Source organism: Euleptes europaea, chromosome 7, assembly GCF_029931775.1.
Source record: "Euleptes europaea isolate rEulEur1 chromosome 7, rEulEur1.hap1, whole genome shotgun sequence".
NCBI classification, from domain to species: Eukaryota; Metazoa; Chordata; class Lepidosauria; order Squamata; family Sphaerodactylidae; genus Euleptes; species Euleptes europaea.
Window position 1 is genome coordinate 43684038 of NC_079318.1, and position 144179 is coordinate 43828216.

Sequence of the window (144179 nt, forward strand, 5' to 3'; positions counted from 1 at the left end):
GCCAAAGAAGAAGAAAAAAACCTGATTGGATTTCTGTGTTCACTCATGTTTCATTTCTGCTTCCACATAATATTATACTAGCAATGACACAGTGTCTGATAACCCTCAGGTTGAAGTTCCACAACCACATCAGAAGATAGGATTCTGACTAACTCTGCAGCCCATCATGGCAATTCTCTACCAGTATATAAGATCCCTTTAGGGATCTACATCAGGGTTCATAGTTTGGGAAATACTATATCATTCTGTCATCAAGGTTATAAAATACACAAATGGAAACTTGGTGGTGGGTATAACAACAAAAGACACACAATAAAATGGGAGGCATACAGCTAACACTTGTCTTTATGGGTGCCCTCCTTAGGGTTTAGGCACAATCCTCCATGAACAGAATCCCAGCTCCACCACTGAAAGAGGAGCTGAAAGGCAAAAAGAGCCTCATACAAATCAGTCAAGGAGGGGACTCCATACTGCAGAGGGCTTGTCCAAATACTCTCTGTCGTTCACGCCGAGCATGCCAAATGCACAGAGCTCTCAAAAACCCATACCCAGCTACAGAGTGCCTCCTCCACTTCCCCAGTGCAAAAGGAGAAAACTGTGCTGCTGCCAAAAAACTCAAATGGCACGTTTTGCCTTGTGGGGTCATTTCATTATCTCCTGCTAGGCTATCCTGGCCAAAACTGCATGGCTGTTTTGTCTGGTGAATCTCCTGGGCATGTCGTGAATCTCCCAGTCAACACGCATGGCTGTCTCCGGCCTGTGTTTGACCCACCCAATTCTAGAACTTCCCCATGTTTTTAAGTTCTTAGTTTATCGCGACTTTAAATCAAGCCTCGCAGCTAACGCGAGAACTTGCTGGAGCGTTAAGCATCCAGGTTGACTCCCCTCCAGAAGAAACCACTGGCTGGTCCAATGGTGGCAGCAGTGGCACCTTTCCGCCCCCCGGACCCCGTGCCCTAACTCCTGCCTGCCCCATTCCGCCTCCAACCAGCGCCGGCTTCCCCTCACCCAGGGGATGGCAAGCGACGGCAGCTCCTACCGCCTGCTTCCCTTTGCCTCCACCTGGGGGGACGGTGTGGTGGAGGAGCACAGAGCGGCGGCGGCTCCTTGCCATGTGTTTAATTTTCAGAATGCGGGATCTTCAAACGTGTGACAACATGGACAAAAAAAGTAGGACTGAACCCTGCGTTAACAGCCCCTATATAGCCTGTTTCCTATTGCAGTATTCTTCTTCATTGACCTACCTACTGTTTGTTGTGGTTTCTTCTGTTGCGGTTTCAGCTTTTCCTGACCTTGTGCTCCTGTCTAGCCTGCGCCCTTCATTGGGCACTGATGCAATGAAGTTGCATAGAAAACTGCTTGTCTTGGGCTAGAGCATTGTTCCTATATATGTGTGTGTGTGTGTTAAGTGCTGTCAAGTCGCTTCTGACTCATGGTAACCCTGTGAATCAATATCCTCCAAAATGTCCTATCCTTAACATCCTTTCTCAGATCTTGCAAACTGAGGGCCATGGCTTCCTTTATAGAATCAATCCATCTATTGTTGGGTCTTCTTGTTTTCCTGCTGCCTTCAACTTTTCCTAGCATGATAGTCTTTTCTAGTGACTCTTGTCTTCTTATAATGTGGCCAAAGTACGACAGCCTCAGTTTAGTCATTTTAGCTTCAGGCTTGATTTGATATATAACCCATCTTAAACCCCTTTTCTTGGGTCATTTGCATAGACTATAATCACTCTCCAAACTTCACAACTGTTTAAAAATAATAAATCTGTATTTTCTTTTCTATATACTTTACCTTCCGTCTTTCTGCTCTGCATTCTTTTTAACCTTTGTGGGATGAAGCCGGCACCCTTATTATTAATGTAACAAAGCCTTAAGAATTGCACATAAATTTCCAGTCTTTCACATCCTTCCTTTTGCCGAATACTGAACATTCTTTTCCTGCCCTAGCTGTTGTCTTTGGCCATAAATACCAGTCTTTCCATTTCAAAAAAAGTCATGGAGTTTTTAATGATGCATATATAGTTTCTGAATAAACATTTGCTTTCTATCAAAACAGCTGTTGTTAAGTCACTTTAGCATTATACAGAGAGAGCTCTATGGTTAAGGCACGTTCGTTTCCCCTTGCTTTTTAAAATTGTTTTTCCAGATTAGCTGTAGCCTGTTACATCTATCCTTCCAACAGGCCTCTTGTGTCATTATTTTTTGGCACGTAAGGAAATTCTTATTAAACTGATACCTACCTTCAGAGGATGAAGGAAAAACTGGCTGCATGGTGCCTAAGTTGCAGCTGAAGCCACAACATCGGCATGTACTTCTCACAGCGCTGAAGTGGCAGTTTTAAGTTACAATTTCCACAGTGGTTGCAGCTTGAATGAATTTGTAAATGCCTTAATTCATCCCTTAATCAAAAGGGCTTTTAAAAAAAAGAATAACCTGATAATATCCATAATAATTTGTGAGTATATACGTGTAGGTGTGTAACTAGGGTTGCCAACTGACAGGTAGTAGCAGGAGATCTCCTGCTAATTCAACTGATCTCCAGCCAATAGAGATCAGATCACCTGGAGAAAAATGGCCGCTTTGGCAATTGGACTCTACGGCATTGAAGTCCCTCCCCAAACCCCACCCCTCCCCAAAATCCCCCCCTGGCAACCCTATGTGTAACACTCTTCTTTCTGCATATGCAACTAAAGGTCATATTGCCCTTCTTTCCTTGACGGAAGTATTGTATTATATACTGGACAATGTTAACATTACATTCTGCTCAGGGCTGGCTCTGCACTAGGCAGGGTCAAGCAGCTCACCTCAGATGGCAGATCTGACAGAATCATTAAATCAGGGGAATCAAACATAAGGCCCGCGGGATGGCCCCAGCTCCTTGGGAACTCTTATCCCACCCGCAAGGCAGCCACCTCCCCCTGTCCCGATCTGGGCTGGATAGGCATGGCCCTGCCTGACCAAGTGACATTTCTGTCATATCCGTCCCTCGTAACAAATGAGTTCGACACCCCTGCATTAAATGTTAGCAAATGGTTGATTATTTGTATTGGAAATTGCAAAAGAAAGCTGCTGCTATTTACTGCCTCAGGCACCCAAGTGCCTCAGGTCACCCATATATCTGGCACTAGCTCAGAAGTGGTTGCATTCAACATAGTGGGTAAAAATCCCGATACGCAATATAGACTGACTTAAACCACACAAAAATAAGTCATTTCGAAAGTCGAAGTGACTCTGTATCAAAACGGACACTGACATGGAGAGTGAAGCCAGCCAATAGCAACCATGGTACCCCCAGACCAAATATGATGACACCATTGCAAAGCTTGATGAATAGGGGTGAGTAGTTGACAAGAGTCTCCGGCTATGTGGGGGCCTTCAGTATCAGGAAGGGATAATGCAGGATGGCTGAGCAGATATTTTTTCACAGGAATTTAGAGGTTACTGTCATACTGAACCATGTGAACATGATCTGCCCCATACACCTTTTTCTGGCGGATCTCACTGATATATGGAAGTTCCCCCATCGTGAATTAAATAAGAAACAGATGTTCTGTAAACAAAATTTACCATAGACTTTGTATTAAAAGCAGGAAAAATGAGTTGGGCTTGCTGCCAGGCTTTTCTTGAAAATATCCAGTGGAGAACTGTTACAGCTTCCTCTAGACAAACATGAATAACATTTCTCTTTTCTTTCCCTACCTGAGCTTATCGTGCCAACCTCCAGGGGGGACCTGGAGATCTCCTGGAATTGCAACTGATGTCCAGACTAGAGAGATTAGTTCCCCTGGAGAAAATGGCATATTCGAAGGGCAAACTCTATCGTGTTATACCCCACTGAGGTGCCTCCCCAAACCCCACCCTTCCTAGGCTACACTCCCCAAATCTCCAGGAATTTCCTAACCCAGAATTGGCAACACTACCTGAGCTGTATCATGTTTCCCCCATTACCTGAGATAAATATCGCGTTTTAAAATTCAAGTTTCAAAATTCATAATTTCAGCATTAATCTTGATTTCTAAATTTTAAGTAATGTGTAGAGATGCTCGGAATCTGAAACTCCTAAACCACAATTTCATTCGTATTTCAGGGCCATCCACCTGTCACAACATTTAACCAATCTACTTCGGTATATTTTACTGTTCGTACAAACACTAAAACAAATCATGATGGGTAGCCATGTTAGTTTGTCAATAGCAGTAGAAAAGAGTAAGGCCATTTATGCACCGGAGGTTTTGCCTTGGATTCACTGCTCTCTAGATGCACATTTTCCCCATCTGAATTCTCAAAACTCTGCATGGGGGCTTATTTTTGAGTTTTGAGAATTTGGCTGGGGAAAATGTGCATCTAGAGAGCGGCAAATCCAAGGCAAAACCTCCCAGGCATAAATGGCTTATGAGTCCAAGAGCACCTTAAAGAATAACAAAAATTCTGGCAGGGTATGAGCTTTCGTGAGCCACAATTCACTTCTTCAGATATAACAACTGTTCAATTTGCAATGTGCTATAGCTAGGAATATCTTCCAAAAGTGGCTTGCCCCAGAATATCATGAAGTGAAGATGTAGATATCAGTAGCAGGATGTGACTCTACCTAGGAACCCATGGACGCTTGAGCTCCCTGCAGAAATTGAGATATAATGTGATATATAAAAAATAAAATAAATGAATATGTGCTACAACATTCATAAGACCAATTCAACACAGCAAAATCACTGAAGAAGTGAACTGGTAATGGGGAAGATTTCCATATAGCTCGTCATATTCTACTTCAGCATTTTATCTTAAAGTGGGAACTTGGAAATACCACCAACGCCTGGCCAAAAGTAGCAGTAATGTGGCATACAGCGCAATTCTAAGCATGCACACTCAAAAGTAAGTCCCATTGAGTCCCTAGAACCACTACACATGCTTCGAAGGAGAGAAGGAATAAACCACACCCTTCATGTGCGAAGTGAAGTGATTAATTTTTTTTAATTAACTGTTTCATAACCCAAAGGTACATGATTGGCAGGCTGTATCCAAAACTGTAAAGGAAGGTGAATTTGAGGGCAAGGTTCACAGCGTTATTATTTCAAAATAGGCGGTTTCTATCCTTACTCCCTCGGTTTAAACTAGAGTCATCATTGTCATGCCATTAAAGAGGAAGTATCAATACAGAGACAGTATATGATTGCTCGTAGATAGAGTCTACTGAAAACCTAGCAGCAAAAGGCACATTTGTTCTGTAGCATATTCTGTGAATAACCTAGGTGCTAATGAAAAGAACAGATGCGAGCAGCTATTTGAGTCAAGTTGCAGCGCTCCTGCTTTCAGTATCGCAGTGGCCAATATGCATGGGAAAGGGTAGGACAATGAAACAAAGGGCCATTTAAAAACAGATGTTAAGGGAATATGGTCTCAACTCAGGAACACTGGTTTGATTTGGTTGCTTGAAGAACTACAGGCAAATCCCAGCAAAGGAAACAAAATACTGGATTAGTGTTCTTTTATAGTAAAAAGGCAGCATGTGGCAGTCCCTTCCACTGTTATTAATCTAGCTCTTCTCTGGTTACAAATGCAAAAACATTCCATTTCACCTTGAATCACAACATGCAGAACTGGAAAAAAAGGCCTAGCAAAGCATCCATCGTTACACTTAGGCAAGGTAGCATTGCTCTATGCCCCATTGCCCCCTGCCCCTCCCATTAAAAGTAAATGCAATTTAAAAATCTTGTTCATAGCAGCAAGCAATCCAAGTTGTTCACTCAAAATAAACAGGCAGTTTACAGCTCCATCATAATATTTGGTGTGCAAGGAAGAAGAAGAGTTGGTTTTTATATACCGAATTTCTTACAATCACCTTCCCTTCCCCTCCCCACAACAGACACCCTGTGAGGCAGGTGGGGCTGAGAGAGTGGGACTAGCCCAAGGTCACCCAGCTAGCTTCATGTGGAGGAGTGGGGAATCAAACCCGGTTCTCCAGATCAGAGTCCATCTCTCCAAACCATCGCTCTTAACCACTACACCATGGTGGCTTTCAGTGAGGGTAACAAATAAGTTTGCCAACTAACTGACTAAGAAAAATTAGTCCTGATCCATTAATAGGGGTTTAATATGCAGAAATGGGCAGTTTCAGCTTTCCAGGGCATAAATAACATAATCAGATACTTGTTGCAGATCAAATGGCTATTAAATGGACAGCTAGAGAGACCAGTTTATCAGTTGGCAACACTATGGCAGAATCAGATTCAAAGACCATAGAAACACTACAGTGCTGGAAGTAGGGTTGTCAACCCTGGTTGGGAAATTCCTGGTTATTTGGGGGTAAAGCCTAGAGAAAGTGAGGTTTGGAGAGGGGACGGACCTCAGTGGGGTACAGTGCCAACGAGCCAACCCTCCAAAGCAGCCATTTTCTCCAAGGGAACTGACCTGTAGTATGAAGATCAATTGTAATTCTGGGAGATCTCCCAGTTCTACCTGGAGGTTGGCAACTCTAGGTGCAAGGCATGCATGGTGCTGTATAGCTGCAGCGAGAGAGATGAGGTACTGCACTTGTTTCACATCTCAGGACAGTGCACACAAACTGGTAAACTGTGTAGACATGCATAGCATAAAGCCTTGGACCACGAGTGCCAGCATGGTGTAGTGGTTAAGAGTGGCGGACTGTAATCTGGAGAACTGGGTTTGATTCTTCACTTCTCCACATGGGCAGCAGACACTAATCTGGTGAACCGGTTTGTTTCCCCACACCTACACACGAAGCCTGCTGGGTGACGTTGGGCTAGTCACAGTTCTCTCCAAACTTGCTCAGCCCCACCTACCTCACAAGGTGTCTGTTGTGGGGAGGGGAAGGGAAAGCGATTGCAATCTGCTTTGAGACTCCTTAAAGGTAGAGAAAAAGTGGGGTATAAAACCAACTTCTTCATATAGAGCAATCCCAAACAAGACTATCTGCAAGCAAGTCCCATTTTATTCAATGCGGCTTATTCCCAGGAGAATGTTTTTAGGATTGCCTCCTAAAGCCTATGTGTAGAAGGACACTGTAAGAACATGAAGAGCATCTGATAAAACTAGGTTTGCCCACTATCCCTCGCAAAAGTGAAATACTATGACCACAATTAAATTATGGTAAAATGTAAGCATGACATGCTAAAGACCTTCGCCATAACTGAATGCACACCACCAGCTGGGAATAAGAAGTCTTGGTGCTATCAAATGTAATAGCCATGTGCAAATTCATAACATACATAGTATTTTTCTGGATCCTTTCCCCATGGAATATGTAATTATTTATTTTCTCTAGTGATTATCTGTGAGCTACAGTGGGAGCCAATTTGGGCTGAAAACTGGGAGGTAGATAACAAATCAGTTAAGATTAAGAAGTTGCCATGTAAGGGTTCATTAGAAGATTTGGATGACCTTTTTGATGGTTTGTTATTAATGAATGAATTTTAGGGTGCACCGCAGTGTTGCATCTATGCTGTCCTGGTTTCCCAGGGGGACCAGAAACTTTCTTGCAAATCAGATCCTCTCTCTCCATTTTTATGCAGAGATGCTCCTCCATGTTCAGAGGCAGTGTAACTCTGAATACTGGTTGCTGGGGCAACAACTAGGAGATGCTTCCGACACCCTGCCACTCTGTTGAATACAAGACAACAAACTTAGTTCAGAGGATACGGGTCAGAAATCAGCAACCTTGGATAGCTGTGTGGCCGACAGCTCTAGCAGCACATAGCAGTGCAGAGTTTAAACAAATAAACAAACAAACAAAAAATAGCAAAGATATGGGGGGAATGTAAGCGTGGCAGTAATCTGAGTAATTTTATTGTGCAAGTGGGCACTGGAAGATGGGCAAGATGTCCGGTTTTGACCCTGGTCCCAGGGGTTGTTACGATGGCAACGCGGGGAGAGTTCATATATACTTCTCAATCTTTAGCTCACGGATCCACGGTCCTATCTTCTCCCCACTTGGAGATCTGGTCAGTACTAGAACAAGAAAGTGTTGTGGTGGATGACAAGACAAGGGGCAGGGGAAGAGGTAGCAGCCGGTTTTCCTGCTCAAGCGGGACATGTCAAGGTACAGGGATAATTTTCAGGTGGCCAAGAATGTGTGTTGTCCTTTTATAGGGGTCTGCGAGCCAGAAGAACGCATTTTGGGTCTGGGCTTAGCAGGGGTGGCTCGAGGCTTCCTGCCACCCACACCAAATGCAAGATGGGCTGCAGGAGAAGCACTTCTGCAAGGAGCTCAGCAGGGCGGTGGCATCAGCACCAGGGTAGCGGGGGTGGGCTGGGGGTCGCCTGTGCCTTCTCTCACACCGCCCTGTCAGTTTATTTTTTTGCCCCGGCCTCTTCCGTGATGCACAGGCTTGAGAGAAAGGCCATTTATGCAGGGGAGGTTTTGCCTTGGACCTGCCGCTCTCTAGATGCACATTTCCCCCATCCGAATTCTTAAAACTCTTCGGCCATTTAAGGCTGGAGGTTTTGCCTTGGATTTGCTGCTCTGTAGATGCACATTTTCCCCATCCAAATTCTCATAACTTTGCAGGGGAGGGGGTCTTATTTTTGAGTTTTGAGAACTCATGTAGGAACAACGTGCATCTACAGAGCAGCAAATCCAAGGCAAAACCTCCTGTGCACAAATGGCCAAAAATAAGCCCCCATGCAGAGTTTTGATAATTCGGATGGGGAAAACGTACATCTAGGGAGCAGCAAAGAAGGAGATTGAGACTGGGAAGAGCAGCCATGAAGGAGCTAGAAAATATTTTGAAGTGTAAGGATGTGTCACTGGCCACCAAGACTAGATTAATTCATGCCATCCTATTCCCTATTACTATGTATGGGTGTGAAAGCTGGACAGTGAAGAAAGCTGATAGGAAGAAAATAGATTCCTTTGAAATGTGGTGTTGGAAGAGGGTGTTACGGATACCGTGGACGGTCAAGAAAACCAAATCAGTGGGTTCTAGATCAAATCAAGCCTGAACTGACCCTAGAAGCTAAAATGACTAAACTGAGGCTGTCGTATTTTGGCCACATTATGAGAAGACTGGAAAAGACAGTCATGCTAGGAAAAGTGGAGGGCAGCAGGAAAAGAGGAAGACCCAACAAGAGAGGGATGGACTCCATAAAGGAAGCCGCAGTCTTCAGTTTGCAAGATCTGAGCAAGGCTGTCAAAGACAGGACATTCTGGAGGACTTTCATTCATAGGGTCGCCATGAGTCGGAGGCGACTTGACGGCACTTAACACACACACACACACAGAGCAGCAAGTCCAAGGCAAAATGTCCCATGCATAAGTGGGGGGGGGGGGAAATGGGTTCCTGTCCCTTTAAGAAAGGCCTGTTGTCTGCGAAGGAGGCGTTCCTCTTTCCCAGGAAGCGGTTCAGGGCAGGAGGCGAGCTTCTTGGCAACTGTTGCGCGGGCAACAGCGGACCGGAAGTGTCACAGGGCAGAAAGGTGGAAGGTTAAAGGGGACGTCGGGGTGAAGATGGCGGCGGCGGCGAGGCGGCTGTTCGTGTGTCGGAGTTGCTCGGCGACTCTGGCGGTGGCTTTCAGCGGCTCGACTCGTGGTTGAGGCGTCGTTCGCTGCCGACGTTTCTTGGCGGCGTGAGGGGGGCGGGGAGCGCTGGGGGCCTCCTGCCGCTTTAAAGGCCGCGCTTCAGGTGAGAGGAAGAGTGGCTGGCTTGGGGGAGGCGTGGGTAAGGATCTCTGCTGGGGTGGCTTGCTTAAGTGAGCGGATGATCAGCGGGGGTTTCCCCCCCCTTTGCATGCCAAAGGAGGATGTGCTAAAAAGAATGACAGACTAACCCGTTAGAAACAATGGGAGGAGGCTGCACAGCCCGTTTAAGATAACAGGAACCTGGAGTGTCCGTACACTTGCATGGGCTCCAGATCTGCAAAGAAAACGTGGACTGGATTTTCCAGCAAAATCTCTAAGCCCAGGTACAGGACTCTGGGACTGGAATGACACCCACCCCCAAGTGGATTGACAGCCCCTGGGACAAGCACAAGTGTTCTGTGGCTGGAATGACAGCCGAGCCCCCCAAGTGGATTGACAGCCCCTGGGACAAGCACAAGTATTCTAGGGCTGGATTGACAGCCCCCCAAGTGGATTGACAGCCCCTGGGACAAGCACAAGTGTTCCGGGGCTGGAATGACAGCCCCAGAACACTTGTGCTTGTCTTAGGGGCTGTCAGTCCACTTGGGGGGCTGTCATTCCAGCCCTGGAACACTTGGGATAGTGCCAGGGGCTGTCAATCCCCTTGGAGGGCTTCCATTCCAGTTCCAGAGTTGTGTACCTGGGCTTAGAGACTTTGCTAGAAAATCCATTCCATATTTCCTTTGCAACTCTGCTGGAATGTATTTCAGTGGGCCCATGCAAGTCTATGAACACTCCAGGCTCCTATTATCTTAAATTGGCTGTGCAGCCTCTCCCATTGTTTGTAGCTGGTTAGCCTGTCATTAATTTTAGTACATTCCCTCAACTGGATGTACTATAATGAATGAGTGCTTATTGGAAATAATAGAAGGTGTTGGAAGGCCTATTGGATATAATGGGAATCATGAATGTTATTTGGCTTGCATGGGCTGCTTTGAAATATGTTACAACGTGCAGAAATGCAAAGAAAATGTGGAACAGATTTAGAGAAACCTGTGCTGGGCCTGGAATGAAAGCTGCCTGCGTGGAATGATGGTCCCTGGGAGTTGCATAAGTGTTCTGGGGCTGGAGTGACAGCCCCCAGTGTGGAATGATGGTCCCTGGGACTGGAATCATTGCTGTGGAACTGGAATGACAGCCCCCATAGTGGAATGATGGACAGGAATGTCAACTTCTACTCTGTGACTGGACTGATAGCCACTAGAGTGGCTCCCAGTGACCATCATTCCATTCTGGGGGGTTGTCATTCCAGTTTCAGAGCACAGAAACCACTCTCAGGGTCTGTCATTCCACCTTGGGGACTGTAATTCAAGTCTCAGAGCACTGGTACCAGTCCTAGAGACTGTCATTCGACTCAAGAGCTGTTATTCCAGGCCCAGAGAGGTTTCTTTAAACCAGTTCCATTTCTTTGTAATGTTTGGGTGTTGTAATGTATTTCAGTTGGCCCATGCAAGCCAAGTAGCATTCCTGGCACCCATTGTATTCAATGAGCCTTCAGACATCTCCCCTTGTTCCCAGTGGGCATTCTTGTCATTTGTTTTAGTACATCATATGCTAAAAGGTGTGCTCAGGAGTGGCCTGGGAGGCTAAAATGGCCCTAGAAAATAGTCATGCCCATCATTTCATGGAGGGCTGAAGAGAAAGAAGGTGCCAGCAGGGCAGAGGTGGGCACTGTGCTGCTTCTCCTCTCCAATCAGACTGTGTCTCAGCTGGCACAGGATGAAGCCAGGTGCTTCTGTGCCAGGGATTCCCTAGCCACTCTGGGCATGGGATGTGTAAGCACTGAGAATTACGGGTAATGCCATGCTTCTCCTTGTGGGCCACACCACATCTGTGCTAGAAATATGAGGCCAGGTATTTCTGAGCCTATGCCCTTTTTACCAGCTGCACTGTGCCAGCACAGGGGAAAGCCAAATGCTGATGTGCCCAGGTTACCCTGCGTGTGGGAGGCCGGTAAGGAGGAATATGGGCGCTGTTGACATAGGTTGAAACTGGGCACTGCTGCACTTGTTCTCTTTGATGGTTCCTGACTTTGTTGTATGCCAGTGGCACCCATACTTTTCTTCACTGGCCCCACTGTGGAGAGTGGGTGGGGGTTAGGGCCCACCAGAATTTCCCCCTGTAAAATAAGTAGGCAGTCTGCCTCTGGATGTGCTGGCCTTTTAAAAAGGTTGCAATGCAAACCAGCCCTACCATGTTTGGGTTAGTGGGGGGAAATATGGGCATGCTGGGGCATGGTGTCTCCTCTCCTTCCCGAAGTGGAGTGATGAATTTTGACATGGGAAACCAGAGCAGAGGTTTAAACACACCTATGTGAAGTTTACTGGCTGGCCTTGGTCGCAATGGAATATCTCAACCTCTCAGCGTGATGTGAAGCTAAAATGTTGTTTGGATGCCCCCAGGGAAAAAGTTGGATACACATGAAATTTTTTGGATTAATCTGGGAACATTTCTCTATTATATCTTATATAAGAGGACCACAAATCCCTGTTCTCTCCTCTGTTCTAAAGCTATGATGGTGCCTTTTGATTTTTCTTCTGAAAGCTAGAGGTGGATCAAGGCTTGTAGGATGGGGGAGGCAAAAAAGTCCTATTCTGTTGACAGAAATCCCTTCTGTCAGTGGAAATCATCACCTGCTCAGACTCATTGCTTCTATTGCTATCGGAGTCCTTTGTAAACTTCTGCAAAAATAAGGAACGTGCTCTAAACACATAGTTCAGTTGGGGTCAGCAAACTTCTTGGATCACTGGATCATTCTTTGTAAACTGTCAAACTCTTTTTGTTTAATGGAACAAAGAATGCATACATCCTTGGATGCTTTAATTTTCATGTATTAATGTACTGAAAAGCTGGTTGTATAAATAATAAGTCAAGCATGCTTGGAACTGGTGCCTTAAACAGATGTAATTAGCTGGAATAAACATTCCGTTCTGCTTTCCAGGAATAGGCTTAATAATTTTATCTGTTAATGATCTGTATATTGTCCCTTAGGGATGGTTATAGTTCCAAATTTTAGTTCTGTTGTCATTACATTTTACTAAGAAAGTTTTGAAAAACAGCATGAAACTAACTAGGATGTGTTTCCTGTATGTTGGTTAAAAGGTAGTGAATGAGTATTAACAATATTTATGCCTGTATTGGTTTTGTAAGCAAAAGTGTTCTTGATATATTTAAAGTTTCAGTTTAATTGACTAAAAATCATAATTTAATTGACAGCATGAAAAAAAAGTTAGGTCTTCTTCAGTGCAGGCTCTCAAAAAAATGTGTATTTCGTTGGCTTAGATTTTGCTTATTCCAAAGCTGCCTGAGTTTGCATCCATGGTATGGAAGCTACTTCCCTTTGAAACTATAAGGGAATATATAACTACTGCAACCAAGTCCTGAGGCCTGTCCTGCATCTTTCCTTCCTTTTCATCTCCCTAGTTTCTGGCAAGGTGCTAATTTGAGAGGGAAAGACTGGGTTGTATCCTATCCATTTTTTAACTTAATAATGCCTGCTCCTTTCCTCACTGCAGCCCCAGTCTCATGTGGCTCCCATGATCTTTTCAGTGGTCATAAACACCTCCTCCTGCTTCTTTCACCAGCAGAAAAAACGGGCAGAGTGCAGCCAATTGAAATGATTGCTGATGAGGGCAGTCCCTAGCAGTAAGGGGAAGCAACCATCACATCTGTTTATATGAGAGGACATGCACCAGGAAGAGGACAGAGGATAAAACATACATTGTTATAGAGATAGAATCTCAGAATTAAGTATCCAAAGGTCAAGAAAAAATCAACATCCAAGGCCAAAGGTTATACGATGTAAAGGTTATATCAATACAAAATATGAATATATTTATTACAGGCTAAAATCGATAACATATATAAGGCCCTGCAATAGCCTGCCAAACCAACATGTTCATGTAAACATACAACACAAATAGACATAAAAATCACAGAATTAGACTTTGACCAAATGTGTTTTGGCCACATGGCCTTCTTCAGTGATCAAAACAATCACAGTTCCAGACTAAAAGTGTACATAACTTTCTAAAAATCTTTATGACAGTAGGTATGTTGTGTTCTGCAAGACTTTCTCATCTGTTTTAGGCTTCCATACAAATGGGCAACTAATCCCCGTGTGTGTTTCCCTCTTAAATGAGGAGATGTTATATTACATCCATAAATAAGATTGTCCATATATCATAGTAATAAAGATGTCTCAAAGTCTGGAGCAGTTACTGTTTCCCCTTTGAACCAGAGCAAAGGGGTGTTTTCCCCTCTGGCTCATAGGGGAGAAATCCCTGGGAGACACAAGCACCATTTGGAAGCAAAACCCAAACAAACTACTGCAGGTGGAGCAAAAGCTCGATGCAGAAGCCACCTGCACTGGTAGACACATTTTCAATAAATTGGCCAGTTGGAGATCATGCCTAAGGTCTCTGTGGTTCTTAACCATTTAGTTCCAAAGGCTTCTTTAGAATCTAAAGTTGCCCTGCCAAACTCTCTAATTATATAAGTTTTTTCCTTCTTCTAAGAGTATCATCAGCATCTTAAGTGGCTTAGTGTAAGTGACTGACTCATTGTCCACTCCAACTACAAATATTTGGATTACCTGCTTTTCTATGGCTTTGTTTTTCAGCTGCATTTGCTTTGTTTTGGTTTTTGTCCTTCTCAGGAACTCTGAGATTACCTGTACCTCTGTTTTCATTTCCTTCTCTAAAGCCTTTCTATGTCTATCTGGAACTCTCTCCTGATCTTTGCGGCTTGTTCTTTATTTTTATTTTTTAATTCAGTCTTTAACTTGTCTGATTTGCTTACTGTATACGAAAAGACTTTTAAAAGGTTTGTCTTTAAAAAGGCTTTAAAAAAGAAAACCTCATTTTAAAACATTCTGGAAACTCTGGAAAAAGATAACCAACCTGTTGCTGATGTTTCTGTTTCTTAAAACTATCTGGCTTTGGCTGGTTTTAATAAAGGGTGTTACACGGTTTTCGTTTTTAAGCTTTTTGTAGGAAATACATGTGGAGTTTTTTTTTTTAATTTTTTTATTTAACATTATAAGCAAAGAAACTGATAAGTATTGTAAATACCCATTTCCCTCACTCCTCCTCTCACCTCATTACTAGTGATGTGAGCAAGCAACATAAAATAACAAAATGGTTATAACATCAGTATAAACATATTGTCTTATATTTTTTTTTCCAATTTAGTGACTTCCAAGAAAGCAGTTACAGCAACCATTCCTCCATAAAGCGATCCTCTTGTCTCCCTTGCTGAGTCTTGACTTGTGAGAATTTGTTAATAATTGCAATATCCCAAACTTTCTCAATCCAGTCTTGCTCTCATGGGGTTCTGTGTTTTTTTCCACTGCTGTGTGATAAAACAGCATAATCTTTGACCTGAATTATATGTATTATTATATATAAAAATGTCTTATCTTGGAGTTAAATACCAAAGCCGAGAAATTTTAAACAATTCTCTTTTATATTAACAAATGAAAATGTACCAGAAACATTTGAACAAATTGTCTGCCAATCCTCCTCTCCTGTTTCCAAGTTTAGCAATTTTCTCATTTTTTCATGTATGGTGTTGTAGCACAGAGGCAGCAGTGGAGGCTTCTGACAGTTGATGATATAAGGCTAGCCTGGGCCATCCAGGGCAGGGTGTTTGCTCCATAGATGCCTCTAAATGAGTTACTCCCTCATTCAAAAGTTTTACTTGCTCTTTAACAGAAGTAAGTGAAACAGTCATATTAGCTTTCAGTTCAGCTTTAAGACCTCCAAGATGAGTTACAAAAAAACTCTTCTCACTGCTGGTAATGATGATAGAAGCCTCTTTGTTTGCTACTTATGAGCAGACATTTTGGATCTGCTGTCTTCTTTCTCGCCTCAGAACTGCTTCTAAAGGTTCAGAATAGTTTTTAAAATGTTTTACCCCTCTAGTTACTGAAGTTCTAGAGATCATAACTCTTTATTTTGAAATAGCTACTTATAATCTGTGACCTGTTTGCGGGAGGGGGAGAAAAACTGCCTTGCTGGAAAGGAGCTGTGGATTCAGGCAGCCCTCTTCTTTGATGACCTAACTTCTCTCCCCCCCCCCCCGAAACAGACATGCAGTTCCTGATGGTTGTGGGATTCCTCCCTTCTGAAAATATTCCACAGTATTTATTGATGAAATTCTAGCTTCTTGCAAGGTTTGTATCATCTACTTCGAACTCTGGTATCTAGTCCCTAATTTATAGCCTGGGTGTGGCCAGAGGCACGAGCTTTTGGGTGTGAGCCAAAGGTCCAGCGTATAGGCCTGTGGCTCTTAGGGTGTGGATCACAGGCCATGGGCAGATGGATTAACCTGGTGGGCATCAACCTCAGGATGTTCACTTTTAGTCATTTGTTTTTTATACTATTTTATATAAATCTGTTCAAAAGTATATTTTTATTAGCCACCTTTCGCTCTTGCAGTGCCCAAGGCTTACAACATAAATAGAACATATTTACATATGTAAATACAGTCCATCTATAGCTGTCCAGGGCTGTTGTTAGATGGACTGAATGGGGGATATGAAGCATGGACAAACCTCAGTGCTTGTACATGGTCCAAGCTTGTATATTTAATCATTTAATTTTGAATAAGATTTTTTTCTGATTCATATTTTCCTAGAAAACCCTCATCACGGCAACATACCTTCAAACACTTACTTACTGCTTGAGGGCTTAATATAAAGCACACTAAGGAAGGAAATAAGAGCTTTTAGTGCTTAGCTCAGCTTTGCACTTATGTACCTGTACCCCACTGAGATCTCATATTGAAATATAACGTGGATGTAGTGGGCTTGTCAGGCTTTAATGCTTATTGGCAAGGCTGTCAAACGCTGAGTGGTTTTTCAGTCATTGTCATTTTTAGCTACTGATGACATCCTAAAGCAGAATTGTTTGTGCGTTGCCACATTACTTGCCACTTTTATTCTGGGCAATGAAGATGCAAAGATCTTTATTTTTTTTGCCATCAAGTTACAGCTGACTTATGGCGACCCCGTAGGGTTTTCAAGGCAAGAGATGTTAAGAGGTTGTTTGCCATTGCCTGCCTCCACGTCACCACCCTGGTATTCCTTGAAAGTGTCCCATTCAAATACTAGGCAGGGTTGACTCTGCTAAGCATCTGAGATCTGACAAGATCAGCATAGCCTGTCCAGGTCAGGGCAAAGATCTGACGTGTGTGTGTGTAAAGTGTCGTCAAGTCGCAGCCGACTTATGGCGACCCCCTTTTGGGGTTTTCATGGCAAGAGACTAACAGAGGTGGTTTGCCAGTGCCTTCCTCTGCACAGCAACCCTGGTATTCCTTGGTGGTCTCCCATCCAAATACTAACCAGGGTTGACAAAGGAAGCTAAATACAATATCTGTTGGTTCATTATTTGTAAAAAACAACAACAACAAAACCCCAAACAAACTAAAAAAATGAAAAGCAACCACTTGATCTTTGTTTTGGTCCTGATAGAGGAAGTTTAAAAACAAATGTGATTCTGTTGACAGTTGTCTCTTGTAGAGAAAATATTGTACCTGCTGTTTGTAATTTGTCAGATGAAGGCAATGTTTCTATATAAGCACAGTTGTATCTATAATAAGAGATTTTTCACGTAACCATCTGCTTCTAGCTCACATGAATACCAGTATCTCTGGTGCTTAGCAATGGCAACCTGCAGATGTAGAAGGATCTTCTTTGACATTAACTTGTTCCACATACCCTTTTCTGGACCTGCTCACATTGTGGTTCACCGTCCATGTGCTGTGTGGATTTATGAAGCCCCTGTAAGCTGCATTAACTTGGCAGATCACTAGTTTGAGCCGGCCTCATCTGTGTCAAGGATGAAATGGGTAAATGATGGCAGTTGCAAGGCTTGTAGGCTGAAATCTGCAAAAGATTTGCATGTGTTTAATCCAGAAGTGGTTGGCATTCTTAGGCAGGGTTAGTAACATCCAAGGAGCCAAGGAACATGTTTCTGGCACCTAGGAATGTGACTGCTTAGGCGAGAACTATAAAAATGTTTCAAATTCTGTCTGTTACTATTGAATGACACAGTTTATTTTTTTATGCTTTAGCTATTCCAGACTTTGTCAATCTGAAAGGTACAGCATTGCAAAATAGTACTTGGCCTCATAAAAATGTCTGAAGAATTATTTATATGATCCTGGTGATTTAGGAGCTATAAATGCATGTATAAATAGATGTTTTGTTTCATTAGGAATTGAAAGGTGAACTCCTTAAAATTAGTGGTGCCAGTATCTCTATTGAATTAATTTTGGAATTGTTCTCTGCTTTTAAAAATAAATCTGCAAACCTCTTTGCTTAGAAGAGTTAATTTTTGTACAAGTCCTGGTTTTTGTAGCAGGTCATATATTAAGCTGACAGTATTCTGTTAGAAGCACAAGGTTTGGTACTGACATGCACGTCATATGCTGCCTGGCTTCCTACCTGTGCAGGTTCGAGAGCTCATGTTGCATAGTGGCTAGAGGGACTAATTGTGAATTAAAAGCATTTAAACCAGTGTCCAAAGTTTTTTCAGTTCAGTTGAGGTGTTCTTGGGACAATACACAAAGTGGTCACTGGGATCTTCTGGTCACAGTTAATGGGTTTCTAAATGCTGAAGATTTTTCATTCACGTGACATCCCACATGCTAATGAGATAAGCAAGACTACTTCTGACACACCACCTTTCCACCCTGAGACTTCCACCCTTTCTTATTTGGAAGTTTTTCCCGCATTGTGGGAACTTCCAGTGTTGCTGTGAGAATTTGATTCCCTGCACTCCACTGTGTATGTATTGTAGTAGATTTGCATAAACTGGTTTGCACAAGACACATCTTGAATATTATTGGCAAGTACTATTTCAGTTCAGTTTGCAATTACCATTTGAAGGGATGGGATATGGTATTCACTGTTTTTGTTTTTTTTGTTAGATTCAAGTCCAGTAGCACTTGAGAGACCAACACGATTTTCAGGGTATAGCTTTCAAGAGTCAAAGCTCACTTTAAAATCTTGTTGGTCTCTAAGTGCTACTGGACTCAAACCTAACTGTTCTACTGCAGACCAACAGTGGTATCCTCTGAAACGACTTTCGTTGTCCATCTTGTTATCTCCTGGGTGAACATCGGTTTTACATTATATCATCTCAAAAAGACATATGTCTGGTAATGGAAGTTTTTTTTTTTTTTTTTTGGAAAAAAATGATTTTTCTAATGATTGCAAGTGACAGAAAGAATAGCTTTTTCACAAAAACTTGGTTTACAGAGGACAGAGTATGTAGCTGTTCAGAACATAAGGTTTAAATTTATTTCCCTTCAAATCAAAGTTTCAAATAAAACTTGACAACTCTCCACTGTCTCCAGTGTTTATAATTGGCAGGATTTTCATTCCAGAGTGGTCATTTCAGTTTGCCATTTTGTTATCCCACATCAGTGGTTTTATCTTGGGTTCAGTTCCTCCAAGCTTGCTTTGTAAATATATATTTAATTTTAAATAGGTCCTCTTGTTGCTAGAAGAAAAATTTTCCTCACTTATAACTGTATTATTAGTAGGCATGGGGCCTCTTAGAACTCTTTTTCCTGTGGAAACCAAGAATGCTCTGTTGCACACATAAAGCTGCCTTATACTGAATCATACCCTTGGTCCATCAAAGTCAATATTGTCTGCTCAGACCGGCAGCGGCTCTCCAGGGTCTCAGGCAGAGGTCTTTCACATCACCTACTTGCCTAGTCCCTTTAATTGGAGATGTCAGAGACTGAACCTGGGACCTTCTGCATACCAAGCAGATTTTCTACCACCGAGCCACGGCCCCTCCCCAAATCTCACATTGTCAAATACCAATGAGAATGAAGATCAGTCATTCTTTATATCCAGGTCTAAAATTAGCATCAACTGTTTTCAGTGCTGTTTTTTTCATGTAAGGGAAGTATGTTTCACATTGTTTTTAAAATCTTACAGGTAGTCTTGTAATAAAACAATTTCCATGTAAGGCCTTGTATGAATATAACATTTCAACCATATGTGATTTGCATTCTTTTTCTAATTGGATATTTCAGTTCAAGTATTTGTTGCAATTTCAAAACCTTTAATGGCAAACCTTTAAAAGCAAAGAGAAAAGCAGAATAATATAATATAATACAGTACCGATCAAAATCAGTACAAATTCGGTAGTAAAATTCCGCAACAAACACCATGAAGAAAATAGGCAATAAAATGAACTATTAGTTATCAGTACGAAGACCCTTAGTTAAAATATTTGGCAAATATTCGGCAACTGCTTCAGTCAAATTAGGGCGCTTATCAGCTAGTAGATACTGAGTAGTCCTCTTCACTGAGCTGGAAAAATTCACGATACTTGGATCAATAAAACGATGTCTTAAGCTAGAGAAGAGAGGGCAGAACAATAAAATGTGAGTCATGGAATCAGATTCAAGATGGCAATATTTACATAGTCTGTCTCCAAGTGGGATGTTGTGAAATCTCCCGGAAAGAACAGCTGAGGGAAAAATATTTAACCTGGCGAGTATAAAGGCCTGCCGATGAAGGGGGTTAGTGACATTTTGAATATATGATGCTCCTCCGGGCCGAGTGGTTGATAGTCCACTTGCTATTGGCACATTAACATGAAGTACTTCTAAAATTTGCTTACCAAATATGAGTCAAAATAAACATGTCAGATCATGCTCTGTTTAGGGCATTTGAAATTATTCCATGGAGGCGGGAGAGAAATATGCATGGCTTCAATTCAGAAGCAGTTTGCCATGTAACATTGTGGTTGCTGTCCAAAAGCACAAGTGTTCTGTATCATGAAGCATGTTGGCTCAGTCTGCAGGTATGCAGGAGCATAAGGAATGAATCCTTGTGTCCTCTCCATTTGTAGAATGTTATATGATTGGCAGGGCATTCATCCATACAATCTGCCTGTTTACTTGGCCTGAAATCATCGTCAGATCTTTTATGGGCCTCTGTTTTGTGAAATTATTACATTACCTTGACCTCCAGAATTGTAAGAACTGTAAGACTTGGGAAACAAAGGCAGAGAAACAGGCTGTGCAGATTGAGTGTGCCATGCTATTCTAAGAACATAAGAAGAGCTCTGCTAGATCAGAGCAGTGGTCCATCTAGTCCAGCATCCTGTTTCATACAGTGGCTAATCAGTTACCATGCAGGGCAATTGAACAGGGCATAGAGGCCACGGCATTCCCCTTATGTTGTTTCCTGACACTGGTGTCCTGATATTTATTTGCTGAATATGGAGGTTCCCTTTAATCATCATGGTTGGTATCCATTGATGGATCTCTACTGCACGAATCACCCCCTTTTGAAGCCTTCTATGCTCATGGCCATCACTACATACTGTTTAATTACTCATTGAGTAATTAAGAATTTTATTTTGTTTGTCCTGTACCTAGTACTCATCAACTTCGTTGGGTGCCTGCAAGTGCTTGTATTATGGGAGAGGGAGAAAAAGTCCTCTCTGTCCACTTTCTCCACCCCATGCATAAGTTTATAAACCTCTGTTTTGTCCCCTCAGTTGTCTTTTTTCTAAACTGAAAACTCCCAGACTCTTTAGCCTTTTCCTATAGGAAAGATGCTCCAGCCCAGAACTATTCCTTTGCTTCAATTACAGCTCCTTAATTCTTTACCATGTGTGATTTCAGTGATTATTTTGTTTAAAATATCTCTTGTTGTATAGTTCTGAAGTTGACAATCATGGTGTGGCAGGCAGCCTGACTTCACAAGCCCTGACTGGCATCTGACAGCCTCCGGTGGCCAGGTTGGAAGTAAATACAACCGGGCCAGCAGTGATGTGTTGACACCGGCTGGAGGGTAGGGACGAGGCAGATAGGTAACCGCGGGGTTTAAAAAGAGGACGGGGGAAGCAGGGAGGAGGCTCGAGAAGGAAGGGTGTGATGGTGACAAGGGAGATGGAGAAGGAAGGGCAGGGCATGGAGGCAGCTTGGGCAGCAGTAGCCACACAAACAGGCAAAGGACTGACAAAGGAGGCAGCCGGAAGAGTTGCTGAGGGAAGCGCTGGAGGGGCTAGTGACATCACAGGCAAGAGGGGACTCATGGCTGGGGCAAACTGCAGACAAGGCTACGAGACCAGGGAGAAGGTGGCTAGAGTGCCAGTGCTGTGGACTCTACAGAACGTGGGCCGGAGCAACATTGACTGGGGAGAGCCAGACCTGCTCCAAGTGAACCTTACTATCAAGGGAGGGGGACAGTAATAAGAAATGGGACTCACGGCACAGATGTCTCAGGGCTATAGGTTGGGGGCTATTGTAATTCATCGTATATAAAGAAAACCAATGCGAGTTTATGGTCCATGAAGAACGTGGGAGGGAGACCCCTGCTGGTTAATCCAAGGGGAACCCCTGCTCTGAGGCTCAGTAGAATGGGACACATGGGCATTAAAGTGTCTTTTCAGTTTTGACACTTAAATATATCAACTCTTACGTGTGCTTTTTTGTTGCTGTCAAGTCACATCTAACTTACGGCAACCTCTGGTAGAGTTTTCAAGGCAAGAGACATTCAGAGGTGATTTGGCAATACCTGCCTCCACGTCACAACCCTGGTATTCCTTGGAGGTCTCCCATCCAAATACTTGCCAGGGTCAACCCTGCTTAGCTTCGAAGATCTGACAAGATCAGGCTATCCTGGTCTATCCAGGTCAGGGCACATGTGCCTTAGTCTTACATTAAAACTGTAATGGAATAGTAGATCATTTTCTTTCACCACATCTAAAGTTTTAGCCAAGACTCTCTTTCTACAAAAATATCAATGTTATATTATAAAATAACATTTTAAAGCTGGTATATCCCCAAGATGTAAACTACATTATTTCAGAAGTGCCTTAGTGTCTTACACTGGAAGGAAATTAATTCTTGAAAGAATGTCGTACATAATCTATCTGTGGCATTTTTGTTAAAGAAATACCAGCTGTCAAGAAAGCTGTAGCCAGGGTTGAATTATTAAAATAACATTTGAAAGGAAGTTTTCACAAAGGGGACGCTTGAAAGCAGTGCTTCCAGCGTTGTATTGTAGACTCACTGAGACTGTCCTGTCAATTGTTGGTGTAAATTTTGTATTTGACTAAGAAGGCTACTGGAATGTGAAATTCACAACTGAGTTACAGACAAGTCTAGAGTTTCCAGTTTATTTATTACTTATTTATTTTGATGTATACCCCACCCTTTCTCTACAAACAGGGCTCAGGGTATCTTACAACTAATTTTAAACAAAAAATTGCTCCGAGGAAGAGTTTTTCTATTATCTTTTTATTTCCAGCTGTCTGGATATAACTACTTTTATATGGCTTATTTTATTTACATCCCACCTCTTTACAAAATGGTAACCAAGGCAGGGCACTGCATGTTAGGGATACACTTTGGAATGAACTAGACTTTCCATAAAAAGGTACAGCGAGCTTGTGAAGCACATCCAAGAAAATGTAATTATTTTCATCTAAAGTTATTTCTAAATTGCTGACTTGAGGGTTCTACTTGGAATACAGTACTGGATGCTTGAAATAAAAGCTTTTCACAGAATTACAGCAGAAATGTTTGATCTATGCGTCCATTAATCTGCTTGCTGTTGTCAGTTGAATTGCTTTCAATAGGCTGCTTTAAAAATTATGCCCCCTGTGTGTCAAGAAAGTACCAAATGTTGTAATATTTTGAGGCTTGACATAAAAGGAACAGTGTATTAAAAACCATCAAGACATTGTCAGAGTATTGTTGACTGGGTTATTGTAACGCTATTCTTATGGGATTGCCCTTGAAAATGACCTGGAAGCTTCAGCTGGTGTAAACTGCAGCTGCTTGTCTGCTTACTTAACCAGGTAATATTTCAACATATAACACCAATTTTGAAGCAGTTGCGCTAGTTTTTAGATTGTTTCCAAGTTCAAGTCCTTATGCTAGTGATTATGGCTCTTCACGACCTGGAGCCCTCTTATTGGAGGGACTTGCCTCTCCTGGCCAACAGTCTTCCCTGTCCGTCCTTCCTTCTCTGGCAGTATTGCTGGACTGAGAGCCTGGACCCTTTCTATAGCTGTTTTCCAAGTATGAAACAGCCTTTTAAAAGAAGAAGTGACGACATCACCCTCTTGGCTTTCTGAAAAGCTTTTAATACCTGGCTGTTAGAGAGGACCTTCCACTGACAGTTACTGGATGACGAACAGACACTGAGATGCTTATTTTAAAATATAAATTGTTGAGTCTTAGGCAGGGAGTAGTGATTTGTTTTATTATATGTCAGTTTAGTTTTCATTTGTATTTTGTTATACTGCATTGTAATTGCTAGTTTTTTTCAATTTATAACGCTGAGGGTTTTTTCTTGGGGGAGGAGAGGAGATATAAATGTTTTCAGCACACCAATAAATGAGATCATCAGCAATGAAACAGTAAAATATTTATTTATGTATTTATTTGTCAAACTTATATCCTACCCTCCCTCACAAAATATACTTATGTAGTATTAGTAACCTGACATTGCTTCCTAATTTTTAATATTTATCTGCTAAATACTTGTTAAAATGACTACTGAAGCATGCTTGCTTGCATTTTTGTAGCGGTATTTACTATTCTCTTGAAAAGACTGATTTTAGTCAGTTAATACCCTTTTTTTATAACTGTTTATTTTGAGTTTAGTTTATAAGGACAACAACAATAAAAATAAAAATACAACAGCAGCACGTTAAACATCCCTGTACATTCAAGATATGTTTCAGTGTGTGTGTAAAGTGCTGTCAATACTTGGTTCCAAAATATGTTCCAATGTTATACTTTGTTCCAATATTATACATCAGTGCTTTTTACAGCAATCATACCACTTAGCAGAACTTAATAAATGCAAATCATATGATAGTTTCATGGACATCGTTTACTTCGTGATGTCCCCTTCTCTACATATTCTAGAAAAGGCAGCCATCTATTTAAAAAGTTTGAGTTAATACACTTTTAATAGGGAATTCATTGGTTTGTGAATTCATTGGTTTGTGAGGGCACCTGTCTTAGAAGTGCTCTCTCCTATTGCTTAGGCAAACACAATTTTTATGTTACTACTGGATGTGGCAAAGTAATTTTACCACAGCTGTTTTGCAAGACTGTGTTGTATAAAAATATCTGTAAGCGTTTAGCTATAGTATCTGCCATGTCAGAATCAGATGCTAATTTTCAAGTTTTTTGCTCCACTAGGATAATTACCTGTTATATTCGGTCTTGTTTCAAATAGCATATTTACTGCAGAGCTGAGCTGCTCAACGAGCTGATATGGTATCTTCAAGGGGAAGTATTTTAAAGGAATGTGAACAGCAGATCTCTCCAAATGCTCCATATTTGTTGAAGTGTGTTTTTCCTGCCATCTCATTTTAAGCTCCTTCCATTTTTCTATTGAAGTTGTAACCTAGTCACAAATCTTGAGAGAAGCAGGCCCAAACAGGAAGGCCCATGTTCACTTTAGTCTGGAGCATTAAGAATGTTTCCTCAGCTTTGATGCAAAAGATGGCATGTTTATTTCATGTTCTTGCCCCCATTCTTCTAATCAAAGGCCGACTCTCCTTCCGATTGATTTGCATAGCACAGAACATTGAGACAATGCTACTCTCCTAAGCTGCTATGCCTAGCAGATATATGTGTAACTTCCTAGAGGCTGTCTTTTTATGGCATCTGTGGCAGTAACAGCAACTGAGGCAAGCAATGAGAATAATTTTCAGTATTTATATGGTGCTTTCTCTAGTTGTTTGAAGTGTTTGACAGATATTCAGTATCATCTTTGTATGCGGAGCAGTAGCTGAGAGTTTGGCTTCCCTAAGGCCATTCTCTAAATCCTTGGCTTAGTTTGTAGTAGACCAGTGGCTCTTAACTTGTAGTTTCTGTTTGTTTAGTCATAGGCCACACCTAATTACTTACACTTAAGTATTGATAGACTAGCTTTATGTGGGTTCTAGTTTGCCTTTTAAGGAAATGGCACATAATTGCAATTCATTTTTGTATTCAAAAACTGTAAGGTTCAGCTTAATTCTGTGGGCACTCTCCACACTCACCACTTCTGGTGGTGGGACAATTGCAGGACCCACAAAATGGAAGCTGAAAGTCATGACAACAATCATAAAATGATACTTTAGTACTTCTATACAGCTTTGGCTAGATTTGGGACTGGGGGACCAGAATTTAGACAATAACATTTTGAGGGAGATTTTTAGTTAAAGCACATGTGCCCTTTGGGCGAAAGCCCTGAAGGTGGCTCTGATGATGTGTAGTTAAATCAGAGCTGGGAGGCAGTTTTCTTTGTGACAGCTTGTAAACACACACCAAAAAAATTTATCAGGAAAACAGTGTATTATTCTTGAAGCATTTTCGTAGAATTACAGAAATAGCTATTTACATAATCAGTAGAATAAACAAAGCGAGCTACAACACACAATCTCCAATTTTCAGCAAGACAGTAACACAAGTAAATAGGGTATCTTAGGCACTAAAGCTCAGGTGCATATTTTCTAGAAATCAACGATAAAGGGCCTAATGATAAAACACAGTTATGGGAATGTCTTGCCTGCATTTTGAAGTAACATTTTCTTTGTTGATAGCTGGAACATAATTGGTTTCTTGGAAGTTATAGTAATTTCCTCATCTGGCTCTCTTGTCATATTTACCAGATTTGACAAGAAAGAAATATATACCTGCCTCAAACTATTTCCCCAAGTTCTCTACTGTTTGGCAAAATTTGCTTTCTTCCGGAAAAAATGATGGCATAAATGTCACTAAACCATAAAACTTTCCTAATCCTATCATTACTGTAACACTGTGCAGTTCAGAGAGCAATTTGCCCAAGGCTATTCATAGAGCTTCATGGCTGAGCAAAGGATCTGTACTTGGGACTTCCATGTCAAAACACGTAATGTTATCCCTGCAGAAAGGTCTGTGCTATCCCCCCCCCCAGTAGGATTTCTTCAGTTTTGAATTGGCTGTACACAGCTGTCTTCTCCAAGGACCCATGTGGAACTGGGTTGAAGCAGCATAGTACTAAAGGTAGTCCCCTGTGCAAGTACCAGGTCATTACTGATCCATGGGGTCATGTCACAGCCTGACGTTTACTAGGCAGACTTTGTTTACGGGGTGGTTTGCCATTACCTTCCCCAGTCGTCTACACTTTACCCCAAGCAAGCTGGGTACTCATTATACCGGCCTTGGAAGGATGGAAGGCTGAGTCGACCTTGAGCTGGCTACCTGAAACTGACTGGGGAAGGCACTGGCAAACCACCCCATAAATGTCGGGATGTGACATCACCCCATGGGTCAGGAATGAACCAGTGCTTGCACAGGGGACCTTTAACTTTTTATAGTGCCATTCAGGCACAGACCAGGTATCCAGCTGCTTGGCTTCAACGTGAACATGATTCTGCAGCATTACCTATAGGTAGGGTTGCCAGCTCTGGGTTGGGAAAAACGTAGACATTTTGGGGGTGGAGCCTGAGGAGGGTTTGGAGAGGGGAAGGATTTCAGTGGGATATAATGCCATAGAGTCCACCTTCCAAAGCAGCCATTTTCTCTAGGTGAACTAATCTCTGTTGCCTGGAGATCAGTTGTAATAGTGGGAGATCTCCAGCTACCCCCTGGAGATTGGCAATCCTACCTATAGAAGATATTGATTGAATTGAGGCATAGCTAATTGCATACTATTTGGTCTAGACATGCCAAAAAACAGTTACTTAATCCGGTTTCTGTTTTTGAAGCATTGTGTGTTTCTGATTAAAACACCAAGGGAGAGGACCTGTTTCTGCATAAAACCTTTTTTCAACCATAGAATAGTTAACTGCTATGCTAGCCTGAGTTCTGCAACTACCAATTAAACTTCAGTTATGCATTCTTCTGTGAGCAGTTTTTGTGGATTACCAGTTGATCAAAATGTTTTGCCTCATCCAACCTATATTGTGAGTTTGCACTGGAACAGAAATATCTTGAGATCTTATCTAATTACACAGTTCAGAATTGTTTGCTGATATGAGTTTCTGGTTGTTCATGTCTCTTCATGTGTGAGCAGATGCTCTATGTGAAGTCACTTCTGTGATCTTAGCCTCTGAGATAACAGGAATTTATTCAGAGGTCTATAAATGTTAACTTCCTTTACTTGCAAGCCGTTATTTGTGGTTTCACCCGACCACCCTTCCTGAATCCTCTGGCATCTTGAGGGAGAATCAGATTTGTTTTTCACCAGCACTGCTATTTGCATATTCTTTTAAAGATTGTGTTATTTTTGTGTTGGGAAAAATGAGAAACAAAATTTCATATGTGGATATTAAAATGAGTGGATTAACTTGTTAAGTGTTTACTTCATCAACCCACCATGTTTAGTATTGATGCTTTGAGCTGTAACTTTACTTTGCTGGCAGTTTTGCTTTATTCCTATCTGAACCTTCCTTTGTTTTCTTGTTTGGAGTGCTGAACTTTCTTGTAACTAAAACCTGGTCTCTACATGCACAGAATGTGTTAGAATGCAGAGGAGGAATCACGCTTTTGAATGCTCCCCGACACAAAACATTCTAAAATAGTATAGTCGGCTGTGTTAAAGCCTTTCTCCCAGTGCGTGTGTGTGAGAGAGACAGGGAGTTTATGTGGAGAGCATTAAAGAATACAATCATACTGTGAAAGAAAGTAGACAGTTCAGAATCTTACCTCATTCTGTATAATTAACTCTCACATGGGCATTAAACAACATTAAAATCTCATTTTGGGGAAATGTTTTTTAAATACCTTTGTGATCTTCTTCCAGTAAATGCATAAATGGCTATAACTATATGATGACTTCTTTCCATTATGCCAAGTTCATTTAAACATAAATAGAAAGTAACAGACCTCAAAAGTCCCTGGTTAAGATTGAACTCTGTTTCCCAGACTGGGCAAATGCCTTTGAACTGAGCTCATTGTTTTTTCTATGCATTTTACTCTTCAAATTCTCAAAATTAAATAAATGCACTTGCTGCATCTGAATGTGGAATAAGTGATGTCACAAACATAATTTTCATAAAATGAAAGATGTTGGCAACTTGCTGAAACAACACTCCTATTAAGGAAAGTGGCTAATTAGTAAATGTAGATTATGCTAAGAATATGGTTAAATGATAAACTTCTTTTAACCCCTTAGGGACAAAGCCTTAACCAAACCCCACATTAAGAAAGCACACACTGATTATGTCAGTTCAAACTTGTTTGTTAATGTTTGCTTTTATTGTTTCTTTAAAATGATTCCTTTGAAGGCTACTACAAAATACTTTTGCAGTGTTTCAAATATAAGTTAAGTTTTACAGTAAAATGTCACTTCAGCTTCCTTCAGTTCTGGCTCTACTAGTTTCATTGTCACAGTTCTGGCAGAGTAATGTGGGATGATTTGAATTTTAATGCCACATTAACATTGGATCGTTTGGGGGTTTTTTGTTTTTGTTTTTAAATTGAATACAGTGTGAAAAAACCAACACTGTGCACATTAAGTTGCACAGATACTGGGTGTGCCTTGCTGGTTTTAAGGTTTCCTTACTGGCTGCCATATAAAGACCTAAATGGCCTAGACCCGGAGCTCTGAAGGACTGCTGTCTCTTGCATATACCTCACAATCTAGCTTCTTTCATATATCTATCTGCTGGATGGGGCCTTTTCTATCATGGCCTCGCTTCCTTGGGAAAGAATGCCTTTCCCAAGGAAGTAATAACAACAACAACAGAATCGCTATTCTACAGTCAATCTAGAATACAAATAACAGCACGTTGGCCAGTAATCAAACCCGGTATCTAATAACTGTCACTATATTTGCTTCATATATATTGTGTTTTAATATCTACTTAATTACTATAAACCATGTGTACAGTACACTTACGTCTTGTCCTATATCAACTATACAAAGATTGAATAGTTAGAATGTGCTCCTCTATCTCCACACCTATATAAACATCAAACACTGTCCAAATTGCTTAACAAGTTCTTATACATTACGTCAATGGCAAGATTGCCAAATAGTGTTGTTCCCAACGTTGCTATGTCCAATCCTAATCAAGCAAACCAAAAAAGGCAAAGTTCTTTTCACATAACCTAATAGTCAGTGATACTGAACTGTAACTCAGTGATGAAGTATGCTGACTCATCTTCTTCATATCACTGGACCAATATACATCATACATCTGTGCTGAATCCTCTTCTGAGGGCCAGCTTGACACAGGCAACGCGTGGGAGCCACAGCCATTTGATAGTAAGGGAAGCAACATCCAACTAGTGACTGGATATAGGACAAGAGATATAAGTGTACTGTACACATGGTATAGTAATTAAGTAGATTAAAACACAATATATATGAAGTAAATATAGTGACATTACATACCAGGTTTCATTACTGGCCAACTTGCTGCTATTTCCCAAGGAAGTGTCATCTTTGTTAATATATTCTATGCCAGGTTAAAACTATATTGTTTACTAATCTTTGGATAAATTGTAATTTTGGTTAGTTTGGGATGATGACAAATTGATTTCTTGTTGGTCTCTAATGTTTTCATTGATATTGTAAGCCACCATAGATATTTTATATCAGCTAGAAAGGTGGAGTATATATTTTAATACTCGAGAAAGTTACATAGCTGTAGTGCTCCCAACTCTTTCATGAATAGGACAGATTCTTTTTGAAAAATGCAACTGAATGAACAATTGTTAAATCTAAAAATTAGAATAAGGTCATGTTTGAGTAATACATCTAAAATCAGAATCTGCATTATTATTAAATGAAAGTATAGTGACTGAACTTCAGGGAACTACATGCTTTGTGTGGCAAATGTGTTTTCTTTTTTTCTTTTTCTTTTGTTGTCATCGTCACATCTGATTTATGGTGACCCTGGTGGAGGTTTCAAGTCAAGAGTTGTTCAGAGGTAGTTTGCCATTGCCTGCCTCTGCATCACAGCCCTGATATTCCTTGGAGGTCTCCCATCCAAATGCTTGCAAGGGCCAACCCAGCTTAGCTTCTGAGATCTGAAGATATCAACATACCCTGGGCTATCTAGGTCAGGGCTTGCTTTTTATACACCAGTATTAAACTGGAGTTTCCTTGAGTAAGCCTTTACAATTTGGAAGGTATATATGCATCTCAAAATAGTTGTGCGATGTCCCAACTAAGCCAGGATGCCCAGATGCATGTGTATATCTTCTACACTTCATATAGGTTTTTTTGGTGGGAAATACTGTTGTAGTATGTGCATTACAGAAATTATGAAGCTGGCGTGTATAAGTCCCCCATTAAAAAGCCAATTCAGTTTTATTAAAATCAGTGGAAACTTCTTTATTCCTTCAGTAGGTGGTATTCTAGGTGAATTGTTCATGACTGTGTCCATACCACCAGGATTCCAAAATCCCTTTCCTTTTTGTTCATTCCATTTTTTTGCAAAGCAAGTGGTCAGAATTCTATTAAAATGAGGAGTCAAAAGACTGTAGAAGTGTAAAAAAAAGTAATGATTAAGGTGAACAGTTCTTTCTCAGAAAGGTGCAAAGCAGGCAGTTGGAATTGTTCTTCGACATTTGTAATGAACTTAAACAGGAATAGTTTTGATGGGAAAAGGCATCAAGCTGTGGCTGATTAGTTCTTCTTCCCTGGACTGTTCAGGTGCAGATGGTACAACATCATGTGAACAGGAGTACAGCTGAGAATAAAAATCACTCTTTCATGGAGCAGCTGTTGCTGTGACACCTCCTTTCACAGTCATTCTAACTATCATATGAGGTCTTGTCAATATGGATTTATTGGTCTAATAATTTCAAAGGAATCAGTGTTCTTTGAAAGTAAGGTCAAGATGCAAAGAAGGAGAGGTGAGGAGGTGTTGGGCTAATTTAGTATCTCTGTGAAAAGAGATTATTAAAGTAAGGGATGAGTGGTTTCTTAGCAGAACAAACTAAATAACATTGAATACTTTTATTAATTTATAATAGAGGTAATGGTAGGGAAGTTTGAAACATTTACTTAGACCATACTTCCATCCCCAGTAGAGACCCAAAATGGCTACTCTCCTCTATTTGTGCTCAAAATAACACTGTGAGATTGGTCAGGCTGAGAGTTTGTGACCAGTCAGTTTACCTCCCCTCCTTGGGGAAGGGCCGTGGCTCAGTGGTAGAGCATCTGCTTAGCATGTGGAAGATCCCAGGTTCATCCCTGCCATCTCCAGTTAAAGGGACTAGGCAAGTAGGTGATGTGAAAGACCTCCACCTGAGACCCTGGAGAGCTGCTGGTGGTCTGAGTAGACAATACTGACTTTTATGGACCACGGGTCTGATTCAGTGTAAGGCAGATTCATGTGTTCATGTGTTCACCCAGCAAGCTTTCACAGCAGAGTGGTAATTTGAATTTGGGTCTCCCAAATCTTAGTCCCACTCTAACCACTGCACCGCACTAGCTCTCAGCTAAGCACCAAAATTGTCCTACATGAGCTTTCTCTCCTGTTGAATGTACTTACAGTATGCAGTGTTAACTGGGGTAATTTGGCATAGGATTACACTGTTACTTTAGACTTTAATCCCATCCTCATAAGAGGATACATTGTTTTCTTTTTTCTATTTTTTCTACATACCAACCTGTCAGATAGGTTAGGCTGGAAGAGAGGACTTGGTCACACCTTGAACTTCATAGCAGAATAGGATTTGAACCTGGTCTTCCTCAGTTATAGTCCGATACTTCAACCACTGCATCACACTGGCTCTTGATTTTGTGACAATTGAAAGGCCATGCTAAGCTCTCTTGGTTTTCCTGAGATGATTGAAAGAACATTCCTATTAATATTAGTATTGATAATTTTTATTCTTAACCACCTCAGGAATCCTTCATGATAAGCCTAAAGATGCTTGTCTAGCAATAAAGAGCAATTATTACAGTCTGCAACCCAGAAATCAGAAGGAGATTGGGATTTGGAAGGACAGTGGTGAAGGAACGAGAAAAGATCCTTAAGTGTAAGGAAATGTCATGCGAGACCAAGGTCAAGATTATAGGAGCACCAACTGTATTATTTCTATAGTTTTCCCCTTTCTCTATACGGATACAAAAGTTGGACAGTGAAGAAAACTGACAGGAAGACAACTGATTCATTGAAAATATGGTGTCGGAGAGTTTTACAGATACCATGGACCACCAAAAAACAAATAAGTGGGTCTAGATCAAATCTGACAGAAAGAAAGCTGACAGGAAAAAGTAGACTCCTTTGCAATGTGGTGTTGGAGGAGAGTGTTATGGATACCATGGAATGCCAAAAAAACAAATCAGTGGGTTATAGATCATATCCAGCCTGAACTGACCCTAGAAGCTAAAATGACTAAACTGAGGCTATCGTATTTTGGTTACATTATGAGAAGGCAAGAGTCACTAGAAAAGACAGTCATGCTAGGAAAAGTTGAGGGCAGCAGGAAAAGAGGAAGACCCAACGAGAGATGGATTGACTCAATAAAGGAAGCCACAGCCCTCAATTTTCAAGACCTGAGCAAGGCTGTCAAAGATAGGACATTTTGGAGGACATTGATTCATAGGGTCGCCATGAGTCAGAAGTGACTTGACTGCACTTAACAGACACACAGATCAAATCAAGTCTGAATTCTCCCTAGAAGTTAAGATGGACTAAACTGAAGCTATCGTACTTTGGTCACATCATGAAAAGAGAAGTTTCACTGGAAAAGACCGTAATGTTTGTTAGGATATAGCTCATAAGGATGTCTAAAGCACAGCGGTACCTTTAAAGACAACTAACTGTAGTCGCCAAAATACTCCTGGTCCAATACTGGAAACAGTTTCTGCAAAAGCAGACACTTGGTTATGCAAGATATATCACATTAAGCTCATGGACAAAATCTCTGTGGTAAATCAGAAAGAGCCTAAAAACTACAGATATTCAGATTTTCTTCATACAGAGGTAGTTATTGTTGAATATTGGACTATTAAATTTCCTGTGGAAGCTGTAAAAAACGTTTTCTTTGTGCATGTGTAGGTTTGCAGAATTAGGATGTAATTTCTGAGGGGATGATGTTATAAACTGTACAGAAATTGTATCTACTGTGACAGTACTTTAATATTGAATGTTAATATTTTTCGATAAATGACATTTATACTGTATGCTGCAAAAGTATTTGCCAGGAAAAATATACTAAAATTAAGAACATTATATTATGATTGCTGCTGCTGCTGCTGTTGTTGTTGATGTTGTTGTTGATGATGATGATGATAATAATAATAATAATTTAAAGGAAGAACTTTGAAAGCGGGCTACCTACAGGTTAGCAAGATAGTCTGAAGGATATTACTCTACATTAAAAGTGAATTGGGTCATTCTTTCTGTTCTGCTTTTCAGTTTAAAAATATATATAATATATTGTGCAATATTTTGATGTTTAGTGAAATAGTTGGATGGGAAATGTTTTAAGTATTTAACTAAAAAAAGAATAAAACTGAAAGTAGTTCAGAAGGTTTAAGGCAGGGGTCCTCAAACTTTTTAAACAGGGGGCCAGTTCACTGTCCCTCAAACACTGTTGGGGGCCGGACTATAGTTTTTGCAGGAGGGTGGTTGTGGCTAATGGGAGTCTGCGCGGCTTTCCTGTCCTCGCGGCTTGTCTCTCTTCCCTCCCGTGTGTAGGGAGCTGGGAGGAAGTGACCGGTCGTCACATGAACACATGAAGCTGCCTTCTACTGAATCAGACCATCAAAGTCAGTATTGTCTACTCAGACCGGCAGCGGCTCTCCAGGGTCTCAGGCAGGGGTCTTTCACATCACCTACTTGCCTGGTCCCTTTAATAGGAGATGCTGGGGATTGAACCGGGGACCTTCTGCACGCCAAGCAGATGCTCTACCACTGAGCCACAGCCTCTCCCCTCTAATACATGAACACATGAAGCTGCCTCATACTGAATTGGACCTTTAGTCCATCAAAGTCAGTATTGTCTACTCAGACCGGAAGCGGCTTTCCAGGGTCTCAGGCAGAGAGGTCTTTCACATCACCTACTTGGGAACTGCTGCATGCCAAGCAGATGCTCGACCACTGAGCCATGATCTCAGGCTGAGGTCTTTCACATCACCTACTTGCCTGGTCCCTTTAATTGGAGATGCCGGGAATTGAACCTCGGCCCTTCCGCATGCTGAGCAGATGCTCCAGCACTGAGTCATGGCCCCTCCCCTGATCTCTGTCGTCTGGACATCAGCTATCTCAAGGACGCACCTGGAGGGTGGCAACCCTATTTTAACCCCCCATTGCACACAAAGAGCCCCGCCTGATCCCCCCCAGGGATCAGGGATCTCCCCCCTCCCTCCCTCCGCCCCCATCTCACCGGAAGCACCCCTCACAGTGCTGGCACTGGTCGTCCACCCAGCCGGGCTGGCACTGGCCGGTTCCGGGCTGGCAGCGCCCTCTGTTGGCGCAGGGCTTGTCGCACTCCTTCGCCTCCATCGAGGCGGCTGCCGGAGCCAGCAGGAGGGCGAGGGCGGCCAGCAGGAGCAGGAAGGTGGCAGCCATCATCGCCGCTACACTGCCCGCCGGTCGCGGCCGCCTCCGGCAGTGTCGCTCCATTGCCTCAGCTCAGGCAGCGGCGGCTGTGAGAGGCTCGGCGGTCAGTCCGCCATGGCTGGCGCACAGATGGTGGCCAGCGAGGGCTCCCGCTGTGGCGCGGCCTCCCGGGAGCTATGGTGGCCAGGCGAGCTCATCCCCTCCCGCGCTAAGCTTCAATTTTTTTTCCCCCACAAAGGGGGGGAGAAAAGGTCGTCACTCTGCCCCGGCGCGTCCCTCGGGGATCAACACACTTCCTCCCAGCATTACCTTGCAGCTGCAATTTTTTTAAAGGGGCCGGGTTCAGGACCCTGACGGGCCGGATCCGGCCCATGGGCCGTAGTTTGAGGACCCCTGGTTTAAGGAATAATGACTTGTATTGCCTGTTGCTGTTAAAGTGAAGCATTGCAGTGGCCACATTGTAGAAATGCAGTAAACCAGGCTCTGCCAACTGCATAGTTTTACATGTTGGACCAGGCTACTCATGAGAAAAAACTATTTCTGTTTGACAGGCTACATTAATACTTTGGGTTTGAAAGATAGCCAAGCTGAATATGTGGTTCTGATCACTCCATTTGAAAATGCGCCATGAAGTGTGAAGTCAGACAGCTACTGTGCTGCTGTGAAGACATCTTCAATTCCAGAAGCAGTCAAACCTCTTATTTTTAACCAGGTAATGGAATATATTTCATATTATTCCTTATTTGCCATGCGAAGGAATTTTTCATGCATACATTGCAGTTTTCAGTAGAGATCAGCATCTGCTCAGATCTTGTTTTAAACATGTTGAAAAATATGCCAAGTTCCCAGTTTGTTAATTCATCTGGACCATTGGGGATAGGAAGACTGTGGTATAAAACCACAGTGATGCTTTTGGGTGAACGGTATATTAAAATAACCACTGGAATATGTACATGTACCAAATAGTTATCTGGTTTATTTTCCAAGGAAGTATGTTGGTAATTTCTCTGACTGAAACGCTATCATACTTTAATTAGAGAAAGGTTAAGTTATATAAGGAACCCACTTAGTGGGTAAAACTGTAGGAGTCATAAGAAACTCTTCCAATATTTGCTGGCTGCATTCAATGATTAGAGGCCTTACACATCCTGTGCAGTAACATCACATCATTATACCAAGGAATAGTGAAACACTTAATTGTGAGATGCAGAACTATAAAAAGTAGTAGAATAAAAAAAAAAGAGATAAAAATGAAAGTATACTGATGATCATCTAATTTAGTAGAATCACTGAGGTAAAGAAATCAGTCTAAAGAGCTAATGGAACTATTAGTAAAATTAATTGTTAATATTAGAGCTAGAACAAGTGTTAGTAAAATAAATGGTGATAAAACAGGAAACATAAATAGTGATACTACAGGAAACATTTCTTTTTAAATATTATTTCTTTTTCTTATGAAATTAGTAAATACTGTTGGGAATTATAGTGAATAAGACTTAAATATTTAATAGTACACGATAATACTGGAGAAGAGAAACCACTAGTGGAAATAATGAGAAACCACACCTGTTTTGTTTGGGGCGGGGGGTGCTGAAACCATAGAAATATGCAAAATTAAATGTTAACCAGTTAAGAAAGGAGGTGGACTGAATTAACATGGTGATACGGCAAATATGAGATAGTTATACTATATTGAAGTTTAATTAAAAGACTGTCCTAAATGTGGTAGCTGTAGCTAACTATAAAATGGGGATTTAGGGAAGGAAGTATGTATGGGAGAGGAGTTAAAATTCCCCATGTGGCAGTCTAATTAAAAATTTATTACAAGAGCCTTGCAAGATGGTATTAGACTTTTTGGAAGCTTAAAAAATACCCATCTGATATAGGATTGCATTTGCATTATTTTCTGTGAGGCAGGTGCTCGCATTTGAGAAATACAGAAATAACATTGTTGTAAAAATTCCACTAAGCTGTTGCAGAATCATTATGGAACAGGATTGTATTGCTTTACCAATGGATTTTATAAGACTTGTGTTAGAATATTTGAAGGCACAAAGCAAGGGAATGAGCTTGTATTTAGCTTGTAAATAGAGTCTAGAATCTAAACTGGCCTGTATCCAACCATCCATGCATGGAATATGGAGTTTCCCCACTTTCCTCTTTGTTGCTGGAGCTCCTTTTGGACCCCAGAAAGACCCTTCACTCAAAGAGGAATAGACATGCAGGTCTGGAGGCGAGAGTGAGGAGGGACAGGGGAGCGAAACCACTCCCTGTTCTGCAAACATTGTTCCACTGATGTGAGGCGACAGTTTCATTCCCTTGACTGTCCTCACTCCAGACCCCTGATGGATCCAGCTAGTCCTCCATGTAGGCTTCACGAGCTTTTCTGGAGGACGGAGGTTGTAAACGGTTACAGGAGCAAAGCAAAACTCCTGTGCCTTTCATGCGTGGGTGGTTGAATGCAGGCCACTGTATCTTAAGTCATGGGGAAAGAAAAGTGAACCATTTTTTACATTTTAAGGGATAGGAAAGGGAGTATCAGAAATTTGGAATTATTGGTTTCAGATGGTAGCCGTATTAGTCTGCAGTAGAACTGCTAGATTTGAGTCCAGTAGCACATTAGAGACCACCAAGATTTTATGGGTATAAGCTTTTGAGAGTCAAAGCTCCCTTTATCAGGTACCTATTGGGAAGTATTGGGAGTTTTTTTTTCTTACAAAAATAGTGATTTTTACATTAATGTAAAAGTTCTTATGAGAAATAATGATTTTTACATTGGATGGATTTGATTTGTTGTATGTATTTTTGAATTTTATAGTCAAGAAATTCTCGAGTATTATTTGGGAATACCTGTGTGTTGTTTCCTATATGATTTGATTTCATATGAGTTTTGTGTTTTTATGTGACTTTGATTCCCTATGAATTTTGGTTTGGAAATAAATTAGCGTGTAATGTGGTTTTGTGTGTATTTGGGATGAAAAATTCATCTGTTTTGGAAAGTAACTTTCTATTTTTAACAAAGAATGTTTAAAATTAACTGAAAAAAATAAAACAAAATATTTTGGGACTTAATGTCACCCGTTACCTGGAGACAGAAAATGTTTTGGCCTTGCTGTGGCAACCAGAAAATGTGAATGTGCAATAAACCAATAACTTGGAGTTCTTCCACAAAATAGATGAGAAATTACAAGTGCTGCGGTAGAGCAGTATCTCTCAAAATTTTCAGCCTCCAGCGTAAGTTGTAACTTAATTCTTCCCCACGCTGCTCCATGATCTTTTCTTACAAGTGGAAAACTACTTTTATACGTTAATTTAGAAGCTTCGCAAACCTATGCCTACCATAGGAAAAGAGTTGTTAACTGCTAAAAAACGTTTCTATGCATCTGCTAAAAAAAAGTTTATATACATAACTAATACAACTGAGGTGATTGCATATAGGTTGCATCAGGTTTTTGTATTAACACAGTGGTGACAGGAATAGGTTGAATTAATAATTTTACTAAATTTGCAGGTTATGTATTGCAATTCAAGGTGGAAATATACTTCAAATTCCTTGGTGGAAGCTTAATTATTTGGTGAGTAAATAATTGGATTTTTAGTCATGCTTCTTTGAATTGGGTCTCTAGGATATTGAGGACTCTGGGATATCAAGGCTTCTAATTCAGGAAAAAGAGGAGAGAAGATAATATACATTTCTTTGTGACAGCTGTCCAACTCATTGTCTGGTCTGCTTATGGATCATTTTGATCCAGTCATGGTGATGGATATTGACAGGATCCTGGAACTTGTGAAGGCTACCGCTTGTCCTTTGGATCCGTGTCCATCTTGGTTGCTGATCATATGAGGATCACATAAATGAGTCATTGATGCCCATCATAAATCAATCACTGACTTTAGGCCTACTCAGAAATGGTCATCTGTCCACTACTTAAAAATCCGTCCCGATAGAAAAGTAATATGGCCAATTATCACCGAGCCTCTAACCTGCCCTTTCTGGGCAAAGTGACTGAAAGAGCAGAGGTGGATCAACTCCAGGCCTTCTTGGATAACTCGTGCTCCGGACCCTTTTTAGTCTGGCTTTAGGTTGAGATGGCACTGGTGGCTTTAGTTGATGATCTCCACCTGAATATAGACAAAGGCCATGCCTCCTACTGGATTTGTCTGCTGCCTTTGATAAGTAGACCATGCTTTTCTGTTGAAATGTTTAGAGGCAGAAGTAGGTTTCAGGGGATTGGTTTAGATTGGTTTAAAGCATTCCTTATGGACAAGACTCAAAGGGTTGCTGTTGGAGACCAGTTATCATAAGTTTGGGATTCATCCTGTGGGGTTCCACAGGGTGCAGTCTTATCCATGCTAATCAATCTCTTTGTAAAGCCCTTCAGAGAAATCATGTGTAGTTTTGGAATTGGATGCAATCAGTATCTTGATGACACCCAGCTCCATAATTGGTTCACCAAATTATCCAGGGGTACAGTAGAGGTTTTGGATCGACTGCCTGACTGCTGTGGTAAACAGCTGAGTAAACAACTTGAAACTGAACTCTGACAAGATGGTGGTAATGATGGCTGGGAAGCCTGAGGTTTTGAAGGACATTAGGCTTCCTCCTTTTGATAGTGTTCAGCTGATGTTGCTGACTCAGTCAAGAACCAAGGGGTTATGCTATACCTGGCATTACTGCTGGAGAAGCAAATAATGCAGCTCCAAAAACACATTCTTCCACCTTAGTTTAGCTTCAAAGGTGGCCCCCTACCTTGACTCGGCTGATCTGGCCACTTGGATCCACGTCATGGTAAGAAGAAGAGTTGGCTTTTATATTCTGACTTTCTCTACCACTTAAGGAAGAATCAAACCGGCTTACAATCACCTTCCCTTCCCTCCCCCTCTAAGAGAGCTGTGACTAGCCCAAGGTCACCCAGCTGGCTTCATGTGTAGGAGTGGGGAAACGAACCCAGTTCACCAGATTAGCGTCTGCCGCTCATGTGGAGGAGTGGGGAATCAAACCTGGTTCTTCAGATTAGAGTCCACCGCTCTTAACCACTACACCATGCTGAGACTCAGCTATTGTAATGTACTGATATCAGTTTGGAAACGCCAGTTAGTGCAGAATGCACAGCTTGGTTATTAGAAGGACATAGGCAGTTCGTGTGTATTACATCCATACTGCAACGACTCTGTTCACTGCCCATTAGTTATTGGGTTCAATTGAACCCAATTATATATAAAGCCCTTCATGGCCATGGATCCTCATATCTGCAGGACCTCCTCTTGTGCCCTGCCACAACAGCTTTGTTCATCTGAATTGGGCCTTCTACAAGTGCATCTGGGCAAGATCAACAACTTGCCGGTACACATACATTGTCTGAAGTGGCCCCTACCCTATAGAATGACCTGCCTGTAAGGCCCCCTTTCCTTTTGGCTTTCTGCAAACTACGTAAAACAGAATTGTTCATCAGGCGTTTTTATTTAGGGCTCCATTGTAACATAATGGTTCCAGAAGATGTTTCAGTAGAGAGCATGAGACTGTGGGCTGTGCTATTGATATACATTATCTGTTGCTGTATATTTTTATCTTTAATATTAATATTAAATAGCACTTTGAGTTATAACCGTTGTCTATTCTGAGGGGAAAATTGCATTTTCCTAGTGGCATATTCTCATCCTTGTAACAAAACCCTTAAATTACCAAGACAGTTGGATTCCCCGCACAATTCAGCAACTATGCATTTATTGTACGATTCAAATATTGCCCAGAAAGGCCCAGCATAATCATAATTTAGAAATGAGTTACCTCTTCAAGGCCCCAAACTTTGAGCAACATTCTCCACAGTGATGTTTATGAACAGGCGTAATCTAATTTTCTAAAAATGTGGCCTGGCCTTTGGAATGGAAAGCTTGAGAAGAAATTTCTCACTTACCAATGGTGGCTATACATTTCATTAAACCACAAAATGATCCATATTTTCCCTTTCATAAGCTGGTGTCCCAAAAGTAAAAACCATGACTTGTTTAAATATATTAGAAAGCTCATGTTTTAAAAAATGTAATATAAAGACAGCTTGAAAATAGTACAAAATGTGGGTTCCATTTCCCCCTTTCTCTTTCTTTTTTGACTGAAAGCACCAGCTTCTTGTGTGAACTCCTGTATGCAATTTTATAAGCTGCCTGTTAGAGTAGTTGAAAGTGGTAAACAAGAAGAGAAGCTTCCTTCATCTTCCAAACAACCAGTGAAATCTTAAATAATGGAACAGAGGCTATTTCTACATTCTAATTTGGAAAATTTGTTTTTCCAAATGTGTTCAATGATAGCAGGGTGCCTACTAGGATGGAAAAATTCACAGCCAATGATTGAATGTTTTGCAATTGTTCTGTGTTTAGCCTGCAAAACATTTTAATATATGGGGTAGTTTAAAACTAATGATGGTTGAAACAAAACCATCTTGATTTGAAATGGACTGGATATTTCTTCTCTCCTTTGGAGAAATCTGAGAAAAAACAGCTTGTGCTTTTTTCTGAGAATTCTTCCAAAAAGGTTTGGAAACCCCAGCATAAGGTAGCTACTCTACTCAGCCTTTCGGTCTGCTGGTTCCCTCCTTCACCTTCCTGTTTCCCATACATTACCAGTCTTACCAAGATGCTGTAGGGCAGGAGATAATGAGGATTCCAGGTAAGTCATCTGGGTTTCCAGTTTTTCACAATAAGAGCTTCTGAGTATGTCTGGACCCTTCACTGTCACTGTGAACTTTAAGAGCTGTTAGTTTGTTTGTATGTTTAGCTTCCAAGTCAATGAAGTGGGAAGAATTTAAAAAACAAACAAACAGCTACAATTCCCAGAAGTCAAATCAACAGGAAAAACTCTCTCTGCAGTTTAATACATTTGGGAAAGTGTTGAAAATGAGCGGAAGTAGTTAAACTGACCTGAAAATGCTGGTGCAAAGCCATTATGTTATGATGCAATATTTAAGAAGAATTGTGATTGACTTTTAATGTTATGGAGCTTTCAAAATTGTAAATGATCATTTCTGAACCCCTGCCCCACTTCGAAATTTTATTTTTTTTATTTTATTTTATTTTATTTTAATTTTTATTTATTTTTGTATTTCTAGCCCGCCGTCCCCCGGCGAGGCCAGGTTCAGGACTCGTTACAACACCAAAATTTCCAAAATAACAATAACAATAAAATATATAAAACCATAAACCACAGAACAACCCGATTAATTTAAAAGATGGTCGCCATATATAAGTGCATACTGTAGCAGGTAAGGCCAACCATAGTATATAATCGGTTTGGCTATCCACCCTCAAATAGGTCATAAACTGAAGGTGGGGGAGTAGGGAGGCCAGCACAGATCTTACTTAATCTCACTTAATTCTGTTCCACCCCTAATTTTTAATGGATCTGTATAATAGGCTTAGTTGCTAGCAGACTACAAGAATTATTTTGACTCTGGTGTGTGTTGTAAGGGTCTTTTACAAAGATTTGGCCTCTTATGGAATTCATCCCTGAACTTGTTGCTGGAGTGGTTTAGGCATAATTGTTTCAACATCTTAATTGATCTGTGATCTTAATTGCTTGTCAGTCTCTCATGGGAGCAAATAATCCTGTCCCCAGACTGCTAAGGGTACTCTGAAGTTGTCCAGAATTCTTTGTCAGAGTGGCCAGTAAAATTTGTTCCTAGCAGAAGGTGTAAAACCCTTTTAAAGCTAGTGAAGTGATCTGTGCACATGAGATCCTTTCCTTGAATTCCTGGTAGTCTGACAGCAATTTGATTTCTTGAAGTTGCTTGCAAAAAATTATTGTGGTCATGAACACAACAGAATTGGGGGGGATTTACCTAGAGATTACGTTTGGGGGACTCCCCAGGTATGTAGATAATATGGTTTTGTTATTTAAATCATATGTTTTCATTACCCAGAAAAGCATGCAAACAAAAAATGGAGTCAGAGAGAAGAATCATTTCATGTATGCTTGCATGGGTTGGTCTCTGAATCCATCGTGGAGGCTGGACGGCCGCCACAGCAACTCCTCTGCTGCAGCTGTCAGGCCCTTGGCTCAAGATGAGAAGCTGATACGAGTCTCTCTCTAGGTGTAGCTTTGTGGAGCCATCTCTGCAAACAGCTGCTTTAGCCAAGCTCTTTTCAGCTGGGGTGGTGACAGATGTTCTTGTCAGTGCTTAGAGCAGCCCCTTTGCTTTGCCCAGGCACATACCATATTGAGCAGCAAGTATCTTAGTTTTCTAGCTTCATGAGCTTGAGGAGACCTGCTGCAATCCTTCTGCTTTATTTGAGCACTTTTCTGGCTCAAGTAGAAGAGCAGGTAATGTGGTGGCAGTTCCCCCGAGCTGGCTTCATGGAAACATCTAGGCAGAACCCCTGCTGGCCTTCTGTACAAGCTGCATTTCACAAATGGAGCAGAGGGGATGCAGTAATATTTTCTTGCAGTTGGCTCCATGGAGTTAGTAAATATGGTCAGGGAGTGGGGGGAGAGAAAGACTAGATCGCATCCTCCTCCTCTGTCCTGCTCTTGTTCTCTCCATGTCCCCCCCCCCATTGGCCTTGTATATTTGGAAGGCTGTCAATGATGAAGTTAGTATGGAATGAAACTGACAGTACTCAAAGTGAATTCTGAAAACATATTCGCTAATATTACTACTAAGGTTCCATTATTCCATCTAAATGCTTTTCTGTGACATTGAGCAGAAAGCAGCTATATCAAAGTGACAGAACCGTAATATGCATGATGTACTTAGTGGAGAGGACCATTGCACTTATTTAGCAGTGCAAAACAAACTATTTGGAACAAAAATAATAGCATTAGTGGAAAAGAGTGAAGCTTAATAGGGGCTAAGTTTGTATTGAAGTTGCTTGCATAAAACTTTCTCTTTGTTTTCCAGAGCCATGGTGTCATGGAAAGGGATTTACTTTGTACTTTCACTATTCTTGGGAAGTTTTTTTGGAAGCATTTTTATGCTTGGTCCTTTGCTGCCATTGATGTTTGTTTCTCCTGGCTGGTATCGCTGGATTACTGATAGAGTTGTTGCTACCTGGCTTACTCTTCCAGTGGTAAGTTCCTTATATTTATTTTATAAAAGCCCCTATTTCTCACATTACCAAAATATCAGCTTCAGTGTTAGTCTGTGCAAATGCAGTTCTTACTAATGTAATGAAAGTGCCAAAAGAAAAAAAAGTTATTTGTCTCACGATATGATTAAGACTAATGAGTGGACCACTGTATTTAAAAACAGATGTAAAATAAAACTGGTTCACTCTAATACTCTCAAATACAAAACAGAACTTCGGTTGTGCCTGCAGGATCAAACTAATTTCTCTGTGTCTGTCACACAGTTCTGTGAAACAGTATAAGCTAACTGAAAACAGATAGTTGTGGGAGGAAAAAACCCTGCTACTACCATGAAAAGCCACTTGGGGACATTGTTATGGGAGTAAAACATTCTCGTATTATCTTCTATGGAGGAGTAGCTGGTGTGTTCCTCTACTGTTTTTCTTGGCATAGGAACCTTCCACTGTTACAGCTACTGATTGTTATAAGTGTACTTAGTCACTATATAAATCCAGCATGTGTAATGTCACAGTCTTATTAGATAGTTGGTCATGAGCAGTGAATGGCTGTTGCAGTTGCCTTGAAAAAATTGGTATTCATGATATTCTGACATTCCAATACCAATATGTTATTCGGATTTGGGTTTGTGAGGTGGGGGGGGGAGAATCTGAATTTCTGGGTGGGTGGGGTGGGATGTTTTTGAAGGTACAGGCACCAAAATTGTAGTGGAGCTGCTGGTACCTGTTCTGTAAATAACCCCCAAGTTTCAAGTACATTGGAGCAAGGAGTCCAATTCTATGAGCCCCTGAACAGGTGCCCTGAGCCATCCTCCATGGCTCAGAAAAGAAAAGAAGAAAACCTCCAAGCTGTTTCCAGTCAAAAGCCATGCCTGCAATCAGCATCACTGGTCAAACCATGCCTCCCATGGAAGAACCGACACAACAAGCCCAACAGAGCCATTGCAGAGCCCAGTAATCCCAGTAGAACCACAAGCCAATGTGCCAAGCCAAGCAGAACCAAATCAAACCAGATAATCTCTGCAGTAGAAACTCAAGGTTGGAGGGGGCACTTTTGCAAGGCCAGAAGAACCAACGACAATGTACAAATGCCCAGCAGAACCCCAGTGCCACTGTGGCGGTGCAAACACAACACAAGTAATGTCAAGCCAGAGAATCTGGAGTGGAAACTGAAGGGGGTGCAGTTTTGCAAGCCCAGAAGAAGCAATGGCAATGCAGAATGCGCAGCACAACCCAATGCCAGTCTTTCAGTGCAAGTTCAACAGGAGGACTAATGTGCATCCAGGCAGAGAAGAAGAAATGCAAGTACTGAGTGAGCAATGGTGTAGGAAACACAAAGCAGGAAACACAAAGCATTGCTAGGCTTGCAAAGGGGGGGGGGAACCTCCTGAAACTGACAAGAAAACCTGAAACTGACAGAAGCAGCCCTTTAAAGTCCCCTGAGGCGCAGGAAGAAAGGCAAGTCAACCCCCCAAAAAAGAGGAAAAACTGTCCCCAGGAGCCTCAAACTCTGACTCCTGATCTTTCTGAAAGTGCCAAATATTTTCAGGATTTTCCAGGGCAGTTTTTTCCGGTTGTCTGAAAAAGCCTAGAAGTGTTTGGTAGAGCTGGAAATATCCGGAAAATACCAGTAAGGTATTTTTTCAGTATATTTTTGGCTCAGTTTCAGATGAATGTACACCCCTAAACAGAGATTTAAGCCTAAGCTGCAAGTGTAGGGAAAAACTGAGGGGAAGATGTTCTCTTGGCAAGCAAGGGAGAAAAATGGGGATTGGGCTGTGTGGCTAAAGAAGACTGAATGGGGAGACTTGTAGGAATGGAAGAGGGTTGTGTAGTGAGGAGAAGGAAGCAGAAGATTCAGCTGTGGGAAGCTGGGGTGGGGGATGAATGCAAGGAAGCCTAGGGGGAAATGAATAGGGATGAAGTCTAGCAGGGAATTGAATATGTAAAGAGAACGTATTTTCAATACTAGTAGAGAATGGGAGTGATAAATAGGTTGAGCTGTTTTTTATTTTTAAAAAAGGTCAGACCAAGGTCCATTTAATCCAGCATTCCATTTCCTACAGCAGGCATTTGACTGTTTCTGGAGGCTTGGGTGACCTCAAGAAGTGTAGCAGCCTTCCCCTGTTGTTCATTGCTCGTGGATGTCCCATTAGGTGTCAATACTGATTAAAGTTTCCAGGGTTGGAGCTGGAGCAGAGGAGATAAGATGAGGATTGGTTGGTTGGAGCTGAGGGAACACAGAGAGTGATTGTGTGGCCAGTGAGTTATGTGTCAACCTCTCCCTCTCCATTTTTGAAGGCACCGGCTGCCTTTTGTGCATTATTAGTTGCAAGTAGCAGTTTAATGTGCTTGACTCCTCTTGTCCCTGATATTTAGTCAGTGCATCTGAATGATGGCACAACGTTTGCTCTGCTTTTGTAATGCTTCATGCTTAACCTTGATGGATAAATACGCCAGTACTGCAGTTAGCTGAGTCATTCATTAATACTTCATGCTTTTCATATTGTTCCTTTCACAGAGGTAAATGACATCTCAGTTTATTGAATGAGACACAGAGGCTGACTTGAATGCTCCTTCCTCTATTCTAACACAGTCTTGTATTGCTGCATGTCACTATTCTGGGTTGGAAGCTTTCACTTTTTCCATCAGGATTGCTCAGAGATTAAAATACCTTGTGAATTTTTTTCTGTCTTTGTGGTGTGTCTGATTCCCCCCACTTTCATTCTGTTGCAGCTGGTTGCCACTGTCCATCAGTGTTGGTGTTCTCCCTCTCTCCCTCTCTCTCTCTCTCTCTCTCTCTCTCCTTTTCTCTCTCCCTCTCCCCCCTCCTGTTTAATTTTATTAATCATATTTGTATTCTTTCTCTGGGGCATTCAGGATGACAAAGGTGGCCTTTCTCATTTCTTCTTCCTAACAAACTGGTTATGCAGCTAGAATGCAACTTGCCCTAAGCCACCCAGTAAGCTCTTGATCATCAGAGAAAGGCATAAAGAGATTGCACATGAACAGCCTCCCCAGGGAGACTATTCCGGAGAATGAGTACTACTACAGAAAAGGCCTTGCTTCATCGACTTGCTTCACACACATCATCTGTAGCAGAACTTCCTCAAGCCAGTCTCATTGCAAAAGCAGATTCATATGGGAGAAATATTTGAGAGAGAAGCATGAATATGCATTGATGTATATGTTTGTGCTTTGTTTATTACAACATAGTGTCATTTTTCTTGTCCAATCACTGTGCATGGAAGATAATATCTGAATTGGGAGATAACCATGCTGATTTCAGTGAAGCCTGGTTTATAGATTGAGTGAGATCTTGCGTTTAAATCCGTCCACCCCACGTGTGTAAACAGTTTCTGTTTATAGTTGCTGCAAATAAATTATGTTAGATGGGTTAAATGTAGGATACGAAGCGCTGACAAACCCCTCAGTTAAGTAGCCGATGGAGGAACTGAAAAATAAGGTTGGCAGCTCCTTCTTATATACAATGTAGTAGGCTCCTGGGTGTGGCCCAGACTTTTCCAGGCTTGTGCATGGGATGTTTTCTTTTGCTAACATTCAATAACAAGCTGGAGCAAAACTGAAACGAAAACTGCTTACTTTTTGTTTCATTTCCCTTAGACACAGAGATCAGTGCCTCCCTTATTCAGTTGAGCTGGGGAAGGGAGAAGCGTTTATCAAAGATTTGTTAGTTTGCTAATGCTTTTGGTTACTTTGAAGTATAGTTGCTTTGAAGTAGTTCTGAATCAGATTTTCTTAACCTGGAATGGGACTCATAAACAGCACAGCGGGTGACAGTGAAGCTGGAGGTTCCCCTCAGCAAAGGAAAGTTAAATTCTGTCAATGTAATATGGACCGAGGCACAGCTCCTTGGATAGCCAAAAAATAGTGTGTTCAGTTCTTATTTTCAGAGTTTTGGTTTCAAGCAACATAAGGAAGTGTATGCTATTGTCTTACATTTTTAATAGGATTTCAATAAAATAAATTCCCCATAAAGCTTTGAATGTGTTTGTATATAACATTTAAACTACATTTTATTTTTTATTTCTTGCATTTCTAAACACCCCCCCCCCCTTGCCACAGCCAGGCTCAGGACGGGTAACAACCATAAAATCTCAATTTGTATACATATATCCTGGTATTTAATTTCCCTGTAATCATATACAAATACTTTGTGGATATTGAGGAAGCTTTTGATATATTTATACTGATCATAAAATTGGCAGTGGTTACATTTTTTGTTCTGTTTACTAAATATGAGATTTTGTGTGCCTGTTGAGGAAAAATGTCTGTTGGAGAATAAAAATTAGTCAAAAATGTGCAAAACCAGATCATGTTATTTAGAGCATTGGAAAAATTTCCAGTTCAAATGTTCAGAGAAAACCCACATTGCTGTTGGAGAGGTGGCATAAAAATTGCTAAATGAATAAATAAACTTGCTCTTGAACAATACTACAATAATTGAATTGTTTCTCCTAGGCTTTGTTGGAGATCGTGTTTAGAGCAAAGGTGGTTATAACAGGTGATGGATTCATTCCTGGAGAAAGAAGTGTTATTATCATGAACCACCGAACACGAATGGATTGGATGTTTTTGTGGAATTGCCTGCTGAGATACAGCTACCTCAGACTTGAAAAAATTTGCCTCAAATCTAGTCTCAAAGGCATTCCAGGATTTGGTAAGGCATCAACCTGTATTTTCAATATTGTTTGATGCCTGATATGCTGTTATTTCAAGTTTGGTTTTAGCTCTTCTTTCCTTTTTTTTTCTTTTTCTTTTTGCAGTGATGGCTTTTAATTGGTTCTTGTGGGTTATCCGGGCTGTGTAACCGTGGTCTTGGTATTTTCTTTCCTGACGTTTCGCCAGCAGTTGTGGCAGGCATCTTCAGAGGAGTAACACTGAAGACACTGTCCTTCAGTGTTACTCCTCTGAAGATGCCTGCCACAGCTGCTGGCGAAACATCAGGAAAGAAAATACCAAGACCACGGTTACACAGCCCGGATAACCCACAAGAACCAATGAACTCTGACCGTGAAAGCCTTCGACAATGGCTTTTAATGTTTCGTTGTTTTTGTCTGTAGTTTTTATCCAACCAAACAGTGGCACTAAAGACACATTTCCCCCATGTTCCCCTTCCACCAGCAGTTCCCTTTGAGCCCTGGGAAAATGGTTCCTATAAAGATGGTTCCCATAATCATGGACAAAAGTGCCATGTGGGTTGTAAGGTTGCAGTGAAGATTTAGCATTGGGCAAAACTATTTCCTCTTCCATTCATGGAGGTTTATGAGTAGGAGAGAGACAACGGGACAATTTTTCCAAATTCACCCCCTTGTTGCTGTAGCCCCCCATAACTCTTATGGCTTTTGGCCACATGAGTTCCATAAATTCAGTATAATTTTTCCAGGGGACAAAGAGGAAAAGAATATGGGGTTCTGTGGAGCCATTTGAAGGGGGAAATAGTATTGTTTAATCTTTAAACAGTAGGCTGATGTCCCAAAAGGAAATTCCTTTAAGTGGTGAAATGCTCTGCATTTAGCTGAGCAGAGTAGTAGGATCCAACATGCTATTTGCTATTTTATAATTATTTTGTTTGCAGTTGATACAATCAGAGCTGTTTTGGCGTGTTCTTCTGGGATAGTTTTAAAGGAGATTTTCTAAGCTACTGGTTGATTTATATACATACTAAAATCAAATGGAGATCTTCATATCCATCCTATTTTAGTGTGTGTTGTTTCAAGCTTTCCATCTCAGCAGAACTTTAATACTGGAGGCAGCAATATAATAATGTCTCTTCATTACTCTTTGCCAATTAACTTGTGGAATGTATGACAGTTCACTTACTGCCCATTCAACTGGTGTAATGATAATAAACAAAGAAATCTTGGACAGTGTTTGTGTTTTTATTGCTTCCATGTTTTAAATTGTTCATTTTGTTTCTTGTCAATGACAAGTAAGAAAGACGTTAGATTTTATTTTATTGATATTATTGGTGATGCTTTTTCAGAATCCTTCTATCATTAGGGTTCATGAGTAATAGCAATTTTATACAGAAATAAAAATCCTTTCAGTGGTCATACTGGAATTATTCTGGATAGATGTTCTTCATTTCTTCAGCAAAGGTCCTATCTTGAAAAGGCCTAGTTAGTAGTATTACTAAAAGCTAAAAAGACAGAGTAGGGTGGAAGGGAGAAGAATTAAGCATGCAAAGTATACATGCTTAAAATTCAGTTTAAGTCTGAATTTCACACATTAAGTGTGAAATGTATGATTGTCAAACGCCACTTACTCTGTTATTGGTGGCAATACTCTAAGACCTTTGTCCTCATAGCGTGACTTGAGGAGTTTATTTTGGCATAGGATAGGATTCTCTCTCTCTCTCTCTCTCTCTCTCTCTCTCTCTCTCTCTCTCTCTCTCTCTCTCTCTCTCACACACACACACATACACACACACGAAGTCACTGAAAAATGGCCATGAGACTGTCTCATGTAAATTCATGCCTCCGTAAAGGGAAGCTTCATCCTGTGTTTTGAAAGACAGATGATGAGGCCTTATGGCTGGTGAAGAACTTTGGCCATATTCAAATACTAAATGTTGTATAAGTAGCTTTGGGTTTGTAGGTGGTGGGCTCTCGTAAGGGAGGAACAGTGACATGTAAGTTCCTCCTGTATCAGTGACATGTGATGTCTTCCAGCAATTTCATCAAGAGCTGTTGGATTTAATTGCTTTAGAACTATTTATAATATGAGGTAGATTTGGAAGTGCATTCCAAAAAGTGTTCTCTGTAGTGTTATCACTCCTGCAGGATTGTTTACGTCCTAGAGATCCATACCAGATATTTCTAAAGCATGAGCTTCATCCTTGCTATACATTTTTTGCCAAGGAGAAGCAAAATGAGTTTTGGGTAAATAAGCACCTTGGTTAGTTGTAATTGCTTATTTTTGTTGTTGCTTTTTAAAAAACTTTATTTTTAATTCTCACAGGGTTCCCCCCCTGTAGTCTAGCATTTAATGAAAACAGATGGTTAAAATATTGAAGAAACCAAAGGCCATCTAGTCCAAACTTCTGAGTCTCTTCAGCAGAGAAAAAAGTCCATACCAAATGTTAAAGGACAGCATCTATGATTAAAGAGCTTTCACTAACTGATTTTTAAGAAATAATTGTACATGTGTAAGGTAGGCAGTAATTCTTAGCAACCCTGTTGGGTTCTGATTTATTCCTGATTGTGGTTATGAAAACCTTATATGAAAAACTTGTATTATGATGCATGGCAACAGCCAGGAGAGGGAACGAGATTCAAGCACTCAAATTAGGCCTGCCTTTCCTCAAGTTCCACAAGGAGAAGGTTGTGCTTATCTCCAGTCTTCACTTTCTACCAAAGACTGTCTCGTTCCACCTAAATCAAGACATAGTGCTCCTTGTATTCCCCCCACTAAAAGAGGAGAAGAAGTGCCTTGCATTCTCTGAATGTCAAGTGTGCCTTTTCCTTTTATTTACACAGAACGTGTCACTTTAGAAAAGACAAGAATCTCTTTGTGGCCTTTCAGGGACCCAATAAAGGTTGTAAAATTTTCACCCACAATGTTTCACAATGAATTGCATTCCTCAGGCATCTTGTGCCCTCTCCTCATAACAGCTCATTCTACTGGCCCTCAGGCTTCTTTCTCTGCCTTCAGATATGGAGTCCCCCAGATTAACATGATGCATTCAACCAACAAATGTGAAGGACGTGAATGAGGAAAGTCCAGTTTTGCACATAGAGTAACTTTCATGTGGAAGATTTTGTATGAAGTGGATGGTCCTCTGACGTCAAGAATGTGTTGTCCTATGAACTTTTGTCAAACCTCCAAGTGAACTAACTAGCTGTCTTATTGTGTGATATATTTATGAGGCTGTAAAACAGATGGGACTGAGATATTGTATATTCGCAAACTTAAGTGCACACGCTTGCCTTTTATCTGGCATCACTGGAAAGAGCCATTCCCCAGAAGAATATATGAATGACCGCGGATTAGAAATGTATGATGCAGCCTGTTGGCAAAGAATTGTTCACACGTGGTTTTAAAATTACAGTCACCACTGCAATGTCTTCTGTTTTGCCGTCACCTTCAGAGGCCTTTTATGTTCTGGCAACTTAGTCCTTACAGTAGGTTGGAACCTATGAATCCAATCCGCTAATGTTAGAGCCTCCTTTGCATGCAAGGCGAGATCCTCCATTGGAACACTCTTTTCCTACCAGAACTAGACTCCCTGCCCTGGAGAAAGGCTATACTTTTAGTGGAACGGATTCATAGGATCCATCCTTTCCTAATCTTGTTGATGTTATGATTGGGAGCCAGGGAGTACGAATGGGAACAAGCAAGGAAATTATACTGCACTGTTTAAATTATTCTAGGTTGGGCCATGCAGACTGCTGCCTTCATTTTCATTCAGAGGAAATGGGAAGAAGACAGAAATCATTTTGAAAATATGCTGGATTATTTCTGTGACATTCACGAACCTCTGCAGCTTCTCATCTTTCCTGAAGGAACTGATCTCACAGGTACACCAAATCAGTTGTCTCCTGTTATCAAGATGGTAAAAATATTGAGCCAGTTATATAGTTTATTAATATGTACAAGGAAAATACAAGTTTGACTTTTCATGGACAGTAAAAATCTTAGCAGCCATTTCACTATACCATGATATAACTATACAAGGCATTCTAAATGGGACTTCAGGCACGTTCATAAGTAACATTTTATTCATTTATTAATTAAGATTCTGCTTTTATTTGTGGCTCAAGGCCGCTTACAAAGTCATAGTTAAAACATTACAGTTTAAAGCCAATAGTTACTTTGATAAGTAATACTTAGGTCAGTTGTATTTTCTGCATCTGTAAATCAAATGAAAAAGAAATATTCACTACATTGTACATGTAATGTTAAAAATGGCTTTCTTGTGTGTTCTGCATGACATTAACATTTAGGAATGATTATTTCCTGACTTGAAGGCATTCTTAGCTTGATATTTGCCAAACAGAATGGCTTCCACAGGGAGAACGAAATGTTTCAGAGCATCAGTTTTGGTTACAGTCACAGTTTCCTGGATGTGATTGGAGCGAGGCTGGTAGCTGAAATATGTACTTTAAACACACTTCATAAAGTACATTTTAAAGTAATAAATGGTTTGCCCATGGTATGTCAGACATGGTAAAATATTTGTGTTACATGAGTTGAGTTCAAGGCCCTGCTTGTGTGAGTGGAAGTCTCTTGTACATGGTTTCATGGTTTCTGCAAATTCACTCCTCCCGGTTCCCAGGGTCTCCTGATCACTCTGTTCAGGACACTGCAGTGAAAGGGAGATAGGAAAGCCTCTTTCTGAGAATAGTCTTCTCTAGATCCTATTCTGTGGCAATGAGACTTGGTAACATTTATTGTTGGTTTAGCAGGAAATGTTTTAAATTATTATTGTAAGCCACCTTGAACCACGAGGAAAGGTTAGATATAAATGTTTTTAATAAAATACAGTAGGGGAAAAGATGATAGGAGAGTACAGGACAGACAAAAGAAAATACGTCTTTAGTCAACAAGTATTTATGGAATTGACTACCAGAGGATGTAGTGACGCACATGAGCCTAGAGGCTTTTAAAAGGAGTTAGATTCAGGAGGGATAGGTATATCGGTGGCTCTTCTATGATGGTAAGTAGAGAGTGTCCCTACTCAGAGGCGGTAAACCTCTGAAACCCAGTGCAAAGAAGCAATAACAAAGGAGCCCCTTGGTCTTGGCCTCTATGCCGTGTGTTGGCCCTGCAGGGCAACTGGTTGGTCATTGTGTAAAATGGGATCATGGACTAGTTGTCCCACTGGTTTGAAGAAGAAAGTAACAGTAATCAAGGTGAAAGATGAACAGGGCATAGACCAGAATTTAAGCCAAGAAGATGTTGGAGTGCATGTTGAAGGAGAGAAGCAACATTGACTTAGCAACAGATTGATTCTCTCCTCCTCTTAACAGTATCCAGAGCTGAAGTTTGCTTGAATGGGAACATGCTGGTGATGATGTCAATAAAGAGGAGTTGAGGACAAGAAAGCTTGAGAGAAAATATAAAGTGCACATACTGAGTTCTGATGGTGATAATGACAATAGTTTTGACTTGCACTATTTGTCTCCTTTGCCTTCTATCCTAGCAATATCACAACTGGTTATATTAACCAGCAAGGCGTCCTGTTGCCCCAGAATCAATCAAGATGAACAATAGTGCGAGAACTTTGAGGTTGCTAGGTAGTTGGATACGCTTGTTTCCATCATATCTATGAGAGCAACGAAGTTCAGTTATTCTTAGAGCAGGTTGCCAGGCGAAGTAATGCTGTGTGATGGTAGAGTAACTGGTTGATCTTTTCCTTTCTACATGCTCCATCATGAATAGAATAATAATTAACCAAATTCAAATGTTTGCTCTTGAATATAGCAACTAGAATTACGCTGGGAAGTAAATTGAAATGCTGAAATTTGCTCTCATAAGATTGACAGTAGACACCATACAAATACTGATGACAGGGAGCATTATATTCTGCTCAGGTTATTTTGACTATGAAATGTCATTGTCATTTTAGAGATACCACAATTCTATTTCACACTGTCATTCTTATCTCAACATTTTTATATGCAATGAAAAAAATCAGTCAGGATTGTTGACACATTTCTTCTCTGTGGGCCTACCGTATATGTTATACCAGTACACTTCTTGGCCTCTCCAGGAATAGCTTTGGAATGTTCTAGAATTTTAACCAATAAATAAGTGCTGAAATCACCTTTCCTGAGAAGACAGTTTGTATTCTTTGGGAGAGATTGCGGGAATCTGATCGTCCCTAATGAAGGTCTGTTGTTGGAGATGCCTTTTTGACTTCTGCTTTGTGTTCTTATGCTGTTGCTTCTGAATATGAGGCATAATACATTGGTGCTGTTGATCCTCACTTCTAGTGAGGTTGGGCAGATTTTTATCCACTATTTTTTTTACATGGAAAAATATTAATTTCTAAAAATGCATTGTTCCATAAAAATATTGTATTTATTATTTTAAACAGTTATATGCTGCCTTTCCACCCAAATAGGTTTCCCAATGCAATGAACATCAAGGCATTAAAATAAGTAGGTTAGCATTAGAAGTGGATTTTTACACCTGTAAAAATGGGCAGTTGTGAAATTGCAAGTTTCTTTTTTCTAGCTGGCTCTGTCTAAGCATACATATTGATCATACGTGTATGCACATGTACACTCTCACACTTATGCACTGTAAATCACATTAGCTATGCTCTATATAATTTTTTCTTCGTCAAATATTTATTTGTAGTTGTTCTTGGCTCTTCTGAGATAGCTAACTACCATGTAAAAATAACCTGGTTTACTTTTTAAGCTTTGTTTACTAAATTTTAATCAAATAAACACGTGAAATCAGATCCAAGATGAGTTGCATTGGAAAGAATTTCCATTTCATGACTTCCTGGGAATTTCCCATCGCTGCCCGTTGGTTGGCAACCTAAACTGTCATATTGTCAGAATACAGTTCCCAGGCTCAGTTTTTTTCTGGTCCTACGTGTTCTACTAACTCATCGTTACCTCTTTATTGATCACTGCCAACATGATTGGAACTATCTGGGAAGACTTCTGTGAAGTTCATGCAGGCATTCCAGCAAGATGTCCATTCTTCTAGTTAAGGTCTCTTGGCTATCCTTGTTTTGTCGAATTCTCCACTCATGCCTTCATCCCAGAATTCTGCCTGTGTCTACTTGACCTTTCCCCCCCTCTATAGAGATCTGGAATGGTAGCACAATAGAATCTTTGTCTGAAGTTTGTGGGACATTGTTCTTTGAAGGCTGTTAAATTTGAATATTCTGATTTTGCCCTAGACTCAGGTACTGTTGATAGCTCCAGATTTGAATCCCAGAGTTCTGTTCCTGGCCCTAGGTTCTGGGGCTAAATTCTGCCAGTACACTCCTGATAAGAACAAAACATGGAGACTGAAGACTGTTATGTTTATATAAGAAAGTAAAACAATTACTTCATAGTGTTGTTAATGTAACACAAAGCACTTTTATAATTTCCTTGATCCCTTCCTCCACTGATGTCTTTTCTGATACTAAAATGTTATAAAGCTTAGTCACTGCACTGATTTTAATCAATTTTTATGCACTTTATATATTTAGAAAACACTAAAGCCCGCAGTAATGAATTTGCTGAAAAGAATGGACTTCAGAAATATGAATATGTCTTGCACCCAAGGACTACAGGCTTCACGTTTATAGTGGAACGTTTAAGAGATGGTAATGATTCCTAGATTTTTTCTTTCTTTCACTGTTCTCATTTCAAAGAAGCTAATCTTAGATGAAGAATGTAGTTGACTACTAATTACTTTGGGCAGGGGGGCTGACTGAGCAAGGAGGTGTCATTCAGCTTGAACTGGACGGAATTGACCAGGTTTTCAGTTTGCTGATATTACAGATCTGGCTACGAATGCTGGGGTAGTATCCTTAGCTGTACTGCTTCTTGGAAAGATGTGGCCACAGCACAGTAATCCATGCACTGTTATTGTCCAGATGGATTACTATGATGTCTTTGAAGAAAGATGGTTAACTTTAGCAGGTTCAAAATTTGATGGCCAAGGTTGCCTGTGTTGAAGACACTTTTCCTGTGGCAGGCCTCCAGTTTGCCTCTCATTCTGTTTCTGAGGGTCCCCTGCTGTCCAGGAGCATCATTTCAGGAGAATCCATGGGCTGCTGCGGAAGGTTGGGAGGCAGGGACATTTTTTTCCACTGACCGAAGTGCCTTGTGTGAGCATAATCTAGTCTGGCTTCAACCCACTGTGCAGGGCTGCTACTTTTAATATGGTGTGAAATTGTTATATATAATCCTGTGTCTGTGGTATCTTTAAATATTATAAGCTTCTTTCAATATTATTAATGGAAAAATGAGAGAAAATATTTTAAATAATAAAGTGAAGTAAATAATAAAGTGAAGTAAAATGTCGACATATTATAAAAATGTGGCCTGGTTTGGTTACTTAATAGTAGAGTCTTTGGTTCTGTTCGAATAGCCATATTCCCCCCTTCTCTAGGCCAGCATTTTTGTTAGGAGATATGTATATGTTGCAAGGGTCTTCTGAGTGTTCCATTGTAAGCCCAAATGCAATAGCCAGCATGGTGTAGTGGTTAAGAGCTGTGGTTTGGAGCAGTGGACTCTGATCCGGAGAACCGGGTTTGATTCCCCACTCCTACTCATGAGCGGCAGACGCTAATCTGGTGAACTGGATTTGTTTTCCCACTCCTATACACAAAGCCAGCTGGATGACCTTGGGCTAGTCGCAGCTCTCTCAGCCCCACCTACCTCACAGGGTGTCTGTTATGGGGAGGGGGAGGGAAAGCAATTGTAACCCAGTTTGATTCTTCCTTAAGTGGTAAAGTCGGCATATAAAAACCAACTCTTCTTCTTCTGAAGCATTTATTTTAAAGACCTGGTATTATTGTGGACCTTCCATATTAAAATTCGACGTGCACAGCCAATTCTTATTGGCAAAACAACAACAACCATCCTTCCCCAAAGTAGTAGTGTAAATTGGTGGCTGCAAGACATTTGCCAATGTTCTTACCACTAGGATGGGTTTGTTTGTTTATTGACTTCATTTATACCTTGCTTTTCTCCCCAATGAGGGCCCAAAGCAGCTTACATCATTCTTGTCTCCTCCATTTTATCATCACAACAACCCTGTGAGTTGATTCGGCTGATTTTTCCATCCGTTCTACAGCTGAAAATGATTACAGAATTAATTTGCTATGCTTGTAGTACTTACTATAGCTCAGGCCGTTTGGAAAGATAATAGAATTAATGGCATGGGGAAAGTTACATTCAGGTTATGGTAAAGCCTTCAATATCATCCCTACATCTTTGTGAACTTTTTTTTCCCTTGCGCAGAGATGACAGCCTTAAATGCCTCATGCTTTTCTGTGAATAAATTTTAGCTTGTGGCAGTTTTCCATTCCTCAGGCTGAAATGCATTCCCTTCAGGCACAAGTACATTATATAGCTCCAAAAATAGGTCAGTGGCGAAGGGGGAAAATGTCATGAGAAGTTTAATTGCTTTTTTAACTTTGCAAAAATTAATTTCATTTGTCAAGAACCCTGATTAATCTGTATTTCAGGCTGTCGTATGAATGAATTACCTGGTATATTATAAATGCCACTGTTACATGAACCGTAAAAATACTAAGGAAGAATCTGAAGCAATAACCTTCAGAAGAAACTTATACTCGCCTCTTTTTGTTTTGAGCATTAGCAAAGACCTATTGTTCACTGAGGTGAAATATTGAACCTTACTAGTGGTTTATTTACTTCAACCTCAATCTCATTAATAGGTATTTTGCCTTTATTTATAGCTGCTTGACCTCTACTCTCCCAGATCTAAACTACTGCTGCTGCAGGTTGATTTCTTGCAGGTGTTAGTGGAATTCACAAGTGGCTTCTAGAAAAAATCCCTCTTGTGAAACCACAGATGCTTCTTCTGCCTGCTTCCAAACATAACCTGTGTGTGGGTTCCAACTCTTATTTTAACCAGCAGAGCTTGTGGACCCCTTAGGTTTTGCCCTGAGGTAAATTAGTTTCAACTTGAGGTGATTGCTATCTATGTCTGTCTATTTTTGTTAATACTGTGGATTCTGACTAGGCCCAAATGAAGTGTCCCTAGCCTAGGCTTAGAGATGGCATAAGGGGCCCCCTTCTCTTCCTCTTACTGCAAAGCTGAAAGGATCCAACCCTTAGTGTAAACAAGCAGTGAAAGCGACAACTGCCTCTTGGAATGTCTATCAAGAGCTAATTAACACACAAGCACACTTTATGCACACAAAAACATCAGTAAAAGTAATAGCAATCTTTGGAATGTATTGCTAGGATGTAAGAGAAGTTATTGCTAGGATGTAAGAGACCAGGCTAGCCTGATCTCGTCAGATCTCAGAAGCTAAGCAGGGTCAGTCCTGGTTAGTATTTGGATGGGAGACCACCAAGGAATACCAGGGTAGCTGTGCAGAGGAAGGCACTGGCAAACCACCTCTGTTAGTCTCTTGCCATGAAAACCCCAAAAGGGGTTGCCATAAGTTTGCTGTCACTTGACGGCACTTTACACACACACAAGAGAAGTTATACCCTTTTCATATCAATTGGAATACGTTAGCTCAACAAATGCCTTGTGAGCATTTGGACCTCTTGTGCCACAGCCATGCAAAACGCTAAACTCCCCATTGCCTCTTATATCTTGGTATCTGTGGGGGAAACCAGATGACACATAGGGTGGGGAGGGTGGCGCTGGAGCAGTTGCTGAAGACATTGTTACAGAAAATGAGAAGCAGATGTTAGGCTGATCAGTGAGAGCGGGCCTGGCTGCAGCACACAGAACAGCTCCTGGGGTGGTTGCTGAAATGGGGAGACCATTGTGCAGAACCAGCACACCAGTCAAAAGCAGACTGTACTGATAGATCTAGGAAAAGTTGAAGGCAGCAGGAAAAGAGAAAGACCCAACAAGAGATAGATTGACTCTATAAAGCAGTGGTTCCCAACCTTTTTTTGACCAGGGACCACTAGGACTTTTTTGTTCGGTGCAGGGACCCCAAGGTTGAAAATAAAAATTTTGAGAATTTGAAAATAAACTTTAATCATAACAGTTAGTTAAACATTAAACTTAGAATAATATTTGAATATATATTTTTATAATAGAGAACTTTTAATTGAAAATATTAATTTATTATGGGTTTATAACTTTGTTTCGCGGACCCCTGGGGGTCCACGGACCCCTGGTTGGGAACCAGTGCTATAAAGGAAGCCATGGCCCTCAATTTGCAAGATCTGAGCAAGGCTATTAAGGATAGGACACTTTGGAGGACACTGATTCATAGGGTCGCCATGAGTTGACGGCACTTAACACACACACACAACACACACACACACACACACACACACACACACACTGATAGATCAGCTTATAGGTTTTCCCTTCCACCACAGAAACGACTGAATTGCTTTAGGTAGAGGCTGCTTACTATTTGAAGTAGGACAGTAATGTTCAGATGGCACTGTCAGAGTCAATGGAGAAGCCAACTCAGTGAACACACCAATTACCTGTTGAATGGCCTTCCTGGCCTCCTCAGGTAGGCCATCAAAATAGAGGGCCATACGGAGGTCGGAGTTGGCAAGCATCAAGGATCTAAAAGCCCCAGCAGCGCAGAACTGAATGCTGAGCTCCTTGGAGCCCATTGATCAGCTCTGAGCTGTGTATTTTTCAGGTTCAGGTAACATTGATGAGATGTGTTCCCTGTAATCTGTACCAACCAGCAATCTTGCTGCTGTCTTTTGAACAAATTGGAATCTCAGAACAGTCTTCAAAGGCAGCCCATGTAAGGCACGTTGTAGTATTTTAACCTGGATGTAATCTAAGCATGGATAATGATGGCCAGACCTTGATTCTCTAGGAATTACAGGTGTTGACCCACCAACCAAAGTTGGTTAAAGATGCTGCATCCTAGCGATGGATCGTGTGTACCCATCTGTAGCAGCAGGTTTGACAGCACTCCCAAGATGCAGAGGAATGCAACCTACATAAGAAAGGCTGAAAACCTCTTTCTATGACAAACCATAATATCAACCAGCAGCACTTCTGCCTTGTTTGGACTGACCTTCAGTTCCTCGGTTCATTACCACTTCTGGAACCTGTTCACAACTTCCACTCTTTTCCCTACCTCTATTGAAAATAAGGGAATAGAGCGTGTCATTGTTATAATAACACTTTATTCTGAGTCTTCATATGGCCTCTCATCAGTTTCTTGTAGATGTTAAGTAGCGCAGGGGACAAGATAAGGAACCCTATCTGACAAAGGGAGCTTTGACTCTTGAAAGCTTATACCCTGAAAATCTTGTTGGTCTCTACGGAGCTGCTAGACTCCAATCTAACTATCAGACTCTGTATCAAGTCAAGGATCAGCATCCTAGCACCATCTTCTGGGTCAGCCAGATAGGAATAGGGGCACTGAAGAGTGGTGCCTACCCTACAGCCTTCGCTTGCAGGAAGGTATTAAAGTCAGAATAAAAATTGTTGAGGGTCCAGGATAAATCAACAAAGTTGAAATTTCTGAAATGCCACTGAATGTTTCTTCTCTTTTTCATTGAAAAATTATATCTCGCTCTTCAGCCTAAAGGCTCTCTGAGAAGTTGGCAGCATAATAAATATGAGAAATATCATAGAAGCACCAAATTACCATAAAATAAAAATACAGTTCTGGGGCTTAGGTCACAGTGGCATGAACAGAGGAGTTTGATGCACAGTCACTTTGAAAACTGTTGATATATGCAGTGTACAGTTGCTGATGTGAGCAGTATTTCTCTGCAGTTTATAAAAATTAGGTTGTGTTGCTGTAACAGAAAGATGTTACAATTGTGCTATTAAAAGTGTAGTCTTTGAGATATAAAAGCATCTGTTTCAGTATGCAAATTGCAGCTGGCACAGTTGCTGTGTCTCATTATCAAAGGCACAGAAGCATCCTGGTGTTAAAACTTTTTAGTGTGAAGCATGTCTATGAAATTGAGTAAAGTAGGGGAGATACAAAGCAACTCTTTAGTGCTTTGTTACAAGATAGGGGGGAAATAGTGTGTGAATAATCAGAAACATTAGTGGATTTAGTTTTCCAGATTTATGTTTCTAGTAATTCTGTTTCATTTTTTAAAAATTGTATATGTGTATAAAAGAGAGTGATGTAGGTATTCTGTTTGTCCTTTAGCTGAATAGATGTCCTGACATATCTTACAGACTCAAGGCTGAGAATTCATTCAATATTCCATTATCAAAGCAAGCTGAAGTGGTTTTAAGTAGCTTGAAGATATAAATGCATAGTTTGTGATTTGTTCAGAAGTAAAGGGTACCATAACTGGTGCGAGATGGCTTCTCCATTGGCTCTGACAGTGCCATATGAACATTGTCCAAATAGTATGCAGCCACTACATAAAGCAGTTCAATGGTATCTGTGGTGGAAAGGTGTTCTAGAGGAGGGCTCCTGGACATGTGTAGAATGTTGGGTAGCCGGAAAACCTGATCCACATTCACAGCAGTAGGGCAAAGCTAGAATTGCCACAATTTTGCTAAGAGTGTGTTTAAGTTTTGTTTTTGTTTTTAATGCCAGAAGCAAAAAAAAAAAAAAAAGCGCCTTCTGAATTATATGGAGAGCAAATCAGGGAACACAACCAAAGCACAACATGTGTAGACAAGATAGTATTATAAAAATCCTAAGCACAGAAGTACAAGTAAAAATTTAAAAATGAATGATTAAAAATGAAAATCTGTCAAAAGTTGTTAAAAATCTGACAAATGTTGTTAAAAAGTAATAAAATACAGATTTCTTGCACTGACCAGTATCTGACCTTAAAGCCAGACAATGCACAAAGCTTACTTGAGTTTTGCCTAAGTTCTTCTGGTGAGGCCATTTTTAAAAACATAGTTTGCCATGTGTTCCTTGAGAACAAAGGCTGGCAAGAAGCAGGAAGCCAAGTTGTCTTCTCTAAATTAGCCCAACCATACAATTTCTAAAACTACAAGGATTGTTCTTTATTAGAACCTTCCACGAGGAGCAAAAATTATTTAGTCAGGATTGGCTGGAAAGCTTTGTCTCTTAATAAGAAAGAGAAGGTTAAATACCGCTAACCTTGATAAGTATTTACATCAGGTTTTGATGTAAACGAAAGCAAGGATGAGTTCGCCTGTGGATACCAGTTTATGGGCTGGAAGGAAGCAAGGCCTCCTGAAATATTTTACAATTCAGATGCCACAAAGGAGGAAAGAATCTGGGGCTTCTACTCCATGAGTGCTAGACAAAGGCATTTCATGTTTACATACCAATTTAAAAGATTCTGGCAAGGTGCAAGGATGGTCTTCTGCCAACAGACCAAAATTTCCACAGCCTCCATGGGATCTGCTAGAAATGCGAAAAAGAGCTGAGTGTCATCTGGTAGCAATGCAGTGCAGCCCAAGTTTCTGGATTACGTTTCCTAGCAGCGTTACATAGATGTTGAAAAGCATGGGGGATGAGATGGAACCTTGCAGAACCCTGTGGCCCAGATGCCAAAGAGCAGAGCAACTGTCTCTCAGCACCACATTGTGAAAACAGCTTTCATAGTCAGACTGGAACCACCACAGAACAGTGCCTCCCAGTCCTTGAAATTAACAAGGTCATAATACCCCGCCCAGGATGACCAAGGCCATTTCGGTCCCATAACCTGGCCTGAAACCAAATTGTTTGGATCTGTTCCAGTCTGCTTCATTCAGGTATCCCTGAAGTTGCCCAACCTCTCTTCGTTTGATCGCCTTGCCCAGAAATAGTTCATTTGAGAATGAACGGTAGTTATTCAACTCTCCTGGGTCCCGAGTAGATTGCTTTAAGAGTGGGTCCCGAGTAGGTTGCTTTAAGAGTATCACTGTCCGTTTCAAGGCAGAAGGGACCATCTCCTCTCACAGGGAAGGTATTTACTTTCCCAGGCCCAGTCTGCCAGTCTGCCCCCGCCCCATAGATTTAAGCAGCCAGAAGGGTGAATACAAGCAGATGGTAGGTCTCAAACTTCCAGGAATCATGTCCACATCCTCAGACGGGACAAGCTGAAATGTATCCCACACAACTGGACAACTTGGCACCGTAAGACCATCCAATCCTGTAACTGCTAATGTTGAGCCCAATCAGAATGGGTTCAAGAGATTTATAATAAATAATAAAACCACTCTAATTATATGTATACATTTGTTAAAAAAAATAAACCAACACTGTTCTGAGGTTTTGTGGGGAGAGGATCAGTACAGCTTCGATGTTGGGACATAAAAGTATTTTTACTGGGGAAAGATTCTGCTTCATATCAATGAATTCTGACCTTAATGAATTTACAAAATAGCTGCACAATGAAGAAATTGGTCCATGATGTATTGGATGACTCTTTTCAATGGTTATGGCCCAATAAGAACTATGACAAAAGACAGTTCTTCTAACTACACCCTAATCAGCTGATGACCCTGTTAGCCCTCCCAACCAGCCCTCCAGGGCAGAGGCCCATCGGGAATGCCCTGGTGTGATCAATGGCCAGTCTGTCCCTGTATGCCCATTCAAATCACGTACATAGTGGTGCATTTTTATCTGATGATGGTAATAGCACAAAAGAGTGTAAGGAGTAGTATAATATTTTCTTGCAGACCTTGTGCATGTCAAGAAAGAAATCTCTCATCTGCCTGCAGCCTTTCTTGGCAGAAAACACAGTAAAAACATATTAGGAAAGGATGCAACAGGCTGCTGTATTCTACCAGCCACACATTTGCTGCCCCAACACCATGTGGCTTCATATCTGCTATGCCAGTAAATGTGGACATAGAAGGTACAAATATAAAGAGGAGCTCCTTGGTATTTTTCCAAAATCTCACTTGTCAATTGTGTACTAAAAATAAAGCATTCTGTTTTAAGCCTTGGTTAGACCCAAAATGGCTTGTCCTCGATAATCAGCAAATTTAGACGAAGACCTGTGCCCACCTACTTGGGAGTGGTTTCAATGGGACTTACTAATAAGGGAGCATAGGATAGCAGCTGTAGTGTCTGTAAGTTTTCTCTTTGGAGAAGGAGGCAGTTTCATCCATTTCCTCTTTGTTTCTGCAGCACCTCATGCTTCATGTTATTTTGTCTTTGATGCTCACTTGACCCACAGTATGAGCTTTTTAAAGAGCTTTGGGGGGTGAGGGTGGGAGAAGGAGAAAATGGGGAAAGATCTGACTCAGTGAGTACCTTCTGCTTGGAGTTGGTAGGATGCAACATTATGGAACCTCAACTTAGATGAGTCAGGGCAAGGTTTGTTGCCTACTTCCTCATCCAAGATTTATCCCGCATATAGAATACTGAGGGAGAACTAGAAACAATCCCTCAGTGCAGTGTGTGAAAAGCAACAGACTGATGCAAGTGATCTTGGACCTCTGAAGTTACTTTCGGAAGTGTCCCGTGCATGGGTTGCAACGGTAGGCATTTACATACATTACAGCTCACCAGGAATTGCACAAAGAAGCCATTTTGTGCCAGTGAACCTATGAATTAGCCTTTATGCCTTGAACTCTGTTTCCTACAAATGAATGGTCTCTGGTTTTCTTCTGATGTCAACTCGTGTGTGTTGCCAGAAGAAAAGCTGCCTCTTTCCCAGATTTAAAGTGCATTCAGTTTTAGTCGAGAATACGCGTCCTTCAATACTACAACACTGGCCCCTAGAGGACATTCATGCTAATTCTGGATGTTTTACTAATATGGATTCTCAAAATGTGGCCCGCTATAGAGGGGATTCACATAATTGCTAATTGGCCTAATTTAGAAGTATCAGTTTTAAATAGTGTTAATCTTTACTTTCCTGTTGTAAACATTTGCTGTATACTGATGATAATTCACTCTTAGAGTATGTCTACTATCAGTAATGGCACTGAGAAGCCATTGTGAGCGTAGTAGTGGGGTTCATTTTCCCCCTACCCTCCCATTATTGTTCCCAGAGCACACAGTTCGGGGCTTCCTATTTTGAGAAGACTTGGATTTCTGAGTCTGACGATCAATTGGTGGGTTTTACTGGAGAACTCTTGAAAGCATTGGCATATTTATTTTGTCTGGGTGTTGCCATGGGTACCAAAGTTGAAAAGTCAAAAGATATGTGGTAGAGGTGCTTGGGAAAATGTTACAGTGAAGTCAGAACTGTCTTAAAATAGATTTATTGGAAAACACAAACAGCTACACTTTGCTTCTTATGAAACATGATATTAGAAGCATGATATTCTTTCCAAACTTAGTTTTACCAGTTCTTGCCCCTTGTCTCAGTAGTGAATGTTAAGAGGTATTCACACAAGAACAGAGACCCAAATCAAGCTGGTTGCTTTGAGAATTAGCATAGTGTACACGAAAGGGAACTGCACACATAATAAACCCAGCACTGGTGGCTGTGCTGACTGTGAACCCTTAATGAGCTGGTGCTGTGTGCATATCCTGCAGTAGGTATGAGAAATATTGATGGCGTGAGGACCTTGGCTGACCTGACCTCCACCTCAGAAGTTGTGGCAGGTCATATAAGCCTCTCGGATTTGACACCTAGATGGTTTCCGGGTAGCCTGACAAGTAGCATAGCAGGGGAGGACAATGGAAAACCAGTCTGTAAATGACAGTCCCTTTTGGAGACATTTCCCCCACTCTTGTGTGCATGTTCCAAAGGACCTTTGCAGCCCACCTGTTCGTTTTTTCTGCACTCTGCTCCTAGCACTGCACAGTACCACAAACACGATCCTGAGTAAAGAGTTCTTTGGTTTGGTCCATGTGTGTGTGTGTGTGTGTGTGTGAATAACACTTGCATAAGTCCCCCTCCCATTCTCTGATTGTCAAAGCCACTGGCCAGTTGCTCAGCTCACTGAGAGCCAGTGTGGTGTAGTGGTTAAGAGCGGTGGAGTTTGATCTGGAGAACAGGGTTTGATTCCCCACTCCTCCACATGAGCGACGGAGGCTGATCTGGTGAACTGGATTTGTTTCCCCACTCTTACACACAAAGCCAGCTGGGTGACCTTGGGCTAGTCACACACTCTCAGCCCCACCTACCTCACAGGGTGTCTGTTGTGGGGAGGGGAAGGGAAGGTGATGGTAAGCCAGTTTGATTCTCCCTTAACTGGTAGAGAAAGTTGGCATATAAAAACCAACTCTTCTTCTTTACTCTACAGAAAAGGTTGAAGGAGAAGAGGCAGTTGCCTTACTGGAGACAAGGAACTTGCTAGAGTCTCCCTCCTAGGAGACTTAATGGGCTTCCTTTGTCATAAACCCATGTACCTGTACACATTCTGGCAGCAAAGATCCAGGATTGGTCTGGGGTAGTCCATTTATGGTATAAAGAGCTGACCTCCCAGATGGTGGCAGGCACAGAAGCTCTGAAGGTGTTGTGGTTTGAATGCTATACTCATAAAACATAAGCGCCCCATAATGAATCCAGTATTCTTTTTATACTCTTCCGTGTTATCCGCACAATAATCCTAGCCTTCCTCACAAGTTGGCAGAGTATGACCGGCCTGTGAGCTTCACTGTAGACTGGAGATTTGAATCTTGGGTTATTTGGGATGGTGGAGGAGAAGAGCAGTGAGTGTGACTGTTTCATTTCTCCTTGTGTTCCCCACAATTTGTACTGTCCGTTTAGCACTACAGTTGGTGCTTTTAACTCTATTTCTTTTTTCTAATTATGCTGGTTGCTGAGTTATTGCCGTTCTGTTATTTTGTTATTTGTAAACATCTTTGATCACCAAGATCGAGGGTGAGACAGAAATGTTAAAAATGAAATACCATGGAATTCACCTGTACAAGATTTGGGGATATTCACTCACTTGTATAATTTCTAAAAAGAATTAGAAAAATCTGTTGAGGATAACAGTAAGTCACAACAGCTCACAAAAATGCCATAGTTTTGCTGGGGCCAAACTAGGCAAGACTGATATTTTCATATTCCTCTTGTGAATTTCCAGAGGCTGCTGTTAAAAACTAAATGCTGGACTTTATGATCCAGCAGGGCACAGTTCCTATGTTCATTGAATAGCTTTACCTTTAGCAAACAAATGGCACACTGCCCCATAGAACCTTGTGCTGAAATTAGTGAGCAAGAAAGATCTCAGCTCAGCAGACCAGGAAAAAAAACCCCTCTGCTTGAGCCTTCAGAGTGCTGCTACCAGTCAGCATTGATGGGCTAAATGAACCAAAGGTTCTGACATGGAAAAAGAGAGCTTCATATGGTCAAATAAGTTCAACAGGGCTCTTGTAAAGACAGACAGTAGTGCGAAGCCCATCTAGTGCTACCAACACTGCTCTGATATTAATGGCAATTCAGCTCCTTGTACAAGGTGGGGGTGGCTGGACATCTGCCGTGTTCTCTCTGAATTTTTTTGCTAGAGTACACCTAGCATTGCGAGCTAGCAGAATGTGGAGAGAAATCAAGAATATCACCTATGCAGGGAACTGTAATCACCACATGTTATGTACAAAGATAGAGAAAAGTTTCCAGTGCTTGGTTTGGCAGTATAAGAGGGCTAGGCCTCTTTGGAAAAACTCTGTTTCAGCCAACAGATGTTTGACTGCAGATTTTGTTATAGCAGAAAGATGCTGTAGGTATGCCTGGACAACATAAAACTCTTGAGCCAACTACAGCTGCTCATGGAAGACTTCCATATGCCCACTGGTTTGCATCCTTTCTCCACCTTTCTATGAGAAAATATAAGTCGTGTTCTAGCCTATCAAAAATGTGGATAGGGATGGAAGGATGCCTTTACCAGTGTGTCTACATGGTTGTTCTTTCCCTGGATTCAAAAGAGTGGAGGAGTGGAGTTGATGATGGCAGCTCTTCTAGGTGATTGCAGCATTTCTGTGGCTTGGCCCACGCTTACCTGACTCTCACCAAGTAAAGTAAAAGCCTTATGTGGCTGTGGTTGCTGAACTGCGGTCTAGATCAACTGTGTTGTATGGGTGTGCCCATAGGCTAATGGCCAGTTTCGATGGTGAAAGGCTATTTCTGGAGGGAGCGATGACTAGTGAAGAGGTTGAAGGAAGCACTTAACCTTTCTCATGCATTTCATTTCCCTGTTCCAAATTGACTGCTTCTTCGTGGTGCTTTTTCCCCCTGTAGGTATTTAAATGTAGGAAAGCATACATTTAAAACTCTGCTGGATAAAAGCTTCTGCCCGTTTGGAGCAGCCAAACTGGTGGAGAAAGGTTTGCTTCTCTGCTTCTGACTGCCCCCTGCTTCTGACTGCCCCCTGCCAAAAGTAACTTTTTCCTCATCTAAATGGCCTGTTTTATATGCATAACAAGATGCAGTTTGGGCCTCAGTAAGGGAGGAAGAAGCAAACAAGACCCCAAAGATACAAGGGAGAATGGAGTGGCAATAACTAACAGATGGTGGTTCAAAGGGACTGTGATGGCCCAGGTAAGAGAGAGAGAATACTGTAGGGTGCAGAAAGAAAGGCGATGATCCGGGCTACAGAGAAGAGTGGGGCTGAGGAATGGAGGTGGAGTAGGACCTGTGAGATGGAGAGATATAACTGACACACAGAGAGAATAAAGAGTAGAACTGTTGTAGAGTGGGAAAACAGGAAAAGTTGGGTAACCAGTGGACTTTGGATTTTAGGGATACATGAACACCTGCTGGTAGGGTTCCTGTCCTGTTCACTGATCATGAACAGGGACCTGGTTTTTTGACAGATGGAAAGGTCTTCGATTTGTTCATTGGTGTTCGGAGGTTGCTTCACTGTATTCCTTTCTAACCATACAGGTCATTTGGCTGTTTGTGCATGCGTGTCATCACAACGTGAACATCTTCCCAACAGAGGTTACAGAACTCTTGACTTTGCTGTATTTCAGCCTTCCTCAAATACAGGGGTTTGGGGGGTGGATTAGAAACCCCCTCTCAACTCATCTAGAAGTGGGTTTCTAATCCCCCGTCAATCACTGTATTTGGGGGGTGGGAATCAGGGTAAAAGTCTGCTCTATATTATTTTTAGTGGATCCTCATGAACTCATAAGATTTTTACGCTGAAAACTGCCTTCGTATTGTAGCTTGTATCTTGGTCTATAGGCAGCACTATAAAAATGATGGTTCCACCACCTTGTGGTACCTCCATGGCACAAAAAATGGATACAAAGGACAGATCCTTATGCTTTTCACATGAAGTTACCCAAAACACATTGGAAGATTGCATATCATATCCATATCCACACATTACACAATAAAAAGCATGGATCTAGTGACTTTGTACTCTCTAGGAGTGGACTAGTTAATATATAAAAGTTGCCCTCAGAGGTATTTAAAATATGCACTGTACTTTACCCTGCCATACTGCTACAAAATGAGCAAGCTTCTCATCAAAAAAGTGTCAGTGCCACAGAACCATCTTTGTGGATACCACAGTTTCATGGAATTGGAAAATGGTGTTTTGATTTAGCAACACAATCCAAAGAGCCTCCCTTGAAATAACCTAATACCTGAAATGGCTTTCTGAAGACTTCTGCAAAGGCCTCCTTAAAGTGATTTCTGTTTTGCAACTGCCTTTGCAGGATACAGCCATTAACCATCTGAATAGTCCCCAACTGGCTGTTGTTGAATACCTCTATGTACACAGTCTCTTTGAGTAGATTGCAGGCTATAGCACAGAGAGAGCAGTACTCCTGACTGAACTTTATGAAATACTAATGGGGGGAGTGGTCACTATATGAAGCGGGAAATCGCCGGCCTGCTGCGGATGAGCGTGGCTTTTCAAAAAAGACTGAAAGGAATTTGGTTCAAACTTCACTTGGCTCACTTGTGATCAATAAACAGAGAGCCTTGCCCCACAGTGCTTGACTGCCAGAGACAATAATTCCATCCTCCTCATCTAATTCTGTCCATTAATTATCATTGTGGGCATATGGCATTCAGAAGTCTCATGTTCCATGGTTAGCTTTGCCAAGAACCACCAGCTTCTACAGCCCACATTGGTTTGGTCTCTTTACAGTGTAGCTGACAAAGCAAATGATATTTGCCGGCACCAACCAAATTTATCCACATAGGCATAAGAGTTAACTATCCCGTCCTATTTAAAAGCAGATAGTTATTGAAAGTGGGGAGAGTTCAATCATCTTATACCTTTGTCAGCATTTTACATTTCTTAAAATTTTAAATTCTTTCTAGCTAATGCTTTTTTTAAAGGAAGCATTTTATTTTTAGCCAACCAGCCAGTTAAGTATAATTTTCTGATTCAGAACATATTTTGCAATAAGAGTACTAAAAATAGCCTGTTGTGAATTGCTGCCACTCGAGAGAGCTGCTTTATCCATGTGGCTTTGGAAAAAAGAAAGAAAAAAATGCATTGTTAATAGCCATAGACACTTTAGCCAATAGAAATTATTGTTGGCTGTAAAATGTGATTAAATGCTAAAGAGCAATCAATTATTTTTCTAACCCCCAAGTGTATTCTTAGCTGTGAACAAAACTCATTGTAATGCTAATGAAAACCTTTTTGTTTAACTAGTTTACTTGGAGGATATCCTGCCCTCTGTTGCATAATTAATACAGCCAAACCACTGGAAAACTAAGTGCAAATGCCAATCTACTTAATGCTATCATTCGGCTCAACAGAACTTTCCATCATAAACTACAGCCTGTGTAGAATGGCAGACAGAATGAAATATACATGTGCTTTTCAGTAGTGTCAGTCTTGAAGGGGAAAGAGGGAGATCAGCATATATTAATATAGTTTCCCCTGTATTTAATTTATTTACACTATTTGTATCCCATCTCTCCCAGCCAAGTGCCTTAATATTTTGATTAAAAAAACAAAGGCATTCCAAAATGGAATGCTATCTATCATTTTCTCTCACTCATACTTCTCAGTATTCCTTCATGCTCTAGTTTTTTTAAAAAAGTTTTGTAATTTGTTTATTTTTATTTCTTTCAAAAAGTAACAGAAAAAATCAGGAAAAACCCATAATCCAGCAACTAAATAGAGATAAAGAAAGAAAAACATAAAAAAGATATATGCAAAGTAGAGACAAAAATATAACAACAGTGGTGGCAGATGTACCCATAGGTTTCTGTAAATGATTTCCAAATATCTAACAGTAAGTCCATACACAGTTGTCATTTGTATGCCATGCGTTCAAATATTGAATGAGTTCTAAGGTCCTTAATCCATTGATTTACTGGAGAGGGCTTTTTATCTTTCCAATGTACGAGTCTTTTAGCTGTAGTAAGGGCACAAAGGGCTAATTATTTGGACAATTGGTTAGCCTCCAAGAGACGGGCAGATAGTTTAAAAGTACATAAGCATCCTCAAAAATCAATTAACATTCTGATGCAAAATTGATATAATAACTTCTTCCCAGAAAACCAAATGACCGGGCATGCCCAAAGCATATGTTTAAGGGACATGTCCTGTGAGTTATAACACCAACAATTAGACATTTTACTCTGTCCTTTGCTAATGAGTCGTTACGGTATCCAGTATATCCTAAACTATTTTTTGCTGAATGAGCTGCCACTTAAGATCTATAGAGAAAACAGGTATAAACTTTAAGGCCATATCCCATTGCTTTGACAAAATAGGCAGGCAATGGCAAACCATCTCTGAATGTCTCTTGCCTTGAAAACCGTACGAGGTCTCCATAAGTCAGCTGTGACTCGATGGCAAAAAAGCTCCTTATTTGATTCATCCTTGAGCCTCTGCATATCATATTTATTAATCAACATCAAATATTTATAGACAAATATTGTAGGTTTTGTTTTCTGCATCGATTCAGTAAGATTGGTTCTTGTAGGTTATCCGGGCTGTGTAACCGTGGTCTTGGAATTTTCTTTCCTGACGTTTCGCCAGCAACTGTGGCAGGCATCTTCAGAGTAGTAACACTGAAGGACAGTGTCTCTCAGTGTCAAGGGTGTAGAAAGAGTAATATATAGTCAGAAAGGGGTTGGGTTTGAGCTGAGTATTGTCCTGCAAAAGTATTGTCCTGTAAGTATCAAGATAATGTGCTAATGAGGGTATGGTATGTTAATATGGAACCATTGTATCCTGAAGTGATCTGTTAATGTGTGTAATCCAAAACTAATCTGTATGGCTATTGTTGAATGTTGTCTTTGTCTGGAGGTGTTTCAGGGCAGGAAGCCAAGCCTTATTCATTCTTAAACTCTCCTCTTTTCTGTTAAAGTTGTGCTGATGTTTGTGAATTTCAATGGCTTCTCTGTGCAATCTGACAAAATAGTTGGTAGAATTGTCCAGTCTTTCAGTGTCTTGGAATAAGACCCTGTGTCCTGTTTGTGTCAGTCCATGTTCAGCCACTGCTGATTTCTCAGGTTGGCCAAGTCTGCAGTATCTTTCATGTTCTTTTATCCTTGTTTGTATGCTGCGTTTTGTGGTCCCGATGTAAACTTCTCCACAGCTGCAAGGTATACGATATACTCCTGCAGAGGTGAGGGGGTCTCTTTTGTCTTTTGCTGATCGTAGCATTTGTTGTATTTTCTTGGTGGGTTTAAACACTGTTTGTAGGTTATGTTTTTTCAAAAGTTTCAGTAAGAGTTTCCAAGAGCAAAGGGGATTATGAGACACTAAATGCTGCAGAGCCATATTTAGGTCCCGACAGATGTTGCAAATGCAGATATTGCCGTTCAACAAAAGTTGACAAGTCATATCTGGACCCTATCTTTACGCTCTGCTAACAGTAATCTGCTGGTGGTCCCCGGCTCAAAGAATGTGTGGCTATCCTCAACAAGGGCCAAGGGCTTTTTCAGCCCTGGCCTGGTGGAACAGCCTTCCTGGTGACATCAGGGCCCTGCGGAATCTTAAGGAGTTCTGCAGGGCCTGTAAAACAGAGCTATTCCGCCAGGCCTATAACTGAGGACAGCCGTGAGAGGAGCCATCATTACTGGCCTCCCCATCCTTCCCCCTCACTCTTGACATCTGTGTGTGTGGGGGGGGGGGGGGGGGTTACCTGCTGATATCTTGTTACACGGTGGCACCTGGGTAAATTTAAGGCCACCTGTTTTATGCTTAGAAGTATTATGATGTTTTATTGATGTTTATTGAGGTTGATGATGTTTTAATGATGTTTGATGATTTTATGTATTTTAATTGTTGTTTCCCACCCTGAACCTGGCTTGCTGGGGATGAGGGCGGGCTATAAATTTGAAAAAATAAATTAAATAAATGCCAAAAACTCATCATTGTAGTCTAGAGAGGAGCACCAGACAGGAAGCCTCCAAAAGAGCCTAAGATGGATAGAACAATTCATGCTCTAGTCTAGTGTGACTAAGAAGCTGAATGCAGGAAAGTGCTAAACAGATGAGTCTCAGTGTGGGCTAACCTCTAGTAAAGAGCGAGGCTTGCCCCCCAATCTGTACCTACTGTTTTCTATATAAGTGAACAGTTCTCATTCACTCCTCTAGTAGAAGAAGAAGAGTTGGTTTTTATATGCTGACTTTCTCTGCCACTTAAGGGAGACTCAAACCAACTTACAATCACCTTCTCTTCCCCTCCCCACAACAGACACCCTGTGAGGTAGGTGGGGCTGAGAGGGCTCTAACAGAGCTGTGACTTGCCCAAGGTCACCCAGCTGGCTTCATGTGTAGGAGTGGGGAAACAAACCCGGTTCTCCAAATCAGAGTCCACCTCTCCAACCCACCGCTCTTAACCACTACACCACTCTGGCTCTTAATCAATAGCTTTAGAAGTAGGCAGGCCAGATCTCCTGCTATAGTGAGAGACCTCTCATAGCTTAACACGATTCCCTGCTGGCACTTCCAAGGCCAGGAGGCAAAAAATGGGGGGCACTGGCACTGTGCCAGCACATGGCGTAATGTCCCGGAAAAACTAGATTTTTTGGTTAATCCTGGAGCGTTGCCCCCGACAACACAGCTGTCATGAACTGATGCTTGGAAACTCAAAATATAAGTACATACCAGTAAGCTAGCAAGAGGAATAATGGTAGCTTAAACTTCTCACTCCTATGCTGGACAGAAAGCCAGAACCACCCAAGTAATTGATTAATCTCCTGTTAATGTATTCCTGTAACAGGATGTACAATGCAAATCATTCTGATGCACTTCTTTAATTTTACTAATACAGGAGCACCTTATCATTACAGTAAACAAGCTTTTTTGATACAATGTTAACTGCAATATTAATTCTGAACCGATTTTGTTAATCGAGTTTTTCTCCTCTGAGGCAAGGGCATCTTGAAGCAGTGGATGATTCCTGTCCACTTCCGGGGAGGCAGGACCAATTTTCATTTCCTGTCTCCTTGGCAGGAATCGCACCCTGGTGGATCCAGTTTCAGTTTTCGTCTTGCCTCTGAGGGGAGAACAGCATAGCAGCACAGCTCCATGCTTATAGGCCTATAGGAAATTTCTATCTAAGACTATTCTATATTCTTGCTTATATCCTATATCTTTCTGTACCTAATTCTACTCAAATACTTAGTCTACCAAAAATACATCTCTCTCAATTATTTATTTTATTTTATAAAATTTATATCCCAGCTTTCTGCTCTCAGAAAGGCTACCAAGGCAGCTCCCTCCTTTTTCTGTCTGCTCTCTATAGTGCACCTTCACATCTCAGTCATCCCCCTCCTTCCCACATCTCAGTTATCCTACCTTTCTTCTTTCAGTCTCTTGTATGCTTTAAAAAAAATTCTCCCTCATCTCCAGTCCTTTTCCCTTTTTGCCCACACCTAAGAGTAGGGCGACTGCTCATTTAGGTGAGGAAACACGATTTCCACCAGAAGGCCCTGACTGTGGTGAAGGGGTGTTTTAATTCTTTTATTGCCCAGCATTCCAAATTGCCATTCAACAGGCCATTTCCCCACATTTAATACCCTGTGTTGAGGAGATGCTTGGAGGAGGGAAAGGAGTAGAGTAGAGAAAGGAATAAGTGCCTCCTTTTCTACCCCCTCTTCTTGCTTCTCTAAATAGGCCATTGAGCTACCATTCCGTATGTCTGCATGTTATATATAGAATGATAGATATGGATTGCACGGGCAGATGGGTCATTGAAAATGGCTGACTAGCTGCAACAAAGAGGAGAAGCTGGCACCAATTACCTTTCACTCAAGTGAATCCACAGAGAAGAGCAGTAACACTGTAGTATATGCATTTTCCCACGTCCTCTGTTAGGGGATTCTGCCAGACCTAGACATGCTCAGCTGAAGGTGGGGAAATTCTGCAAATGATGGGTGTTTGAAATAATACCCACAAATAGACAAGAGGGGGCTGTAGTTGGCCTGAGGCCCTTCTGTTAATACAGGGCTGATCTAGAACATTAGGTGGGTAGCATGACCCACTGGGGAAAAATTATAAGAGAGACATAGGACCGACTTGTTTGTGCATTAATGTCTTTTGCAGCTGTGGATCATAAGGACATTCTGTTTCTGTAATAATGAAATGTACGTTGTTATTTACTTGCCTCCTTCAAGCATGTAGCCTAGGAAAAGTATATCAAAACAAGAGGGGGTGGGCAAAATAGTATCTCATCTTATTGAATGGAAACTTGCTGCTATATATCATCATCTTCGGTTTCACTGTTTGAGCACACTAAGAGTTTCAGGAACTAATTGTTCAGCAATGACTGGTGAGATGGAAATGTATTAAATATACATAACTGTGAATACTTGATCTGTACAGAAGGGTCAACACCATTTTCCCTCCTTTTCTTTTTAAAAAAATGTACAGGCTTTATATTGGCAAAATAATAAAAGCAAACTATGGAACAGCTTAATATTCAAGTGTACAAAGATAAATCTATTTGACTTTGTGCCTATCATTTAAAGAGTGTCTTTTATCATATTCTAGATTTGTGTTAATGTACAAACCAATGAATTATCCGTATCATCTAGAAACAGACAGATTAATGTTGTGTGTTGCAATACTGAAAACTTTGTTTTTGGATCGGATCACACCATACCCAGACTAGACAATTCATCCAGTTTTCCTTCTTCAGTCAGCACATTGTACAGTTTTTTTTCCCCCAGTAACTTTATTTCAGTAACTTTTTATAATACCCCTCCATCTTGGGCTTCTGCATGGCCAACAAGATAAAACTTGAGAAATATAACAACGTTTAAAAATGCCTAACAACATCATATAAAAAGTAGTCCATAATTAAAACCAATAAAACAGTGTAAGATGTACTTCTTGGAGGGGAGGGGAACAAATGAAAGAGGAAAAAAACACATAAATAAATAAAAATATGCTTACCTGGCAGTTGCCTTTTGGGAGGTGGGCATTCTATAGCCACTACATAAAAGACCCTTTCTGTGGCAATTTCACTTCAGTTCTGATGGAGGGCATACACATAAGAAAGACCACAGCAGTCCACATGTATGAGAAAAGATGGTCATCTATGTACCCTGGTCCCACACCATTTAGGACTTTAAGGATCCCTTTAAATTGTGGCTGGAACTAAACAGGTAACCAATATTACTCTTTTAGTACTGGAGTGATGTGGGGCCTGGAGGTCTCCCAGAATTACAGCTGATCTCCAGCCTACAGAGATCAGATCCCCTGGAGAAAATGGCTGCTTTGGAGGGTGGCATTATACCCTGTCAAGGCCCCCATACTCCATACCCAAGTTTCCTGGGATTTCCCAGTGTGGAGTTGGCAACTCTAGTTCCCAGTAACATGTACCTACCAGCATGCTGTATTCTGAGCAGCTGAAACTACCTTACTGCTTCAAAAACAGCCTCACATAGAACACACTACAATAGTCCACTCTTAATATGAGCAAGCTATGAGAGGATACCTGAGCTTCCATGGGCCCAGAAGTTATAGCATCTCCAAGCTTCAAACTTGCAGTTTCAGAGAGAATGTAGTACCATCCAGATGAGGCTGCCTCTTTAAACTGTAACCAACAGTATCTTAGTCATCTGTGGACTGAGCATCAATTTATTGTCCCTTGTCTAGCCCATTCCATCTCCAAACAGCAGAGTGACCCTGCTCCTCCTGCTCCCAAACCACTAGGGCAGATTTATTGTAATGGAATGAGATGTTCAACTAGTCAACAGCTCCTTCCTTCTAGCAAAGAGCTGCTTTGCCCATGAGTATTTTACAACAGTTTCCCTCATCTTCCTGAAGGCATGGGAACTGCAAGGGGCAAGCAAGCTCTTCACACGTCTCCAGCCATCCCAGCCTGCAGAGGCACTTTATTTTATGAAGCCTTCAGTATTCCAAATGCACAAGCTCAAGCCCTTATTTTATAATTGCATTTACTGTTTTGGTAGCTTACATTTCTTCCCAGTGGGGATCCAAAGCAGCATACATTGTTCTCCTCGATTTTATCCTCCCATCAACTCTGTGAGGTAGGTTAGGCCGAGAGTGCGTGGCTGGCCCAAGATCACTTTGCAAGCCTCCATGGTGGAGTAGGGATTTGAACCTGGGTCTACCAAATCCTAGGCCAAAACTCTAACCACTGCTCCACACAGGCTCTCCACTAACACCATCTCTCCTTCTGCAATCTCATTAACCTTACAAGATTCTATACATGAATATTGTCTTAACAAATCCACAGAAAGTCCATAATTTGGGAAAGAGATATATATAATGGAGGACTTTTTGTTGTGCATTGATACCATAATAAAACCAAGGAAGTGGGGCTTTTTATGAAACCTCTTTATCTGGTTTAACGGCATCTCCCTATGGCATTGACGTTCACCAATGCTTCTGGAATGCAGAGAGAACTTGCTAGGAATCCAAATGTTTATAGTGTGGCAGAGGAAAACAATACTTTTCAAAGATTGGAGTTAAATAATAAGCTTTAGACATTGCTATTTCTAAATTGCTAATAATATGTCAGTATAGTTTATTGTAGATATACAACATGAGGCTGTTGAAGATAGCTTTCATTCCTTCCCTTTATCAAAGCAGGTTCTTTTACTGCCTCTCACTTAACAGAAACATCATGCTGACCATAGTCCCTGAGATATACCATGAAGTCAGTGTTATAATTCCTGGGAGTCTTCCATTCCAAATTGTTTTATTTTTCTTCTTCTCTGCTTGAGGTTGCACTCAGGAATCATGAGAGAGAGAGAGAAAGAGAGAGAGGTGCAGGACTTTGATTCAATCATATATAGCTCTTAGACTGTCAGTTCACTTTTTCCTTGATTTTATATGGCACAGTAAGGTTAGACAGTATATAATCTAAAGAGATGGGTAAATAACAGCTGGCACTGACGGTGAAGTGGTTGGGAACTGCTGGGGATTAAAGGGTATGGTGTGTACTCTTTTAGGGATGGGCAGGATTAGCTAGTTGAAGGAATTAATGGCCTGCAGGATAAGATTGAGTGCAAGTTTCACCTAGGAGTTCAAGCTGTAACTACGTGGTGAATAGCCACTCTTTCCGGCTGTACTTAGTATTACATCCAGTGAGGCTAATAAAGTATTGTTCAGAATGTTCATTTCTTCCTTAAAATGTTTGCTAAAAGTTCTCAAGGTTTTTAGGGGATCAGGATTTAACTTGGGTTTTTATTTATACCACAGAGTTAGCAACAAAGTTACAGTGCAGATTTCTTTTTTCCTTGTCTTTACACTGAAACTGCAAATTATTACCAAAATTACTGCTTAGTACATCTTGCTTGGCAGTTGTTTTATCAGCATATACCAAATCCTTCAGAGAGGCTAATCTAGCTGTCTAATACTACATCCTTATATGTGTTACCCCAAGTCCACACTTTTCTTTTGGCTAGTTTAATTTGTTTCCATAACCCTTGGAGATTTGTTATTCCAAATGAACTTCGGAAGTAATTTGGTCATTTTTGGTGTAACATTTTAAATTTCCAACAGACGCGCATAAATTTTAAAATATATTTTTTTTATCATAATAGCTCCACTCGTGAAAGATCCTGGACTGGACACTCACAAATATGCTTTTCAAGTTCTCTAAAAACTTTTGGATGGTTTTCACTATTTGTTATAAGGCTTTAGAAATCGATATTCCCAAATAATGTTATAGCTGTTGGTTTCCAGGGTATTCTTAGCTTGATCAGATTTTGAAGACGGGGCTGTATCCAAGATTTTTTAACATTTATTTTGTAACTTGCAGTCAATGTCGCTGTTTTAAAATAGGCGAGGTGGCTTTCCGTCAACTAGCCCAAACAATAATTGGGCTACTGCATTCACAAATTGGTTGTAGTTTCCCAGTTGTCTTCAAGGGCGGTCCACTGTACAGCACATTACAGAGACTATGACTTTTTGAAGGGTAAGTGGAGTTGAACAAAAGGCCTCCATATGTAGGGAATTGTATGGTGAGACTGCTATCACCAAGCAGTCTCTAATCCCATGACAGAAGCTTTTTAAAAACACTTTGAATCACAGATAGCTGAGTAATAAGACTGCCTTAGTACATTAGGACATGATACCTAAAGTGTTTTCCTGTAACTATGATTTCCTTGTGTTTACTAGTGAACGAGAACAGGAAATCAAATGTTCTGTTCTCTGGGATTGTTATCTAGTCAATTTAAGCTATTGAGACTAGCATTAAAATGTAAACAACACACTTTAAAGGGAGCTTGTTAATTAAGAAACGCGCCATGACTGAACGTGAACATAGATGAACTTCAGATACCACCATGTATTAACTCATGCTGCAAGAATGGCCCTGTGTTGAAGTTAAGAAGCATGTATTCCTTTCACACATTCTTTATATAACTATACATTTTATAATGCAAGATGCGCTCCTGAAACAGGCTTCCCAGAGGGGCCCAAAACTTATTTCTGGGCTCTCTTTCCAGTTTCTAAAGCAATAACTAGATGGCCAGGTTCCTGTGAGAGCCAGCAAGGTGTAGTGGTTAGGAGCAGTGGAGACTAAATCTGGAGAACCAGGTCTGATTCCCCACTCCCCCTCATGAGTGGCAGACTCTAATCTGGTGAACTGGGTTGGTTTCCCCACTCCTACACATGAAGCCTGCTGGGTGACCTTGGGCTATTCACATTTCTCGCCGAACTCTCTCAGCCCCACCTACCTCACAAGGTGTCTGTTGTGGGGAGAGGAAGGGGAGGCAATTGTAAACCGCTTTGAGACTCCTTAACGGTAGAGAAAAGCAGGATATAAAAACCAACTCTTCTTCTTCTTCCTCCTCCTCCTCGCTTCTGTGTGTGTGTGTCTTGCTTGCCTTTCCTAAGTTCATTTACAGTCCTGAGCTTTGAAACATGATTAAAAGAATAAGCCTATAGTTACACTCTGGTGCTGACATATGGAGTAGTAGAGGTTGAAAACAGATGCAGTTCTAAATGATTCTCAGCAAGCAGTTCAGTGGGGTGTTTGTGTAAAACCACACAGACCATGCTTCTTGTTGCTTAGTGTAAGCTTGGGTTAAATATTGGTTTGTATTCAGTGCTCTGAATGTGGGACCATTAGTCCAGGAAGGGCAGTATGTATAATTTACTCCTTTGCAGAATACGATTGCCAGTTCTCTTGAGAGTATTATAAAAGACAGTGGATTGATCAACAGCTAGAAATTTGGTTTAGTCAAAATGGAAGTGGAGCAGAGGTCTGGCTGCCCAAACAACTAATAATAACCATTACAAACAACAAATGGAACTTGAATGCGGTAGCGGGACTATGTCCCCAAGCAGAGCTTTTTTAAAACGTAAAATGAAAGCCAGTAACCTTAAACTGGCCAAACTTTAACAACCATGCCTCATACAAATCAGGTTAAGCAATATCCTCATAATGATGGATATTTTGCTTTTTGGTTAATTCCTGTTCCAAATCGCATAGCTCATTAAAAGATTATGAAAGGGGTTAGGAACAAATGGTAGTGAGCCTAACAATTAGCTGTTTGCGTGTTGGTCACCTGGCCAATTAGCTGTTTGTTTGATTAGAAAACCCGGAAAATGGACAGCAGATTGACTTTTAGTTGTAGGGTAAAAAACCCTCGCCTTGCAAATCTGAAAAACTGTGGGATGGAGGTGAAATTTAGTCTGGGATATATTTTGCCCATGGTGCTGTGCTAACTTCCTGATTACATCCTTTTAACTCAACCAAAGATCTCGTGTATACATTTTAAAAAATAATTTTGCATACCTTAAATGGCTCTTTACTATTCAACTGTTTGCTTTCTTTGTTCAGACTGATTCCTTTGGGATTAGTCTTTGAGCTTGCATTGACAAATTGAAAATATTGTCCCAGAACAAAGATACCAAAAAAGGGTGTTAGTTGATAGAACCAGAGAGGTAAATTTAGCCCATGCACATTTTATCAATTTACAATATAAAAATATTCAGCTTGTTATTTCACAGGACAGCCAGCTGACCCCAATCTTGTTTGTACTGAGGGATTTTTGAATGTTTGCCAAATACTTTTAGAATTGCATCTTCCAAGTAATGTTCTTGCCTCTTAGTAACTTGCAAACAGCATTTTCTCTTCTTCTTTTTCCCTATAGCCTGTTGCCTCATTAAACTTGGTCTTTGGCTGACTGAAAAGAAAGTTCCTAAATTTGTTCTTCTGCTTATAAATTTACTTTCTTCGCTGTGTCCTTCTGTTTTTATTATCCAGTATAACAGCTGGTGCTATTTTTTTAAAAACCAAGCTTTATTTAATAAAATGGGGGGGGGGGGTTTCATGGGCCATGATATTTTAAAGCCATGATATGTGTGTAGTTAAGCATAAAAATCTTTGGGATTTTAGGCTGGGGTGGAGGAGTGTGAATCCATAGAAAGACATTCGACAAGGTGTTTGTTGTTTTTCAGTCTGTGACCCTGCTAGTTTCTTAACAATTTTTGTTCTTTATAGACTGAACAACAGCTTCCATGAGAGAGATAACGTCATCCTTCACTGCTGGAATGTTAACCATATTAAATATTAATCTTAGCTCCAGTAGTTCAGCCTCTGAATAACAACAGAGTTTGAAATTTTGGTGAATCATTCTTGAAATTATACGGCAGAATGTCAGTTGTGTCATCCAACTTGTTTTCCTGTGTTAACATGTTAAATTTATGTCTGTGAGGTTTACTTTATTACAGTTTGTAGAATCAAATTATTATTTTTGTTTAAACTCACATAACAGAGCCGTGTTCTCTAAGGTGCTAACAAAATTTTCCATTTCCCCCCGCTGTTGTTGTCAGACGTAGATACATCTCAGAGTCAAAGCCTAAACTCATAAACATGCACGCCAACATTTATGTCTACTTTAGCATCCACTTTAGATGCTGATGGATCATGCATGTTAAATTCACTTTTATACTTGACGGAAGAGAAAAAACTATGGGTAGGGCATGGAGGGGCTAGAGTATTGTTGCCATATGTTTTCTTCTTGTGTCCAGAGTTGATTACATAATAGTTCCATCTACATAATTGTCTCCCTCTTCTGAATTCCTCCATCTCTGCCATTCTTTTGCCTCCAATAACTCTCTAGCCAAATTGGGAGAAATACTGTTTGAGTCAGGGTTTGAATGTGAGACACATGAGCCAGTATGGATATATTTGCTCTTTCTGTCACTGCCCCCAGAGGAATGAACCAATTGCATCCTCTGCTGGCACTGCTGACTTCTACACATAGATTACTCAGTTGGGCAGGTTTTGACTAAGTGTTCCCCCGACCTCTTCTACCGGTATCAACCTTGTGGAAATATGGATTTCTTCGTTCCCATCACAACTGTAAAACCAGTGCTCCGTCTTACCATCTCACCACATTATTAAGTATAAAATCTGCTCCAGTTCAGCCACCGGTAGTCTGCATATGTTGTAGTATCATAAACTACAGTCTCATAATTATTGCATATCTCTTTGAGGCAGCGACAGAGGGTTGGTAAATCCAGAATAAAAAACATGCTATCTGGGCTGAACATATAATTTAAATTTTTTGCTACGCGGTTAAGGTTTTTTTTTCCTGAGGGATCTTGCTTCCTCTACTGGTTGAAATGCATAACTTCAGTTTAACATAGCTACTTCTAGCATTTCCTTTGCAACTGATTCATCAGAACAATGACACCTAGATATCTTTCTTCCAGACTGGTTTCCCGGCAGTTCTGCAAATGGAGTCAGTTAAAAGAAACTCTATTTGAGTTAAAGCAAATGATATTATTATTTAATTGTAACATGCAAGATAATGTTTTAGATTATGTTTTTAAATTGTTGAAATTTGTATTGTTGAAGAATTTTAGATATTGGAATTTATATTGATTTTAAGGTTGTCACTCGCCCTGAGCCCAGCTTTGGCCGGGGAGGGCAGGTTATAAATCAAACTAATAAATAAATAAAATAAAATAAAATAAAAGCTAGTGCACATGGTCAAAATTATCATCAATTTTATGCGTGCAGAATATAATATATGACCTGCTCTGCTGATTAATATTTGTTATGTTTATATCATGGAACACAAGGAGAGCTAACACAGGATTCCCAACAGGTCTCTCTTGCAATAACTGCTCATAAAGCTATTTTTTAGTAGTGTCAGTATATCAAAAGCCTTCCGACCATATTCTGGGTCAGGTCTTGTAGCCACAGGCCACAATCTGGCAGCTACTTCTGCAATCCCAATGGCAACTGCCATGCCACTCCACCTGTGGGACTTGCTGCTGGGTTACTGTCGTTGCATCCATGGATACGCTAAGTAGAATGTTATGTCCTCCACTAATATGCCTCCAGTTGATGAGGGCAAAGTATTGCATGGATGCTGTTTTGACAGTATGTTGTTGTTTTTACCTTGGTAAACTGAATGGTCTATTAATTTACTTAAAATTATACGGTTAGAGAGCATTTACTGGATATATTTTGTACACATATGGGAGAATGCTGAATGATATCCTCTGGCTTCCTTTTCACTATAATGTGTACAGATGTTTGAAAGAGGAAGGCTCCTTTGGAGCATTGGAGATGCAGGGATCGTACGCGCACACGGCTGATGACAAGATTGTGAATTGGATTGATCAATATAAGATGGTCAATTTAGGATATTGAATCTGTTGGCATTTCAGAGGTAGCAACCAATTGTCAGATTGGTCTGCCTTTTAATCAAAGGAGAAGCAGAATTGGATTTGAGATACGGTATATAGTACCGGAAGAAAGTTAATAAGTATGCAGTCTACCTAACAAGTATACTAAACTACTTATATTTATATATTAAACTTGGAAAACATAATTAAATGGAGTAATTACACAAATAAAAGAGAAATCTAATAATGTCTAAAAGAGCCACCTGAATGTATTCGAGAATGCTTAGCATGTCAGGTGCTGGTGGGCTTATTTTGGTAGGGTCATTGATAGGCTTCTGGGTTTTGCCATTCCAGTTCATTCAAGTTAACTCTAACCTAGAAAACACAAGTCATGAACTTCCTTCTTTGCTAGCTACGTACATGAAAGGAGAGATTCATGGTTAAAGCCGAAGGGCAGACCTTACGAAATCTGTATAAATATTATGTAGAAGATTCCTGTGAAAACTCAAAAATAAGGAGAACAATGTTGGGGATACCACAGATTTTGTGCTGAGTGTGTTCAACAGCCAAACTTGCCATGTTTGAATGAGACCATCAGATGTAAACTAATCACCTCATCTGATTGATTGACAGTGAACAATTCAAATGCCTGTCAGAACAAGTTTGAATCAGGTTTTGTAGAAACTGCGCATGTGAAAAATGCTGCTAATCCAAGCAGATTTCCAGCCATTAGCTAAGGTCTACTTAGATTAACATTGAAGAGTAGGATTTTTTTAAATAAAAAGAACAGCATCTGGCAACTAATGACTTTACAGTTGTAGCTGGAAGAAAGAAAGAAAGAAAGAAAGAAAGAAAGAAAGAAAGAAAGAAAGAAAGAAAGAAAGAAAGAAAGAAAGAAAGAAAGAAAGAAAGAAAGAAAGAAAGAGAGAGAGAGAGAGAGAGAGAGAGAGAGAGAAAGAGAGAAAGAAAGAAAGAAAGAAAGAAAGAAAGAAAGAAAGAAAGAAAGAAAGAAAGAAAGAAAGAAAGAAAGAAAGAAAGAAAGAAAGAAAGAGTGTGCATGGCCTCCATCTTGGTGTTGCTCCTTCAGCAGCCCAACAATCTTTCCCAATCTCCTGCAGTGCCTTACTGCCTTCTGCTGCTGTAGGAGATGAGACTGCACCAAGTCCCTCACCACCAACCCTGATCTTCCATCTTCACTCATCTCCTCAAGCCAGCAAATCCCCACCCCCGTGCCTCCTCAAACTCTGACTCTGACTTGACTGGCAGAGGAGGAGGAGACAACAGAGAGAATCTCCCATTCTTAGGTATTTGACCTCAGGGTAAGCCCTGTGATCTCTCCACTCAAAAGAAGAAAAGACTGTTAAAAACCCCACACACATACACTCACACATATGACAGGGTTTATGGATGGACTTGCTATATTGCTATAATGGACACCTCTTAATTTCCTATTCAAGTCAATCAGTTGTGGGCTAAATCTTTTCTCACACAGTGTAGGCACTGATGAAAGTCAACACTTCGATCACTCTGAAGGTGGTTAAAGGTGGTATAATGCTCTGTGTTAAGCAATTTTGATCAAACAGCTGTTGAGTAGCATCTCATGCATGCTGGTTCTTAACCAGTGGTAAAAAGAACCATGTCTGTCTTCTAAGTTTATATGGGAAGTAAGGGTGTTTTCACAGCTTGTGCCATGCTAAGCCACTTGTAGTGTACTGAGGTTGAAAAATAGGCCATTTTAATGTGATTCACGTACATTGGTATTTCTGCTTTGTAGAGAAAGAACATATGCATTCATGTATGATGAATCCAACTGCTGTCTCAGTAACCAAAACATTACATTTGACTACAAATTACCTTTTTCTATGTTGAATAATATCTCTGTGGAAAAACCATCATGTGTGAAGTGGCTCCTAGAATAACCAACTTCAGTGCTGCATTTGAGGCAGGGCTTTGACCTGTATTTTAAAAATTAAGACCTGACCCTAGAAATAGTATGTTCCATGTCCTACATCAGTTGGTATTTTTTTCTTCACTGCTTATGTATGTTGGGGAAGGAAAGCAGTGCAGTATAGCCTGATATCATCAGATCTTGGAAGCTAAGCAGGCTCTACTATTAAGATTGTATGAAGGTGCCTTACACGATTGTACCATTGCTCCATGTTGTTTACTTAATAAATAAACAATACTCTGAATTAATAAATGAGCAATACTCTGAATGGTAATAGTAGTCCATGGAAGTTTTCACAGGGAAACTTCTTTTTCAGCCTTGCTGCCTGACATCCTTTAACAGAAGATCCTGGTGACTGAACCAAGGAGTTACCACTAAGCCCTCCCCAAGATTAAGCTCTCTTTCCCTATAAGTGAATAGAGAGGCAACGGTTCTACGCAAGAAAAAGTGCATTGAAAATGGTATTTTTGTATAAAGCTGTCCAAGAAATCTAGTACAAAACCTGGCTACGATATCACTTTTCCTTGCATACATTGGATTTTGTTTACATATTGAAAGATGTGGAGGCAGAAAGAAATATGGGCAGTAGTCTCAGTGTCGCTTTCTGTTAACTAAAGTATTTTAAATCAAGCTTTTATTGTGCCTAGATTTGAACAGGCTACTAACCAGCCTAGACATGTTTGCACACAGCAGTGTCTTCTCATTTAAATTCAATCATAGTCACAAAACAAGCCTGGCTTAGACTAGCTGAGGATATAAACTTCATTTTCATCTCATTAGGCCACCTGGAAGCAGCAATCAGTGAGTAGTCCTGACGTCAATGGTCTCTCTGCTTCATTAAAATGTTAATTTCATGGCTTTAATTCCTTTTGTAAAACGTGCTGCTGCGGGACACTACTGATTTCCCCCCACTGAACTAGACAAATCTCTGTGCCATATTTCATTTTATTGCCTTTGGGATTTTTTTTAATTATTTTTTTAGTTCTCTAAGAGGACATTGCGGACATTAGACAAATGTAAACATTTCTTGAAGCGGAGAACCCTCTAAGAGTGTATCAAGTTCATGAATTAATCATGTCATAAATTTCTGTGCTGTGTTGTTCCTGTGCTCCTGGAAGTGATCAAAACACGAAACAAATGTGATAACTAGCATTTTACCCAATAACAGATCACAGAAATAGAATGTATGTTCCATAAATAACATTCCACAAGAACTATTTTTATACCGGGAGCCTTATTTGAAGGCTCACCCTTCCCCCGTGTTGTTTATAGATACTACTGAAGTTACAAGACTCGGTTTATATGTTAAAATTCTGCATTGGAAACTGCTATGACTAAGATCCCAGTCCTGTACTTTGGTGTAAAATTGCCAGAAAGACCTGGAACTTACTAGTCATGATGCATACCTATTCTCTCCAGGATCAGAGGAGCATTCCTATTATATTAGGTGCTGTGGTAAACAGGCAGGACGGTCCTGCTGCAGTTTCCTTGTTTGTGGGCTTCCTAGAGAGGCACCTGGTTGGCCGCTGTGTGAGCAGACTGTTGGATTTGATGGACCTTTGTCTGATTCAGCATGGCCTTTCTTACGTTCTTATGTTTAACTTGGCTCCCTGTACCAGAGACCATCTTATTCCCTTGCTTCAGTGCTGCTGTTTCTCCTGCGCTGGAGACAGCAACAATAGCAAGTGTCTATTTTGCCATGGAATGCTCCCTTCTCTCTAGTTCCAGTGTGGCATTACAGCACTGAAATAGTACAGTTAGGGATTTTAAAGGTCAGGTGGGCTAATGCCTCTGTCCATCCATCTCCAGTATCTGTATTCACACTTACAGAGGTTGACTGCTTTGAGGAACAGTGCCTGGACGCTCCAGTTCTTGCATCTGTGGTTCACAAACAAATCTCTGTAGTATTTCTACATAAGCCTCCACTTTTTCATCACCTGTGGTGATACTTGCCATCTTGCCAAGTCTATTTCCCCTTTAAAAAATTCCCTATCTCTATTTTGGGAGACCATAAAGCTTGAAAACTAGTCAGTCCTAATTGTTATATGTGTCATTGGTCTAATGCAGGGGTCCTCAAACTACGGCCCGCGGGCCGGATCCGGCCCGTCAGGGTCCTGAACCCGGCCCCTTTAAAAGAGTGCAGCCGCAAGGTACTTCCTCCCAGCTCCCTACACACGGGAGGGAAGAGGGAAGAGAGACAAGCTGCGAGGATGCAGGTCCAGCCGCCCCCCTGCTCTGTGCCGCCCCGGGGCTGCTGGGCCGCCACTCCCGGTGGGCGAGATGCAGGCGGTGCTGCGGTTGCCAGGTTGGGGCATGCCGGCAGCGGCTGCTGGGCGTGGGCGAGCACGGCGGCAGATGGCTGGGCGGGCTGGGGTGCGCTGCACAAGAGCTTCAGCTTCCGCTTGCGGCAGGGCCAGGAGCTGCCACGCTTGGGCTCGGGGCTCCTGCACATGGCCACACCTGCAGCGAGGGAGCCGCTGCTGCCGCCGCCTGCCTGCACGCCTTCCCCAGCAAGCGCGACCTGCTCTGCCCGATGGCCAGGACGCCGGGCCCCAGCGGCAGGGTGGCCTCTAGTGACTGCTGGCCGGCCGGCTCCGGCGCCAGGAGCGCACCTCGCCCAAGGCCTTCGTCCTTGCCGAGCCCCGCGAAGCCCGCCGAGCGCCCCCCCCCCCAGGGGGAAAACACTTTTCAGGTCAGGAAAGGCCTCGCCCTGCGGAGCTTTCCCCCTCTCGGCCTGTTGGGGGGGGGGGAAACACTTTTCAGACTCCCGTTTCCAGCCCTCAACGTGCCTGGGGAGCGGTTTTGCGAGGGGGTGGGGTGGGCTGGAGCATTCAGATCTTTGAGGAGAGGGAGGGAGAATTGTGTTCGTGCGCATGCATGCGGACTGTGTTTTGACGATGCTTCCTGGCGTGCCTTCACAACTGCCTTGCAGGGTTGGTTATATGGTTTCTGAAAAGGGAGCTGAAGTTGCAGGGGGAGACCGACTTGCCCAGAATCCTGAGGTGGAATTCACCCCCTCCCCTTGGTCTGAGTTCACACCCATCTTCAGATGCGAACCTCAGAGGGCAGCCTGTGTGCCCGCTTCCTGCTTGTCCCATGCCATGCCATGCCATGGGAGGCATCTGAAGGAACTCCTTTCTGTGCCAGTCCTGCCCCAGGCCCCTTGTGCCAGAAAGAGCGACCTCGCCCCCTCCTCCTACTCCAGGATCGGTGCCAGGGCAAAGGGGCCGCCATGAGCAGCTTGTTGTTAACTGACTTCTCACGGTCCTCAGGAACTCCCTGCCTTCTTTCTGGGAAAGCAGGATGGGGGGGGGCAGCTGGTGTCTTGGACTGACCCCTTGGATAACCGCTCTGACCGCCATGCTGGGCCTGGGGGTTGCCCTCCTGGGGCAGGGGTAGAGCAAGCCGGAGGGTCGCGTTACGCCGCCTTCTCTGGGATGGTCCGTCAGAGTCAGCCTCGTCCACTCAGACTGGCAGCTGCTCTCTGGGGTCTCAGGCCTCAGAGGTCTTTCTTGTCACCTCCTCCCTGCCCTTTTAGCCAAAGATGCTGCCAGGGGTTAGCCCTAGGACCCTCAGCACACCCAGCCGAAACTCCTCCGCTAAGCCTCTGCGGAGATTTCAGAGATTGGTATCTGAAGAAGGGAGCTGTGACTCACGAAAGCTCATTCCCTGCCAGAAATTCTGTTGGTCTCTCAAGTACTGCTGGATTTTTGCTCTTTTATAGGGCTACAGAGATTTCAGGGTGGCGCCCCTGGTCCCCCTCAGTACTGCCTACTCAGGCTGGCGGTGGCTCTCCAGGGTCTTGGGCAGAGGTCTTCCACATCAAAGATTCAAAACACATTCAAAGATTCCACATTCAAAGATTCAAAACAGATAAAAGGAAGTATTTTTTCGCACAACACATAGTTAAATGGTGGAACTCCCTGCCCCAGGATGTGATGATGGCTGCCAGCTTGGAGGGCTTTAAGAGGGGAGTGGACATATTCATGGAGGAGAGGGGTATTCAAGGCTATTAGTTAGAATGGACTTGTATCACTTGCTATGACTAGCAGTGACAAATATGGAACCGGATATTGACCATCTCATTATCCAAAAGCAGGCCCATACTTCCCATTGAAATATTATAAGTTTATGTTGATTAAAATGGTTCTTCATTTTAAATATTACATTGTTTCTCTTATTTTTTGTGCACTACAAATAAAATATGTGCAGTGTGAATAGGAATTTGTTCATATTTTTTTCAAACTATAGTCCGGCCCCCAACAGTGTTTGAGGGACAGTGAACTGGCCCCCTGCTTAAAAAGTTTGAGGACCCCTGGTCTAATGCCTACGTAGCAACACCTACTTCTCCTTCCTTTCCACTATGTATACATCAACTGATGAATGGTTTACCATTTACATTTGTTTAACCATCTGTAATCTGAATTTACCTGTAGTGGAACAGAAACTAACAATTTGCCTATGGCAAGATAAGAGCGCTGTGTAAGTGAGGTGCTTAAATAAATGTGCATATGTTAAATGCCATCAAGTTACTTCCACCTTATGGTGACCCTATGAATTCATGAGCTCCAAAAAGTCCTATCATTAACAGCCTCTCTCAGGTCTTACACACTGAGGGCTGTAGTTTCCTTTATTTTGTCAATCCATCTATGTTGGGTCTTCCTCGTTTCCTAGCATTACTGTCTGTTCCAGTGAGTCTTCTCATAAAGTGACCAAAAGTATGATAGCCTCAGTTTAGTTATTTAAACTTCTAGGGAGAATTCAGGCTTGATTTGATCTAGAACCCATTGATTTATGGCACTCCAATACGTATTTTTCTACCCTTGGCAAAGAGTTATGGCTCTTAGCACACTGAGTGAATATCTAGAATAAATTGATTTTCAAGGGCAGTTTTGAATACTTTGACGTATTGGTATTCCCCCTTTGGGGGCTGATGCTGCTGTTTTGTTTTTGTATAACACATGCCGAGACATGTCCCCAGGGCATGTCAAAAAGGCTGCCGCAGAGGGAGATAGCCACACCCAGTCCAAGGGTCTTGTGGTACAGCATCAGCTGTATATAGGGTGCTGTATTCATGCAATGTCTTTCCCCTCCCTCCCCAAATCAAGGCTCTTGTTTCTTTCCTTAATGGATGGTTAGCCTGCTCACAAATGACTGCACTGATCATGCTTTCTTGGGACGGGAAGGGGAGTAGGCTATTACCCAGGTCAATGTTTGGAAGTTGCATCAGGTCTTCAAACTGACAGCACTACATTTCAGTAGGTCTATGAAACCTTTGTGGTTCGTCCATATCCATACCATATGTAAACTGATTGGAAATGGAGAGTTCAGGTTTCCATCATAATTTTTATATTCTCTTGTTTTTAATCAAGCAATTGATTTCTGTTCAGTTAAATTAAAATGGTGTTATTTCGATGTTATTTCGAAGACAAAACGTCCCCTAGACTGCATAACTAATAGAACATAGGTTTAGTGAAAGACAACTGTAAACACATTGCCTGACTCAAGAGGTGCATGCAGACTATTTGCAAAATGTTGCCAGCGACAGTAGCCTTTCACAGTGGCCATGTGATCAAGTAGCTCTGATGCCAATTGAATGAAATTCACATCTGTAAATAGGATCTTTTAGTAATAGATTTAGAGCTTGAAACCAGTCGTCAATGTACCCTATACATTACTATCAAGAACAGATTCTTAGAACTAATTTGTTTTCAAAATCAGAGCAGAACAGAGTTACAACTTAATTCTGCCTGCTCCATCCAATTTTCTAGGCCCTTGATGTCTTGGCAACCAATGTTCAGTTTGTATGGGGACTGAAAGAGAACATTCGTGGTCATTATTCCCTTTTTAAAATCAACCAGTGGCAAAATAACTTAATGTTCAGGTGGAGGGAGATTATGTGTTTCATCTTTGTGTGAAAATAAATAAAAGTGTTTGACAAAGTCTAGCTTTGAACATTAGCATTTGGACAGAGGCTTATCAGCGCCATCCTAAGTGGAGTTACACTCTGTTCACTGAAGTCAATGGACTTAGATGTAACTCTTCTTAGGATGGCACTGTAAGACTACATAAACATTTCTTGAGAAATGCATGTGAGAGTGTCAGGAAATGCATGAGAGAACCAGTTAGCACAAATATATTTTTCATCCATCAACTGTAGAATCTAAGCTATGGCAATTTGCTTGAGTGGATGAATCACTAGAGATTGGCTACCACAGACAACACTTCCATTTCACCCAGTATTAAATCAAACAATACATAAAAACACATTTGGTTGAGAATCATCAAATGTTGAGTACTCAAGCATTGATCCAGTGATAAGAATGTATGCTTAAACCAACACTAGTCTCGGTGCCCCATTCCTTGGGGACCCTAATTAGGTGGAAAGGTGGCATAAAATGCTTTAAATAAAATGAATTTACGGCTCCTCAGTCATTGTAACAGGAAAATATTTTCAGGATTGAATAATGGAGGTGTCTCTGAATGAGACTGCTGCAGATCTTTTTTCTATAAAGGGATAATTTTGTGGTCTACTCTTATTTTGGGATCTCTACCAATTCAGCTGCCTTTCCATCCTTGAGTAATTGATGCTGAAAAGGATGAGGAAGCTCTTAACACCTGGCCCTGATATTGAGAAAAATAAATAACTACAATATGACAGACATCTTATTATAAATATATTTTATTTCTTTAAAAATAGCAAAATAAAACATTATCCAACTGGATTTAAAAAGCCCAAGGCATAATGGAAACATGGTGCAGAGAAACATCAACTAGGCAGACCTTACTGTTCTTAAGCTGAAATTTTATTATGGTGCTTTTGAACTCCACCAACTAATCCATTTGATACAAATTTACTGGGTTTCGATGAAGATTAAATTGCAATAGATCAACTTCCTTCATTAAAAGGCCATACCCTTGCTACCTAAGCTCTCCATAACATAGATTCTCTTGGTAATCCTTTGTACAGGCAATTTCATGTGTCTGAAAGATCTGGGTACATAAATTCATTCCTCTGTCTTGCATCTTGTTTCTATTTTAGATGCCTTGCTCTTTGTTAACAAACATAAATATTATCTGTTTTCTAATGGAGACAAGCAGGGCTTATACAGAATATGAAGGGGCAGTTGCCCAAGTCAGTAGAACGGTTAACTGCAAAATTATAAAACGTTCCTTCTAATTGATTCCAAATACATCAGATCAGACAGTTCATTGTTACCCAGATTGTTTTGTTTTAAGTAAATCTCACATTATCAGGACTTGAAGCCTTAACTAACTCTTAATTTTGGTTTTCTGAAGACTGAATTTGCAGGAGATCCTTGACCAGCTCTTTTTAAGGTCCCAAAGCAGCCAGGAGTAGGGGCTTTGCCACTGGAACTGTAGACAGACACTTTCCCCTATATCTTGATTAGACCCCAGTAAGGCCCCTGAAGAACCAGTGAACTTGTTTGGGGTCAGCAATTAGACCATGAACTGCCAGCTTGTCTATTCTTGAACCAGATTATCTCACTGGGGGGTAATATTAGAACTATTCCCCTTATAAAGTCCCGGGGCATGGATGGAAGACACATATCCCAACAACCTTTCTGAAGGAAAGCTGTTAAGATTCTGTTCAGTGCCCGCATGGAAGTCCTGGGAACCATAGTGCGCCACCTTTAATTCCAGGATGGAAGACAAGTGGAATATAAGTGAATCTGAATGTGCCTTGTGCATGGATGACATCCTGTTTAATATAAATTTGATTTTATTCCCTTTCCCAATTCCTACCCTTTTCAACTTTTTTACTGTTGCTTAAAAAAATGCTTTAATGTATCCAGTGAAAAGCAATTGTACTAAATAAATCATGTGTGCTACAAAGCAGTATATCACAATTAGAAATCCATTATAGTCTAATTAGACATTCCATTATTGAATTGATGTATTTGGCTTCCTCCAGGTCTCAAACTAATCCTGAAACAAATTCTTCTTTGTGGATAAATATTAGTCAGTCATAATTAAAGCGTATTTATTGGAGCCGAGACTTTTCATTAAATCCCTTTCTGATTAAGATGGCTCCCTGAGTACTGGGCTGATTGAACTTAATAAGATTTGTCCACTTGTGTATCTTCATATGGCAGAAACGGTTTTGGTGACAGCAGATTAGCCGCTATAAGATCACTTCTTCATCTGTACTCTCATGGATTTAAACACCTGTCACTTCAAAAGTTATATAAACTGCATACTGATCTGGCATTTTGTATTATAAGGCAAGCACATTGTGTGCACAGCTAGTGAGTCATGGCATATGTGGACTACCAGTAATATAATGGCCACATAGGAAATCTTGAATTTGCATTGCTGCATCTTTACTGTTAAGTGGTTTTTAAAGAGCATCTCGCTGGCCAGTTCAGGATGTTAACTGATACTCAAGTAGTTCATCCATCTGAAGCTGATTTTCTTCAGAGACACATAGATGAACTTGTTTGCGTATGTGTACATAAAACTCTTCAGGGAATGTTCACTTACAAAAACAAATACATATTTGGATATGGTTTTAATGAAACTACAAGGATTGTAGGCACAGCATTAGCTGTTTGAAGTGTGTGCCAAATTTCAAGCTGGGTACTCATTTCACCGACCTCGGAAGGATGGAAGGCTGAGTCAACCTTGAGTTGGCTTCCTGAAATCAACTTCCGTTGGGATCGAACTCAGGTCGTGAGCAGAGCTTTTGACTGCAGTACTGCAGCTTAACACTCTGCACCACAGGGCTTCTAGAAATACATATTATAACATTTGAAACCTTATACATGCTAAAATTCAGAAATTTTATACCTTCATGACTTTAGATGGCTGTGCTTGAAACATGTAATAAAATGGGTCAGGGGGAGGTTGTGGGTGCTGTTCTATCTGCTGTCCCCAAAGTAGAATCCAGGTCAGAATGAATCTGAATGATTTTATCCATAAAGAGTTTTACAAATTTCTCCTAGTGTGCTGTTGAGGGTTCTGAGGCCCCCGTTTGGAGGGGCAGGGATCCTCGATGACCTCGTAATCACCAGGTGTAAATATGTCATTGATTTATTGACCGATCGACCGGAGTTTGCTGGTGGGGAGTTGGCTGCACAACAGCATCCTCAGCTTTCAGGCATGAATGTTGCCTCTTAACATGCTTTGCTACCTTCGGTTAAGGTAAGTTCATTGGAACTGTCCATAATTCAGGACAAATCGAGTGAATTTGTTTTCTTTTAAAAACTCAGTGGGTTGCTTCCTGAAATTCAATACCACTTGCGGGACAGAAAAAAATATTTTACAAGGCGTGAGAATCTGTACAACTAACTAAGGACCGGTACCATTAGCACTTAGGGGTGAAGAAATGTCCCTTCGTGAATTTCTAGAAGTAATGTGAAAGTCCATCCATATTATGGCAATCACATATTCATGTGAATAAGAGAGCTGAATATTTATAAGGAAACATTTGATTCTATTTAAGTAGCTATAGCATACGTAATAATTTATTGCTATTTTGTGTTTTAACAGTACACAAGCACACAAGTAACACAAGTTATATTCTTGGAGTTACTCTAAGATCAGAGCGCTGTTCTTAGAACTGAAAAATTGCAATAAGTGGTTTCCCAAAGTATAGAAGAGGGAGGGATTTGTGTGACTGCTTGAATGTACCATTATAGTTCTCACATGAGTAGGTCACATACAAGAACAGAGGGGTATGGTTTTTGTGAAAGTCAGCCACAACTCATATCACAGGAACTGACCCTGTATCTTTGTGGAGTTATTGCCCAAGACTAATCAAGTGCCTACCACATTATCATGACCAAATTTAGCCTAAATCAGTTTTGTAGCAATGTTCCTTTCTAATTTTACAGATGTACCACTATTCACCCGATATGGTGTGTACTCAGAACTCATTATAATGCAAGTTGTTCATGTGCTGTGCTTTTTAATGCCAAGAAAGGTACTTCATGCATGAAGAATAATGTGGCACTTGCTGCTTTGTGGAGCTCTCTATGGGCATTGGAGCACCTGTGGAGCTTTGGACATTGTATGGTTCTTTCATGCTTAATAATACACTGCATTAGATAATGATGACTAGGAATGTGTGCCATGTGTATATTTATATGCTGCACGGCCTGGAGAGAGAACAAATTTGCATAATTGGAGGAAATCTGTGATTGCCAAGTCCACCATTTGAGTTAGACAAACGAAGCAATAAAGAGCAGTGAGTCAGTTCTGCCTGGTCATCCCGGAAGACTGAAAATAACTTGTTGTTCCAACCCTTTTATCCTTCCTCTGCCCCACTCTTCGTATGTTATATGTTTTTATTTATAGCTCAATTGCTTTGTAATTCATGGAATAGCACTTCAGAGACTGTGGGGTGGGGGGAAAGCATAGCTGAGAGGGCTAAAGTGCAGCTGCTGGGTTGGCACTTGGATGAATGCAGCAGCCGCTGTGCCAGGATGCTCCACAGCTTAGCAGCTGGTTGGGTCCTGCTGCCCATCATCTTTATGTGCCCCCATTTGCTCCAGCCTTCCATAGCACATGAGACGCCCTTTAAGAGACACGTTTCATTTTTGCCAGGTGGCCTGGCACGGTCATGTGAGCAAGCAGGAGATGGCATGGCTACGGGCCTTTCTGCAAAATCAGCACCCAGACGCACGCTATCATTTGCTCATTATTTTGTAAGTCCTCCTTTAATGCCACACACTGGTGGGACAGAGCAAATCGTGCTGCTCTTCACGCCTTTTTAGGACTGTAGATGGTCCCAGCGCAGAAGAGGACAGAGAAGTTCGCAATTTCCAAATAATTTTTTAAAAAACAACAAAATATCCTGAAGGGTCACAAAATGACAAGGAGGAGGGGACAAATAGTAATGGATGAACATTCTGATGCTGAGATTGTGGTGTACGAATGTTAAAGATGAAAAAAATGCATGTTTACCACATTGTGCAGGCAAGGGGGAGAATTACAGTGGTTTTCATTAACGCATCCCAAACAACCTCCCAAAAGAGCTTGTGATACTTGTCAGTATCAACTGTGATTTAAGGTAGCAGGGACCAGTTCAAGATATTAATAATAATCTTTAAAGGCTGGTGCACAATCCTGCAGAAGTAAATTTTGAGACACTCATTAATTGCTTTTACTATTTATGAGGCAACAACCACTTACTCATTGCTGTACAGAACACAAGTGAAACAGTCCCTGGCCCAAAGGGCTTACAGTGTACACTACTTCAACAAGACAAAGGAGGAGGGATTTCCAGAGAGCTCATTTGGCAAGAGAGAGAGAGGTAAATTCAGGCTGCAGGATTGGCCAAAATTATGAAATAAGATAAATAGCCCACTATTGTTGCATCAGCAACAATATATATATATATATCTACATACATAAGCGCACACACACTTGTATTTTATTAAGGATTATTTCATATGCAGGTGCAAGCTTAATTGGGCTATAACTTGTTTGGTTTGTTTTAAATCCATTTGTAGACATATGCCAGATAAAATATTTGCGGTAAGAATACTGAAGTAAATAATTAAATAAATAACAAGAAATACAAAGAGTAAATTAACTTTCTGGCACTGCTTAACTTAAATGTCACATCCAATGAATTCAGCACTGAAGTTAGATTAGGCAAGCTGACTTTATAAAATCTCAAAAAAGAATACAATCTGGTAAGAAGATGTTGGACAAGAAAGGTCTGGGGAGGAGCAGTTGCCGGAAAAAGAAGGGACACACATGTTTCCCCCCTCTCAAGTACTTTTTAAAAACTATACCCTTAGTTCTGTTTCTAGTGCCACAAAAAGGGGAAAAAATCATTGAACTCTGAGCCCTATTTTCACCTCCAGATCTGTTTTAGGATCTGCCCTCTCACCCACAGAGATTCTCTCTTGAGCACTGAATTGTTGAATCCAGAGTTGACAACCCGATGTAATTCTGCAATTTTCAGAAGTCAGATAGATGTGTTCCCGAATGTAGGTACAGCTCTCTCACTAAGAACATGAAACACTCTTTAGCCATAGATGCATGTATACCTCTTTGTGGGAAAATCATTATTTCCCCTTCTTTTAATGATAATAAGTGATGTTGCGGAGGTTAGTGGCACACCCTTCACCAAGTTCACTGCATTATCTTCTCCAAATCTGAGTTTTAGAGGCAGTGCTTCTAGGCAGAGGGCATGGTTTCTTGGCAGGCTTGCATCTGCTGCTACTCAGTGAGAAGAGAAATTTTTATACTCTCTAACAAGAAAATGTGTGTGTGTGTGTGTGTGTGTGTGTGAAGTACCGTCAAGTCGCAGCCAACTTATGGCGACCCCTTTTGGGGGGGTTTTCATGGCAAGAGACTAACAGATGGTTTGCCAGTGCCTTCCTCTGCATAGCAACCCTAGTATTCCTTGGTGGTCTCCCATCCAAATACTAACCAGGGCTGACCCTGCTTAGCTTCCAAGATCTGACGAGATCGGGCTGTACCATGCTGCCTTCCCTCCTACAACAAGAAAATGTGTGCATGTGTAAAGTGCCGTCAAGTCGTAGCCGACTTATGGCGACCCCTTTTGGGGTTTTCATTGGAAGAGACTAACAGAGGTGGCCTGCCAGTGCCTTCCTCTGCACAGCAACCCTGGTATTCCTTGGTGGTCTCTCATCCAAATACTAACCAGGGCTGACCCTGCTTAGCTTCTGAGATCGGATGAGATCAGACTAGGGCTGTTGAAAAAAAATTCGGTATAGTTCGGATTCGGCAGAATTCGGCCCGTCTCGATTCGGGATATGCTGAAGTCCAAACTCCCCCAATTTGGATCCGTGGAATTCGGCACCTAGTTTGAGTTCGGGGGAAAATTTGGCCGAATAAAGTCATTAAAAATGCACTTGCGCCTTTCTGCGGCTCCGGGGGGGGGCATTTTTGGGGGTGGAGGTCTCAAACTTTCAGGGTAGCTTGAGGGGACGCTTCTTGCAAGAACCCCCAAGTTTAGTAAAGATTGGGTCAGGGGGTCCCGAGATATGGGGCCCGGAAGAGGTTGCCCCCCAAAAAATCGCCCACAGTGACAGGAATAAAGCCATTTAAAGCACATTGGCGCTTTCCCGTGGCTCCGGGGGGGGGGCGCATTTTTGGGGGTGCAGCCCCCAAACTTTCAGCATAGCTTCAGATGAGGCTTCTTGGAAGAACCCCCAAGTTCTGTAAAGATGGGATCGGGGGTCCAGAGATATGGGTTCCCCCCTTTTCCCTATTGGGATGAATGGGATCAGCTGATCCTATGCATCTAGAGAGCGGCAAATCCAAGGCAAAACCTCCCGTGCTAACCATTGCAATGCAAAGCAACACGCGAGCGACCATGGAAAGGAACAGAGGCGCACTAGGCTAGCTATAGCAAAAAGGAAAAAAGGAGCAGGTGACTTGGACCGTGAAAATGTATTGTGAAAGTCAGATTTTGCAAAAACATTTTTGAGTAAGCAGCAAAACAGACCATGCAAAAAAAAAAAAAAACCAGAGTTTGTATTTTCTGCCCTGCTCCTTCTTCTCATGGTGGAGGGACGCTCCCCCCTTATGCAAACGACCCCACCAAACTCAAGCAAGTCTCACCAGCACCCCTCACCTCTCCAACCAATACGGCGCCGCGGTGCACCCCCCAAACGAGGAAAAAATCCAAGACGCAGGGGATCTCACGCAAGCCGCCCCGTTGCACTCAACCCCAGGCTAGAGGCAAAAACAGTGAAAAACACCAAGGAGGAGGCTCGACACCAAGGGTGCCGAGCGGAGAGAGACTCACTGGCCGCCGCACAGACTCAGCTTTAAACTTAACTTTAAAAGCAGTACACACACTCCCACAGAGGTGAGCTGTCACACACCCCTCAGCAGAATGGGCGAAAGCCTCCTTTGGCTTCCCCCCCCCCACAGAAACTGCCCCCACAGACTCTGCTTCCCCCCCTCATGGGAAAAAATTATAGATTATACACACGGGAAAAAATTATAGATTAAAGCCCCCAAAAGGGTCTTACTGTGGCTGTCTTCTGTTCCATCAGGAGGGACTGGGTAATCCAATACGATTCCATTTAAGCACGGGAGGTTTTGCCTTGGGTTTGCCGCTCTCTAGATGCATAGGATTGGCTGATCCCATTCATCCCAATAGGGAAAAGGGGGGACCCATATCTCTGGACCCCCTGATCCCATCTTTACAAAACTTGGGGGTTCTTCCAAGAAGCCTCATCTGAAGCTATGCTGAAAGTTTGGGGGCTGCACCCCAAAAAATGCACCCCCTGCAGCCACAGAAAGGAGCGAATGTGCACACGCACACCCCCACCCCCACGGGGATTTCTCTCACACACAAACAGATACTCTCTCTTTCTCTCCCCGGGCCACGCAGCAGCTGGGCTCACAAGCTCAATCTCGACTGATTGGCCAGAAGAAGACCCTGCTTGGCCACCAATTGGCCGCGGGAGAATGCTGCTTACTAACTGACGGTTATGCTGCTGTGCCGAACCCCAATTTGCCGTATTTATTCGCCTAACACCCCGAACTCACCAAATTCAGCTCCCCGGTTTCCAGCCTTTTTTGAGTTCGGTTCCATCCGAACTAAAAACCGCCGAATCGGGGGGGGGGGAATTCAGCTGTTTTTCAGTTCGGGCCGAACCGAATCGACAGCCCTAGATCAGACTAGCCTGGGCCATCCAGGTCAGGGCACAAGAAAACCAGAGCCCAAAGTGGCTTAACAAAATCAAGCCAAACTAGTCTACCCTCTAATTTCCCCCCAAGCCAATTAAAGCTTGAGCCTCAATGTGAAATAATCCATAATAAAATACAAGTAAATATATATAGTTCAAGTCTAGCATAGCTTTTACCCGTTATCCTTCCAAACCATTTACCAGACTAGTGCCTTGCCCCTGGTTGTTGCTCATGTCACGTTGCTTGTTAAGTTCATTCTCTGTAGAAATTTGTGTATAATATTTGAATAACTGCTATAAAAGCCTCTTGTGATATCCCAGCAAAGAGGAAGTGGGAAAAGACTGTGAGTGACTGGAGAAGAGTAGGAAACAAAGCCACACAGAGAAGGAGATCGGAGCACAGGCATATAAATTGACAACCATTTCAGAAAGATCAGCAGGGAAATTATACATGTGGGATCCTAACCACAGAGTGACCATATCAAACATCTCTTGGCTTCACAGTTTTCAAACTCTGAGGCAAGCATCCCTGCGGAAATCCTCTCCACAGTTATATGTACATCTTGATTGGGCAGGAGGCAAAATTTGGCTGCACTCAACTGCAAATCATTGTAAAATAGGGATGTCCCTGCTCTTGTGTCATTTTACCACCCTCATCTCCCTGTAGTTAAGTTGTTTGTGTAAACTTCCCAACTGTCTTTTTACTTTAAATCTTCTTTGGATGGTCATTTTATCTTTATTTCCCTACATCTTTTTCTTAGGAGGAATCTTGCATCACTTTTGGGAGAAAATAGTTTGTCCATTTAATATTGAATATGTCTTGAAATTTGAATTACATAGATTTAACTTTTGAAAGCACTTTCAATTCATCTGAAAAAATAAATGACAAATGATCATATTAAAGTAGTCCTGGCCTATTTTATTCATCTCCATAAATAGAAGAATTGCTTCTTCTGATGAGTTTCATATATTTTTATGCCATAATATCACTTGTTCACAGCTCATAACAATTGTTAATTTCCAAGAATACCGACATTGCTGTGTTCACAGTCTTATTTCTTTTTCCCCAGGTAATAACCTTGACGCTATTCATGACATAACGGTAGCCTATCCTCAAAACATACCTCAAACTGAGAAGCATCTTCTATACGGGAACTTCCCCAGAGAAATTCATTTTCACGTCCGCAGATACCCGGTGCAAGCACTGCCAGTCTCTCGGGAAGAACTCCAAGTCTGGTGTCAGAAGCGGTGGGAAGAGAAAGAAGAGAGGCTCCGTTTGTTCTATGAAGGCAAAAAATACTTTGATGCAACGGGGAGAAGCAAAATCCCCCCTTGTAAATCTGAGCTCAGGGTCATGGTGGTTAAATGCATTTCACTCCTGTACTGGACACTTTTCACATTTGCTGCGTTTGTGCTGCTGTACTTGTACAGCTTTGTACGGTGGTATTCTGTGGCTCTGGTTGTCATTTTTGTTGCACAACACAAACTGTTTGGTGGGCTCGAATTGATTGAGCTTGCACGTCATCGATTTGGTAGCAGTAAACAGAATGTACACAACCTGAAAAAAACCTAAATTTATTTGGGGTATTGTGTGTGTGTGTGTGTGTGTATGTTTGTGGATGTTTTTTAGATGTGCTACAAACTTCTTAAATGGGGAAGAGATTTTGCATGAGAATCATTAGTCTTTCTTACTGCTGTTATTGTTTAGTCCACTTTGCACTTATATTGTGAAAGAGGTAGGCATTGCCACATCTGAAAAGTTAATTTTTGAATGTATATTCAGTGTTTCTGTTGGCAGCAGCTAGTGTCTACAGTTTAGCTATAAAACAGTTTGCTGACTGTTCAAAATGTATAGCATAGCCATTGAACTTTTCAACAGTGGGGTCTAAATATAGCTGGACAAATCGTGGAGCTAAAAATAGTGGTCTGTGGTCGCTACAAAGCCTTGCCATAAATCTAGAGCAAGATTTGAACATCACATCACATTACACGATTAGCATTTGCCTCTCTGTAATTCTCTTTCTGTTATCACTTGCAGGGTGATGACAGATTATACAGTTACCATCAGCAATTTTTTGGGGTTTATAGGAAGAAAAAACAAAACTGAGAGTCTGAATTTGGATCTACTGTATTGTACTCCATTTAGACTTGCCTGTTTTGCCTCGTGATTTAATGTTTACAACTTGCACATTGCAATCCCACTTAGAAGCAAGTTACACTGGAATCTGTAAGGCTTATCAGTCAGTAAATGAGATGGCAAACGCTTCTGATTCTCTCTTCATAACAGATCTAGGCACTGCGGCCTCCGCAGCATTCTGTCTCGTTCGGACTATCCACATTCTAGTCCTGTGGATGGTTTGACATGTTTTCATGTCATGAACTGTCCTGCATTTGGAACTAGGCTGGCCTGGCGCATAACCCATGGCAAACTATTCCCGGCGTAGGAAAGCTCATGCATACCTGACATAAAGTAAATAGGAAACTTGGGAGGGAAAAAAATTGTGTGAATTTGATAGAGAAATTAGATTGTAAAAAAAAATCTCTCCACAAAATTAAAACTTCAAAAGAAGCATTTATACTACAATATGGTAGTCCCCATAGGATTGCAATATCACTTGGCAAGCCTTGTTATTTTTATCTTACTAAAATAATGTGTTTGGACCCCCAGCTGGCACATATGGTTATGCTGACTCTCTAACAAGGTTCACTCAAGCAGTGACAGTAGAAGAATCCCTCCTGTCTTCCCCAGGTTCTGAGAGTATGAAGAGATGCTATACTGCAAGGCTAATAAGGGAAGCATATAACATGCATACTTGAAAGATTCAAAGAGACATACAGGATGGAAACTGTTGCCTTCCATCTGAAAAATTCAGTGGGTTTTTCAAAACAATATATTACAACTATGTAATAACTAAGTTGATTTAGCTAATGAACTTCACTTCCCTGAGTGTGTGTGAGAGATTTTTGTTTTCTTTATTCACAAATGCTTCTCTGCTTAATTCTAGGGTGTAAGGCATAGCAGCCCTACCTAGTTTTACTTGCTACGGAGAAAACAATCAAACCCTAAAAAACTATTTTAGGGGTTTTACTTAGCACATGACGTGTCCCACCACCACCTTGCAATGTAATTCCCTTGCCACTGTGCGTGGTTTCATTGTTGAGGGATGTCCTATGAGAACAACACCATGCCACTGCCACTGCCTTTGCATAACTATGGAGGACGCTGGGCTGACGGCTGATCCAAAGCACAAGAGGATGAGCTATTACTGGCTTGCATAATCTGTGATCCAAAGCAACCCATCCGTCACGTATGGCAGCGGTCTCCAGAGAGCTCTTTAAACTTGTTTTCTGCTGCCTGACTAGGATTGCAAATACAAGAGCGTTCGACAGGCTACAATATACGGCTGTTCGGCTGGGGTCTGCCTGGCTTGATCCACGAGCTGCTTCCCATTTTCTAGAACGGCAACCATTGTTGAAGTCAAAACGTTGTCCCACTCTGTCAGCCAGATGCCCTCTCCAGATTTTGGAAAACTGAATGGCAGCAAGAACTCTTCACTCTGAAGGCCTCTCTACACCATTGCCCCACTGTTGTTTTTACCTACTCTCCCTTGTGAGCCGAGTTCCTTCCAATCAGTTTCCTTGCTTAGTCATATGTGGTGTCATATAACTAAGCATGTCTTTCCTCCCTCAGCACTTTCTCCCCCTTGACAGTATAGTGCACTCGTGTGTGTGGTCTGCATTTGTTACCGAATCTTTACAGATGACAAAGCGTGCCCTGGCATTTGTTTTCCCTGCCCTGAATATTAGTGATACCAGAGCCATAAGCCGGCACGTGAAGTATTCTGCATTGATCATAATAATGTCATGTCGAGTTCCATGTGTTTGTACAGTCTGTGTTGCTTCAGCAATGCATTTTATAGGTTGATTTTATAAATAAAGTGTATTAAAACACTAGGGTGTGAAAGAACGCCAGAATACCCTAAGTTTTCAAATTTTACTGAAACGTTAAGAATGTTTTTAGCCATGAATGAACAATATACTCTTACAGCCACAATAAAGACTTTAAAATGTACATGAGCGTTGTTTTGTTGTCTTCTTTGGCGTATAATCATCTGCAAAAACAGTCCCTATTCCTTCAGCGCTGCAGCCTTTTGACTGAGAGTTTAATACATCCACCCTCAATAGAATAGTTGTGCTATTGTAAGGGAATGATAGAAGGGAAGTAAAAAGGAGCTACTGGATTTGAATCTTGCTCTTTGGCTGCAGACGAACACATTACCCACCTGAAACTCCCTAAATTACTAACGTTTCCACACAATACAACAATATTAAATCTCCTCCCACCATTTTTGCTGTCTCCCTGAGCCCTATTTAAATTCTTGTATGAGGGGAAGCCAACTAACACCCCCAAATATTCAACCCAACACTAGAAGAGGCTCAAAATCTTCTCACTCATTTCACCCCCTCTTGACTTTTACTCCGTAGACCTTATGTACCCATTCTCAGTGTGGGGGTTACCAAGCTAGTAAACATTCCCTATCATCTTCCTAAACCAAATAGTTTTTCTAATGTCCATCAACCAAGTGAGTAGTTTTCACTACTACCATGTTAACAAATACTGCAAAAACAATGCATTTTTTGGGGTGCTTTATTGTCCTTTTGACCCCACTTTTGACAGTTTTCCCCTCTGCATATACATATATGTCTACTGAGGATATACTTGTGTCTGATAGTGTACTCTAATCCATGAAAGTTTATGCCACAATAAAGGTGCTGCAAGATTTTTGTTTTTGCTGTAACAAACTAACACGTTACCCCTTGGGAGCTGAAACTTTGGGACCACCAAGTAATCCCTAAACAGCAGTCACCTGTGAGGCAAACAAGAGTACAGATTGTGTTACGAGGCTAGGTTGTACCTTGGTAATAAGTACCACATTTGTATTACAACTCACAGCTGCTTTTGCATGGACTGCCAACTAAATTTTCTTGATCATCAGGAAAGGGGGACATATTCCGTAAGGTCATAGTTGGGTCATTAAGGTGACCTACTTGGCACAGAACCACTCACAGTTCTTTCCCTCTTTGTATCTTCACATTAGTTGCCTGCTTTGTGCATCTGAGCAGTCACTGGCATCTATTTTGACCATAACAACTAATTGCGAGATTAGTTGGGGTATATGGGCACACCGAAACACCTAAATAATAAGTTTCAATACAAACAAATCTCTTGACAATGTTTCCCCCCACCCCATATATGAATTCCACTGTGAACTGTGTGCCTTTGAACAACTGGAGGTGGCAGTGACAGACAATTTGTGGTTGGGGTGGGAGCTGTGAGAATGTCTTATTAGTGCAACTGAGCACATCTGAATTTGTTTGGATATATCCAAACAGTTCCCTGAATTACCAGCTCCCTCATCACAGCTGACAAGGAGGACATGAGTTGAACCAGCTGTTAAACAACCATTCCTGATAACATGATTTTTTAATATACATTATATACATTTAATATAATAACAACCTCTGTATTTGCATAGGCACAATCAAACAGGTCACATGAGCTACCTGTCCTGCAAGCTGCTTCTGCCAACCAAACCCAAATTTAAAATGTTTTCTTTTTTTCTCACCTCTGCTATGACAATTCAGCTAGAAAATAAGAAGAGTCATGCCGGATCAGACCAGTGGTCCATCTAGTCCAGCGTCCTGCTGCTCACAGCTAGAACAGGCTCAATTGTGCCAAGAGGGAATGATCTGCATTTCAGTTGCTATTGTGCTGTCCAAAGCCTAGGAAGACAACCCTATGAAGAAAAACTTAGCACGTTATGGCCACAACAGTACAGTCTGGATAGAAAGGAAGAGCCGGGTTTGTTCCCTTCCTAGCAGCTGTCGACAGCTTTCTCGCACATCGAGAACCAGCTCATTAGTCCAAGGGTTCTTTCAAGTGTCATCTCGTTAAGCCTTCATTAGTATCATATGGCAATAAGATTTGTATTGCACCTGGTAGAGAAACATCACTCAGTGAAAACTAAGGAGATAAAAGCAAAATGGAGGGAACAAGGTCTATATGATGCCACAGCATACTTGAAATTCCCTGTGTACAGAGCTCTGGTCAATAGAAGGCTTTGCAGAAACGGGCAGGTCCCCCATGGGTAGCCAAGCACAGAGAAGTGACAAAAAAAAGGAAGAAGCACATTGTTTATGTCCCATTCCCATCAGGAAAAGACAGAGAGAGGCTATTGCCTTTCTTGGCAATGTAATGAGAGCCCTGCTTCACAACTCGAGAACCACCACTTGTTATCTACACAAACACACTCAACCTCATTTTATTTATCCCCATTATGGATCATTTGATGATTGTCTACAGGAATATATTCTCTGGTACATTTATACTAAATACATTTTCCAATAGAACAAAGTTTCCAGGATAACCTATATGTTATTTGGAGGTAGATTATCAGTGCAGGAGGGTGGAAGGAGAGGCGCACCAAATCTGTTGCTTGGATTGACACAAAATGTCTGGAATCCATGAGGGTAAAAAGCTAGAGAGCAATATGTAACTGAGTGAAAATTTAAGTCCTGTAGATCCACCCTTTCTTTCACTTGGATCCAGAACCTGTTTGGAAACAAGTACCACAGATTTCAATGGAACTTTATTTCAAACAAATGTTGTATGATCAGGGGGACAGGCAACACCAGGTCTGAAAGCTACTGCTATTTTTTAAAAAATAGAATAAGCAATTTTAATCTCAGTTATATCAACCGTAGAAATCCTCGTGATTAAAACGAACTAAAAAAGGGAGAGGAAACATAGCTCTGGACTTCAGAGAGAGATTTTCAAGTAGGGGAGCAGCGTGGTACTGACAACTACGTCCTGGTATTACATCTAAGCTCAGTCAATCAGCTTATAGAATTCATGGGCTGGTTCCAGAGCTAAGCTCTCTGAATGATATACAGAGCAACAAGATTACCTGGAACCTGGAGTACTTCCAGGGACACTGAAATTAGTTGTTAATTATGGAAACGTGACCTGGAGTCATAGAAAACTGAAGATATGGAAACTTTTTTTTTTTTTAAGGGTGAGGCAAAATTTCTCACTTATGGAGTAATTGTTATTGTATTGGTGCTCCACACATGACTGGAGGATGTTTTGTTGATGGGGCATGTGAAACGTATCTATATATATCAAGATTGCATAACACACAGCTCTAAGGTCAGTTTGGGAAGAGTTAGTGGAATGAGTACAGCTGATGGCCTAAAAAAGAGCACACATTTAGCTGACCGGCAGTCACATGATGGCCTGAGGGAGAGGGCCCAGTCATTGAAAACCAACAGTGTTCACCTTTCTGAGGGGGAAGACAAGCAATTCTGAAGTACAGTCCTGAGCAGAGTTACACCCTTCTCAAGCCACTGAAGTCAGTGGGGTTAGATGAGTGTAACTCCGCTTCGGATTGCACTGTTAGATAAGCAGGGATCGTTTAGAAGCACCCTCACTGTGTTTAGAAACATGCTTCTGCACAATATTGTCGAAGGCTTTCACGGTCAGAGTTCATTGGTTCTTGTAGGTTATCCGGGCTGTGTGACCGTGGTCTTGGTATTTTCTTTCCTGACGTTTCGCCAGCAGCTGTGGCAGGCATCTTCAGAGGAGTAACACTGAAGGACAGTGTCTCTCAGTGTTACTCCTCTGATGTTACTCCTCAGTGTTACTCCTCTGAAGATGTTACTCCTCAGTGTTACTCCTCTGAAGATGCCTGCCACAGGTGCTGGTGAAACGTCAGGAAAGAAAATACCAAGACCACGGTCACACAGCCCGGATAACCTACAAGAACCAATGCTTCTGCAAGTTTTCATCAAAAAGCTGAGGTGCACAGATAGGCTAGTATCCAGAATGTCTCCTCCAATTTCAAGTGCAGGGTTTGAAATAACTTTAAAAATGTCTGTAGAATTTTTTAAAATGGTTCAAAATGGAGCTGCTTGATTATTATCTGGAGTGTGCCACTGGGTGGTGGCAGTTTTCACAACATGATGTGGTAGATGGAAGATACTAGTTGTGTGACCAGAAGTGCTGCATGAGTTAATACTGGAAGAGACAGTCTGTTGAGTATGTGAATGCCAGATTGTGAAGAACTTCTGGTCATACCATCGGTTTCTTCCATCTACCCCATTATGTTGTGAAAACTGCCACTACCCACTACCCAGTATAAGCACTACTGTGCTCGTACTATGGAATGGTCTTGAGGCCATGAGGACTGGCTGCCTCAGCTGGCTCACAGGCCAGATAAGAGCTCTCAAGGGCCCGCGGGCCTTATGTTTAACACCCATGCCCCACCTTCTCCCTAATGGGGAGCCAAAGCAGCTTACATTGTTCTCTTCTCCATTTTATCCTCACAATTTTATGAACTGTTTTGTTGTAAACCATCTTGGGTATGTTTGTTCAGGAAAGAGGTGAATTATAAGAGAGACAGTATGGATTAAGAGACAGTGTGGTACAGCGGTTAGAGTGTCAGACTAGGATCTGGGAGACCCAGGTTCAAATTTCCACTCTGTCATGGAAGCTTGTTGGGTAACCTTCCACCAGTCACCTTTTCTCAGCTTAACGTACCTCATAGGGCTGTTGTGAAGATAAAATGGAGGAGGGAAGAACAATGTAAGCTGCTTTGGCTCCCCATTGGGAAGAAAGGTGGGCTAGAAATGAAGTAAATAAATAAATAAATAAATATAAACACCTTGAATAATCATTAAAGGTTAGTGGATGGAGCTTCCTGAAAGGCCAAACTCCTGCATCTCTCTTTTTTAGAAATGAAGCATGGCTTGCAGCATTGGGGTAACAAGGCATTCCGTTATAAATAGGGTTGCCAACTGCCAGGTAATAGCAGGAGATCTCCTGCTAATTCAACTGATCTCCAGCCGATAGAGATCAGATCACCTGGAGAAAAATGGTCGCTTTGGCAATTGAACTCTATGACATTGAAGTCCGTCCCCTCCCCAAACCCCGCCCTTTTCAGGCTCTGCCCCAAAAATCTCCCGCCGGTGACGAAGAGGGACCTGTCAACCCTAGTTATAAAAAGGTAAAAGTAAAGATAGTCCCCTGTGCAAGCACCAGGTCACTACTTATAAAAGCACAATTTAAAATGTAATGTGTGAATGAGGGAAGCATGTAATTAGAGTACAGACGTATTGTGCATTTCTAAATTTTCTAAAATAAATAAATGGATATACTCCTGAGAGAGCCAGGGTTTGGTTGCAGTTTCCTGTCAAGCGTACATTGACTATAAACTCCCATAATGTGTGGAAGGGGAAGAAGAAGAAGAGTTGGTTTTTATATGCTGACTTTCTCTTCCACTTAAGAACTGGCTTACAATAACCTTCCCTTCCCCTCCCCACAACAGACACCCTGTGAGGTAGGTTGAGGAGGGCGGGGTTTGGGAGGAGAGGGACTTCAATGCCATAGAGTCCAATGGCCAAAGCAGCCATTTTCACCTGGTGAACTAAGCTCTATCAGCTGGGGATCAGTTGTAATAGCAGGAGATCTCCAGCTATTACCTGGAGTTGGCAATCTTTTTTTTTTTTGAGTTTTGAAAATAGTTCTTTTTTATTGTTTCTTTTTATACAAGTTTCAATATATATTTCTTATTCTACATACATTGTTTGTATAACGTACTTTTCTCATTCCCTTCCATCCCTCCCATCCCCCTCCCTAGCCCCACTCCTTCTCCTTATAATTTTTAGTCTCTTAACCCCAGCCACGGGCACAAAGTCTGGATCTTCCACCGAATGTCTTTTCTTCCTTCCATTGATATCCACTCTAAGTAGGTCTTCCATCTACTCGTGATTTCCCTGCTCTTGTCTTCCCATGAAGTCTTCTGGCGCATCATCTCGACGATATCGACTGTATAAATTCACACAGATAGTTGTGCCAGATTTCTATAGTCCATTTACTTTTATCCTTCCAACCCAGAGCTATTACTGCTTTGCTTGCTAATAACATAGCCTTGAATATGGCCTGATCCCTCTTGTTTACCCCTGAGTTCCCTGTTGTGCTCATTAACATTAGGTTAAAATCTATGGTTAAGGATACTTTACATGTTCTCCTTATAATTTTTAGTATTTGTGTCCAAAAGTCCCTAACCTCTGGGCATTCCCACCACATGTGGGAGAACCATCCCTTAGATTGTCTACAGTGCCAACACATTGGGCTTAGTCCTGGAAACATATTTGCTAATTGCGCTGGGGTTTTGTACCATTTTGTAAAAAAAGTATGTTCCAATTCATTGAATTTAATCACTTTAATTTCCTCTAGTCCTTTCATAATTTTACCTGCTGTGTTTTCTGATATCTGACCTTCCTTACTCCAAATTTTTTGTAAATATGATATTGTCTTATCTTTATTTGATATCATTTCCCTGTAGATTTTTCCTGCCAATCCTTGTTTTGATTTTTGCATTTCTTTATATATTTCTTTCATTGGTTCCTCTGACCATATTTCCCCTTTTTCATTAATCATTTTAACCCTTCTATAAAGGCCTGTTGTTTTTAACCAATGTTGCTTGCCTATCTCTTCTACTATCTCCTGTAAAGGTTTTAGGGTTCCTCCTCTGTATATATCTCCCAATCTATAATATCCTTTTGACCTTAGGATTTCCCACCATTTACTTTCTCTCATTTCAGTGTGCATAGTCTCTAGCGGAGTCCATCTTGAAGTCCTTCCTAGCCATAAAGGTTGCCATTTATTCCATACCTCTAATGCTGTGTGCCTGGGTCCTATAGTTAATTTTAAATCTTTACTTAAGACTTTTGAGAAAATGCCAAATCTTCCTATGTCACTGTTAATCTTATTTTAATATCTAACCCATATCTGGTCACTTTCTTCTCCATCTCTAATAATGACTTTAATTGAAAGGCGGTGTAGTAGCTATTCAAATCCGGGGCACCCCAACCCAATTCTGATCTAAGGCTATATACCAACTTTTTTTGAGTTCTACATTTTTTGCTATCGAATATCCACCCTCTTATCATTCTATTCCAGTGTTTTGTTTTGTTTTTGGTACTGATTCCTAGTGGTATCGTCTGAAATAAATACGTTAACTTAGGCACCCAGAACATTTTAGTACTCCAGGTACTGGCTGGAGATCTACTGCTATTGCAACTGATCTCCAGTCGAAAGAGATCAGTTCACCTGGAGAAAATGGCTGCTTTGGCAATTGGACTCAATGGCATTGAAGTCCCTCCCCTCTCTAAACCCCGCCGTCCTCAGGCTCCGCCCCAAAAACCTCCCGCCGGTGGCAAAGAGGGGCCTGGCAACCTTATCTCTCAGTAGTCAAGAAGGCCAGTTAACAGTGTATGGTGTCACGTGTGTTTCTGCTGTTTAAACTTGATTCCTTTTTGTACCTGAGTTTAATCAACAAATGATCGATTATTCTGTTGTCTCTCAAGTTCCAGTGTTTCTCTCACAGGCATTTTTCCTGGCAAGGTTAGAGCTTGTTTCCATGATCAGAGATACCCTGAATTAATGAAGTTGTTTCTTGAATCAGCTGTGTCTCTTCCCGCTGAACTTAAAATACTGGCTAGTGGAAGATCTATGTCGCAGCAAATATGCTGGCTGGCATCTCTCAAGAAGAAAGAGGATCAAGTCGAAGTCTCTTATTAGTTCAGGACTCATTACACTGCATTCATTTTGATCCAGTTTCTGACCTGCTTCTAGAACAGATAAACAAATCACAGACGGAAGGAAATCGCATGCATTTGTATTAGCTTAGCTTGTAAGCAAGCCCTTACTAAGATGGGGCTCTGCATTCCTTGTTCTATTGTGGGATGGGGAAAGAGCAAATGTTTTGTTCCATCTTGGTAGCTCAGTTTGGGAGGGAGGGTGTAAGCTGGCACAGGTCACCTGTGCTTATTATATTAAATAAACACAAGCCAAGAATTCAGAAATTTCTAAACTAACGTTCCTTCATTGCTAAAGTTGGTCTATTACAGCAATCAGTCTTTAAAGCCCAGGCTGCTAGGGATCGTATAAGGTATTTCCTCAGAAAGTATACAAAGTCTACATTCTTCAAAGTCCATTGAATATGATGTCTTAGAAGGGTGTAACTCTCCTTAGGACTGCATTCTGGTTGCTGGCTTTTAAAGTGCTCCCTCTAGCTGTCTCTTTAATATCAGTCTGACCTGCCACAATTACCAGGTGATGTTATTTCACTTCATGCCATGAAAAGCTTCAGCTGAGGGCATCCACGGAAACTGGTGGCCAGTAGGTTCAGGACAGATAAAAGGAAACACATAATGCTTCAGAAACAGAAACCTGATTAAGTAATTGTTTCTTGTCATGTACAGACCAAATTGTATGCAATTAGCTCTGTATCAATCCAATCAACATCTTCTTCTGGTAGGGTTGCCCACCTCCAGGTGGTGGCTGGAGATCTCCCGCTCTTACAACTGATCTCCAGGCAACAGAGATCAGTTCCCCCTGGAAGGTGGCCTCTATGGCATTGTACCCTGCTGAGGTCCCTCCCCTCCACAAACCCTGCCCTCCTCAGGCTCCGCCCCAAAATCTCCAGGTATTTCTCAGCCCAGAGCTGGCAACCCTAGGTGATCACCCTGTGATCACCTTTTCATGCAGTATCCTCTGCAAGCCTGGTGCTTGGGGTGGGGGGGAGTCTTTCTAAAAATGAAGTTCCTGAACTTTTATAGCCTGTTGGCACCTTTGGAATTCTGACACAGGATAGTGGGCACAACCCCAAAATGGCTGCAGAAGGAGATGGAGGCATCTGCAGAATGCCAGGTGCTGAGTTTATGCATAACACTACTAGCAACTCTTCAGCATTTCGGGCAGATGTTCTGCAGAACAGGATGCCTTTTAAAATGAACATATTGATTAAAAGTATTTTCTTGTATACACACAGATTACCTTCTGTCACGCAGTGAAGATCCTTGTGCCGTGGTGGCAGTTGCTGTTGAAACAACTTTTTTCCCCAATCGGCATAGCCAATCAGATCTCCAATGGCCAATGAGAAGCCCTGTGGGGCAAAAATCCACTTGACCCCACCCCTTTCTAAAAACACTTGACGAGCTCCAGGAAAAGTGTTGGTGGGTGCTATGGTGCCTGTAGTTGTCATGCTGAGGATCCCTGTTTTAGCTAGTGGGTGTGCCAGCCCTTGATGGCTAAAGAATTTCCTCCCAGGTGTACTTGATCTGATCCTGCAAACTGACACATGAAGCCAGAGGAGTCTTTGCCATTGACTTCAGTGAATATAGGGCACTTCTCACCGTAGCAACAGAAGAAGAACAAAGAGTCAAAAATAACTCTTCTGTAGACTGATTATTTCTTGGGAAGTGTAATTTATTTAGAGAGGAGATATTTTCTTTTCTTGGCAGAGTTCTCTGGACACATTTTTAATGTTTGCACTTCTGTTCTCTCCGTGGATAACTTTGTCATCACAGTGGTTCCTGCCCACCCTTTCTCTGTCTCTTGTCTCTGTCTCTCTCTGTCTCTCTGTCTCTCTGTCTCTCTCTCTCAGTCCTCTCCCTTCCCACCCTCTGCTTTCACTCTTTCCCAGCATGAAATTGCAAAGCCCATGTTTGTCTCTGCAATGCCTGCTGAAATTGCTTTTTTATTTTTGCACACCAAGATACAAAAGATCTACCTTTATCACTCTCCTGCAGCTTCACGTCTCCTAATTAAGCAACGATGGGTTGTCAAGCATGCATGACAGGCGCAAAGTCACAGGAAGTGGCCTGCCAATGAATGCACAGCTGGCCCTGGTTATATTCTCCAGCAGAATGAGGATAGGAAGAAAAGGCCTCATCCATTATTGGGTGTCAGTCTTGAGCAAACAGCAAGCAAGTTGAAAGATTTTGGAAAGAGGCATTGTTTCCCCCTCCAGACCCTGTGAGGACTGGTAGGGTTTGTCCTATGAAGACTTTTTTTAAAAGGCAGGCAATCTTATTTTCTATTTCTAGACTTTATTCCTGTAATCCCTATTTTTAATTTTGCAGTTGACATGCAGATTAAACTTGATTCTTATTTTCCAAGCCAAAAAGCATTCTTTGTGATTGCTACTTGAAATACATTCTGAAGAAAGGGGTACTCAGTTTAGGGTGGGGGGAGCCTTTTTGGACACAGAATTTATAGATAAGGTATTCCCATTTGGGTATGCAAAGTACATCCATGGATCTGTGACTATCGCAAGAATACGATCCTTTTAATGAAGTGATGCATTTAAATGATCTATTGATCACTGGTGAACTACAAGGGCATTTCAGTGTTTAAGTGGCTACGTATATAATTTCATTCTAACAAATGAGGTTCAGCTGTACAAACACTTTTCAGCGTCCCCAAAGCCGCGAACTTTAAAACATTTCAGACATTAAAAAGCATTTAAAATGCATACATATATAACATAAAACATAATATAAACACATAAAAACACACAAAAGGGAGGAAGGCTGATAACAGTTAGTGAAGGGATGACAAACAAAACGAAAGAGTCTTCATCTGCTAGTTCAAGGCAACAAAATCTGCCTGGACAGCACGTTCCAAAGTTTTGGCACCATGACCAAGAAGGCCCTTTATTGGGTTGCCATCCATCTGCCTCTGGTAGCCGGGGCACTCGAAGGATATGGGAGTAGGCGCTCCTTCAAGCACGCTGGCCCCGACTTGTATAGGGCTTTAACTGTCAATTGAATTGTGCCCAGAAACAGATTGGGAATCACTGTGGATGGAACGTGACTGGAGTGACATGGTCCCTACAATCTGCTCCAGCCAGAGTTGTGGCTACAGCATTCTTTACCCACTGTAACTTCTGGACAGTCTTCAAGGGCAGCCCCACATATAGTAAATTGTAGTAATCTAATTTAGATGTTATCAGGGCATGCACTACAGTGGCAAGATCTTTCCTGCCCAGGAAAGGTGCCCTCCACTAACTCCTGTTTATCCAATAGGAGGCCTGGGTCCAGCAACATCCCCAAGCTATCAACCTGCTGCTTTAGGGGGAATGCAACCCATCCAGAACAGGAGCAGCTCTGTTTTGGGATTAAGTTTCAGCTTGTTAGCTCTCATCCATCCCAAAACTGCCTCCAGGGACCTGTTCATGGTTTCCACAGACTCCCTGGGATCTCCTAAAGCACAATATAGAGCTGAGTGTGGTCTGCATATTGGTGGCAGCTTAGGTCTCTGGATGAGCTCTCCCAGTGGCTTCACATAGATGTTAAAAAGTATGGGGGACAAGATGGAAGGACCCGACAGGCCAGAGGCCAAGGAATGAACAGCAGTCCTTCAGTGCCACACTCTGAAATCTACCTTTGAAGTGAGAAGGAGCTAGCCTGGGCCATCCTGGTCAGGGCAAACAATATACTACATGCAGTTAAAAAGGTGCGGTCCCCTAATATGGATTAAAAGAAGGATCTCGTTTTCTTGAACCTGGTGCAACTTCAAGGTTATGGAGAACATAATGATGAAGAAACCTGTTGTGTCATCCTCAGTCAACATGTTAAGGATGAAGGATGCAGCATGAGAGATGTTTTAGTATACCGAAGAGTTCCAAAAAGCCATGCTTGATAAAAGAAATACAAGGCAATGTTCAATCTATTGGGTCATTTAGCCATACTTCAACAAGATAAGAATGTACTGATGATGTTTTGCAACTAAAGAATAACCCAGTAACTTGTCTACACCTGATAATTCCTCTACCTGACATGCCTAGCAGATTGCAGCCAGACAAGAAAACTTCACCTGATGATTTTTCTCCATCTGATATGCCTAGTAGTTTTTAATTTGATATGAAAACATTAAGAAAGCTTCGGCTTGTTAGCAAAATGAACAACTAATAAATAATTCAATACCTTTGTCTCTTCTTTGAAATCTTTACCCGATGAATTAAAACCTGTATTCCTGTTTGTTTATGTGTATAATAGACTAAAGACTATATGACAAATTGGTAGAAACAGAGACTGCTCTACCAGGTTGATACCTGCACACATAGTATATGAGAGACATATACTAACCAGTATTACAACTAGAACCAATCTGACCAGATGTTTGAGTAATTGGCAATAGATTTTACAACCTATACACATGCCTGGTTGGGTTTGAACTGTTTGTATATGTATTTATTTATGTATTTCTGTAAATATGTGCAGGCTTAACATGGGTTTTAATTAACCACTGATGAAGGCCCAATAGGCCGAAACGCGTTTGGTTGTGGTTACAGTTGTCAACCTTAGCAAATGCCATTGTGCTATTTTAATGTTTTTAAAAATATTTTTAACCTTTACATAGCACTTCCAATAAATTATATGTATAGTATTTATACACACACACACACACACACACACACACACACACACACACACACACACATATATATATAAGGTTGGGTCTTATTCCCCTCTTTTTTCTTCCACTTCTGGCACCCCTATTACCCATTCTTTATATTTGTGCCATTTTCAGTACCATCTTTTTGGTGGAGTACTGATTGCCACTGACAGTGCCTATTGTTGATGAGCAAACACACACACACATAAATCAAGTCAGCCTCATGGGACATACAGTTTTTTGTACCCATCTAGGATCCAATAGTGTTTTCCTGGAAGTCAGTCCAACTTTGGAGGGGACTGCAGTGGCTTGAAACATGCATTGCCCATGTTTTCTTCAGCATCTTTGTGTTCCTTCTCAATCTGTAAAACAGAATGTTACAATACGCCATTAAGATGTTGGTGCTCTCTTGCAGAGGAAATTGATTGCACAGAGATCATTCCTGACCACCCACACAGCACAGAGGAAATAAAACATTCTGCATTGACCATTGTAATCCTTTAGCAAAAAGTATGAAATAAAACATAAATGAGTTCTCCACCTACTCCTGTTCCATCCTCTTTTAAGGATAGAATGAATGAATGAATGTTGAAATTGACGGATCAAAGAAGGGAATGTACTAAATCCAATTTAAAGAGAGGAAAATAACATTATGCATAGTTTGATGCAGCCAGAGATGTTACAGGAGAAAATGACTGTAGAAAAATAGGACCTTGTTTCCTTATATGTAGCCCACATTAAAGTGTGCTGGGCTTATTATAAAGTAGAAAATATAGATTTTTCTTGAATAATTGGGCCCCATATTAAATATAATCTTGGTAATGTAATCTTAATAGTTGCTTTAAATGTCAGTATCATTTGGCTGCATTTGCTTGCCAGGAAGACTATGGCCAAAAACGCATGGTCCCTTAACCCACTTTATTCCCCGTTTCAGCCAGGATCAAATTGACCCGGGCTGGGGGGAAACTGTACATATTAACTTGAAAAGCAGGGACGAAACTGTGTGCAAAAACATCCATGTAAACAGAAAGTGCGGGGGACGTGCACAGTTCCTGTTTAGCTTGCAACACTCCCGCCCCCAGTGATAGGTCGTTTCCTGGGGCAGGGAAGGCCCTCATTGGTCAATTTGAAACGAGCAATCACCAGGGGTGTGGGGTGTGTGCCAAACTAAACAGGAACTTCATGTCTCCCACACTTTCTGTTTACATGGATCGATTGGCACAGTTTCGTCCCTGCTTTTCAAGGTAATGCATACAGCAGCACCCCGGCCCGGGTCAATTTGATCCTGGCTGAAACAGGGAATAAAGTGGGTTAAGGGACCATGCGTTTTTGGCCCATGCTGATAATGAAAACTAAGTAGTCTTTCTCTAACAATAATGGTGGGCCTGAGTTCTCTGAAAGCCTGAGAATGCCACCTTATGGCAGTCTGGAAGTAGACAGATGTGTATTCAGTTGATGTCCAGCTCTGTACTCATCCTATGCCTGGGACTTCAATTTGCCATTGTTACCTTACATGTCCATATTGCAAGTGGTGATACTTGTAGGACCAGCAGTAGGCATAGCTCGATTTGCACTTTGAATTTGTCATATGACATTAAAATTTGTTGTATGAAATGAAAAAGTGGAGTGGGGGAGATGCCGGCTTCCAACTCTTTCATGATCACACCAAATGAGATGGTGGAAGATCCATGATCAGATCTTCCCATATATTTTTAAATGAACACTGAAACACTAGGGTTTCTTCCTTTGCTGATTTGAATCTGAGCTGCAGCACAGGAGAAGTAAGTGGCTCCCCAACTTAGTTTGTTAATCCAAATTGACACCGTCTCACAGGCAGTTTTAACCTTAGAAGGGGGAAAGATGGACACTTGGGCTTTGGTGACCCTTTTCTGCCCTATCCTCCACTAACAATAGCTCCATCGGGTCAATTGGCAAAACCATGCAGGGTGGGAATGGGTACACCCCTTCAATCCTTGTCACCTCCATGACTGTTGTATATATTTAAAAAACTTCCTGGAAACATGAATCTTCCAGCATCTTGTATGACTGGCCATCAGAGACCGGCATTGTCCTACTTGCTGTTCTTTGGATTTAGCTCACATGCAAAGGAAATGTCATCGGAAGGCCCTTTCATTCATTATATGGTGCCATTTGACTATCTTCTATCAAAATGCAGCTCAAAACCCACCTCTCCCATGAAGCCTTTGGTTCAGCTCCTTAATCTTAATTCCCACTTAAAATGAGGACAAAGTACATGTGATTGCATTTGGTCTCATGTATCTGTTAAGACTCTTAGCTTTCTATCTCTTTCTTATTCTGTCATCTTCTCACTCTAGCCGAATTTGGATGATAAACTCTTTGAAATAGGTACCTATCTTTTGTTATTCTGAAACAAGGCTCTTACCACATCCTTATGGGTTAGGTAATTTATACCCTAAACTAAACTTGACCCAGGTAAATATAATAATCTCTACACACATTTATCTTTTGGACTGCTTTTTATTTAGAAAGACAGAGGTGCAAGGGACCAAAAAGAACACAGAGACCAAGTCCTGGCCTTCCCCAAGGCAACACTATCTATCACATATGTTAGGAAAAAGCAAGAGTCCAGTAGCACCTTACTGTTACAACACACTTGTAACACACTGTTACAACACACTTACTGTAACAACACATTTGTTACAACACAATTTTAAAGCAAGCACCTATCAGTATTCCCATATTACAGATTATCACAAGAGTTGATATGTTGGGTATATGCAGCTTCCTGTGTGACATTTAAAGATGCCTGGGTAGCAATGGAGGAAGGCTTTTTAGCAGGCAGAGGGGTGGGCTGGAAGGAAAGGTCTCAGGTATGGTTGTGCAAAAAAATTTGGGGGGTAAATTTCAGGTTCGGTTTTATTGGGCCCGATTCCCCCCCCCCCCAGTAAACCTGAAATAAGCTGAATACCCATACCGGTAAATTTCGTATTCAGCTTATTTTTGGGTTTCCTGAAAAATTTGGGTCCATTATAGTCTATGGGAATTTTTTTCAAAGCTCCAGGGGGGGGCATTTTGGGAGGCAGAGTCCCCAAATTTGCAGTATGGCTGCAAGGGACTCTCCTTAGATGGTCACCAAAGTTTGGTGAACTTTGGGACAGGGGGTCCAATTTTATGGGCCCACAAAGGGGTCACCCCCATCCTCTAGGCCAGTGATGGCGAACCTTTTAGAGACCGTGTGCCCAAATTGCAACCCAAAACCCACTTATTTATCGCCGAGTGCCAATGCGGCAATTTAACCTGAATACTGAGGTTTTAGTTTAGAAAAAACAACTCATACGTTAACATCTTTTGCCTTAAAAGAAAAACACAATAAAAGAGCTTTCAATGATACAAACAACTTTTTATCAAAAGGCATGCTTTTGAACAATTAATGTGATTTTTGCTGTTGTGTGCATGCTGATAATTTGTCTACCCTTGGCTCATACTTTGTAAGTTTGAGAGCAACACATGCAGCACTCAGGTCATCTGTTAGTGTGTTTCTGGTGTCAGGTTTGATATAATTCAAAGCGGAAAACAGCTCCTCACAAGCATAAGATGATCCAACCAAAGTAAGGAAAGCAATCCCAATTGCGTTCATTGACTTAAAATTATTTGGCAGAGAATTCCACACTTTTAAGGAATTCTGAGTGGCAAATCCAAGGCAAAACCTCCCATTCATAAATGGCCAATAACCCCCCATGCAGAGTTTTGAGAATCTGGATGGGGAAAATGTGCATCTGAGTGGCAAATCCAAGGCAAAACCTCCCATTCATAAATGGCCAATAACCCCCCATGCAGAGTTTTGAGAATCTGGATGGGGAAAATGTGCATCTGAGTGGCAAATCCAAGGCAAAACCTCCCATTCACAAATGGCCAATAACCCCCCATGCAGAGTTTTCCGAATCTGGATGGGGAAAATGTGCATCTGAGTGGCAAATCCAAAGCAAAACCTCCCATTCACAAATGGCCAATTACCCCCCATGCAGAGTTTTGAGAATCTGGATGGGGAAAATGTGTGAGAGGCCAGCTTGCCCCAGCAACGGGGTGTATTGGGGGGGGGGGAGAGAGAAAGAGAGAGAGAGAAAGGTCGAGTCATCCACAGGCTTGCATGAAAACCCGCAAGGCGAACTTTTGCAACTCGCCCCCCAACGATGCAAAGACACAAACACACACAAAAAAGCCTCCCGCGTTGCAGAGGAAGAGGCACCTTTGCATCGCGCCCCGGGTGGTGGGGGCAAGCTCGCGCGCTTCCCACGCCAGCAGCAAAAGCCATGAGGGTGCAAAGGGCAGCAAGTTTGCAAAAGTGGGGTGGGGGGGCTTTCCCACGCCGCTCCTCCGGTCCGGCTCACCGGTTCTCCTCCGCCGCCTTCAGTGAAATACAAACCCTGGGTGAGACGCGCTTTGCAAAAAAACATAACCAAGCCACGCACCCTTCCGAGCCGGCGCCAGGGGGTGAGCAGGTGGAAATCAGCTCCGGAGCTCCGCCGTCGCCCTCGTGCATACGGTATCCATCGGCCTGGGGGAGAAGCCGGCTGCCGCCACCGCTGCTCTCCCCTTCGTGGCGTGGCGTGCGGAGCGGGACTGGTGCCAAGCGGAGAAGCGCGCTCGGTAGCAGCTCCTGACTCAGGGGGGCTCCGAGGGGAGGGGAGGGAAAGGGGGGAGTGATTCCCAACTCGCCACCACCGATCATAGCGCAGCCTACTGGGGGGGAGAGAAACCCCTCTTCCCTCGGCCTCCAAGGGGCCAGGGCCACTCACAGCAGGCAGAGGGCAAAGGTGCCGGCCACACTCTTACGCACCAGGAAGCTGCTGTCGTGGCCGGCCTGGGCCAGCAGCTCCTTGGCCGCTGGTGGGGGCGCCGGGCCGGCCGGCGGAACAGCTGCCCTGCCGCAAGCCATATGCCTCCCACCGCCCCGCTCCGCCTCAGCAGCAGCAGCGCCACCGCCCCACCCAGGCGCCCCTCTGGACCCGCTTCCGCCACCGGCCGCTCATGCTCAGCCCTGAGGGCTACCAGGCCGGCCACACCGCTACACCTGCCGCCTCGCCCTTGCCTCCGCCCTGCGACAAAGTTGGCTGCGGTGCGGTGGAAACTTGTGTCAAGGCCGTGAGGAGGGGTGGAGGAGGGGGCAGATGCGATGGCTTCTTGCGTGCCCACAGAGAGGGCTCGGTGTGCCGCTTATGGCACGCATGCCATAGGTTCGCCAACACGGCTCTAGGCATTTGCAAGCCTAGCAGTCCATTGGTTTTCAGGTTCAGAAGTTCAGCATTGCCAAGGACTGGCAGAAAGAGCCGATTGCCAGGCTGGCACCTCAAAGTCTGGGGGATGCATTCCTATCTGGGGTGCAAAGCATTATGTCCATACAAATTAGCTTCCAAACTGAGGGGAAATACTTAAATGCAACAGAAACAAGGCACGGAAAACATTTCTTTTGGTGGCAAATGACATCCTGTAAACAGTCCTTTATTATGGTTATCAAAAATCTGATTCCAAAAGATGGTCACGGTGTGGGAAAATGAAGCCTTTACTTGGGGCGACCTTCAGTTTGACAGCAGGTTTTCAGGGTGGTGGTTGTGAGATCAGAGCCAGCCGAAGACTCGGCTGTCTTAAGGAGATTGCTCATCCATGTGGATGAAGAAATCTCCTTCAGAAGCCTGATGGTGTCAGCAACCTTTGAAGCTGGCTCTTTTTAGTTTGAGGGTATATCCCTCTGGATAGGACTGGGTGAGCGCTGTCTTTTAAATGACTCATCTGCTATGCAGACTAGTCTTCTGTTGGGTGATATACCTGGAAAGTTGGTCAGACCAAGTTGGCTCTGATTGCACAACCCCGACCTCAAAAGGGCCCCAACTATAAGGCTCTAACAAAATCAGAAAAAGGGGAGAAAGCACAGAGCCGTGCCTCTGAGCAAAGGCAAAGAGCCAAACCCGAAAAAGCAGAATAATTATTCCGCTTTTTCAGGAATCACATATTCTGCTTCAGATAGACCCCCAGGTTTTGGCGTTCAGTAAACCTAAAGCCCGAAAATTACCGAAAAGGCATTTTTCAGGTTTATTTTTGGTTTGGGTTTATCGATATGCACAACCCTAGTCTCAGGTAAAACCTCCTTGTTGAGCTTCATAAGTGATGGGGGTTTACTCAAGTGACTTCATGGTAGTAGAGAAATTTCAGCCAGGGCCTTCTTAGCTCACAACCCCTTTTTTGTAACCACTGTTTATTTATTTATGTAGACATTTATACCCCACTTCTCTTCCCAGTGGGGACCCAAAGCAGCTTACAACATTCTCCCATTCTCACTGTGATATACTGCTCTCTCCAGTCTGGATAGGGTTGCCAACCTCCAGGTACCGGCTGGACATCTCCTGCTATTACAACTGATCTCCAGCCTAGAGATCAGTTCACCTGGAGAAAATGGCCGCTTTGGCAATTGGACTCTGTAGCATTGAAGTCTTTTCCGTCCCCAAACCCCACCTTCCTCAGGCTCTGCCCCAAAAACCTCCCGCCAGTGGTGAAGAGGGATCTGGCAACCCTAAGACATTGTGTAATTTATCTTTCATAAAGCAAGTCCAGTTCATTAGCTTGGATGTCACCTCTTTCATGGCAGGTAGATGCTAGTGGTTCTCAAAACCGGGAAAACCCAACATTGCATTGTACCTTTGCATTCTGATCCCTTTCTTTGCAACACACTTCCCACCTTCTGACTCAGATATAAGGACTCAGGGATCTCCATTCCAACTTGTATCTGATGAAGGGAGCTTTGATTCTTGAAAGCTTATACCCTGAAAATCTTTTTTGATCTCTAAGGTGCTACTGGACTTGAATTTAGCTGTAGCACAAATGGGATGGAAGTCTCACTTCCAAGAGGTATATTTAAGGTTCGGCTGTACTGATATTGTAAATCCTATGAAGTTGAAAGAGAAGAGTTATCGGCTGAGAACCAAGTTAGAGAGTTGGAGGTCATGTGGTTCTGAGGAGCAGCTGCAACAACAGTCAAGACAAGGACAGCTTCATGACAGAGCCAATCATCTCAGCAGACTGAGCGTACCATCATAGAAGAAGAAAACCCTGTGGGAGGCAGAGATCCAGACAGCAGGTGGTCAAGAGCATTTGCTGCAAACACTTTTGCTAACTCTGATAAAGAAGCTTAATGAAAACCGTCCAAATGATTTCCCTGTGAATCAGACAGCGTCCACACATTCACAGCTGAAGGCACTGAGTGACTTTACTGTAATGTAGTCAATTTTCCCCTTGAAAGTACTAAATATAAACTCATTTTACAGCTCTACACGAGTGGAGAGCTATTTCCCCCTGCTGCCAGCTGCTAAGAGCCTGTGTTGTGAATCTCTCTCTTAGCCTTTACTCCTCTAATGGGGCTCCTTCCACAAAGCCACTAGACTTTGGTTCCCTTTGAAGCAATTTTAGCCCAGTCCTAAATGTACACCCTTGGAAAAGACTATGTCACTCTTTTACTCATGAGTCCCATTGTGTTAATGGGACTTGCTTCCTGGTAAGGATTGTTATTGTTGCTGTTATATTTATATCCAGCCTTTCTCCCGATTGGCCCAAAGTGGCTTTCTGACGTCATTCTCCCCGCCTCCACTTTATCCTCACAACAACCACCGTCGGAGGTAGGGTAAAATGGGAGTTTGTGATGGGCCCAGGGTCACCTAGTGAGTTCCTTTGGCAGAACAGAGATTTGAACCCAGTTACCCCAGGTCCTACTCTGAACTGCTCTAATCACTACACCACAGTAGCTGGAGAAAAGGCAGTATCCCATGGGGTGATATTGGTAAATTTATTTACATTATTTATAATCTTCCTTTCTCCTTGAGATCCAAGGCTGATACACAGTGTATTAGGCAGATCAGGAGAGGGAGGGCATCTTGGCCATCTTCTGGGCATGGAGTAAGGGTCACTGGATGTGTGTGAGGGGGAGGTAGTTGTGAATTTCCTGCACTGTGCAGGGAGTCGGACTAGATGACCATGGTGGTCCCTTCCAATTCTATGATTCTATGATTCAGTGTAAACCAGTGCAATCAACAGAATTTGGTCAGTGAAGTAATAGGAGTAGGATTACTGAAATTTGAAATAAAGCAAAGTAATCTCTGGAATGGAAACATCCAAGCCGTTGCAAGTGGACACATGTTTACAGTGTCAGGCCAGTAAAAGGAAATGTATGATACTGACTCATTATCCTTGAGAACATTTCTGGACTGCTTAGGTAGTGGCTCTTGGGTTTGACCATAGCAGCTGCATATACATCACTACTATGTATGTATGTATGTATGTATGTATGTATGTATGTATGTATGTATGTATGTAGCTAGCTTTATACAAGCCTTCCTCTAAGAAGGTCAGGGCAGCATACATAGTTCTTCTTTCCTCTTCCATTTCCTCGTGGGTAGGTTCTGTGCTATTACTATGAGTGCAGTCCTTTGCAGAGTTATTCCAATTTAACAGTGCAATCCTGCGAGAGGGGTCTGAAAGCGCACAGGGAGCTGACCAATCACAACACTGTCATAAGCCCAAGATATGCCAGTGCAACCCGAAGATACACTGGTAGAGCAGCCCAGCTCTTCTGTGCCAGAGCACTTCTGGCACAAGCCTCACTTCCAGAGGAGGGAGGGGGCAGGCATGGGGTGAAAGCAGGAGTTAGTTGATTCCCTAAGCTGACCAAGCTCAGGAACACCCCCTGGCAATGGCACCCAGCTATGACCACGAAAACCACAGCATAGCTCATACATGCATATTGAGTCCAAGAAAAGCACCCCTCCCAGCTGCCATGCCTCTGGTACCCTGAGGACTACAGGAGGCCAATGGGCCTTGTGGCCTGAACCTATTGGCTCCCAGATGAACCCCTGCCACCGTACTGCACTCAATGGTGACACCCAGTGGGCAATAGAAACGCTAGCCGCTATGCAGGCGGGCCAGATCCTAAGCCATGTGACACAGTTCTACATTGGCCAGCTCCATCACTGTAGGATTTTGCATCTTGCACCACAGTGGCAGCTCAAACACACACTTGGGGAATGGGTGCAACATATGGAACCACAGTTCACTGGCAGGGCAAGATTGGACCTCATTAACTCTGAATATCTTTATCCAGTGACCAGCCTTGGTGTGAATTTGTTTACCCTCCACTGGTCAGAATAGAATAGAAGTTTTTCCCCAAAGTTTCTGCTATATAGGCCTGAATGTTTCTTTATACTATATTTTTTGGAGGATAAGTTATATTGCTTATTATAGTCTTTATTCTCGCATATGGTTATCAACCACCCAGTTGATACAGCTAAATGACACAGAGGCCCATATCAGCGACTTTCCATCTGTTGAGGCACTTTTCAGGGTATGGAGGCTGTACCTTTCTCATCTAATTTATCTTCACAATAACCCTGTGAGGAGAGCTGGGCTGAGCCACAATGACAGAGCATCTGCTTTGCATGCAGTAGGTCCGAGGTTCATGTGCTCATGTTCAATTTGTAGGCTACCCAGAGAGCACTCATAAGCAGGTCTACTTAGAATCCTACTCAAGTCTATTAAATGGAGCTTACTCCCAGAAAAAAAGTATTCTTAAGAAGGTGTTGCCATGGAACTTTTGTGTCTCGATCCAAACTCAACTCTCCAGCCATTACTCCAAAACAACTTTTTCACCTAAAATATTTCTATAAATCATGTGCAGGGTAGATGATGGATTCCATGAAGGTTATTCTAGCATGAAGTTGTAATAACCTTCCACAAGAAAAATTATCAGGAAACCATGTATTTAATGCCACTCACTCCTTTCAATTCCCATCTCAGTCCTGGAATCAATAACTCCCATTGAATTCATTAGGATTTAGGATTGAGTAGGATTGAGCTGCTTATGTTTAGTCACATGGAGCACTTAAGCAGTTCTTCCCCTACTGACAGGTGCTGTCCTGTTGGAATTCCTTGTCATTTGTTTTCCACCCCCCTTTGGTAGTTAGAAATAATCACAACCTTTTCTTCAGAGGTACAGAAAAGGAGCAAGCGTTGGGTAAGCCTAGCCATCCTGAGAGCAAAATAAAAATAAATATAGATAGAATGCAAGCTTACAAAGCTTTTATGTAATGCCAGCAATTTTCCCTTCCTGGTCTGGAAAAAGAAGGGGTAAGAATATGTGATGTTGGCTGGGATTTGCTCTTTCAATAGGCTGAGTCAAATACCATCAAATTACAAAGAGCCGCACAGAGATCTAAAGGACATATAATGACAATGTTCTGTCATTCTTCTCTGCAGCTCAATGGCTGTGGGAAAGAGGGAAAAGGATTGTATTAAGGTTCAGATAGGACTTTGATAGCAGCTATTAACTGAGATTTAAGGGCTATTTTTAAACCTCAAAACACAGGTGCAACTCTAAACAGTGTCCACTGGTAAGGGCTCGCATGTTTCCATTTTCTCTCGCAGATTTCTAGGACAACACCTGCTGTGTGGGCTGAAACGACAAATGCAGATGACACGGGGAGAAAAATATTTCCTTCCTGCCAAACTTGGCCTGATAAATAGCCACATAGCATCACTCCTAGGATTTCACCAGTGGCAACCCACCTTATTTGCATCTCCTCCTTTAGACATGTTTTTCCCGAGTCCAAGAGCAGGAAGAAAAAGGGAACCATAGCAGCAACAATATATAAAATGACCCAGAAAACAATGGAGTTGCGTTCTGTTGGATGAGAATTCTCAGCAAGAGGCAGCAATTCACAGAAATTGGAGCGACCTCCTTAAACAATTTTATTTAATTAAACATTTCCTCTACTAACTTCATCAGCAGATTTCAGAGCAAGTACTGGGTCATCAAGAACCCTCCATTAGAGACAGGAAGAAATAGATTCCTCTCATTTCTGTACTGTTCTGAATGTTTGTTCTTTGTGCTGTATTCCACTCCTCCTTAGTTCCAGTGTAAACAGGGGAATTTTTGACTGCAGCAGCGAATCCCTTCCATTCATTTGTACCTCTAAATTACTAATACATCCATCTATTGTAAACAGCAATCTTGATGTGATGTGTATGCGTGATTGCAGCAAGTTTTGTGGGGTGTTGCGCAGATGTGTTTTCATACAAAAAGAAGCTCCATACAAATGTCAACCTTAAGATTTATATCTTTTTTGCAGTCTTCTTTCGGTGAGAATGTACACATCGAGAACACAGAAAGGAGTAAAGATGCTAATGATCTGAAGGGACTGAGGGCTGTGGCAAGCTACACACGCACTCTGTGCAAAATCTAGAAATAAAACACAGAACTGTGGAGAATCCCTAATCCATCATTTCTACTTCACAGCCAAGACAAGATAACCTGGAACGCCCACTCCCAGACATTTCTCCTTTTGAATTCTTTGATGGCGGGCCCAAAATCAATGCTGCCAGTTAAATTGTGTGGACTGTTTTGCACTATTGGGTTTATGCTGTTCTTTGCTTTTCTTGTTGATCTTCTTGCTTCCGTCTTGTTGTATTTTTAATGTTTGGTGTTTGACTGTTTCAAAGCTGTATCAGGAGTAAATGCTGAGTGCAGGCAGGTTCCCTGGAGAAACCCCAAGCCCTCCCAGTGCTACCCTGCCCTCTCTTGGCCTAGTCAAACTCAGAAAAAGGGAGAAGGTTTTCAGCACCTGGCATCTCCCCATCCCCCACCCATCCTACCCCACCCCTCCTTCACCCACCCCTCTCTCTTTCTCTCTCAAGTTGCCTCTGGCTTGCAGGGAGCAATGGAAATGTCCTTCTTGTCTTTTATTGTTGTTTTATGGTTGTTGTTAACCGCTCTGAGCCTGGCTTTGGCAGGGATTGAGGGCAGAAGAGAAGTTTAAACAAACAAATAATATAAAGTATAAAAATTAATATTTAATATATAACTATACATATGGGCAAATAAATAGTCAAGGCAACACAATTTAATTCCTAGGGTTGCCAACCTCCAGGTACTAGCTGGAGATCTGCTATTACAACTGATCTCCAGCGGATAAAGATCACTTCACCTGGAGAAAATGGCCACTTTGGCAATTGGATTCTATGACAATGAAGTCCCTCCCCTCCCCAAACCCTGCCCTCCTCAGGCTCCGCCCCAAAAACCTCCCACTGTGGTGAATAGGGACCTGGCAACCCTATTAATTCCACTTACTTATTTGTTGCATGCAAAGAAAATTCCCCCCAAAACCAAAATTAAATGAAGAACGGGAGGTATCATGTGAAAAATCCACACATGGCAAGTCAGAGAATATGTGCCATTGATCTAAAGGATCTCTCTGTTCTGTAGCCTCTTACCCGATTACATGATCAATCGTACTAATCAGAGCTTGAAACACATTGTAAAGGACTGTGACCTCAGGGCTAACACTGTGCAAACAAGCTTTGAATAATACAGCATCGTAAACAGGGAGTCATTCTTTTGATAATTTATTTCTACAGATCAGGTCGCCTGCTTTGACTGCGTAGAGGCAACAGCCAGAAAACTGAAATCATACAAAAAGGTTAAACTTAGTCAGATAAAATTTATTCACCAGTAAATATTGCAACTTCTCCATAAATGGCAACCATCTACAAAGAGGCAAGCCGTGGCCAGCGAAAGTCAGAGATAAAAAAAAGGGCGCAAGAAAGGTTAGAAACATAAGCAGGGAATAACAAAGCAGTGATTTGTCATGCAGAAATGCTTGTAGGGAAGGTCACACAAGCCACAGAAGATTCTGGAGGGAGCAAGAATCCGGAAAGAGCAAATCCAAAGTGAAATTGCAGGGCAAAAGAGACACCAAAATGAGCCGATGAATTTGTTTATGTGCCGTTCTAGTGGATCTCATCACCAAGGTGACAATGTAGCAAATTAAACAAATCACTGTCGCCTGTTCCATATGTGGAATAGGGGTATAGATTGCTATCCTGCTTATTTTGGGACAGGGTAAAAGCCAGTCCCTTTTTCATTTTATTTTCATTTCACTGTCCTCCTTCTCTTCTTCTCACTTCCTGGGCAGGTTCGGGCTGAGGCTGCTGCAATTAGCCAGGCACAGAGAGGCTCAGGTGGGTACACGGTGAATGCAGTTTGGGTAGATAATAAGGAAAAGGATGCCTCTCTTCCTGCTTCCCATTGTGCCTCATACATTTTTTTCTGATGATGTCAGATACCCTGGGACTATCTCTCCCAGGGTGCCCCAAAGCACGATGTGTTGGTCAGGATAGAAATAGTGCTTGAACAGGCAGAGGGTGAGAGATTCACTTCCTGCCCATGCCAGAAGCCATGGACCCACACAGTACAAGAAAGGCAGAGAACTAAGGTTGCCAGGTCCTTCTTTGCCACTGGCTGGAGGTTTTGGGGGTGGAACCTGAGGATGGCGGGGTTTGAGGAGGGGAGAGACTTCAATGCCATAGAGTCCAATTGCCAAAGCAGCCATTTTCTCCAGGTGAACTGATCTCTGTCGGTTGGAGATCAGTTGTAATAGCAGGAGATCTCCAGCTAGTACATGGAGGTTGGCAACCCTACAGAGAAGGTTTGTTGCACAGCCATGCTTATATAGCTATTACCAGATTTCTTAGAGGGTTGTAAATCCAGGTAGACTCCAGACTAGCAATGCAGTCCTAAACAGAGTTATACCCTTCAGTGGAGTTAGAAAGGTGTAACCATGATGAGGATTATTGCACTGTTGGATTTGCACCTCAGAGAGGGTAGTAGTAATACTATTCTGGGGAGTAATTTTTTAAAATTGATTTGGGGTAAGAAACACTTTTGCCAAAGATGTGGTCTAAGGACAGTGTGTTGAAGCTAAGCAGATATAAATCTGGTCTGTGCATAGCTAAGAGGCCTACTCTATGTATGTTGCCTTGAATTCCAAGATGGAAAAAAGGCAGGATATAAAAGTAATAATAGAATGCCAAATAATAAAATCACACACATTAACATGTCCATGCCCACACTGAACCTCGCACATTAAAAGTTTGCTTGAATTGATACCTCTGATCAATCAATAAATCAATAAAAAAGACTTCCTTGGCTCAAATATACCCTTGTGAACTTGCAAGGATAAAGTGCAGCCAAGATCCTTATGCACTTAAAGATCCTTTTTTAGGGGTGTCCCAAGTGACCAGCTGTGGTCAGCTCAAAGACCTAAAAAAGTTCTGGATTTTTCCCTCAGCAATTCAGATTAGACAGCAAAAAGCGAAGCCCCCAGCCCTATGTTCCCCTTAGTTGTGGACCACAGGATGATCTCCGTTTCTTCCTTTTCTTTCTTATGACTTCTTTGTGTTCTTATCTTTGTATTGAATGGTGATGAACTGTCATCACCATAGCAACAGATGTTGATTTCCCAATTCCCTAGCAACCAGATGCAGGCTGATGTAAAATGTTTTCTTGCTGGCTGATAAGCTTTGATATGTCTATAGGATTTGGATTATTTAGGGGGTTTCCCCCTTTCCCTTGTTCCAGTATCAGAAGTGAGTGTTGGAGTGTGGGTTACCAAGTTGATGGCCAATTCACAAGATGACTTTTCGGATCTACCGCTGCTTTGATTGCATTGCAGGGGTATTCATCTGCAGTCTACACACCAACAGTTCAGCCTTTGCCCCCTGCCCATCCATATGATAGAGGAATGAAGACAAGACTGATGGGCCTTGGTCTGATCCAGCAGGGCCTTTCTTATGTTCTTACTGGCATTGGTTGTACAATCTTTGACCAGTGTTCTACTTTGACATGAGGAACACTTCCAGATTTTGAAAGAGCTCTTCCCATGATTCTGGTCATGTGCAAACAACCACTGTGGGGATGAACCCACTGCCAGGAGTCTCTGTCCATTCTCCATTAATGACTAATCATAACAAAAAGTAGCCCCCAGAACATTGGCGGGGGCAGTTTGTACCTCAATAATTATCCTTGAAGATGAAAAGGAGATCAAGAGTTTAAAAGATCCATTCATTTTGCTGCTGTAATAATTCAGGCCACGAACCAATTAAAATGCGTAGTTAATACATCATCTATATTTTAATTAATTATTTAATCAATCAGTTACATTTGGATACATTTGAATAAATGTGTTCCTCAGTCTCAGGAACCCTTTAAAGCTATGAAATGAAGTGTAAAAAAACTAACAACCAACTAAGCAAAACTTAGAATTCATTGATGGTAGAGAAAGAAGAGTTAATTTTCTTTGTTTCAATTCCCCACTACAGTAAGAACCAAATTAGCCATAAACAAATGTGCCCTTAACTCTGAGAAGTTTAAATTTGTCATAGTTAAAAGAGGCCCTCAACAATTAATCAATTAAGCTTCTGTTGATTAATTTACTTCTTTACTGCAACCCTAGTAAAAATTATTTGAGCAGAAAAACAGGTTTGGAGGGCAGTGAGACCTTTAATTTACCTAGATAGATCTCTCCAGCATCAGTTTCCTGACACAGAGGTGCATCAGAGTTCAGATAAGTAATCTTTTATCACAGCCCATGCCCTGATGCATACACAGGGTTGCCAACCTCCAGGTACTAGCTGGAGATCTCCTGCTAGTACAACTGATCCCCAGCCGATAGAGATCAGTTCACCTGGAGAAAATGGCCTTTTTACCAATTTAACTCTATGGCATGGAAGTCCCCTCTCCAAACCCCGCCCTCCTCAGGCTCTACCCCAAAACCTCCCACTGGTGGCAAAGAGGGACCTGGCAACCTTACTGCTTGGCCATGCAAGGCAACAGTGGATGTAGGCTATATCAGGTGTCTGCTGGTGGCAGCAGGGAGCCCCCCGAGCCCCAGTGGGGCATTAGAAGCATTGCCCTTGTGCCACTTTCAGCTGCTACTTGGGTGGCTTGGGCTGAGAACCAGCCCTGGCCACAGGTAAGCTACTACCCATAAGCCAGGCAGGGTAATGCTGCTGCAGTCGTCTTGTTTGTGGGCTTTGTAGAGGCACCTGGTTGGCCACTGTGTGAACAGACTGCCGGACTAAATGGGCCTTGGTCTGATTCAGTGTTGCTTTTCTTATGTTCTTAAGTTAGTGAGTGACTTGGGCAGGTTGCTGTTTTCAGAAAAATGGCACTCCTGTAAAACCTGTAAGGTTTATAAAAAAACAATTGCAAGGCTTAATTGCAGCAAGAGCTAACCTAACGGGAAGGTTAGAAACATGCTTCTGCACAATATTGTCGAAGGCTTTCATGGTCAGAGTTCATTGGTTCTTGTAGGTTATCCGGGCTGTGTAACCGTGGTCTTGGTATTTTCTTTCCTGACGTTTCGCCAGCAGCTGTGGCAGGCATCTTCAGAGGAGTAACACTGAAGGACAGCCCTTCAGTGTTACTCCTCTGAAGGTGCCTGCCACAGCTGCCACAGCTGCCACTGCTGCTGGCGAAATGTCAGGAAAGAAAATACTAACGGGATGGGCTTCTGTCCTGGTTTTCCTGTGTTGCCAAACTTCTTGGTTTCACAACCATCTTTTTTTTCTTAATGAAGAAGACTGCTAGGTGATGCTGGCTCTTGGCTTGGCTGTCTTGCAGTTTTACAACTGTAATGTGTTTGTGTCCAAAACGCAGGACGGGTGCAAAGATCTTTGCTCTTGTAAAAAGCGCTTTTGACCCAAGTCCAGACTGAAGCATTTTGTGGGCACAGTCAAGTCAAACTCTCTGGTGAGGCGAGGGCCATGAAATTCACAGTTATTTCTTTGCAGGCACAAAATCTCAGTTCCTTCAAGGCTGCTTCCCTAGCGGGCCTCTTTGTCTCTAATTATACAGCCAGCATTATGTAGACATGAATCACTGACTTTGCAGTGCTTCTCAAAATAGATAAATGCCTGGAAGAGTCGGGAACGAAACCCGCTTGTTTACAGCAGACAGGGCAGGTATTTTGGGATGAATGGTTTCATTCTTTCCTGTCTAATTGCTTGGCTTTCCGATTCATTCACAGAGTGCCAGAGTAAGTCCATTTTCCCATTGAATGTGACAATGGAGTTGTTGGGGAGAGACAGAGATCCATTCTTGGCGGACAGGATATTTTTAGAAAGGGGGTGCATGTCGGTGCTGTTTTTATAAGGGAGGCGAATAGGCGTAATAGGTTTGCTTTTGAATCGCCCCCTTTGTTTCTGTCTGATTGATTTCCTGGAATTCTGACATAAGTGGCTTCCCCCACTTATGAAGAGCAATAAGCAGCAACTGTGTAATTCAACTGAGCAATCTAGGCAAAGAAACGGGGGCATGAACCAGGGTCAACTTTCTTAGTAAACCCATCCATTCCTGGCTTAAGTACATTTCGGGCCATTAGCCATGGCCATCTGGTAGCCTGCATTGACCCCTTTTAGTGAAACACAATGCTGAGACAAATATTGCTTTTAAAAAAGGTTTCCTTTTCGCTATTTCATAATACAACAAACTCTGAGAATAGGGTTGCCAACCTCCAGGTACTCCAACCTTTGGGGTAGTTCTGACACTGGTATTCATATGGTTAGGATCACTTGTGGCATTTTGTGGTATAACCCTTGTATTTAAAAGTTGTACTTGTATGTTGTTATAGACTTTAAGATTTGTATGTTCAAGGAATTTTGCCAGTTACAATGTTATGTTTAATTGGTTATGCTTATAGAATTTAATAACATAGAGACAGTATATGTTATTATATGTTGCATCTATCTTCATTCATAGTAAGAACAGTCTTGAAATAACTAGTGAACAATTTGATTAAATAAGCAGATTATTTAGTTAGCCATTAGTGCTGGTTATTTTTTATTCAACCTCCAGGTACTAGCTGGAGATCTCCTGTTATTACAACTGATCTCCAGCCGATAGAGATCAGTTCACCTGGAGAAAATGGCCGCTTTGGCAATTGGACTCTATGGCATTGAAGTCCCTCTCCAAACCCCGCCCTCCTCAGGCTCCACCCCCAAAACCTCCTGCTGGTGGCGAAGGGGGACCTGGCAACCCTATCGGAGAACCATCTAAGTAGTGTGAAGTACAGAGTCAAATTATTAGAACAATAACTGGCAGAGCGAAATAGTATAGAAGGGTTGCCCGAGACAGGGCATGCATTACTTAAAAGCTTAAAGAGTAGTCAGTTCAGTCAGACGTAATCACTGCAGTGTAAGAATACAGATGTGTTTCACTGGGCAGCTCATTTGCTGCTGTGCCAGACCTTAGCCCAGCCTACTGACCATCAAGATGGCTGTCAGGTTACACAGCACAAGAGTCATCTCCTTCACACTGACAGCACTAACCAACTGATAGGAGCATATGTGTGGTTTGCAATATAGCAAGTTCACTTGCAGCCTGGGTGCTAAATGTGGTGCTAAAGCAAACGGAGCAATCCCCTCCCACACGCACACAGATGGCACATTTGCCAGTCCTGTAAAACAATCCAGTTCAGAAGAATGCTTCTTTACTCTGAACATCTCCTCATTCTGAATTTTCTCATTATGTTGAAAAACAGACAGTTTCTCATTGTTATGTGCTTATGTCTGTGAAAAAATTAGGTGGATGTTTCCCCAGGGAAAAATGCTGGATATAGACTTTTGAGTTACACAGAACTCTTCTTCAGATTTCCAAACGGCATGCTTACAGGTCACCTTTTGACTCTAAAATCTGTTCCCAATCAAACATTTCATACATTTAACACAGGCCCTTTCATAGGTCCAGAGAGGCCCAAACCACTTGGTGCTTTTGAAGCCCCTGGTCACAATTTTTTTTTTAATGACCACAAGTGAAAACAAAACAAAGCATGGAAAGAATGAGGCCTCTCAGATGCCTTAACAAATGTCTACAGTTGAGGTCCCCTTTGAGCTTGTGGCCCAGGCCCTCTTTATACTAATTACTCCAGCAGAGAAAGAGAACTTTCCATTCTCTTATGAATACTCCTGCTAAACATTTGGCAGATTCTTCCGTTTGCATAAGCTGTTAATTGGATTCAGGTGGGTTAGGGTTGCTAGCCTCCAGGTACTAGCTGAAGATCTCCAGCTATTACAACTGATCTCCAGCTGATAGAGATCAGTTCACCTGGAGAAAAAGGCCGCTTTGGCAATTGGACTCTATGGCATTGAAGTCGCTCCCCTCCCCAAACCCCTCCCCAAAAACCTCCTGCTGGTGGTGAAGAGGGACCTGGCAACCCTAAGGTGGGTCCAGATTCTCTACTACTATAATTAACATGTATCTAGATCTGAGAAGAAAACATTTCCTGAATGACCTCTGGATATGACCCTTTCATTTGGTCAGAAAATGGATTCTGTATGTACTTTTTTAAAATCTTGCTTTCTCCTTTAGAATATTTGCATGTCGTTTCCAGCATTGATGCTGTTGTTTGTTTACCACTTTCATACACATATATATAAATATACAAACTGAAGGGTATATTTAAAGTTGAATTTTGCATTGATTGGCTTGATTTCATTGCTTGATTTAACACTGATTGGGCAATTAGAGAACAGAAAGGATAATCAGAAAACCAGGGAGCAGCTGGTATTCACTTTCTTATGCATTGGCAGACAAATGATATAGTACTTTGCATTTCTCAATGTCTCTCCTTCATCAATGGGGATAGGGGGATTTGAAAGGAACTACTTTGCTCTAGGCTATCTAGGGACATATCTATTTCTATACAGCAGCGTATAAGAAGAAGGAGGCAAGGCTGAGCCCCGTGCTTAGGGTTGCCAGGTCCCTCTTTGCCACCAACAGGAGGTTTTTGGGGTTGGCCTGAGGAGGGCAGGGTTTTGGGAGGGGAGAGACTTCAATGCCATAGAGTCCAATGGCCAAAGTGGCTATTTTCTCCAGGGGAACTGATCTCTATCATCTGGAGATCAGTTGTAATAGCAGGAGCTCTGTAGCTACCACCTGGAGGTTGGCAACCCTCCACATGCTCCCCCTCCTCCTGAACAGGATGATAATTGTTCTTAACAATAAATAGGGTTGCTAACTCTGGGTTGGGAAATACCTGGAGATTTTGGGGATGGAGCCTGAGGAGGGTGGGATATGGAGGGGGGGGGACTTCAATGCCATAGAGTCCAATTGCCAAAGCATCCATTTTCTCCAGGGGAACTGATCTTTGTCACCTGGAGATCAGTTGTATAAGTGGGAGATCTCTAGCCACCATTTGGAGGTTGGCAAGCCTAACAATAAATGGAGCATGCACAGTCAATGTGACTGAATGGGGCTTCTAGTGGTGGGAACCACAAATTCTACAGCTTGCTATGGCATGCATATACAGTTGAATCAGGAACTTGGGTACTACAAACGACCACTGGGCTTCCAGTCTTCTAAACTATAAGCCATTTTATCCCCAAGTCATTTGGTTCAGCAAAATTGGCAATCAACAAACTCTATCTTAAAGCCTACCATTCTACCCACTGTAAGGCATCATATGCTTGACTCGCATATTACCCCAGTGGCATGGGAGCTGCTGTAGTGACAATCCTTCGCACACTGCTGTGCAATGCCAGCAGGCCTAGACAGTGTGTGAGGCACCCACACTGCTTGCAGGGGGAGGAGCCAGTGTCTGCTCCTCCCATGTGATCCAGCCAGCCAGTGGTGTAGGGGTTAAGAGCGGTGGTTTGGAGCAGTGCACTCTGATCTGGAGAACCGAGTTTGATTCCCCACTCTTCCACATGAGCGGCAGATGTTAATCTGGTGAATCGGGTTGGTTTCCCCACTCCTCCACATGAAGCCAACTGGGAGACCTTGGGCTAGTCACAGCTCTTAGAGCTCTCTCAGCCTCACCTACCTCACAGGGTGTCTGTTGTGGGGAGGGGAAGGGAAAAAGAAGAAGCGTTGGTTTTTATATGCCAACTTTCTCTACCACTTAAGGCAGAATCAAACCGGCTTACAATCACCTCTTCCCTTCCCCACAACAGACACCCTGTGAGGCAGGTGGAGCTGAGAGAGTGTGACTAGCCCAAGGTCACCCAGCTGGTTTCATGTGTAGGAGTGGGGAAACAAATCCAGTTCACCAGATTAGCCTCCGCCGCTCATGTGGAGGAGTGGGGAATCAAACCTGGTTCTCCAGATCAGAGTCCACCGCTCCAAACCACCACTCTTAACCACTCCACCAAGCTGGGAAGGTGATTGTAAGCCGGTTTGATTCTTCCTTAAGTGGTAGAGAAAGTCGGCATATAAAAACCAACTCTTCTTCCTTCTCACATGATCTGACAGCATAAAAACAAAAAACACTATAGTAGTTCTCACACAGCCAGGGTAAGAAATAAATACAAGCCAGGGTTAATTGACTGGATATCATCTGCAGGGTTGAAGCAGGCTGACCTCCACCCCAGTCACGTCTACAAGGAGTTTCATTTACTTTCTACCATACAAGTCAATTGTTGGTTCAAAAATGTCATGTTGTCCTTGAGGACAATGGGTGGGGTTACTCTTAACCCAGTGATACCCTTTTAGTGCATCATTTTTCCTTTATGCAAAAAAAGGGCAATGATTGAAGATACCTTTGAAGTGTGAGCAAAACTGCCAATGTTTCATACCAAAGGAAAATATGGACATTCTTGTATACTCATCATCACCAGGGTTGCTGAAAGCCACTGCAAGCCCCTTGAAAAAGAGTCCTTCTGGGGGCTCCTTCATACAACCCAGACACATTGCAAACACCATATGGAAACAAATCACAAGACTTGTCCCTCCCTGGGCCCCAGCATGGCCAGGACCCCCTATTGCCCTCCCCACAGCCCCCAATTCAATCCTGTACAGTCTTCAGAAATGGGAAGTGTTAGAAACTGGCGCTTTCACACAGCCCAAATAATGCACTTTCAATCCACTTTCAATGCACTTTGAAGCTGGATTTTACTGTGAAAGGGCAAAATCCACCTGCAAATGATCGTTAAAGTGCATTGAAAGTGGATTGAAAGTGGATTATTCAGTATGTTTGAAAGCATAACTGTTTCTTTCTTAGAAACTGAAGAATGTTTTGTCTCACAGTGGATCTGGTCACTTTTCTTTCACATTAGGTGAAGTTTTTTTCCATCCAGATAGGCATGGGAGGGAAAAGAAACCATGACACAGGTATGCATACCAACCACATTTTTAAAGTGGCATCCCCCACCATGGCAAAACAGACGAAACAGGATATTGGTTTTATCAGGAAAAGATTCGAGAAAGTAGTGATTGTCCCTGGCATATATAGAGAGGAAAAAGAAAAGTGATCTCTGTCGCAGACCAAGGAAGCCCTAGCATCCACTGGGGAGTATAAGGAAGCACAATCTGTTTCATGTGCCATCCTCAGGAATTCTTACAAGCACACACCATCTATCCACTCCTATATAGTCCACATATGCAGCCCATCGTAATGGTAGGGGATCTGTACTTTTCTAAGAACGGAGTCTTCTGTTGTGTTGCACAGCCTCACTACGACAATTGTGTGCTGTAAACAAACCCATAATCGCTAAACAGGCCCAGGAGACCAATCAGAATTCCCAGACCTCTGGCAGAGAGATTGATTTATAATTGTCAAACTGCTGTAGGCACAGGCAGGGCGCTGAATGTTGCTAGAGGCACTTCACAGAATGGTTCCATCTCTGCCACATCTTCCTGCTCTCTCAGTACAGTGAAGCTAAGGTAGCATGTATGACACACGTACTTTGAACCATTCATTCTCACAACAACAAAAAAGGTAAAGGTAAAGGTCCCCTGTGCAAGCACCGGGTCATTCCTGACCCCTGGGGTGACATCACATCCCAACGTTTCCTAGGCAGACTTTGTTTATGAACAGGTTTGCCAGTGCCTTCCCCAGTCATCTTCCCTTTACCCCCAGCAAGCTGGGTACTCGTTTTACCGACCTCGGAAGGATGGAAGGATGGAAGGCTGAGTCAACCTTGAGCCGGCTACCTGAAACCAACTTCCGTTGGGATCGAACTCAGGTCGTGAGCAGAGCTTGGGACTGCAGTACTGCAGCTTACCACTCTGCGCCATGAGACTCCTTCACAACAGAAACAGGTATATTATTCATGATACCTGCTTGCACTGCAAAATTATAGAACAGGCAGCAGGTCCTTCAAAAGGGTGGAGAAATAGTAGCAGTCCTTCTTTCTTCCTGCTGCACCCTCAGCTGTGCTCGGCCCAGAACCCCTCGTCATGATCCAGGACAAGGCACTGAAACTAGTTCAGATATTTTGCGGTTTGCATCCTACACTTAGGTGATGAACAACAATAGCCACCCCCGTGCACACACAAGCATACATTGATAAGCCACTCTGACTGGCTCCTGTCAGAGGCAAAAAGTGAGAAACAACAATAAGCAGTTAAGCAAAAGGGTAAAGCGGCAGATATGTCACATACTAACAGACAGGAGTAAGATACTGGCCGTTTTTTCACCAGTGTAAATGCAAGTGCCCAGAGGAGTCGATTCATGGATACTTGCTGTCAGCCCAGGTACAGCTGCAAAATTGATTCCACTCTCCAGTGTGCCAAGATCATACCTTCGCTGCTTCCATCAAGAACCTTGCTCCTTTGGAAACACCCCATGAATTCTTAGTGGGAGCCAATAAGGTACAGGACGTTTTAGGGAAGAAAATGTTGATATGCTTGCTAACACAGAAGGCGTCTCATGAACACAACTCACCTCATAGCAAAGCCAGTTTTAAGTTGTTTCTACAAAGATGTTTTGCTCCACATTGGCTTCCTTACTGCAGCACAGTTTGGGGGACCATCCATATGACCTCTAGTTGTCCCACTTCTGGGTTTCCCCCCACTTTTCTGCAATCTTTCTCAATTCCGGTTTAGTACAGCCAATTTGGAAAGATGCTTTTGGACACTGTGCAGATGGGAAGTGGGCACTTTTGCAGGTCCTGACCTCACTGGTGCCATTTTGCTTTCTTCCCCTCCCACCTGCAAACAGCCTTTCACACTTTTAAAAGAAATACAAAGATGATGATAAGATTAAGAGTCAGCAGATGACTTCTGAAGTTACCCTGTTCGTATAAGTTTGGAAATATTTTAGTGCATGGAGTTATATTGGTCCATGCGGCAGAGAGGATATTTTTGTACTAAGGTCACTTGGTTTCTCTTTCCTTCCAGAAAATCAATGGTTTCTCCGTCTTCCCTTCCTCAGCACACCAGATACTTCTACCAGCCACTTTCCTCTTAGCACAGACACTGGATTCCTCCTTCTAATTGGATTCTGTTTGTCTCGAGCAGTTCACCTCACTGGCCTTTCTTGCCTTTGGGGAACATTTCATTCTAGCTCCCCAGGCAGGTAGGAAACTCTACTTAAACTGCATGAGCTGTCATAGAGATCTGTGATAAATTAAAACTACCAGGCAATTTAATGCCAAATAGAAAGGAAAAAAAGACTCCAGAGTCATCCAGACCAATCTTCAAAATGGCAAACGTGGGCCCAGAGGCCTTCAGACCTAGCTTGAATCTGAACCTAAAAGGCAGAGCCCACTCTTTGTAGCTCTTACGAAAAATGACACGAACATCAAGCTTTATTTTTCACGTGTGTTTGGACTCTGTCCTACTATTAGGAGTGAGTCCAGTGCTAACCGGTGCTCCAGCCTCAGACTGCTGCTCCACTGCTGCCACCTCAATCTCTTCTCTGAGATAAGGTGCCCCACAGGCAAGAGGGGTGAATATGTCCTTATTCATTTCTTTTTTGTTTCCATATGTTCTCAGTGTGAACAGTTTCAATCTGGCCTTTTCTGTGGCTGGTATTGCTGATTTGTTTCATTCTTTTTCACAAATACTAGAACTTGGAGGCACCCGGTGAAGTTGATGGACAGCAGATTCAGGAGAGATGAAAGGAAATTCTTCTTTGCACAGTAAGTGATTAAAATGTGGAATTTGCTGCCAGAGGAAGTAGTGATGGCCACAGGCATAAATGTGTGAGACAGGATGCTGGACTTGGAGGACAACTGGTATGATCCACCACAGCTTTTCATGTTCTTCCTTCTTTACACAATGTATGCATACAATGAATGTCTTCTATTTTAATATGTGTAGTATAATGTAGGTTTCACTGCCAGAGGATGTAGTGATGGCCACGAGCATATTTGGCTTTAAAAGGGCATTAGACAGATTCATGGAGGATAGCAGTGGCTACTAGCCACGGTAACTAAAAAAACCCTCCACATTCAGAGGCAGTAAACCTCTGAACACCAGTACCAGAAGGTAATATCAGGGGAAGGCTTTGGCCCCTGTGCCAAGATGGTGAGAAGTCGGGAGACAACGTCCTATGAGGAAAGGTTGAAGGAGCTCAGCATGTTTAGCCTGGAGAGGAGATGACTGAGAGGTGATATGATAACCATCTTCAAGTATTTGTTAAAGGTAAAGGTCCCCTGTGCAAGCACCGGGTCATTCCTGATCCATGGGGTGACGTCACATCCTGACGCTTCCTAGGCAGACTTTGTTTACGGGGTGGTTTGCCAGTGCCTTCCCCAGTCATCTTCCCTTTACCCCCAGCAAGCTGGGTCCTCATTTGACCGACCTCGGAAGGATGGAAGGCTGAGTCAACCTTGAGCCAGCTACCTGAAACCGACTTCTGTAGGGATCAAACTCAGGTCGTGAGCAGAGCTTGGACTGCAGTACTGCAGCTTACCACTCTGTGCCACAGGGCTGACATCTAGAGGATGGTGCGGATTTGTTTTCTGTTGCCCCAGAAGGTTGGACCAGAACCAACGGGTTGAAATTAAATTAAAAGACTTTTCGTCTAAACATTAGGAAGAACTTCCTAATCGTTAGAGTGGTTCTTCAGTAGAACAGGCTTCCTCAGAAGGTGGCAGGCTCTCCTTCTTTGGAGGTTTTTAAGCAGAGGCTAGATGGAAGATGATGAAGAAGAAGAGTTGGTTTATACTCCACTTTTCTTTACCGTAAGGAGTCTCAAAACAGATTACAATCGCCTTCCCTCCTCCCCACCAGGTACCTTGTGAGGTAGGTGGAGCTGAGAGAGTTCTGAAAGAACTGTGACTGGCCCAAGGTCACGCAGCAGGCTTCATGTGGAGAAGTGGAGAATCAAACCTGGGTCTCTAGATTAGAGTCAGTCGCTCTTAATCACTACACCATGTTGGCCATCTGACAGCAATGCTGATTCTGTGAACTTAGGCAGATCATGAGAGGAAGGGCAGGAAGGAATGAGTCAGTGCTTGGCTGTCATGGCCCTTTCTTACATGTCCAGGGTAATGCTGGGCACAGGGGTCACTACTAGCCATGGGGTCACAGGGTGTGTGGGGGGAAGGTAGTTGTGAATTTCCTGCATTATGCAGGGGGTTGGACTAGATGACTCTGGAGGTACCTTCCAACTCTATGTTTCTATGATTTTATGCCCTGTTGATGGCCTCCAGAATAACGTTTAGCCACTGTATGAAACAGTATGCAGGACCGGATGGACCACTGGTCTTCTTTTCGTACATTTTCTACACAATTTATATACCATTTATATATACATTGAATGTCCTTTGTTCACTGTATGCTGATTGATTGACACAAGTAACACTGGAAAATGCATTAAAATTGGCATGAGGACAATGAAAATGGCCCCAAAATAAAGACGAGCTTGATCCTTATAAGGGAGAAGCAAAATCAAGAACTATGTGACTATGTGAACTAAATCAGCAAGCTTGGAAGATAAGTAGGAATCTCTGTCTTGCAGTTTGTTGCCCTGAGATGTAGATGGATTTCCAGGCTTTCAGATCCAGGCTTCAGGAGGGGGGAA

At 42.0% G+C, this 144179-nt stretch overlaps 1 protein-coding gene across 1 annotated transcript; it reads left to right on the plus strand.

The window, feature by feature from the left end:
- Nucleotides 1-38698: 38698 nt before the first annotated feature.
- LCLAT1 (lysocardiolipin acyltransferase 1) lies at nt 38699-102879 on the plus strand. Its single transcript, XM_056852728.1, has 6 exons — nt 38699-38711; nt 44028-44196; nt 48694-48892; nt 52608-52754; nt 56396-56512; nt 102341-102879. The coding sequence occupies exons 2-6, from the start codon at nt 44032-44034 to the stop codon at nt 102841-102843; spliced, it is 1131 nt and encodes a 376-aa protein (XP_056708706.1). The 5' UTR covers nt 38699-38711; nt 44028-44031; the 3' UTR covers nt 102844-102879.
- Nucleotides 102880-144179: the final 41300 nt, after the last annotated feature.

Coding starts and splice junctions, on each gene's coding strand:
- LCLAT1 (XM_056852728.1), top strand. CDS start 44,032: ATGGTGTCATGGAAAGGGATTTACTTTGTACTTTCACTATTCTTGGGA. Junction 48,893..52,607: donor CAAAGGCATTCCAGGATTTG/GTAAGGCATCAA, acceptor AAATTATTCTAG/GTTGGGCCATGCAGACTGCT. Junction 52,755..56,395: donor TGAAGGAACTGATCTCACAG/GTACACCAAATC, acceptor TTATATATTTAG/AAAACACTAAAGCCCGCAGT.